The 140,239-nt window shown below is 51.2% G+C and overlaps 5 protein-coding genes across 22 annotated transcripts in view; 2 read left to right on the top strand and 3 right to left on the bottom strand.

The window, feature by feature from the left end:
- The window catches only part of Mrpl21 (mitochondrial ribosomal protein L21), a 28,701-nt gene extending 13,747 nt beyond the window's left edge, over positions 1-14,954 (bottom strand). Inside the window, exons 1-7 of one of the 2 annotated variants that reach the window (XM_008760120.4) lie at positions 14,691-14,928; positions 12,836-12,893; positions 11,714-11,799; positions 10,066-10,229; positions 9,472-9,524; positions 8,474-8,577; positions 1-2,143 (exon numbers count right to left, since the gene is read on the bottom strand). The exon at positions 1-2,143 is cut by the window's left edge and continues 13,747 nt beyond it. In XM_008760120.4, coding sequence (XP_008758342.1) covers positions 2,082-2,143; positions 8,474-8,577; positions 9,472-9,524; positions 10,066-10,229; positions 11,714-11,799; positions 12,836-12,893; positions 14,691-14,790 — 627 coding nt within the window. In that variant the 5' untranslated portion in view covers positions 14,791-14,928 and the 3' untranslated portion in view covers positions 1-2,081. Of the gene's footprint in view, positions 2,144-6,475; positions 6,688-8,473; positions 8,578-9,471; positions 9,525-10,065; positions 10,230-11,713; positions 11,800-12,835; positions 12,894-14,690 lie in introns of those variants that run through there. The other variant, NM_001107567.1, reaches the window with a different exon arrangement.
- A 122-nt stretch (positions 14,955-15,076) lies between these two features.
- Ighmbp2 (immunoglobulin mu DNA binding protein 2) lies at positions 15,077-37,725 on the top strand. Its single transcript, NM_031586.2, has 15 exons — positions 15,077-15,162; positions 16,202-16,371; positions 18,082-18,271; positions 18,435-18,532; positions 21,227-21,390; positions 23,985-24,185; positions 25,472-25,619; positions 27,537-27,711; positions 30,693-30,875; positions 31,122-31,240; positions 31,808-31,902; positions 32,702-32,825; positions 33,520-34,359; positions 36,811-36,980; positions 37,322-37,725. Exons 1-15 carry the CDS (start codon positions 15,077-15,079, stop codon positions 37,523-37,525), a joined length of 2,967 nt encoding a protein of 988 aa, NP_113774.2. The 3' UTR covers positions 37,526-37,725.
- Positions 37,726-56,463: 18,738 nt separating this feature from the next.
- Positions 56,464-65,160, bottom strand: Mrgprd (MAS related GPR family member D). Its single transcript, NM_001001506.2, has 2 exons — positions 64,939-65,160; positions 56,464-59,179 (listed from the first exon to the last, which is right to left on the bottom strand). The coding sequence occupies exon 2, from the start codon at positions 59,175-59,177 to the stop codon at positions 58,218-58,220; it is 960 nt and encodes a 319-aa protein (NP_001001506.1). The 5' UTR covers positions 59,178-59,179; positions 64,939-65,160; the 3' UTR covers positions 56,464-58,217.
- A 5,634-nt stretch (positions 65,161-70,794) lies between these two features.
- Positions 70,795-80,263, bottom strand: Mrgprf (MAS related GPR family member F). Of its 2 annotated transcripts, NM_153722.2 has the most exon segments (3): positions 70,795-72,589; positions 76,892-77,005; positions 80,104-80,263. In NM_153722.2, coding segments are annotated over 2 exon segments (1,032 nt in total). In that variant the 5' UTR covers positions 76,940-77,005; positions 80,104-80,263; the 3' UTR covers positions 70,795-71,605.
- A 17,822-nt stretch (positions 80,264-98,085) lies between these two features.
- On the top strand, positions 98,086-127,820 carry Tpcn2 (two pore segment channel 2). 16 transcript variants are annotated; one of them, XM_039079208.2, is made up of 26 exons: positions 98,086-98,266; positions 102,277-102,335; positions 103,174-103,250; positions 103,619-103,796; positions 105,201-105,317; positions 108,408-108,514; positions 109,943-110,018; positions 111,592-111,691; positions 112,455-112,520; positions 113,460-113,524; positions 114,413-114,513; positions 115,080-115,161; positions 115,304-115,390; positions 119,608-119,725; positions 119,870-119,929; positions 120,951-121,079; positions 121,783-121,832; positions 122,828-122,907; positions 123,232-123,331; positions 123,942-124,013; positions 124,591-124,664; positions 125,027-125,108; positions 125,235-125,317; positions 125,820-125,901; positions 126,223-126,317; positions 127,077-127,820. In XM_039079208.2, exons 1-26 carry the CDS (start codon positions 98,206-98,208, stop codon positions 127,153-127,155), a joined length of 2,280 nt encoding a protein of 759 aa, XP_038935136.1. In that variant the 5' UTR covers positions 98,086-98,205; the 3' UTR covers positions 127,156-127,820. The 16 variants fall into 16 exon arrangements, 11 of the variants coding, with proteins under 11 accessions (XP_038935136.1, XP_038935131.1, XP_038935139.1 ...); XM_039079203.2 differs by having other exon boundaries at positions 122,828-123,331; XM_039079211.2 differs by lacking the exon at positions 122,828-122,907 and having other exon boundaries at positions 121,783-121,894.
- The last annotated feature ends 12,419 nt before the right edge of the window (positions 127,821-140,239 follow it).

Genomic DNA, 140,239 nt, shown 5'->3' with positions numbered 1-140,239 from the left:
CACCTGCTGCCTGAATTCCATAGTCCTTCCTTCAGGGTTTGGCTTTACAGCATGAGGTGGGGGAAGTGTTCCAGCTGCCCAATTTCTCTTCCCAGAAACATCCAGGTATAAGAGACATGATACTTTTCTGTGGATTGTTTACACATTCTGGCTTGCACAGTCCTCTCAAAGCACTACACCCGCTCCCTCTATTCAGGAGTGGCTCCAGCCAGGTTTCATAGGGGTTTTGAAGCACCAGCAGGCAGCTTCCTTACCAAGGAGTCCGGAGCCTTCTCAGACAGCCTCTTTAGAGGTAAGGGTGTGTGTGTGTGTGTGTGTGTGTGTGTGTGTGTGTGTGTGTGTTGTGTTATGCATACACATAGTTGTGTTGTCATAGAACCTAATTTCCAATTCTGCTCTTGCCAAAGGCTGGGTGCCAACCACTTATCCTTGCTTCTGGCCCATCCCACCCCATAAGTCCCCTCAACACCATAAACTCGGGTGTGGCCAATGGGTAGTGTTCACACCCACAACCCCGACACTGGAGAGGCTAAGAAGAGCATTGTGAGACTGGCCTGATGTATGTAGTGAGAGCCCATGTCAAATGAAACGAAACAGTAGACTCACTGCAGATAGCAAAAGCCAATCCCGTTCCTCCGGAGAGTCTCATGGTTTTAGGGGCTCTAGGTCCGGAAATGAGATGAAGACAGATGCCAGCTCTGGAAGACATGTGCAGTGGTTACCATGGCTGTGATAGACAGGGTTTGAAAGGACAGCCAGGGGTCAGGTAGGCAGCAGCCTCTGGCAGAATCTGCCTATGTGGACTGTAAGGTACTGCAGCTCAGAGCTGGAGGGAAGTGAGTCCTACGGATTTGTTTGCTGTCTGGTCCCCAGCCTTGAGAGCTGAATGTATTCTGAATAGATCAGGATCCCCAGGAGGTGAGGGAAAGCCCCACCCCCACCCCATGCCCATGAGCCTCCCTGCTGCGTACAAGCCTGAGCCCTGTACTTTGTGTATCAGGGTGGTATCTTGTTGGCCCTCTGTTGTCTCTTGTTATGCATGGTGGCCTTAACACCATGTGATGTATTATTTTGTGTATGTTCTGTGTATTTGTGGTGTGTATGTGCACATGTTCATGTAGGTTCACATGTGCCACACACTGGTGTGGCGGTTGGACAAGACAACAGAATCAGTTTTTTCCTTGTACCTTTTGTGGGTTTTAGGGCTTGAACCCAGGTCTTTAGCATTGTCCAATCAACGCTACTGAGTCATCTCACTGGCCCACCTACTGTGGGTTTATTTTAAATTGTTTTTGTTTTGGGAGGGGTTGTTTGAGACATGTTATGTAGCTTTGACTGGCTTCAAACTCATAAGGATCAGCCTACCTCTGCATCCCAAGTGCTGGTATTAAAGGTGGGTGCCACCAAGCCTGGCTTTCTGCTTCTGTCCTGTTTCCCCTACCTTTTGAGACAGGGTCTCACCAGTAGAAGGCTTACTTGGAGCTGTGTAGATCAGGTTGGCCTTGAACTCGAGATCTGTCTCTGCCTTCTGACTGCTGGGGTTAAAGGCATGCATCCCATGCCCAACTCTCTATCTTGCTTTTGTTTTTGATATAAGGTCTCTCATTGCATCTGGAACACACAAATTCAGCCAGATAAGATGTGAACCCCAGGGGTCCTCCCATCTCTGCAGCCTGAGCAGTAAGACTGCCAAGCTTTAAAAAATCACTTTGTCGTGTGTGTGCGTGTGTGGGACTCGTGTGTGACAGAGCATGTTTGTGGAGGTAAGAAAACAACTTGGGGAAATCCGTTCTCTTTTCCTACTATGTGTGTCCTGGGATAAAACTTTGGTTGTTAGGGTGTGGTACCTTTGCCTGCTGGGCCATCCAGCAGTCCACACCTGATTTTATGTAGGTGCCGGGGATTCAAACTCGGATCCTTATGGTTATGAGACAAGCAGGGTATTAACTAAGCCATCTACTTGCCCCATGGTTTTACTTGAAAATGATCAAATGATCTTTGCTCAGAAATCATTTCCTAAGATGATGTGGTAAGATGCTGCCAGCCATTGGCATTCACTAGCAGCTTGCCGGAGTGGGTCCTCACACCTGTGCTCTTGGATCTCCAGGACCCCACAGGAGAACTGCCTCCCTGAAGCCATCATCTGGAAGAGGAAGGTGACATATTGCTAGCCCTCAGGTAGCTCAGCCTCTGCACCACCTCCCATTTCTGCAGCTGCTGAGCCATCAAGGGTCAGGGTGGTGGCTGACTCAGATGTGGGTCAAAGGGCACCACACCTTCCAAATGTTCGCCTGTTATCTTGGGGAGCTGCTGTAGGTCTGGGGTGTGGACCCACTGGAGGAAAAGGCACAGCAGCTGCTGTTGTGCTATGTGTAAGGGACAGTTGAAGTCCTGTGGGAAATCTGGGACAGACCCTTTGTCAGCCTTGTGGCCACCATGAACTCTGACACTGCGACAGTACAACCCACTCAGGGAGTCCTTGAGAGTCAGGCCCAGCTGGGTGCCTGTAGACATGGACAGGAGTCTCTCCCGAAACTGGTTCACTAGCATTGCCCGACGCGACGTTCTTGAGGGTGACTGGGACCTCACAGACAGCAGCTGCATTTCCCTGGAGAGTGTTCCAGGTGTCCATGAGGACCACATCTGCTTCACTGGTAGAATGGAATTGGAGACTTTTTTATTGTATTCATTTATTTTTGAGACAGGGTGACCTGTAGCCATGACTGGCCTTGAATTTCCCTTGGAGCTGGCCTTGAACTTCTGATCCTTTTGCTTTTTTCTACCTTCTAAGTCTAGAAGTACAGGCTTGGGTGTTTTTCCTCCAGTAAGTTTTTATTTTTATTTTATGCACATTGGTGTTTTGCCTACATGTGTAAGGGAGTCAGATCCCCTGGAATAGGAGTCACAGATGGCTGTGAGCTGCCATGTGGGTGTTGGGAATTGAACCTGGGTCCTCTGGAAGAGCAGCTCTTAACCACTGAGCAACCCTTCCAAACCTCCCCCCCCCCCCCAAGCTTGTTTTTAAAATTATATTTACTGGGGCTGTGGAGATAGCTTGGCAGACAAGAGTGTTTATTGCTTGACAGGTGGTAGGGGCTTGTGCCTTTAGTGCTTGGAAGGCAGAGGCAGGCAAATCTGTGAGTTCAAGGCCAGACTGGTTTACAGAATGACTTCCAGGACAGCAAGGGTTACAGAGAAACCCTTTTCCAAAAAAACAAAGGAAAAAAATATAAAAAACTGGGTACTACTGTTGTGGAGGTCCAGGGGTTGGTTCCCAGCACCCACAGGGCAACTCACAACCTCTTACAACTCCAGACCCAGAGGACTCATTGGCTTCTCTGGACTCTGTGGACAGCAGCACACAAATGGTACAGAGATTCACACACACAAATAAGGTGTTGCAGGATATATGATCACACTGTGAAACCCAAAATTGGGTTGTTTATTTAAAAAACTGTTTCCAGTTATGGTGTGGCTCAACTCATAGCTCACACCTTTCATCCCTCCGGCTGGAATTAGTACACAGGCCCTTAGTACACACCTTTAATCCCAACAATGAAGGTAAGGGTAGCTTGAAGAGGGAAGCACCCATGTTTGAAAATGGCTTCTAACTGACTAACAGTCAAAGTGATGAAGCAAAGAAAGATTTGACAGAATAGGATATGCCCAATGCCCAACTCTCACAAGAAGAGGAAAGGGAAGCTACCTGAGGGGCAGCACAGGGGGTAGGGTGGAGGGAGGAGGAGAGGCAGTTTTACCAGGACAGTGGTACAGAGGCAGGTTGCAGAGAGAGAACAAGCTAGACACAGGTAAAGATAGAACATGTCAGAGACTGAGGAGCCAGAAGATTAGAACATTGCCAGAGTTAGTTTAAGGCTAAGCAGAGCAATTCAGGAAAGGGATAGGGGAAGTGAGGGCTGAGGCAGATTGAACAGTCATCTTGAGAGAACGGCTGAGTTGAACCAGCCAGCCAGAGCTCAGAAAGAACTAGAAAGGATGAGCTTATTCAGCAGTAAGTCTCAGGCTGAAAACATTCTAGGCCTAGGTGAGATTATATGAAGTCAAGAAGCTTCTAGGACCAGGCCTAGGTTAGCAGACGGAGGCAGAAAGCCTTGGAGACAACAATTACAACAGGCAAATAAAAGTTACTTTTACCACAAGTAAATTAAATCTTTAAATTACACTGAACTTTTGTTTGGAGGTCAGAGGACAATTTGCAGGAGTCAGTTCTATGCGTGAACTCAGGTTCTTAGGCTTAGCAGCAAGCCATTACCTGCTGAGCCATCTCACTGGTCTGCAAGAGGTTGTCTTAAAAAATAGACAAGCAAGCTGGTGAGACGGGGACTCAGACACTTCTGTTCCATCTTGGACACACATACACTAATAATAAAATTTAAAACCACAAACAAAAATAGTAGTGGGGATGCAGCTCAGTTGGTAGAGTGCTTGCCTAGTATACACGAAGCTCTGGGTTCCATCCCCAACACTGCAAGAATAAAGCGGAAGTGGTCATCTGCCTGCGTGCATGTGCACCTGGGATGCCAGTACTCTGGAAGCGGAGGCAGGAGGATCAGACATTCTAGATCCTATCTGCTACACACTAAGTCTGAGGCCAGCCTGAGACACATATCATCTTAAAAACAAAACAACGAAAAGTGTAGACATGGGTAAGCCAAAGTCAAAGAATGTAGACCAGCAGGCTCAGAGCGGCTGCTGAGTTAGCAGGAGGATAGATGGGAGATGGCTGGCGTCCAGGATTCCAGCACGAGTTATGGATGGGAAGAGAATTTTGTTAGACATTGGGTTGGAAAGATGGCTCAGTGGTTAAGAAAGAGCACATATTGTTCTTGTAGAGGACCTGTGTTTACTCCCAGCACCATGTCAGGCAAACACAACTGCTCTAGGTGATCTGACACCTCTGTCCTCATATGCACACATACACACAAATAAACAACTAGGAAAAGAAGTTGGGTTGGCTCTGTGAGTAAAACACTTGCAGCACAAGGCTGGAGACCTGGGTTCAGATTCCCAGAACCATGTATAAGTCATGTGTTTAATCGCAGTACAGGAAATGAGAGGTAGAGACAGAAGAGTCTCCATGAGCTCCATGGTCAGCTGACCTGGCTTATGTAATGGTTAAAACTGTCCAACTCCTAAGACTTGTTCTCTTTGGCATACACTAAGGCATATGTACCCCGAGGGGTCTGAGCCCACCACAGACACATATGGACTGGGGTATGGGAGGGAGAGATTGACTGGTTGGGTAGAGGTTGGGGGTGGCTGAGCACTTCACACCCAAGGCGTCTCCCACCTTCCTACCTGAGCCACATCAGCAGCAGTCCCTTTGGGGTCTGTGAAAGAGGCCTGCTCTCCAGCAGTTCCCTCTCCTTTCAGGCTTCAGGGCAGAGCTGGCCAGTGGGGTGCTGCCCTCTACTGCACATAGAAGGAGCTGCAGGGGAACCTGGCTGCTGGGTAACAACAGCCTCCTACCACAATCCAAAGGCCCTATCCTCTAGAGTTGGACAGCTGGGAATGGTGGTACACACTTGTAATCCCAGCACTGAGAAGGCTGAGACCGTTTTGCTTCAAGTTCAAGGTCATCCTGGGCTATGAGGAATGATACAGAGATATCTACTGTGTCTCAAAAAACCTGAAAGTCTGAGTTAAGGGTCACTTCTTAGGGGCAGCTGTCACATGACTGATCACAGCCTACTGTCACTGGAAGGCTCTGGCAGCTCCTGTGGATGGCCTGCGCTTCCTCCCTGACTCCATACTCTGGCTTGGTCCTTAGAGGCTGTGTGACCTTCCTGGTGGTCTTCTCCAAGGTGGGCCTGACTCACAGGGTCACAGCCCTGGAGCCCCAAACCCTTGCTAGGATCAAAACTCCCTTCGGCCTCACTCTCTGCCCTACTGTCCCTGTGCTCCCTCCATCCTGGGGCTGCTGGAACACTGACCCTGTACTGTGACCTCTGTCACAAAGGAAGCAAAGGAGGCAAAGGAAGCAGCTGACGCAGACGTCTCCCGGCCGAGGGCTCCCGGCTGGTTGCAGCTTCCCACCCTCGAGCAGCTTCCTTCATCCTGGGACAGGGTCATGGAGATCAGGCTGGCCCAGGACTTACTGTGCAGGTGAAGATGACCTTTGACTTGGGAATCCTCCTGCCTCAGCCTCTGAGGGCTTTCTGCATGCTAGGGCAGTAAGTACACTGTCACCTGAGCCACATGCCACATGCCCAATCCAGCAGCTGTCTTGGGAACCCACACCTGTCCCCAGTGTGGGTCCCCCTTCTGCCTGCCACAGCTGCCAGGAATGCCATCCCAGTGTGTACAGCAGCCAGCCTGGCCCAAGGCTGGGGTGGGGCCTGGCCAGTCTTTTTCTCCAAGCTTCCTGCTAGGGCTCAGGGTGATGTTTGTTCTGACATGGCTCAATGTACCCCAACAATCAGCATGAATTGGCTTTAACTGTAAATCACAGGCTCAGTCTCCTACAAAATATTTTATTTGTTATCATTGTCAGATAGGGTCTTGCTGTGTAGCCCAACCTGGCCTGGAACTTGTAATCCTCCTGCCTCAGCCTCCTGAGTTTATTAGACATCTCAGAACTTCTTAGACATCCGCTCTGCGGTCACAGCAAACGAGGTGCAATCTCAATGGTGTTAATCCGGAGGATGGTCTGTGGGTTCACAATGACTGAAAGAGAGAACCTTGTCATGGGCTCAGTCTCATGTCCTTCAGACAGCTGCCAGCCAGGTCCCTTGTTCCTACTCTGTTTATTTGATGTGTACCAACCACCTCACTCACTGTATAGGCTCCACCTACAGTTGTAAAGGCGGGGTCCAGTGACCTATGGTCAAGGGTCTGCTCTTACAGCCACATTGCCCTTAAGGCTTCCAAGGCAGGATAGACCGCTCACAATTGCCACTGTTACTATTTTGGGGGGATATGAGAGAGCTGATTAAAAATATTTGTTTAAATTGCCACAGTGGTGTGTGTGTGTGTGTGTGTGTGTGTGTGTGTGTGTGTGTGTGTGAGAGAGAGAGAGAGAGAGAGAGAGAGAGAGAGAGAGCATGCACTTATTAGAGGACGACTTGGGAGAACAAGTTCCTTTAACCAAGTGGGTTCTGGTGTCAGCAAGTGTCTTCACCTGCCAAGCCATCTCATCAGTCCTGGGCCTGGCTTGGGACAGGATCTTGCTGTGTTGTCCAGGCTGGCTGGGAACTGTGTCTCAGCCTCCTCAGCTCACAAGTGTGAGCACTAGACCTGGCTTTATCTGCTGTGGTATCACTCCCAGAGACAGGCTCTGTAGCCATTCCACCATCCTGGGCCCTTCCCTGGGGCACCTCTGTTCTGCAGGGATTGACTGGTGCTCTCTAACCTCTATCCATCCATGGACTCCCTACTGCTTTGAGGATGTCAGAACAAAGCAGGCAATGGGGACCAGCCACACCTATTAGAGCCTAGTAATTAGATGTTCCCTCAGGGAAAGGAGACTGACTCAGAGACGAGGACACTGGTGTTCCCTCCTGACCTCCATGCTCCACCTGGCCTTGACACCATACCTACCACCTGGCACTGCCCACCCATGGCTTCCATCACCACAGAGGACTCCTGCCAACCATCCCAAAGGAAGCAGTGCCCCGAGAAGTCACCATTAGGCTTCACCTGCCCTCTCTACAGGTCAGCAGTCTCAGGGCCCCACTCCTCTCTGTGGGAGAGCTTGTCTTTGCTTCCTGAGGCACTGTACCCTCCACACCCCTAAGCTGGCTATTCCCCCAGCTTTTCTCCTCACACTGGCTCCAGGGCCTCTTCAGCATCCTCAGCTTCCAGCCTTCAGATGAGCCTCCCCAGTTCAGTTCCTTAAAAGTCAGCCAGTAGGCCATGGCCTGGACCAGAGGGTGTTCGTATTTGGCACTTCCATGACACTGCTGGGGCCTATCCCTAAAGGGCTAATGAAGGCAGCAGCATCACAGGAGAGGACGCAGCCTGCCTGGCCTGGCCGACCGACTTCAAAGAGCACAGCTGGCTCCCCTGCTTCCTGCAGAGGTCATGGACCTGCTCCTGAGCGTCTAATCATGTCTCCCTTTAAAGCATCTGTGATGTCGCATGCACGAGCAAATGTGCTGATGACAAGACGCTGCCTACCAACAGATTCCTGTCCTGTTACTACCTCAGCCCGACCTGTGCAGGGTGAGCATTCCCAGCACGTGTGGGAGCTGCTTCCAGTTTTCCAAGACAATCACCACAGAGGATATGCCACTGCTATACCCCAGCAAGGTGGCTGCCATACTGGCATTGCAGCTGCTTTGTGGTCTGCATGTTACAATGGGGCAGTGTGATAGTCCTGGGGCACTTCTGATCCCACACAATGCTGGCACGATGACATTCCCCTGGCATTGCCCAGCTACTTGGCAGAGAACATGGGCACAACCACTATGTGCTGGGAGCACAGGGCTCCAGTACACTGTCTCACACTTACTTTTTTTCTTCCTGAAGTTTTTCCTTTTCCTAAATTTCATGTTGATTTTGGGCCATGATTCTGTCTTTTCAATGACTGTGGCTTCAACTCGTACGAGATCCTTTCTAGAAAGACAGAAGAGAAACAACACCATGACAGTGCACCTCCTTGATTGCCTTCCAGCTTCACCCACAAACTTTGGAAGCTCTACAAAGAATTACTCGTTTTGCAGTGGGATCTCATGCAGCCCAGACTAACCTTGAATTCTCTTTACACCCAAGGAATGAACCTCTGCTTTCTGTATAGGGACAATAGCCATGTGCCACATACAGTTCATTCATTTTGAAAACAGTGAGAAAGCATCGTAAAGAGTATTAAAAAAATATTTTAGTCAGGTGTGATTGCAGATAACAATATCTGGGAGGCAGGCACAGGAGGATGGCCACAAATTCAAGGTCAGCCTAGAGTTCTAGTCTAACCTGGGCTACACAGTTAAACTCTGGCTCAAAAACAAAAACAATCAAACACCAAACCCCACAAACAAAAAACCAACAAAGAAAAAAAAATTTCAATTAATTTTGTTTGTGGTGTTGAGAACACAACCTCAGGGCCTCAAACATAAGAGGTAGGCACTCTATCTCTGAGCCGAACCATCAGTCCTTAAGATGATCTGGAAGATTACACTGACTGCTGGCTAAGGTGGGCATGCCTTCCAGAGCTACATAGAAAGACCCTGTTCTCAAGAATCTGAGAGAGGGGGGGGAGGGAGGGACAGGCAGACAAAGAGAGACAGACAGAGACAGAGAGAGAAAGAAGAAAAGCTACATTATAATTAGTGACTGACAGTCACCCAAGTGGGTGTCTCCTGGGACATCAAACAGCCACCAGAATTCTACAGGAAGCTGCTGCATTAACTTTTACAGTGATGTCCGACAATTCCCAGTGGGCCTGACCACACTGTGTCCAGCCTGTGAACCAGCCCAGTCCTGGACCAAGCCCAGGATTTAGAAGCTCATTACCCGAGGAGTGGCTTGCCGAGGAGTGTGAAGTTGTCTGTCCCAACCAATAGGACCTGAGAAGATAAAATGGAGCAAATTTAATCCCTGGGTCCTCACGACTTCAAAGAGACCACTGGGAGAGGGTGGTGATGCCTGCACAGGAAACTGAAAACACAGAGAGCTCCAAGGCCCACAGTGGGGGGAGAGAAATGACTGGAGAGGCAGACGCGGAGGCTCAGGAGCAGTCTGGTCTACACAGCAAGTTTGAGGCTAGCCTAAGGATACGACGAGGAGACCATGGCTCAAATAAAACAACCAGATTAAGCTCCTTGGTGGCCATCACTGCTGCCCACACCGCATTGTGCTGCTGGAACTTCCCAGCCTCCCCTACAACCGCAGGTGCTAGAAATCCCGCTTCAAGCTCAACTGGAGGCTTATGTCTGTGATGGAGGCTATGGAGACACAGCTCGGCTGGATTGCCTCCCTCCAGCCCTAGTCTCCCTTTTGTTCTGTCCCATGCTGAGTCTAGCCCGTGCTGGCTGTGACTCAGAAAACCCTCAGCAATGCTCACTGGGCGCCAGAGTCCCTGAGTCCACAACACGGCATGCGCCTCACCTTCTCCAGCCGAATCCTCTCTCCACACTTGATGTCCAGCTCATTTTCAATGAGAATCAGGTCCTCAGCGGTCACCTTCCATTGGTGGCTGGCAAAGTGCACGACAGCAAAGAGTCGGCCGTACTGGCCCGCAGCGATCAGCTCATTCACCTTCTTCACAACCTCTGCGGGACAGTGGGCGGCAATCACTGGACAGGTGGATGGCCAGCCTGGCTCCCCTGTGAGGAGTGCTCCTGCAGTCTCTCCAGCCCTGCTTACCTACCCAGTAGGCAGGCCTGGGTTGGGCTGGGGCTCTCAGGAGCACTGGCAGGAAGTGTTACTCCTGCAGTTCTGGATCAGAACCCTCATCTTGTTTGCTTATTTTTTTTTAAAAATCAATTAAGAACCAGTGTACAAGCAGAACATGATGGTGAACACCCATAATCCCAGCATTTGGTAGGCTGAAGCAGGACTGCAGTGAGTCTAACCTGGACTACATCTCAGGGCGAGGCGTGTGCAGTCTAAGAAGTGAGAGGACACTTCTGTAGCCCTAGGAGCTGGATTCTATGCCTCTCAGCTGGCAGGAAGCCCTGCCCACCCCAGCATTTTCCCAGCCCCCACGGGGCCTGCCTTCCCTCCACACTCCTTCTCTGGCAGGCCCACCTGCCCTTCCTCCACACCCGTTTCTGTTCCTATCACTACTGCCCTGGCTCACGTCACAGTCCCTAGCCCTCATCTTTGCCCTGAGAAGACACCTACTGAACACAGACCCCCCAACCCTAGGCCAAGGCCTGGACACACAGGACAGACATAACCATTCCTGCCCTGGAGAAGGTCAAGGTCAGAAGCAGCTCCTGGCATCCTCAGTGAAGGCTCCATGAGGATGCACCAAATAGGCAGACCTCTCCTGTGGTGGTGCCCTGGACAGTGAGTGAGCACTGCCAGTCGGCAACAGAAGTGCTCCAGGGGACAGGCAGGACAGGCTGCACACACACAAACACTGCCATTCCTCGTCATGACATTCATGGATTCTGTTATCTGTGGCAAGTCCTCCCAGCAATCCCAGACCTCCAGGGGTGACTATACTTAGCTTGAACAGGTTCTCAAACAGTATTTTTAAATGCCAGAATATTCCCTGCAATGACGGGAACCTCTAGTTTGGGGGAAGTGGAGACTGACTCTTCGGCTGGCAACAGCCACGCTGCCTTTTCCTGACTTGTAGCCCAGGTCGCACATGAACTTGTGATCCTCCCAACTGAACACTGGGATGACGGGTTGCACTGATATATAACATAGCCGGAGATGGAGGTGCACCCATACCCCTCTATCACCTGACTGCTTCATGGCAGATGCTGGAGGGCTGTTTATGAAGAGAAGATTCATCATAGATGTTGGTGTTTATCAATCAAAATGAATGTGAGGTCTCATGTGTGCTGTGGCTTAGAGCACAGAGTTCATCACCCTGCTCTGTGGCAATGATTACCCCAGTGGCTCATGGGAATGGACACTTGGTGGTACCCTTTCATTTCCCTTTTTCTTCTGTTATTTTTGAGATACAGTCTCACTCTGTAGCCTAGGCTGGCCTCAAACTCTACGTAATCCTCCTGCCTCAGCCTCCCAAGTGCTAGGGCTACAAAGGCCACCCTGCCTAGCCACTGCAAAGTCTTACCTGCATGGTGTCTAGTCTCTTCAGCAGGGTCCGGCAGAACCACTTCTTGCCAGGGTGGTGAACTCAGGGAAGTCTTAGGAACATATCTGCAAAAGCCATTTCATAAACACACATCACATGCTCATGAAAGGCACCTTCAAGTCTCCCAGAAACAGCTGTGCAGTAGGCATCAGGAGGGTGTGTGCAAGTTTGCTATGGAGGAGCATAAAACCCACAACACTGATGTTGGCTCTACATCACTAGCATAGGGGTTTCAATCCTTCTATCCCCAGAGGAACGTGTAGACGTCAGACTAAGCCTCGCCTATGTCTGCCATTCATAAACACACAGGACAGCTCTGTACACATCTATGCAATGATAGACACCTTCACCATACCAGTTCTCAAGAGTCCCTAGGAACATAAACTCCATGGTCCACGGCCAGGCAGTGGCCTTGAGGGACCAGGATTCTCTAGAGGCTCTGTCCTGGGTGCCGTTAGGTCCAGTGACTGGACACGACAGAGCCAGATGAAGACAATACAAAGGGGCAGCTGGGAAAATGAAGCCAGGAAGGAGGGCTGGACCTGTCACAGGAGAACTGGAAGAACAGGCACTCAGTGAAGTGCCACTTGGGGTTTTTTCATGTTTTCAGACTCTGTTTTGTAATTTTCCTTCTGAGAATCAAAAAGGCTTCTGCTGCTGAGACTATCCACACAGTGAGGATACTGATATATTTTGGCCAAACCATCTGCTTGTCAGATGCTGTTCTGGGAGGTATACATATATGTAATCTATGCACACACACACATGCATTATTTCTGTTGAGGACAGAATTGTATGTGTGCATGTATGATGTATGTATACATATTTATGCTGAAGGTGGAACTCAAGGTTTCAAGTATGTTGGCCAAACAGGCTATCACTGAGCTGTGTAGAGAAATTTGTTATTTTGTTTTAATAACCAGGTTTTTCTGTGTAGCCCTGGCTGTTCATCTGCCTTTGCCTCTGCCTCCTAAGTGCTGGAGTTAAAGACTTTCCACCAAGTCTGCTATGACACCCAGCCTCAAATGTAGATGTTTTAACTTGAAGGTAACATTTACAGATAAATGGAAAAATCACCAGACCCACATTTTGGTATTTTACCCTTGTGGATATGAAGCACTCTGTGAATTGAACCTTCGAGAAGCAGACCAGAGAGAGGCTGTAAAAACAAGAGAAACATGGTGGGTAGTTACTATGATGATATGCACAGATCTGTTGCTGGTAAATAATTTCACCTACTGTATGACAACCTGCCTCTGAAAAAAGTCCAGGTGAGGACTGGGGATTGCTCCATGGGTAAAGTGCCTGCTATACACATGTGAGAGCCTGAGTTAAGGTCACCAGCATTAAAAATAAAAAGCCGGCACAGCACTGCCCTTCTGTTACCAGACTGGGGAGTAGAGACAGAGATCTTGGGGGCTGGAGAGATGGCTCAGCGGTTAAGAGCACCCGACTACTCTTCCAGAGGTCCTGAGTTCAATTCCCAGCAACCACATGGTGGCTCACAACCATCTGTAAAGAGATCCGATGCTCTCTTCTGGTGTATCTGAAGACAGCTACAGTGTACTTATATATAATAAATGAATAAATCTTTTTTTTAAAAAAAGAGAGAGATCTTGGGAGCTTGTGGATTACCAGTCTAACCAAATAGCCAGCTCCAGGTTCACCGAGAAACTTGTAGAAATCAGGTGGAGAGGGGCTGGAGAGATGGGTTAGTGGTTAAGAGTAACTGCTGTTCTTATAGAGGATAAAGTTTGGTTCCTAGCACCCACATGAAAGGCCAAGAGTTCCTGCAACTCCAGCTCCAGGGATCTGTGATGAACCAGCCTGCTTCCATCTTAAGCCAGAAAGCCATCTTATAGGAAGGAAAAACTAGGTTCATTCCTGTTTATGATTAAATCTGTTTCTCAAGGATTGGGTTATGCCCCACCTTAACTACAAATGGCTTTACACTGCCTGTTCCAGAAAACAGCAACCATACCCTTGTTTCAAAGTTATTATGACTACCTGTTGTTATGACCACCTTGCAAGGGCACCTTTGCTTCAGAAGGTTATTATAACCAATTTGTTACGCTATGTTCTGCTTCTGTAACCCCACCCCTCACTTGGAAACCTTCTACTCCTGAACTATAGAAACCTTATTTCATCCATGTCCAATGCTGACCTCCTGAACCCTGCCTTAGGCAGAGGAAGCCTGTGTACCCGAGTGAAAAAGCATGCTTTAATTAATTTGGCCATGATGATTTGAGTTGGTGGTCTTTCTCCTGGCATCTATGGATTAACATCTGAACTCCTCTTCTGGACTCCAAAAGCACCTTCACTCAAGTGCACAGAAAAGACACGCCCCTACCGCCACACAAACAAACATCCCAATAAATCTTTTTTAAAAAGGAAACGAAAAGGTATTAGACAATAGTGGCCACCTGACATCATCTGCTCTCCACACCAGCATGTGCACCCACCTACAAACGTACATACACATAATACATACACAAACCAAAAGGTCTGGGTCAAGAGTACACTGCTTAGTTACTAGTTATGTTTCAAGATAGTTCATTCCATGGTCTAAGGTCCTAACATTAAAATCACTCACTCCTTTTTTCAACATCATTTTTTTTCTGATCCGAGGGTGGCTAGCAGCCCGAGGACAATGGTCCACATTCAGGCTCTACTTAGCAGCTTCTAAGTTGCATCTCTACGTATGTATGACCCTGGGTAGGTCACTTCTCTAGGCCCATTTGTGTGTCTTTATTATGGGACCTAAACATAAGTTTAAGAGCACTTGTCAGTATTAACCAATGAACTGAAGGAACCACGTTCTCATACTCCAAACCCAGTGCAATATTCACGACGCTCGCAACCAACACACCAGGTACCAAGGCGAACTCAGACACACATGCGGCAGTCGGCAGAAGCACCGCTAGTTTCCTCCCACACCAGGCCTCCCTGGTCTCACCAGGTCCGGGTCCCTGGGATGCCAAGATGCTACGCCTACACACAGACACCAGCCGCCCGAAAAAGCCCGGCAATACGGAGGCCGCTATGGCAGCCGCCATTTTTCCACAGTAGCAACCGGAACCGGAAGCGGCGCGAACTTTGTGCGTCAACGCACAAGCCCAGTAGGGAACACCTGGAGGAGGGAAACAGGGATCCTACTGCAGATCTGCTTCAAGTCACTGGCTTGGCAGAGAGTACAGGAAACGGGCCGGTCGGAAATCAGTACCCTGGCTGGCAGCGCAGGTCCTTTGCGGACTATGGTCCGGTGGGGAACGCGGTCCGACAGGAACACGGGTCCCAATGGCCGAGCAGGAAGCATCAGTCAGGGGCTGCACCACGGAGCAGATGGACTCGTCCACCGTGGAGAGTTTTGTGGCCCAGCAGCTACAGCTGTTGGAGCTAGAGCGGGACGCCGAGGTGGAGGAGCGCAGGTAGGTTTGGCCGCGGGTCCCAGGGTCTCTGTAGCTCTCCTTAGTCACCGCCTGGAGCCGGCTAGTATTCGCTGGGTCAATGGGCAGCACACGGAGTCGGCCCTTGGAGAAGACTGCAAGACCGCATAGCGTCGTCACTTCGGGGCGTCGAGGCAAAAGGATTGGGAGTTCAAGGTCATCTTTGCCTACGTAGTCAGTTTGAAGTCAACCCGGGCTATAGGAGATCCTGAAGTGAAACCCACCCCACTCGTGTGTGTGTGTGTGTGTGTGTGTGTGTGTGTGTGTGTGTGTGTCTGTCTGTCTGTCTGTCTGTCTGTCTGTCTGTCTGAACAGCCTCCTAAAGGAAAGTCAATGAAGCCTGTGTTATGTATGGTGGCTGAACATTTCTGAAGAGCCATCGTCTTTCAGGGGAATATCTACAGCCTGCAACAGACAGAGCCACCACTTCTGTATCCCACAGTGCAATCCCTGGGATGTATTTCCCTAAGGATAGACAAAGGCTGGTGAAGTAACTGGCCCAGGGTAACCCATGTGGAGGCAGGACTTGAAGCCAGTCTGTATGATTACACCTGCAACCATTGATTAGTTGAGAGTCTGTCAGTCATGATAAGTGAGAGTTTTTGCTGCTTGGGCTGTGTGACTATGAGATTATGCACTAAAATTTCCTATACTCTCTGTGAAGGCATGTGATTCCCACACCACATGCTTGCTGTGAGAGTGAAGGGATCTGCTTCAAGTCAGACTAGGGCCTTGAACCACAGTTAGAGTGTTGGTGGTAAGAAGTAGAGAGGGAGTCAGGTGTAATGGGAGGGCCCCCAAAAGACTTGATGACAGATGGCAAAGAGACACGATAAGACTCAGTTGGCTGACCTGGAGCAAGTTAGGCAGTACCTGTCCTGGGAGCTGTGGGAGAGGTTGGACTGGAGCAGAGCAGATCCGGAGTTCCTCTGGGGCATGCATACCTGATGCCTGTAAGCAGAACTCCTTTCCCGCCTGTGCAGGCACAAGCAGTGAAGCCACTATCCTTGGTGTCTTCTAGGTCCTGGCAGGAACACAGTTCTCTGAAAGAGCTTCAGAGCCGAGGGGTGTGTTTGCTGAAGCTTCAGGTATCGGGCCAGCGCACTGGGTTGTATGGACAGCGGCTGGTCACCTTTGAGCCCAGGAAGTTTGGGCCTGCAGTGGTGCTTCCCAGCAACAGCTTCACCTCTGGTAGGTGTTCGGTATAGTTTTGTATTGACCATTGCTGGTGGTCAGATGAGGGCTTGTGCTCTCTCAAGGGCTGAAGGACTGACCCAGATGGTCTGAGGCTCTGCAGTAAAAACCTTCTATGTACAAATCTGATGGTCAGCATGGCCTGTTTTGTTGTTGTTTTGAGTCAGGGTCTGAAATTTCCTGTGTTGGCAGACGATGACTTGGAGCCTTGAATTCCTAATCTTCCTGTCACTACCTTCCAGGTGCTGGGATTATAGGTCTACACCAGCATACCTGACTTTTTGTTGGTTTTTGGAGACAGGAATGTGACTAATTGTATAGCTCTGGTCCATCTGGAACTTTTTTTTTTTAAGATATATTTTACACACACACACACACACACACACACACACACACACACACACACACACAGTAGCTGTCTTTAGACACACCAGAAGAGGGCATCAGATCTTGTTACAGATGAGCCACCATGTCATTGCTAGGATTTGAACTCAGAACTTCTGGAAGAGCAGTCAGTGCTCTTAACCACTGAGCCATCTCTCCAGCCCCATCTGGAACTTCCTATGTAGACCAGGCTGCACTAGAAGTTGCAGTGAGCTTTCTGTCTCTGCCTGTTGAGTTCTGGGATGGCAAGTATGCACTACCACATCTGGCTGCTTTTCTTTTTTTTTTTTTTTTTTTTGGTTCTTTTTTTCGGAGCTGGGGACCGAACCCAGGGCCTTGCGCTTCCTAGGTAAGCGCTCTACCACTGAGCTAAATCCCCAGCCCTACATCTGGCTGCTAATACACTGCTTTTTGGTTGCCCGGTTTGGCAGCTTTCTCCTTGCAGTGCCTGGGATAGAGCCCAAGGCCTCTGGCATGCTGAGCAAGCACTCTGGCCATTGCACTGCACTCTGGGGCTTTTTGACCACACACAAGGTATATAAGTTGGCCTCAGCCCTGAACACTGCGAGCCAGCAGTACTGCCTGTGGCAGTCTGTTTTGAGTGGCAGCTTTTGATTACGTTGACATCATAGACCCTTGTCCCACCAGTTTTCAGTTTTCAGACGAGGGGAGTGGGATAAGAGAAGCTGCTGGCGGGTGTCAGACCAAGGAGAACTTGATGTCTTAACCTTATTAAAGGAGCTACGTTCGGTCTGCACCCTGGGCAAATGGGAGCCAGAGGGCCTGCGGCTGTCAGGTGTGAGGGAGCAGGATGGAGGATGCACAGTGTCTTCTCCGAACTCGTGTGGAGTGACTGCAGTGTGAGAATGACGGGTGCTGGTGGAAACAGGAACCTGGCCTGACCAAATCAAGACTGAAGGACAGTCTCAAGGCTCAGTCGTCACTCAGAAGTAGCCTTCTTGAGATGAGGGAGCCTTCACAGAGTGGATTGTGGGGACCCTGACACGCAGCTCAGCTTCTGCCCCAGGAGCATTCCTGTCCTATCCTTTTGTTTTTCTTGAGTCGGGGAGATTCAAGGCACAGGTGAAACTCATACCGTACATATGAGTTAGCTTCAGGGAGAAAACGTGCTTGTCACCAGGCTTGATTGACAACCTGAATACAGTACCCAGGATCCACATGGAGGGAACAGTTGCCACAAGTTGTCTTCTGACCCATACATGTGCACCATAACACACAGATTAAATAAATGGACGCATGATAATTTGAAATATACTGGAAATGATCACATACCATAATAGTTAGCTGGGTTCGTTTTTACAGGTGATATCGTGGGTCTGTATGATACTAATGAAAGCAGCCAACTGGCCACTGGGGTCCTGACCCGCATCACCCAAAAATCGGTCATAGTGGCCTTTGATGAGTCCCATGATTTCCAGTTGAACCTGGACCGAGAAAATACCTACAGACTGCTGAAGCTTGCCAATGACGTCACCTACAAACGCCTGAAAAAGTGAGAGTTCCTGACTGAAACCAAAGCCTTTTCCTTGGATGGGACTTGTGGCCACCATTACTTGTGTTGAGGGAGGGAGAGGCCTATCTGCTAAGGAGGTGCTGGGTGCTCTCAGGTGATGGTGTCCCAAAGAGCTCCTCATTTTGGCTCTGGTTCCTCATAGAGCTCTGCTGACACTGAAGAAGTACCATTCTGGGCCAGCATCCTCGCTCATTGATGTCCTGTTGGGTGGCTCCACCCCCAGTCCTGCCACTGAAATACGTGAGGATTTCTAATTTTATTTTTATTTGTGTGTGTGTGTGTGTGTGTGTGTGTGTGTGCGCGTGTGTGGTGCATCTGCATGAGTACATTTCTTGGGGTACATCAGAAGGGGCCATTGGATCATCTGCAGGTGGAGGTAGAGGTGGTCATGAACTGCCCAACATACATGCTGGGAACCCATCATGGGTTCTCTGCAAGAACAGTGCGTGTTCTTAACCCGAGACATCTCTCCAGCTTTAACTTCTTCCTACCTGAAATGATGGAGGACAGTGTGACCTTGGTCTGTTTTAGCAAGGGTTTACGTTAAGTTTGAAATCTCTCGACATCTTAAGACGTGCTTTCTGAGTGACTCTAGGCTTTAGGCCATATTCTCTGGACTCGGTACTGAAGAAGTTCATGCAGAACTTGCTATTCAGCTGAGGCTGGCCTTCGACTTCTGATCCTCCTGCCTCTGTCTCCCAAGTGCTGGGCTATAAGTGTACACCAACACACTGTGTGTGTGTCTATGTCATATATGTGTAATGTGTTTGTGTGAGTGTACTTACACATGTGTACACCTGTGGTTATGGGCCAGAGGTTGGTAGTGAGTTTCTTCCTCAGTCCCTCCGCTCTGTCTTTTATCTGTTTACTACTACTGTGTGTGTTGTGTGCACGCAGAGATCAGAGAACAGCTCTGTGAGTTGGTTCTCTCTTTCTTGCTTTACATGGGTTCTAGAGATTGAACATAGATTGTAGGCTTGAGTGACAGCAACCTACCCACTGAGCCATCTGGAAACTCCAGCTTTTTTTTTTTTTTTTTTTTTTTGGCTATATATAAGTACACTATCACTGTCTTCAGACACACCAGAAGAGGGCATCAGATCCCATTACAGATGGTTGTGAGCCACCATGTGGTTGCTGGGAATTGAACTCAGGACCTCTGGAAGAGCAATCAGTGCTCTTAACCACTAAGCCACCTCTCCAGCCCTCTGGCTTATTTTTGAGACAGGGTCTCTCCCTGGACTTGGAGCTCGCTAACTAGCTGGGCTGACTGGCCAGTGAGTCCCAGCGACTATAGATGCACTTCACTGGGCCCAGCTAGAGACCCAAACACAGGTTCTCATACCTGTGTGACAAGCACTTTAACCCATGAGCCATCTCTTCAGCTCCACACCACTCCACACTTTTTTTTTTTTTTTTTTTTTTGGTTCTTTTTTTTCGGAGCTGGGGACCGAACCCAGGGCCTTGCGCTTCCTAGGCAAGCGCTCTACCACTGAGCTAAATCCCCCACCCCCACTCCACACTTTTGAAGTGATACTCTTACCTTTTTTTGTGGGCAGGCAGTGGTAGCACAGGCCTTCTTTAATCCCAGCACTCAGGTAGAGGCAGGCAGAGCTCTGAGTTCCAGGCCATATTGGTTTACAGAGTGAGTTTCAGGACACCCAGGGCTACACAGAGAAACACTGTCAGGGGAAAAAAAAAGGAAGAAGAAAGAAAGAAAGAAAGGCTAGGTTTTGTGTAGCCCAGGCTGGTCTTAGTCTCAATCTACATGGCTAGGAATGACCTTGAACTCCTGAGTACAGGATTATAGACATGTGTCACCATGCCTGCCTCAGAAACATATTGTCTACCTGAAAGGGCTACTGTGTCCTGATTGTAGCTGTTGTCTAGTTAACATGGTGTGTGCTGTAGAATGTGCCAGAACCTTGAGATTTGATAGCCCACACTTTGTCCCTCGTCTTCTCTTACGATGGTTTGCAGGCTTGTTGCCTCACAAGTCCAGGTCAGCACCCTTTTCCTAAGAGCTCAGTGCACTTGTCTTCTGCTGGGTGCCTCTGGGTGGACACTAGGACGGAGCTGGGCAGAAGAGGTCATTAGGGCTGGAGCGCCTGGTGTGTAAGTGCGAGAACCTGAGTTCAGATCCCCAGAACCCAAGTGACCTTTCTGGGTGTAATTGTATCACTCCTACATGAGATGGAGGGAAAGATAGAATTTCTGGAAGCTCACAGGCCAGCTGACCTGGCCTACACAGTGGTGAACAGCAGACCTTGTCTCAAGCTAGTGTTTTCCCCTGACTTCCATAAGGATATTCTCTCTCTCTCTCACACACACATACACACACACACACACACACACACACACACACACACACACACACACGACGCACACATGCATGTATGCACAACAGATGACTTTTAAGAATGCATCTTTGATCATAAAATGAGGGAACCGAACAGCAGGCTGGGCACTGCTCTCTGCCCCTGGAGAGCTCTTGCTTTGAAGATTAGGGCTCAGAACTGTAGCTCATTTGTTAGAGTTCACTTAGCACAAATGAAGGACTGGATTCCATCCCTAGCACCGCTAACCCTGGTATGGTGGTGTAGCCTGTAATCCCAGTGCCGTGGAGGCAGGAAATCAGAATGTCAGGGTCATCTTCAGCTCTTAAGAGAGTTTGAGGCTAGCCTAGGCTATACGAGACTTCGTTTAAACAAACAAACAAACAACAAGCACACCTTCAGTTTCATTCAGATCTTGGGAGGCAGAGTCAGGTGGGTCTCTGAGTTTGAGGCCAGCCTGGTCTACAGACTAGCCAAGTTGTATCGTGTCTCAAAGAATGGTAAAACAGCAACTCCGTGCTGTGCATCTTAGCCTGAGGTCCAGCCTGCTCTGTGCACTCCTTATTCCTGACTGCTGACCATGGCGCTTCTCCCACAGCCCCGCTCACTTTCTACAACACGACCCTGGACCCTTCCCAGAAAGAAGCTGTGTCTTTTGCGCTGGCGCAGAAAGAAGTTGCCATCATCCATGGGCCTCCTGGCACTGGGAAAACCACAACTGTGGTGGAAATAATCCTTCAAGCTGTGAAGCAAGGCTTAAAGGTAGGCAGAGGGCCTAGCCTCCTTCTCCAGTCCTGCATCCTGGGCTGTCGTGCTCTCACTTGGCAGGCCCCCCAGCCCAGCACGTTCGTCTTGTGTCAGGCTGGCACAGGATGTTTGCAGACTGAGTGTTGAGCTGCTGTCCTCTGCAGTTAGCCTCACAATGGGAACAGCTATCTGGATGCCAGGGGAAGGCGTGGGAGCCCTGAGGATTGCTCAGCCTTTGTTGTTGGCCAGGCTCCCTCAATTTTCACGATTAGCTGTATTCTTTTTTTCTTTTTTTCTTTTTTTTTTTTTTTTTTGGAGTTGGGGACCGAACCCAGGGCCTTGCACTTGCTAGGCAAGTGCTCTACCACTGAGCTAAATCCCCAACCCTGATTGGCTGTATTCTTGCTCTGAGTCTCGGTTCACAGTAATGCCGTGGAATTGACCAGGGCCCTTTGAAAAGCCTGAAGCAGGTCAAGGCAGGTGGTGGGACTACAGTTAATCAGATGTGCAAGTTAAACCACAAGATACACATGCACCACTTGTGCCCTCCCGCCTCTCTGAGGCATGGAGCTCCATTGCATGCTACTGTTCACCCACATCAGTATGGGGCACCGTGATCCTCCAGGCATTCCTGTGTACATAGTAACCCCACAGTGATCTGAGTGCTGGGGACCCATGGACTCACTGTGTAGACAAGGTAACCAGGCAACAGCTGTGCCTGGGTATGCAGCAGCGACTACATGAGCCAGAGGGTGATTGGCAGAGCTGCTTCTCCTCAGAGCCGCAGGGAGACTTGTCACGGTCTGTGCCCACAAGTGCTTCCACCAGAGTGCCTTTGTAGGTATTTGAAGCAGCAGACAAAGCTGGCTTCTTGATGGGAGCAGATGTGATGGTTTTCACTCGTGCCCTCCAGCTCACTGTGCAGTGAGGCTGGTGCACTGGTATCACAGGGGCTCACTGGGACTACTGAGCAGCAGAACACATCGGGTTGTTGGGGACTGCACTCTGCATGTACAGTTACAAAAGCAAGATGGAGGCCATCAGAGAGAGCCCTTGTCTTGTCAGACAAGATGGTTGGTGCTGTAGGCAATGCCCTGGGCCCTGGTTACATAGTGGTGCCTTTTTTTTTTTTTTTTTAAGTATAGACTAGAGTTTATTCAGGGTATGGGGAGGGGAGTTAAGAGGGTAGGGGAGAGAGAGAGAGAGAGAGAGAGAGAGAGAGAGAGAGAGAGAGAGAAGAGGAGAGGAGAGGAGAGGAGAGGAGAGGAGAGGAGAGGAGAGGAGAGGAGAAGAGGAGGGGCCAGCCATGAGCCAGGGAAGGGGAATGGGGAGAGAAGAGACAGAGCAGAACAGCAAGAAAGAGAAAGAGGGAGCAAGAGGAAGAGCGGATTTTTTTTTAAAAAGCAAAAAGGGTTTATTAATCTTGTTGGCACTGAGGAGAGAAACACATGCTCAGCCGTTGCCTTGCCCATGGCAGCCTACAGTGCATAGAAAAGGCAGGGGCACCCAGAGCTGTTGCTTATGCACCAGGAGCTGACTTTAGAATGCTGGAGTTAGCCTTGTGGGTGGTGCTCCTGTTTTTGGACACACTTCCTCACCTCAGGATGAGATGTCTTATCCTAGATCATGATACTGGGAAGGTTTCTAAAATGTCCTGAGGGTACCAGCTCTCAGGTCCCTGTCAGGGGCCATTAGTACCCAACAGGTTTCTCTTGACCTCACAGAGTGGGTCTCCACACTTCCCATAGATTGGCTACAATTTCAAAATACGACGCAACATTGCTTACCCTGCACAAGGAAGAAAAGATAAGGTGTAGAATCCAGAAGTTACTAGTGAGGTGTGTTCCATAGGTTGCCAATTCCAAAAGTGGGAGTGGGGGACCCACACCATTGGCTATAGGGTCTCTTCCCCCAAATCACCTGCTGCTGGGGAGGGCCGCTTGCCTAGAAAAGGCTTGCCAAAGCTTGACAAGACACAGTCAACTGTGACTGAACTTGGGGCTGTGCTGGCCATTTAACCAAAACACTGGGAGACGAGCTGGTAAAAGGAAATGGGTTAATGTTGGCCAAAATCAGGGCTGGAAATCTCCCTGGCTTCCCTTGTGTTCCTCTACTTGAATTTACCCTCAATCTCTCCTTCCCTCTCTTCCCCTCTCCCTCACTTCCACACTCATCTGCCTGTCTCTCTTTCCCTCTTTTCTCCCCTTTTCCCTTTCTTTTCTCCTCCCGCCCCCGCCACCCTGTCACTACCTCACTCTGTCTTTCCTCACTGTGTAGTCCAGGCTGGCTTTGAACCTGTACTGACCTCCCTACCTCAGCCTCCTGAACGCCAGGGGTCACAGGTATAAGCCATTGCACTCGTGGCTTTTGGAGTCCCCTGTGCCATCACAGGTCAGCTGGCAGCATCCAGTGTTTGGGAGATGCATACGCTGTGGATCTCTGGGTTCTGGTTACTGGGATGTGGCCTGGGTTGAGTGCCATGCACCGTAGGCTCTGTCACCTTACCAGTGTTCACTCTGTCCTTTAAGGGTTATTGTTTTGTTTAATATTCTGGTAAGTGATTTAATTAGGAAAGAAGTTGCTAGAAGCCTCATTATGTGCTTCCCCAGGTTCTATGCTGTGCTCCCTCCAACATCGCTGTGGACAACCTGGTGGAGCGTCTGGCTCTGTGCAAGAAGCAGATTCTTCGCCTGGGTCACCCTGCCCGCCTCCTGGAGTCCGTTCAGCAGCACTCACTGGACGCAGTGCTAGCACGCAGTGACAATGCCCAGATTGTTGCTGACATCAGAAGGGACATTGACCAGGTCTTTGTAGGTATCATGGAGCCAGTGTCCCTGGGCGTAGGGTTGTCTGAGCTTTAGTCTTTCAGGAGTGCATGCTCTGTGCTGCCCATGTTCCTCCTGATTATCTTCTGCCTCTGTTTGATGCTTAGTCCTTTATAATCCAGGGCTGTGGGTGTGACTCAGGTGCTATGGCTTCCTAGCCAGCACAAGGCCCTGGCTTCAGCCCCAGCAACACATAAAATTGAGCATGGTGGCTCAGACCTGTTGTCCTAGCACTTGGGAGGCAGAGGCTGGAGGGACCAGAAGTTCAAGATCATCCTGGGTTGCAAAGTGAGTTTAAGAACGGTCTTGGCTCCCTGAAACGAACTGGAGCCTCCTTTAGTTTGTCCTGCTTGCTGTGGGTGGGGAATTGCACTGGGCACTTAGCAGCTGCTATAGGAGTGTGGAGTCGGTGAGAAATTCTCCTGAAGAAGTGTTCTGAGGGCAGAACGTATTCGGGTGTGTGCACACCCCTAGCTTTTATCTCCAGCACTGGAAGGAAGCAAACATTTCCTCGGTGCCTCCCCAGCACTACAGGTGGGCTGGCCGGTCCTGGCAACACTCAGGAAAATACTAGTCCCTTCTAGAATCATCGGCCCATTTTACCTCCATACCAGGACACCAGGCCTTGCAGAACAAGGTGGGGTGGCTCCAGGCTAAGTGGCTCAATTCCAGAGGGTAGTGCTTATAAACTGGATCTCTAGTTCACGTACCTGTCCGACTTTCCCCTGCTCTCCTGAGCTGGACTGTGCTCTCCCGTCAGTAGTTCCGCTGTCTCTCCCTGTGCTCCTCTGTGTCAGCACGGTGGAATGAGGGTAGCAGAGAGGATGCCAGGGACAGGAGTCCACCAGCTCTTTGGGAGAGTGGAGGCTACATGATGCAGATCTAGGTGTCAACTGGGGCAGATGGTGTGCATGGAGCTGGGAACAAGGCTGTGTGCTGCTTGGGGCTCAGACAGTGTACCGCATCACCCCTACCCACATAGATAGCAGTGAGCTCAGACTCTCTAAGTTTCCACCCGAGTCCTGGCTGGGACTTTGTTGTCTGGAGCACCAACTGTCTGTTGCTCATGGTCACAGTTATAGTGACTGTCCCTTCCAGCCCCTGTGTCAGGTGGGGTGTGAGGCCCTTAGGCAGCTGTGTGCTTCCTTCGCAATGATTCTGCCGTTTAGTGCTGTCTCAGGACTGTGCTGAGCTGCATCACCGACTGCCAGAGAACAGCGTGCTGTAAAAGAAGTGTGTCTTGTTGGAGTAATTAGAGATTTTTCTCCTAGGGCAAGAACAAAAAGACCCAAGATAAGAGAGAAAAAAGTAATTTTCGAAATGAAATTAAGCTGCTAAGGAAGGAACTGAAGGAAAGGGAAGAAGCAGCCATAGTTCAGAGCCTCAGTGCAGCAGATGTGGTTCTAGCCACCAACACAGGTGAGAGTGTAGCCCTCCTGCCAGCACAGCCTTGGCCATGACCTTTGCAGTGGCTGCTGCTCTTCCCGGAACTTGGCCTCCAGGCTGGGATTCACTTTGAAGGGAGTCTTGTCTTTCACAGACACGGGGCTATTCTGGGTGTCCTCTCTTGTTTTGTGTGGTGTATGCACATTTGTGTATGATGTGTGCATGTTCACAGGAGTATATGTGCTCATGCAGAGGAAGAGGCCAGAGGAAGATATCAGGAGGCCTGCTTTACTGCATTTTTTGCATTGTGTTTCTAAGACAGGGTTTCCACTGAACCAGAGCTAGGCTGGTGGCCAGCAAGCCCAGGAGTGCTCCTGCCTCTACCCCTGACAGTGTACCTGTGGAGCCCCTCCTTGCCTTTTACGTGGGCACTGGAGAGTTGAACTCTGGTCCTTATGCTTATGAACAAGTGTTCTTACCCACTGAGCCATCTTCTCTACCCCTCTCACTGATGTATTTTGAAAAGGCAGCCCAAGGGCTCACTCTGTAACCTGGCCTGGCCTGGAACTTACTCTATAGCTCAGACTGACCCCAAACTCCAAGTGATCCTCCTGCCTCAGTGTCTTGAATGCTGGGATTATAAGTGTGTGCCATCACATCCTTCCTCCCTTTCTGACATGGGCATTTAGCTTGTTTTCTGGCATCTCCTAAGTTGTACGTCTTGGTTTTCATTCGTTTCAAAGGGATGATTTGCTTTGTGGTTGTGGAGAGGGGATGTCGTGAAGGCTTGGTTTCTGTTTTGACCCAGTTACTTAGCAGTGTTTTGTGCTTTCCAAATATCTGGGGATTCCTGTGTGCTGCCTTTCTGATATGGCTTTCAGCTTGGCTCCATGCGTAGCATTTACAGTTCCACGTGATGCCTTGACTTGACCGGTCTGTTGAGACTTGCTTCTCCAGTCTTCCAGAATGTTCTGTGTGAACTCCATGGGAATGGGAGCTCTGATGCTGGTGGGCTGCTGTGAGTGTCTGTCATACCAGGGTGCTTGTACCCTGTCTGTACGCTCAGTCACTTTCAGAGCAACAGTATTGGAGGGCAGGTGTACAACCTTGTGCTTCTCCAGGCGCTCAGCTCTTGCTTTGAATCTCTGTGAATGTCATGTTAGGTTCTGTCTCCTTGATCGGGGACACAGTTCACCATCATGAGGATGTGGTCTCATTCATTTGTTTTGGGATTATTTGTGTTTTGCTTGTTAGATTTTTTTTTAAAGATTTACTTTAATTAAATATGTGCACATGAGTGCAGGTGCCGATGGAGGTCAAATATATCTGATCCTCTGGAACTGGAGTTACCGATGGTTGTGAGCCACTTTACCTGGGTGCCGGGAATTGAACTCAGGTCCTCTGCAAGCGCAGTACTCCTGAACCATCTCTCCAGCCCCCAGGGTTTCTGTTTGTTTGTTTGTTTGTTTGTTTGTTTGTTTGTTTTGCCCCTTTCTGAGACTGGGTCTCATGAGGCTTCAGGCTGCCTCAGACTGGATTTGCATCAGAAGATGCCCCTGATTCCTTGTCGCTCTGCCTTTACTTTACAAGCGCTAAGATCGCGGCCGCACACCGCCAAGCATCTTCATATGGCCGTGCGTTCTCCATTTCATTGTCTGCTAGGACTTGGTTTTCTATCTCCCTTGTAAATTTTAGTTGAAATGCAAACCAGGATATTTTCTTATGCACTTTGTGTGGGTGGACATCTATAGAGGTCAGAGGACAGCTTGTAGAAGTTAGTTCTCTTCTTCCAGCATGTGGGCCCCGGGGCTTGAACTCAGGTCGTTATGGGTGACCACAAGCTCCCTTGTCCATTAAGCCTTCCCCACGACCTTCTGTGTAGTAGATTTAGTGTAAGGCTGGGTTTTGAAGCAGAAATGAGGGAGCCAGCTTGGTTTCCTTTCCTACCAGGTGCATCTACTGATGGCCCCCTGAAGCTGCTGCCTGAGGACTACTTTGATGTGGTGGTGGTGGACGAGTGCGCCCAGGCCCTAGAAGCCAGCTGCTGGATTCCCCTGCTGAAGGCCCCTAAGTGCATCCTAGCTGGAGACCACAAACAGCTGCCACCCACCACTGTCTCTCACAAGTAAGACACTGGCCTGCTGCTCTGCTGGCTCTCCACACTGTCTCCTGTCCCACAGAGACTGCCCCTGTCAGTGGCTCTCAAGTGCATCTCTTCTCTGCTGAACTTTGTGTCCACACAGCTGAGCCAATGGGCTGCGTGCTGTGCGAGGGTGGGGCCTGTGCCACTCTCATCTCTGGTTCAGGTCCCAGGGTGGAGCTGGGTTGTCTGTGTGCTTACCAGAGACTCGGTGCTTTGAGAGCCTGGGGAGGGTGGGCCGGCTTGGTGGTGGAGCTAGGACAACTGCTCTGGGCTGGCCTGCGGCATTTAACTCCCAGCTTGCCCTGGGCTCTGCAGTGTGGCTGTTAGGCTCCTTCAACAGGACCTCTGTGGCCAGCCTTCACATCGCCTTCCAGGTCTTCCACTCACTGTCTGGCCACGGTGGCCTCCTCAGGTCTCAGTGTGCCCCTGCCTCACTGTTCCCTGCTGTAGTTTGTGTTGAATATCATTGGGGGCTTCTACCCCACCTTAGACCATTCAGTTCCCAGGTAAAAGACACAAACCTTTTATAGTTATAATAATGGAACTAGAGCTGGGCAGATAGCGAATATCTCAGCTATTTTGTCTACTTCCTGGTCAGTAGCTCTGAGATATGACTTGCCATGTTCTGCCTGGGCTGCTCTCAGCTCCAGTTGGATAGCTCTTATGGCCAGTTTTCATGGTCCCTTACCCCATGGCATCTTCTCCTCTCTCTACCTTCTTTGTCTTGTCCTCATGGTCCTGCCTCAGACACCAAGCCCAGGAACCGAAACTCCATCTATCTTAGTTAGGGTTTTACTGCTCTGAACAGACATCATGACCAAGGCAACTCTTATAAGAACAACATTGAGTTGGGGCTGGCTTACAGATTCAGAGGTTCAGTCCATTTTCATCAAGGCAGGAACATGGCAGCATCCAGGCTGGCATGGTGCAGGAGGAACTAAGAGTTCTACATCTTCATCTGAAGGCAGCTAGCAGAGTACTGGCTTCCAGGCAACTATGGTGAGGGTCTTCTAGCCACACACCCACAGTGACAAACCTACTCCAACAAGGCCACACCTACTCCAACAGGCCACATCTTTTAATAGTTTCACTCCCTGGACAAACATATACCAACCATAACACACACCATCTACCTCTCTTTTTCCCAGCTCTACATTGTAGGCATCTTTATTCAACCAATAGTTTTAAATTAAGGAGCAGGTTTACACGGTATCACTTGGTGTACATGAGGAGTTTCTTGTCCCTGAGGCAACCAGAGTTTGGGGACCAGTATTAGCATTATCATACATAGCAACAGACCAACTTGAGCAGTTCCCTTTGTCTGAACCACTGCTCTCCTGAGGTGGATAGCCCTACCCTCCATTCAGATGGCCCTCTGTGGAGTTTCCTGTGCCCACTCTGCTCAGTGGGTACCCTCAGTCCCTTTTTGAGGTTCACATCGTTTCTCTCAGCTTAAATCACTCCCTGACAGTGTCCTGTGATTATCTTCCCATGTAGAGAGCCCACTGTGGGCCTGAATGCAAGGCCTGACACAAAGTCACCACGATCAGACACCTCCGGCAGCTAGGGCCCCCAGCCTTGCTTCTGGCCTCCTTGCAGCAGAAGAGACTTTGATCTGGTTTCTGTTGCATTTGAAATTGTTTCTTTTCTGTATGTGTCCAGAGAAGGACGGGTAGCATGAAAGCCCTGATGGGAACGGCAAGCCTCTGAGCAGGAGTACCAAGGCTCATGGTATGTGCCTGGTGACTTCTCCAAGGGAATGTTTCTCAAAGTGGGACAACGGATGGCTCCATCCTCTAGGAAGCGGTGGGAGGAGCATGGGCTGTGCCTGTGCAAAGATGGACCATGTGTGTCCCTTGGGAAAGTTGGGTGATATCAGTGGCTGTGCTATACACTTCTAGGTTTGTAGGGGTGTGACAGGCATGGTGTGTCCTGCCTTTGGCCTTAGTTACTTTGGTGACAGAGGTCCTTAAGAATCAATTGAATCCCAGGGCTTAGCGGTTAAAGAGCACTGGCTGCTCTTCCAGAGGGCCCCGATTTGCTTCCCAGCACCCATAAGTCTGTAACTCCAGGGCCAGAGGACCCAACGCTCTCTTCTGGCCTCTGTAAGCACACGTGGGATACAAAAGCAACGTAAGTGCAGGCAAAACCGCTGTGCACTAAAAATACTTACAAAGAATCAGTCGAGTCCCAACCTGAAGGATCTCATAAGATCTCAGGGGTACTCTGAGATGGAATGGGGGTGCTTTACATAGACTTGGACATTTCAGCGTGGAGAGAGGTGCTGTGCTGGTGGCTCCGTGGGTGGGTAGCCTTGGACCCTCAGGCCTCACTCTCCTTTGGATGAGGTGGAGACGTTCCGCTGTAGAGAATGACTGCACCCATCCCTGGACAGTGTGGACCTGGGGTGGTCTCAGCTGAGTCGGCCGCTGTACTGGTGACTGCTACCCACTGGAACACATTTGGGTTTGATTACAGGGTCTCAAGTAGCACAGGCTGGCCTTGCACTCACTGTGTAGCTGAAGGTGCCATTGAATTCACGAGCTCCTGAGGGCTGGGTCCTGGCATATTTCCCTGTTACCAGGAAACATCTTCCTATCTTAGAAACAACGTAGGCTCGTGGTGTGCAGTGCTGGGGCCTTGGTTCTAAATGGAGCCGCCTGGTGGTCTGAAGGCTTCAGGGAGACTCTGTGTCTGACTTACCTGCCTTTCAAGGCCACTGCAGATGGTGGCTCCTGTTTCTTCTCCCATCTTCTAAGCAGCAAAGTATCCTCAAATGTCTCTCTCTTGTGCCTTTGCCATCTGCCAAGTCCTGCTGTCTGAAAGGAATGGCTGTGTTCTTAGGTTCCGGTGGTTATGCTGCAGCTCGGCCCAGCTTTCCCATCCATCATGTGGACCATTTCCCTCCCTTCCAGTGTCACATCTGGCCTCAGCACTCTTTTCTTTTCCCTTTTTGGACCCAGGGCAGCACTGGCTGGGCTGTCCCGCAGCCTGATGGAGCGTCTGGCAGAGAAGCATGGTGCTGCTGTGGTAAGGATGCTGGCGGTCCAGTACCGAATGCACCAGGCCATCACGCGCTGGGCCTCGGAAGCCATGTACCACGGACAGCTCACTGCCCATCCCTCTGTGGCAGGACACCTTCTGAAGTGAGTGGCCTAGCCTCTTGCTTCCCTCCATCTTTCTGCACAGCCTGGCTCCAGCCCCAGGTGGCCCTGTGTCCTCTTAAGGGTTTGGGATTGCAGAGGCTCTGAGAACCACTTTCTGGATAGCTGCCTGGGCCCTCCTGGGAGCTGGGAGCTGCACCCATCTGACTGCCCTTGTGTGGTTTTGATGGGAGGACTGGTACTTTTGTGAAGGAAGTCAGTCTTACATTCCACCCATCCCTATGCCAGGGACCTCCCAGGTGTGGCTGACACAGAGGAGACGAGTGTCCCTCTGCTGCTCATAGACACAGCTGGCTGCGGGCTGCTGGAGCTGGAGGAGGAAGACAGCCAGTCCAAGGGAAACCCCGGTGAGTTGTGAGCCAAGAGTCCCTGGTCCTTCTCAGACTGATTTTTACAACAAGTCACTCCGTGGGCTGGAAACGGTGCCTCAGCAGTTAAGAAACACACAGAAACACACATGTCTACATAAAAATAAAAATACGTTTAAAAGTAAAATAGGACAAGTCACCCCAGGCCCGTGCTGTAGGGAGGCACTGGGTGGCAGAGATGAGGACAGGCTCCTGGTGAACTGAGGGCTTGGAGCTGGACTCCAGGGCCAGGGCAGCATCTGTTTGCTCCTCCAGGGGCCCAAGTGATGCCTGGGCTCCGGGGCTGGGCCCTTTCTCATACTCCTGAACACCAACCCCACTGCTTGGTCCATCTTAGGTTGAGGCTCTCTAAGCCAGCAGTTCCCAGGTCCTATGAAGCGTCTCTGCCAGCCTGGTGACCCTCTGGTCAGCTGGTTTCCTCTCAGGATGCTCCCGGCCCTTGGCCCAGCATAAGATCTGCTCACAACAGGCAGAAAGTGTTTCCCACAGCTCAGTAACAGGCTGCACAGTATGGCACCGCTGAATGCTATCCTCTCTCCTCCCCAGGTGAAGTTCGCCTCGTCACTTTGCACATCCAGGCTCTGGTGGATGCTGGGGTCCAGGCTGGTGACATTGCCGTCATCGCACCCTACAACCTTCAGGTGTGAGGGATCCCCTTTTGTTTCTTTGTATCCTTGGACTCAGCCTACTAGAGGCTGAAAGGATAGGGAAGTTTGTTGGCTACAAAGTCCAGGGCTACAGTGGACCTCATTGTGACCAGGTCTAGGGTCCAGAGGATACCAAAGAGATCATCTGTGTTTCTTTACCTCACATTGCTAACAGCCTAACCTCAGCCTGGCCCCCCACTGTTTCAGACCAGCATTCCCAGATGGCATAGAGACTGTACTGATGGATCAGCCAGGCCCAAGTTGTGTCCCTGCCCCCATCTGGTTTAGTAGGAGAACCGTGTTGCCTGCATAGTTCAAGGTCCTCAGATTCTGGTCACCAGCATCATACATGAGGCTGTCAGAGGCAAAGAGATGCCGTAATGCACAGAGAGTGCTACCACCCTTTCAGCACCCTGTCCCTAGTGTACGAGGTCCCCAGCTCAGTTTACGCTGCTCTGTTCCCGTGTCCTCCCAGGATGCTGCCCGCCTGCCCAGGCTCTGCTGACCCTGAGGGTCAGTACTATGCCTCTTGGCCCTGTGGTTTACGTGAGCTCAGGGCAGAGGCTAAGCCCTCTGATGCTGCACACTCAGGAGACTTCCATATGCTCACGGTCAGCACGCCTACTCCCAGGCTGAGAAGAGGAAATGCTACAAGCCTCAGGGCAGCTTGCTGCTGTTGTAGTCCCTGAAATTACTCACAGTAGCCATTCCTACAGGGCAGGGCTCCCAGGCATGACAGATCTTGCAGTCCCCTGACTTGCTGATGACATCTTGGCCCTGCTTTCTGTTTCAGGTGGATCTGCTCAGACAGAGCCTCTCTAACAAGCACCCTGAGCTGGAGATCAAGTCTGTTGACGGCTTTCAAGGCCGAGAGAAGGAGGCTGTGATCCTGACCTTTGTCAGGTCCAACAGGAAAGGTATGTAGCGCACACAGTCCCTGTTTGAGCACAGGACCAAGGAGCATGGTACTGACCCTCAGGGTCTGCAGAGACGTGGGCAGCATCCTGGGAGGACTCATGAACAGAGCTTCTCATCTTAGTGTCAGGGGAGGGAGGGCATGAGTTTAGCAAATAGAATAGACTCAGTCTGGCCAGGGAGCAGGAGTCTAGGGATGCAGGCTTCGACATGGTGGGCCCCAAGTGACTTAGTCACCCTGTCCAGGCAAAAGAACCCCCTGACCCCCGCCACTGCCCCCATGTCCTAGAGCCTGTCTTTTAGCCTTGAGACATGATTTTTGAGTGGCCCATGGCTTGCCATGCATCGAGAAAACTGTATCAGGCACTAGTCAGTGACCTTGCTGAGGGACCTTGGAAGCAGGCTGGAGATGGGTAAGGAGAGGAGTGGCTTTGGCTTGGCAGAGTTCTGTACTGTGTCCATAGCAGCTGCTCTTGAGTCCAGGCGTGGGGAGGAGGCTGGACATGCTAGGCAGTGCTGACTGTGGAGCTGCACTGGTCTGCAGTGGGCACACATCAGAGCCAGTGCTACACACACTCAGGCAGTGCGGCTGCAGGCTGCCATGACTGATGGTATGACCGGTCCTGACTGTTTCTGAACAGGCACTCTGTTCCCTGCCTTGAATCTCTGCCTCTTTCCCCTCTGGCTTTTCCTCAGGTGAAGTTGGTTTTCTGGCTGAGGACAGGCGGATCAATGTTGCTGTCACCCGTGCTAGGCGGCATGTGGCGGTCATCTGTGATTCCCACACTGTCAACAACCACGCCTTTTTGAAGACCTTGGTGGATTATTTCACAGAGCATGGGGAGGTACGCACAGCCTTTGAGTACCTGGATGACATCGTCCCTGAGAACTATACCCATGAGGGCTCCCGGAGCCACAGTTGTGCCCCCAAACCCAAGTGCCCCACCACCTCAGTCAGAAAGCCTGCCAGTGCTCAGGAGAGTAGACAAGAGGCCAGAGCAGCCACTGGACACAGCCGCAGGAAGCCAAGTGAGAAGCCCCTAGGCTCTCAAGTCCAGCCCCAGCACAGCTCCAAAGCAAATGGCTCTGACCGAACTGGAGGCACAGACCGGACAGAGCACTTTAGGGCTATGATTGAGGAGTTCGTGGCTAGCAAGGAGGCCCAGTTGGAGTTTCCCACATCCCTGAGCTCCCATGACAGACTTCGAGTCCACCAATTAGCTGAGGAGTTCGGGCTGAAGCATGACAGCACCGGGGAGGGGAAGGCACGGCACATCACAGTGAGCAGGAGGAGCCCTGCTGGTTCTGGCAGTGCAACCCCACAACCTCCCTCACCGCCCAGCCCTGCACAGGCTGAGCCTGAGCCTCAGGTAGAGCAGCCTGTAGGACAGCCACATGGCTCCACACAGCTGGATCTGAAGGCACTTCACCTGGAGAGGCTGCAGCGACAGCAAGGCTGCCAGGCCCAGTCTCAGCTGGGCGGGGGTTCGAGGCCACAGAAGGCTCCACAGAAGAAAAAGAAAAAAGAACCGAAAGGTAAAGCTACACCTTCTCTCAAGCACATGGTGCTCTGTGGTTCCTGTCCCCTGCCCTTCAGGAGGCAGACTCCCTTGACCTCATGGATTTTGCTTTTCCCATGGCTCTTATCTCCCTGGCCTGGCCTTCCTGGGGCAGTTACAGGCAGGTCACCTATTTGTCCCCAGAGCCCTGCAGGGGCAGGCAGAGACAAGGCCTGGCAGTTTACTAGTGCTTTTCCTGTGGGGAAGGGAGGCAGTTAGTTCCTGTGGAGCAGGCGGGTTCTGACCAGGCACAGGCACAGGCGCTCAGGGTTGTAAGCTTGCTTAACACACCATTCTGCCCCGTGCCAGGGCCAAGGTGGACTGCATGCTCTGTATTCTGCCTGCACTGTGCTTGTACCCCTGTGTGACCCCCACCCCTCAGCTTCAGAGCCAGCTCTCAGGGGTGTGGCACTCCTCCATGCATGCCATGGCACTCATGCAATGGTTCCTGTAGCCAGACTGTGTTCTGGAGAGCAAGTTGACACTTTGCTGCCCTCCTGCCAGGCACTGAAGGGAGGAACTCTGAATGGGGATGACCCCTACTTCAGATGGAAAACCACTGCAGTTGTCCCTTGGCGAGCCTGCCACAAGGCCTAAGTGGTCTGGGAGCCCCACCTACTCTGAGGTCACCTCAGGATACCATCTTTCAGACTCCCCAGGACCTCACCTGTTCCGCAAAAGTCAGGGCTTTGTCAATGCCCTGCTCTGCAGCTGAGAGGCCCGGTGGCCATACCTGTGATAGACTCTGCTTGGCCAGCGCTCTCCAGGGCCCTAGCCATGGATTGATGGCTGGCAGGAGTGATCAGTTGAATGCAGGAGAGTTGGGTAGGCCCCTTCACACTCTATCTGCTCTGACCACTTTTCCTGGTTCTTATTTCCTGAGCATGCTCACTGAGGGTGCTGCCAGAATGTGTGAGATGCACATTCCCCAAGGCCCTCTGAGCAACAAGGTTCTACTTAGACTGTGGCAGGAGCCAGTGACTGGGTGGCTTCAGTTTCCCCTTTACACAGTCGTCGGGGAAGGGGTAGGGATAGATCAGTGGGCACAGGGGATGGGCATGGGGGGGCGGTAAGAGAGTGAACACGAGTATGTGAAGGACATGGAGCCAGTAGAGTCAGTTGTAGATGGACACAGGTGCAGGGGCTTCTGGGAGACCTTGATGCAGTGTCAGTCAGTGATCACCTGACCCTAGCATATTTGGATACCACAGCACCTACCAGTATGGAGGGAGGTATATGGAGCCATGGCAGATGGGGGCCTGCCTATGTGGGTACCTGTGTGGCTCCTCCCAGTATTCTCTGTCCTGTGTTTGCACATGTGTGCTTTTTGGAGCTGCACTGTGCGTTGCTGTTTCTCTACTCCTGAGTGTTCTTTATGGCAGAAATGAGGTTTCTTAAACACTGACACTCACTCCATCCATCGCTGGTAAACATTTTTACATTAAGATACTGTGTATGCATGGCTGCATGTGCCACAGCGCACATGGATCAAAGGAAAACTTGTGGGAGTCACTATTCTTCATTGTACAAATCACCCTCAGGTCTCAGGCTTGGAGGAATGGCTCTTATCCAGTGAGCCAATCCCCTGCCGTCACCTGAGAAAGTTTTACGTGACTCAGAGCATGTAGATATATAATGATGCAAGTCAAATGTTTACTAACAAGTCATAAAAATTTGTTTTAGAAGTTCTTTGATATACAGAATAATATGTATACAAAAATAAGAATGAATTTGCATCCAGTCTAACACAACACACCCTCCGTGTATGAAATGATAAATCCTGAGGCATGCTGGGCAGCAGTGTCCTACTGTCTAGTATCTGTGAGGACTGAGACAACCAGCTTGTGACACAGTGGCTAGGATCTCAGCAGAGGCAGCAACTTGAGGAGTGACTTGGGGCAGTGCTGAGCATGTGTGTTGTGTGTTTAGCTCAGAGGCTTCAGAAGGGTGTCACACAGCACACATTTGTTTATTAATAGATTTTTGCCTGTTGTATGTGTTGGAGCCTTTCATAGTTGCTGAATTTTTCACGATCCCATCCTGATCCCTGAACACCCCCAATTTAAGTGCTTCACTGTCAAGCACTTCCTGCCCCTGGATGAGAGCCTGAGGGGCTTCTGCCAGGGCCCCTGGTGGTACTGATATCTGACCTGAGTTCTGTTTTCGCATTTGGGGGTCACAGGAGCCCCAAGAAGGCTCTCTGGATGAAAGCGTATGCCTTTGGAGGTACTCGGCAGCCTGTTCTCCTCACTCAGGACTGGGCTGTGAGGTGGGCAGTGGGGTGGGCAGGCTGTCAGTTTAGTGAGGAGCCTGGCACCTTGGGCTGCTGATGAATCCCACGGGGGACTCTGGAGGCAGAGCATCCCACTGTCTGTACTGTCTGGTCTTTGTCCTCTCTCTTGCTGAGCACTGCCTCCCTCCTCCCCAGGCCCAGCCATGGCTCTGCCCTCTGAGGAGGACTTCGATGCCCTAGTGTCAGCTGTGGTGAAGGCTGACAACACCTGTAGCTTCACCAAGTGCTCGGCCAGCACCACCACGCTGGGCCAGTTCTGCATGCACTGTAGCCGCCGCTATTGCCTCAGCCACCATCTGCCCGAGGTGAGGGCTCCTTCTGGATGACGTGAGCATCACGTGGTGGGGGAGGAGTAGCCAGACTGTAAAAGTCAAAGCAGATAGTGATCATGTTCTCATGGGAACACTTGGGCTCAAGGAAATCGAGTACACCTTTGCTGAGGGACACCACAGCAGTGGGCACTCAGGGTAGAGGAGGTCTGTCTATCCTGCAGGCCCCTCCCTGGGCAGCTGTGAAAGACAGACCTGGGGAGGGCAGAAGGGCAGGTCCACGGCCTTGCGCCAGCTTTAGGTGGCCCCTTTGATGCAGCTCAGCAGGCTGCAGCCTCCTTTGCCCACAGCCCACCCTGGCTCTCGTGTTCTTTCAGATCCATGGCTGTGGTGAAAAGGCTCGTGCCCATGCCCGGCAGAGGATTAGCCGGGAAGGAGTACTCTACGCAGGCAGTGGGACCAAGGACAGGGCCCTGGACCCAGCCAAGAGGGCCCAGCTGCAGAGGAAACTGGACAAGAAGCTGGGCGAGCTCAGCAGCCAGAGGACAAGCAAGAAGAAGGAGAAGGAGAGGGGGACGTGAGGCCACACCCTCGGGGAGGGCTGTGTGGGCAAGAGTCAGCAGGTGGGGACACAGTCCTACACTGGCTATTTCTCTACTCGAGCTAGTGTGTCCCTAACTCTCTCATGGCAAGGAGACAAGCCTAGTTACCATCAGAGTAACTGCCTTGACCGGCCAGGTCTCATTAACGCTGTGAGTGCCTTGCATGGCCAGCTAGCCATGGCCACCTTTATCCTTTCTTCTGCAGTGACACAGTGGGCATGCATTGTGTGGTCTAAGGATGCGGGAATGCCTATTCCTGGGTCAGAAGGCTCCTAGCCTGTGATTGCCTGGCCTCTGCTGCTTAGTGACTGGTGGGAAGGAGTCCTTCCAGGGCACCACACCGCTCACCCTCACAGAGACTGCACCCTCTCCAGCGTTCTGTACCAGTTGTTCATAGGAACTTTGACAGATGCATTTTAGCCTCAGGCTCTTGTTCCAAAATAATATAAATTATTTGCAAATTAAAGTGTGCACATAGTGGATGTTTGCTTGTGTCAGAGGTGAGTACCTTTACTTCTGGCCCAGATGTCTCCCTGCACATGCTGTGACTGGGCAGAGGTAGCACCTCCCCAGGGCATCCACTGGTGATGGTGGACCCAGCCCGGCAGCGTGGACAGTTATAGCCATTGCTGGGGAGAGAGCATGATCCATGGGCAGGAAAGGAGGATAGAGCTGTAGATTGGGAAGTTGGATACCATGTAACTGGGCATTAACCAGGCTGCAGGGAGACCAAGACTGGCCAAGTGGGACGTTTCCTGGTGGAGCCAGGCTCCATGGTGGACAGAGCTTCACCTGCTCTCCCTAGGGGTCATTTTATCCGAGCACCTGGAAGCACAGCTTCCCTGGCTAGACCTGAGGCTCCCCTCTGGGAGCCTGTTCAAGCTACAGTCACACTACTGTCCCCCCAAGTGACTACATACCTTGACCTCTCTGCCGTTGCCAGAGCAGGATCATCCTTGCCCTCTGTTGTGTGGCTGTGTCCTGTAGGTTGGACATTACAGTGGAGACATGAATCAGAGCAGCTGTAATGTGTGCATAAGACGTCAGGAGACTGGGTTCCTTAACAGTCCCCTGCCAAAAGTGTCCAAAAGCCCCTCCCCTCCTGTCGTTGGTTAAGAGGCAAACAGTTGGCTGGTGGGGCAACTACCTATATGTCCCCCAGCGGGACTTCTCGATGGTGCAGATGCTGTTGAGTCTCCCAGGCCCAGGGACTTCTAGGCAGTACAGTCATCTATGTTCTAAAGCTAGCCCCAGTACTCACCCACTCACCCAGTTAGACTTGGACAGACTTCCTCTGGTCTGTGGTGACCCCTCTACCAAGGGTGAGATGGTCCATCTCCCCAGAAAAAGCCATGTGACCTCTCCTTCCCCTCCAGCTCCCATGGTCGCCTTCCTTGCTTGCCTCCTTGCATGGTGTTTGGGCAGAACAAGGGGACATGGCTGTGGCTGCTCCGACACCAAGGGCAGCACTCAGTGGTGGAACTGCACCACTGGGCATCACACGCATCACAAGTGGTTGACTGTGACCTTCCCGAGATGCAGTGGGAATGTGTGTCATTGTGGGGCTCACAGTGAAAGCTGCTTGGTCCCCAGACCTGTGACATGATCCCTGATGGAGCCCAGGATGAAGCTCAGGGAGGCAGTTGTGTGGATCACATGACACCTCATCTTCCCTGCCATTGGGCAGGCCCAAGAGATGGGCCAGGATCCAACAGGGCCAACCAGCTCTGCTCCTGTGCTGATGTGGACACCAGAGCAAAGATACTGACTCTTGTCCCTGGCTAGTGCCTGCCTGCCTGCCTGCCTGCCTGCCTGCCTGCCTGCCTTCTAGAAGCCTATCTGTAGAAGAAGAAGAAGCCAAAGAAAAACAGACCTCCAAATGAGGCTGCGGGTGGCCTGGTTATAGCATCCCGGAGTCTCTGGGTTCAGCCATCATTCACCTCCAACCCTTCCTTCCCAGCACTCTTTAAAATTAAGTCCTTTTTTTGGCTGGACAAAGTCCACGTTGGGTTTCTGTCACTTGCTGCCAAAGACTCTTTGCTGATCCAGTTGCCCTGCAGCTGTATATCTTATTAAAACATGTTTTTGTTTGGGGGGAGGGCATACTTGCAGAGGTCAGCACATGTGTGGGAGTAAAGACGCCAAGCAGCAGTCAGCCTCTCCTCTATAACGTGTTTCCCAGGATCACTCAGGCCCTCAGACTTGGTGGCAGGCACCTTTCCCTGCTACATCTGGCTTTCACACGGATTCTAAGGATCTAAACTTGGGTTCTCATGCTTGAACAGCAAGCGGTTTGCCCACGGAGCTGTTTCCCTAGTCCAGCACATCTGTTGTTGCACAGGATCTGTGCATTTGGGCATGGAGATTATACTGAACCCAGGTCTCTGTCCACTGGGAAAGACTAGGTCTCAAATTGCCACTGGGAGCTGCTCCCAGGTGTGGCCCTCCAGGAGGAGCTAGGCTTGCACAGGCTAGGGCTTGAGAGGATGTGGAGTACTGATAATGTCCATACCATCACACTAGTGTGTGGCTTCTCCAGGTACACACACACACACACACACACACACACACACACACACACATATACATATGCACACACACACACAAACACACATATGCACACACAAATATACAACACACATATACACATGCATATACACACATACACACACATACATGCATGCATGCATGCTCCCCCCCCCTCATCGAGACTGTTCAGAGACTGTTAAGTTACCAAGCAGGGAGGAAGAATGACCACACCGTTCTTGGAAGAGAACATGTGTGGTTTGGGCCCCTGCACATAGGTCTTCATGCCATTGCCTGTACCGTGTCTCTACATCCCACAAGCCCTGTCTTGGATGATCACTACCCTGACTGTTGCTTCATTAAAATGCTGGCTTCAAAGTCTGTCTGTCATCCCAGAGAGCTCTCATTAGGAAAATGGCCAATTGCTTGAAAAATGTTTTATGGCCTGACTGGGCAGGTCAGCCCAGGAACTGGAAAAGGCAGCCAGATGTCTCCCCTGCCGGCCCTGTGAGCTCTGGGTCACTGGGACACAGCCTCCCAGGAGGGAGGGGCCCACATGGGTTGGTTAAGGGTAAGGGGTCTCTTGGGGAGGCCCCGGTGGCCCTGGCCCTGCCTCCTTGGTATTGAGTCCCTTTACACTTCATACTACAGCCCCAGGTTTGCCTGGACTTGGACCTCATTTTCCTCATTCCTAAAATGGGGCTTTACAAGACCCACTTCACTGGGTAGTTGTGAAAGTTAGAGAAAGTCTAGTGCCAGATGCTGGTGACAGTTTAACCAGTCTCTGACTGGCATTACCACTGTTCTCTGTCAAAGCCTGTGTAGGGGACTGAAGTGGCCACAGTTCCAAGACAGTGCTTCTCCGGCTGGTCGGGGATCACCAGTATGCTTCTGTAGGATCACCCAGAGGGGTGGCCTCAGTGGGCTGCTGGGTACCCAGCTGCTTCAGGAGGTTCCAGGCCAAAGTGACAAGCTTGGCACTTAGAGGGAATTTCACTCTGTGCCAGGAGTTTGGCAAGAGCTGCGGCCTTATTTGGTCTGGAAACTTCTCGGAGGGAAGGCAGTGTGGAACGGCCAGTGGACCTCTAATGGGCGGGCAGAGATGTGGTCATTTCCCAGGACAGGATCTGGACGTACTGAAGTTCTCCATCACCAAGTCCTCATCCAAGTGTGCACCAGACCCAATGCTACCTAGTGTGGGACAGCAGACAAGACTGGCTACTACACCCTCCCTGCTTTTCTCTGTTGAGATGGCTGCCTTTGCCCTTCCCCACTAGAGCCCCAGCTCAGGGCTCTGCCTGCCCTCTGCTGCCAGGAGTACCAGTCAAGCTTCACCAAGGGCAGTGCCCTCATCACAGTTTACCCTCTGACAGTGCAGAATCCTACAGTCCTGGTCCCCACCCCAGGTCTTCTGTGTGGCTTGTGGCTAATCCCCATATCTTCCCACAGTCTCAGGAACCATGGATCCACTTTCTGCACTTGACAATTGACCTATTTTGGAAACTTCATTTCAGTACACAGTTCTTGCCTTCAGCTATTTTACTTGGCACCCTGTGTCCGAGGTTTGCCCAGGTTGTATTACACATCAATCTTGTTCCTTATTTTATTTTTCAACACATCAAATTACCTTTATTTCGGTATGCATCCACATTTCAACATTTAGTGCTTGTGAACAGAGTGGGGAACATGGCAATGAGCCAGTAGGCCAGGTGACACAAACATAGAGTGACACAGAGCTCCCACTGAGGGTCTGAGGAGCAACACTGAAACCTGACTCCACAGAGTCAGTACCTTATGTTCCAATTGTCAGGCTCCACACCAGACCTGATGGGTGGCCAGGCTCACATGAGAGCCCTTGTCCAAACCAAGCTTCAATGTGTAAAGCCAAAGGGATCATGGGAAAAGGAACCAACTCAGATCCTTGTGCACTCAGGACTCTCCACATGGCCTTCCTCTAGGTACAGCAACCAGGGGTCCTGAGCCCTGGCCGGTCTGAGTTACCTGTGACTGCTCTGTTCACCTTGAGACCTGAGCCCAAAGCTCACAGGCCGATGGCAACAGGGCAGAGGACCTGGCACTCCCTTCCAAGGCTGGTGGCAAGTGAACGAGTGTGTCCTGGAGCTAAGGGAGGAAAGCCAGGTTCTTCCAACCTCATCTGATGGCTTTGGGTCACAGCACAGTGTTGTGTGGTGGTCAGCAAGAAAGGAGGTGAGGATGAGGGGGAAAAACAGCAACCCTGATAAAAGTGGGGAGACAGGAAGTTCTGAATTCCTCACCAGTAGCCAATTTCAGAGGGAGCGGATGTTACAATCTAAGCTTTGGCCAAGGGTGGGAGTCAAGGAGTGGGGACAATGGCTTTGATGGGGCATCACTTAAGACTTAAGAAAGCAGGGGTGCAGCAGCCCCAGCAGTAGTCCCATGGGTACCACCTGAAGCCTTCCCATCTATTCTAAGGGCCACCTTGTAGCTGTGGCAGGAGGGTGGGTTGGCACAGGCAGCCCCAGTCATGTGCCAGCAGCAGGGCGTTGAGTGACATGTTTGTTCACGGATTTATTAGCTGTGCCTACCACTCCCAGAGGAAATTGACTTCAATACACCTTCTTGATCCCAGAAGTTCAGCCAGGGTGTTACACTTGACAGAAGATATTACACAGCACAACTTAGGTATCTCAAAGGGAAAAGAATACAGGGAACTGTCTCAGATGAAGTCTGAGTGGGCTTCCATCCCAGGATTTGAGGACTACAGATGTATCTAGAAACTTCACTACTGTGGAAAATGAAGTTAGGTTGGATAGGGCGGGGAGGTGTGGCTTTGGTGGCTAATTGGTGTAACATTTACTTCCTGGGACGGTGGCAGCTTCATGTTCTCTCCTGACATCACTGAGCCCTGAAGTGCGTGCAGGATGACTCTGGTGCTGTGCACTTTCCTCTATGTTGCCAGCACTGCCGTGGCTCTTGGATCCATGACTCCTTTTGGACTCCCCACGCCGCTCACCTTGACTCTTGTTACAAATCTTACAGACGAGATGCTTCTGGCTCTTTGGCCCACGTTCTATTTTAAGGCTGTCTATTCAGTTTTCATAAATTGGAGACCCTGTCCACCTTGTTAGTGGCGTGTCTTTGTCATCTTCTAGACCCCAGCTAACTGTGCCATCACCTACTCATTTTTGGGGAAGGGAGGTTTAAAGAGAACCTTTAAAGAGAAGGTTGCTTTGTATAACCACTCCGACTGTCTTGGAACTAGCTTTGTAGATGAGGCTGGCCTTGAACTCAGAGATCCACCTGCCTCCTGAGTGCTGGGATTAAAGACATGTGCTACCATACCCGGCTGGTCTTGTCCCTTTATATTGCAAGTATCATTCTATTGTACAGACGAATCACAGCTTTTTAATTGGTCCATCTGTTGGTGGATCTGCTTTGGGGCTACTGGGAAGCTCAGAGCTGCTGTGAACATTCCCTTTGACAAGCTCCTCTTTATTTCTATTTTTGAGACTCGGTCTCATGTAGATTAGGCTGGCCCAGGCCTTGATGTGTAGCCCAGGCTGGCCTCCAACTCTTGATCCTCCAGCCTTCCTTCCCACCTGCCGGTGTTGCAATTATGAACCACCATGCCCGGTAAGGAGATCAAGAAGTCTGAAATGCCTGAAGCTGGTCATGAGAAGGAGGGGCCAGTGTTCCAGAATTCAGAATTTCAGCAGCCCAAGGTATGGAGGCTGTGGACCCACCAGGATCAGGATGTGGTCAGAGCCTGGTGCCATGACTTTCCATGTGGGTATGGAAGCAAGACGGAGGGGCCATCTGGGAGCAGGGATAGATTCAGGCTCCTGGTGTGGAACCAGATGCTGGGAGGAAGGCAGTGTTGTTGCCGGGGCTGCATAACAGCCTTCCGAGCCGAGAGCTCATCCTAAACACCATTTATCATGCTCAGCAGATTAACGGTGGACAGCTTGCCCCAAAGAGGGAAATGTGTCTTTTGGAACTATTGTGTGATTAGGCTGGTCTGAGCTCTGGCTGAGACCATGTCTTTGCCCAGAAGTGCCTGGGGCCCATTCTGATGTCATTGTCCTAGCCACTCACCAAACCCTGTCCACCAGGTCTGAACCATCACAGCCTTAAGGCGTTAGGTACCGGCTGTTTGCAAGGGATTATCTCTGATTTCGATTGCTCTTCCCTGACCCCTGTGGCTGCTCATATTCACACACAGAGGGGATGTGTATAGTGTGTGTGTGTGTGTGTGTGTGTGTGTGTGTGTGTGTGTGTTGAGACAGGCTCTTGTGCAAATCAGGCTGTCCTTGAATGTTTTACATAAGCAAGTGTGGTGGTTTGAATGAGAATGGCCCCTACAGGTTCATCAGTTTGAAAGCTCGGTCTCCAGTTAGTGGAACCATCTGGAAAGGATTAGGAGGAGGCTGTGTCTTTAGGGGTAGGCTTTGAGGTTTTCTGTTTCTCTCTGACTGCAACTTGTGAATTGGACAAAGGTAATCTTTCAGTTTCTGCTCCTGCACCACTCCTGCCTGGCTGCCGCTACACTTCCCACCGTCATGTATGATATGTTGGAGGATGTTTTTGTGCGCTGTGATTTCAGATCCTGATTCCTTCTGTTTGCAGTCTGGACTCTGGTATTGTCATCCTTATGAATGACCTGACTCAATATTTTGTAAACCACATTCTCCATCACCTTCTGATTGGTTAAAATCAAAAGCCTATGGCCTTTAGTCAAACAAAACAGAATAGTAAGGAGAGACTTCTGGGGACAGAAAGAGAGGAACTCTGGGAAGGAGTCAGGCATGGGAGATTCAGCCAGTTGAACACAAAGGAAGAAGCAGGTTGAGAAGGAAGAAGAGGTAATTAACTAGCCATGCAGCAGAACTTAGACTAGTATAAATGGGGTAAGCAAGTTACGAGCTAGTGCAAAACAGTGTGTAGCTATTAAGGCCAAGAACTTATAAATAAATATTGTGTCACTTTTCGAGAACTCGGGCAGGCATAAACAGGCCCAGGTTACAATCATGTCTTAGTCACTGTTCCAATGCTGTGAAGAGACACCATGATGAGGCAACTTATAAAAGAAGGACCTTACTTGCTTTCAATTTCAAAGGGTTAGTCCATGATCATCATGGCAGGAAGGAAACAGGCACGAGCAGCAACTGATCCACAGGCAGCAGACAGAGAGAGTAAGTGTGACACTGGGCCTGGTGCAGGCTTTTGAAACCTCAAAGTCCACCCCCTAGTGACACACATCCTCCAACAAGGGCACACTTATTCCAACAAGGCCACACCTCTTAGTCCTTCCCAAACAGTTCTACTAACTGTGTGCCAAGCATTAAAATAAATGAGTCTATAGGGGCCATTCTCATTCTAGCCATCATAGATGGTGATAGATTAACTCTCTGAAACTGTAAACAGGTACCCAATTAAATGCTTCCTTTTGTAAATTGGTGTTTCTTCACAGCAAGAGAACAATAACTAAGATATCAAAGGATGACCTCGAATTCCTTATTCTTCTGCCTCCACCTCCCAAATGCTGGGATTACAGGAGTGTGACCCTGATACCTGGCTTTGATACTTCCTTTGTGCCCAACCATCTAAATGTGCTGGGATCTTCCACTCACTCTGCTGTTCCAGCCAAGACTTAAAGCTCTCTGCTCTAACTGTGAGAGCTCTCTGCTCTCTGACCCCATTGTGGCCTCCTCTGCCCAGATTGGTCTTCATTCAGTCTCTGACTGACTCTCACCTATCCGTGGCCCTATTATGTCTCAGTCCTATTATGCCACAGTTCGATGTTGCCTTCAATGCTGGAGATTAGTTACAGAGCTCAATGCAGAAGGCTGTCTATTGGGGACCAGCCTGGTCCTCCCCGGGAGGAGGAAGGGGAGGTGTACATTGTATATATTTCAGAAAAACCCCTGATGACAACCCTGTGGAGGTTGTCACACAGTAAGACTCAGGAAGTCAAAGGAGGCGACCAGGTCAGGTGGATGAGGAGGGGCATTCTGCTAAGCATTCGGGAGGACATTCAGCAACTGACTTCTGTCCCGATAGACAGGAAATGGGGAAGCAGGGAGGTGATTGGAAGGTGTGCATATGTGGTTGGATATGGGAACTGTGTGGCTTTCTATATGATTCATACCTGCTGCCTGGAAGTCTCAGCCCCAAAATTCGAATATAGGGAGTTCCAGATCATTCGCTGATGGCAATAAAGTTGATGGTATTTAGCAATATGGGAGGCTGTGGGCCAGGACTGATAGATGGCATGTGGCCTTTCCTTCTCACCTTGACCTCCCCGTTCACCCTGGCTGCCCCTGGACTGTTCCTGTCTGAAGTGGATTTCCAGATCCAGACTGAGGTAGAGCCCCATTGGGGAATATTAGCTCTAGGAGGCACAAAAGCCAGGACATCAAAGGCTGATTGGACAGACTCTCACCCTTGGGTTAACATTAGTGTCTGGTGGATGAAGAGACAAAATGGAAGAGGGCACTCAGACAGGGCTGGGCTTTAACCACATGCTGACTTCTGAGCTCTAGGCCACCTTAGGGTCCCCTCACCTGATAACTTGGAATCCTGCTTAGGGATAGCATTGCCAGTAATGGACAGATGTATGTCCTGTGCTGTGTTTTCTGCTATACACACCAATAAGAGAGAACAGAAATTATCCCTGTTCAGAGGACAAAATGGAGACTAACAGAAAGCTGCAGGTAGGCCCAAGTACATGTGGAAGGTTCAACTCCTTAGAGGTCCTGGCCCTCAGTCCCTGCTGCCCTCCATGAGGGATACACTGCTGCTCACATGTGCACCATGATTGCTGTGGTAGTGGATATAATTTCAAAGTCACAGCTCAGAGGCTACAGAGGTGATGACTCAGAAGTTAAGAGCACTGACTGCTCTTCCAAGGGACCTGGGTTTGAGTCCAGCATCCTTATGGCTGTTCTTGATTGTCCATAACTCAAGTTCCAAGGGTTCCAGTGCCCTCTTCTGGCCTCTGTGAGCATCAGGCCTGCACATTCTGCACAAACAAAATATTTTTTAAAAAGATATAACATAGTTTTGGGTTGTTTGGAGTGACACAGCCAAGCAACAAAGGAACAAAATATACAAGTTGAAGAGTCATGTTTCCTTGTTTGTTTGCTTTTGAGACAGGGTATCAGGCTGAACAGATGGCTTAGTTAAGAGAAGCTAAGAACTGACTGCTCTTCCAGAGGTCCTGAGTTCAATTCCCAGTAACCACATGGTGGCTCACACCCATCTATAATGGAATCTGATTCCCTCTTCTACTGTTCATGAAGACAGAGCACTTGTATTCTCTCTCTCTCTCTCTCTCTCTCTCTCTCTCTCTCTCTCTCTCTCTCTCTCTCTCTCTCCTCTAGTGGGTTATGGTATAACTCCTTGGGGCCTCTGACCAGCTGCCCTGATCCTGGCTTGTGGGTCTCCTGGTGGGTGGAGTTGGCAGAGTCATGGCTGGCCCTGATAGAATACCCGGTCTGGGAGACTCCTCTTTTGGCCACCCCACATCCTGGCTATTTCTCTAGAAAACACAGATCCCATCCTGCCATATTCTACTGCCATGCAAGAGAAGTAGCCAGCAAAGCCTGTCTACTGCCTGCACAGGCCCCTGCCAGACCCTGCTGGTCCCTGGGCAGGCCATCTGTCCTACTCAGATGACTGAACATATGGCCATTTCTTGGCTGCTCTCCTGTGCTACCACTGGCTGACAGCCAGTCTCTGAAGGCCCCTAACATATGCAGCAGCACTGGTTGATAGCTAAACCCTCCCCTAGGTCCCCCATTGCCCTGTTCCAGCTGCTCTCCCAGTACCACTGAGATCTCTCCATGATCCCAGAGCAATGGGGCCTGAGTCCAGAGGCCTGAGGACCAGGGCCTCTGATTCTGAGAGGAGAATGTGAATGCTAGGTCTCCTAGCTCCAAAAAGAGGTAGGGGGATTCACCCTTCCTTTGCCTTTCTCTTCTGTATAGCATCCCCACTCCCACCAAGGAGGGTGGATCTGCCCTGTGCTATACATGGACTCTGGAGCCTACCATGCCCAAAATCCCTCCCAAACATGCTCACAGCAATGGCTCACAGGCTACCATGGCCCAGCCAGGCTAACAGTAACATGCTCACAGCAATGGCTCACAGGCTACCATGGCCTAGCCAGGCTAACAGTAACATGCTCACAGCAATGGCTCACAGGCTACCATGGCCCAGCCAGGCTAACAGTAACCACCATTGTCAGCAAAGACTCTTTTTTTCATTCCAAAAAGATCCCATACACAGGTCCTGGACAAAGCTTTAGACTGCTGAGCCCAAAACAGGAAGTCGTACCCCATGAGGAAGTGGAAGGTCTGGGAACATGCAGGTGTGAAGTGGGCAGGGCAGGTGTGTCTCCTGCCTGCTTGATAACAGGTCCCAAGGACATCCCTTCACCTGCCAAGCAGGTCCTAACCATTGCCTGTCTACCCAGATCTTTTGCTCCTGCTTCCCCCTCACCTGTGGCCCTTCACACCTGACAGGTGACTGACCTCACATGTGTGGATGTACCCTTCATGGTCGGAGATCTAGAGGGACCACATTGGGTTTGTCTACCCAGCATGGAGCCTCACAGTATTGAGTTAAAGCAACACAGGCTTGGGGTGCCTGCCAAGAGAGCCCCTCCCACGCCACAAGCCTCATGACTCTGGTGGAATGTTCTCAGCCCCCCACCCCCCCACCCATGCTGGCTAGGGGAGCTGGCCTCATGCCTTTCTGTCATCTCCAAGATACACAACCACCTCAGAAAATACCCAGGTAGAGAGAGAGTTCTGCATCCTGTATTTATGTTCAGAAGGAGCAACATTTCAAATGGATAAAACCTACCTAAAAAGCAGAAAGTTTGGATTACTTTCCAAGGCCTGCCATCTGTTGTTTTTTAATAAAGCAAACAAAGAAAAGTATTATTTTGTTTTTTTTATTTTTCTTCTTTCTGCATGTTTGTGTGTGTGTGTGTGTGTGTGTGTGTGTGTGTGTGTGTGTGTGAGAGAGAGAGAGAGAGAGAGAGAGAGAGAGAGCACAGTTGGCAATGTAGCCCAGCCTTGATCTTGCAATCCTCCTGCCTCAGCTTCAGGGATACTGGATGCACACTACCATAGATGGCTCAGACAGCGGGTGGCTGTGTACATGGGCCTGTGAAGACCAGAGTCTGTTGATTCCCATAAGCTGGTGGTCAGCAAACTCCAGGGATCCTCCTGTCTGTCTTCCTAGAGTACCACCATGCTCAGAGTTTTAGGTGGGTGTTGGGGATTTGAACTCAGACCCTCATGCTTCCATGGCAGGTGTTCTGCCCACTAAGTCACCACCCCAGTCCAAGAATTGTTTATTTTTAACCCCAGGCAGCGTAGACAGGTGGACTAGCCTTCCGCTCCCCAGCCTCTGCTCCTCCTGAGCCCCTTCTCTTTGCTTGGGGTGGTCTTTCTCAGCCTTGAATGGATTTTTTTTTTAAATTTGCCTGTGGCTTGTAATCCTTCTCTTAGATGACCCCAGTGGTTTCAGAGTGAGATCGTTGAGACCACATTAATGTGGCTGCCCCACCCTCACTACAAGCTCAGTCACATTCTGAGGTATTGGGTAGGGCAAGGCCTTCCATATGTGAACTGGGGAAGCATACTTGTTCCCAAGGGGAGGGGTCTCAGGGAGGTCCTCCAAAGACAAGCCCAGCATTCCAAAGCAACACTGAGATAAACAGGACCCCACGGACATGAGAAGGCCTTTAGCAGCTTAAGGGGCTAAGGGACAAGGAATTCAAACCCCTGAGAACCACAGATCTTGCTACATCCTGCAGTTCCAGTAATGACAGAGGACACAGCTCCTACCCATGTGTCTCCTCAGCTGGAAATCTTGGAATGCTGGTCAATCAAAGGAGCCCTAGTGGCAACATGCAAGTGAATCCTTAACAGTACACACCATCTAGTAAGTGCAAAAGAGCAGGTTCCAGCAGCACCCACAGTGGGGAACCCCACAGCCTAGTTGTGGGCTGGCCCTTGAGCCTTGTATAGAATGAGGGTGACCACTACCACCTGTCACCCTGTCTTGAGTAAACAGCTGGCATCAGTCCCAGCTAGCCTTGGTGGCTAGTTGCTTGCTGTGACCTCCTGATTCTCCTGCTGTCCCTGGTCCCCACATGGTAGCTGCTGCCGTTGGTGAGCGCACAGGCTAGTCACACTCCTTCTGTTGCTAAGGATAGATAGCTCTGTTAGCTTCCTCAGTGCCTCACCCCAGCACACAGCAGGCCAGCAGTAGAGCCAAGACAGTGGGAGGAGCACCCTTCGGGCTCACTTAAGGACCCCCACTCCACTAGGCCTTGGCTTCAACTCAGGAGCTGTTGGAATGCAGATTCCCTCAGGAGCCTAGCTTTGAAGGGAGCTGGCGGCTAGCCACACCGCAGGCCCAGCCTGCCGAGATCCATGGCTTCTCCCTAGCAGAAGAGCCCGGGTGTTTCTCAGTGTAGGGGTTAGGAGGTGGGGATGGGGGGTGCTCTGACCCCACAGCTGGCTCTGTGCAATATGCCTGGGGCTCACCCTCAGCAGATCCTCTTCCCTAAACTTTCTGATTAGCTCCGGGAAAGTGTGTGTGTTTTGTCCAAGAGGACTCTCATCCAGGTCATTCAGCAGCTTCCAGGCCCAGGAGATTCATGGGAAACATGGAAGAAAAGGACCCACCCTTCTCTTGGGGCCCCTGAGCTGGTAGAATGGGATCTGAGAAGTGGAAATCTATTATTCCACCAGAGAGAGAACTCTGCCTGGGAGTCAAGCCCACAGAGGAGCTGAGCCATGGGAAAGAAACCGTTCCCGAGGACGTGCTCAGGCCTCCTGCATCCACCTGAGCCTGAAGTCATCCTTTGGGTTTTCAGTAACTAAGTCATAAGTCTTCTTCCCTCCATGGGGCTGTGTCCCTTCCTGCTTCTAGCCACTTGGTCTCATAAGTGCATCAGTGGTCTCTGCCTTGGTCATCGCTCAGTGTCACTCTTCTCTCTGTGTCTGTCCCTGCACACACCTCCTGTCAAACATGGAACCAACTACTTTCAATTAGAGGTCACCCTAATCTACTAAGACCCTGCCTTAGACCGTTACACCTGCCAAGACCTTAGCATAAGAACATTGTTTTTGGAGATGGTCTCAAGTAGCCCAGGCTGGCCTTCAGCTTGTTATGTAGTTGAAAAGAAAAGCATCTGGGGAGGAGTCCCATGAACTGCACTGGAGGAAAGACTGGATTTACTTCCCATTGAGCCTGGGACCCTTCCTGAGAGGACCAAAAATGTAGCGGTGCTTAGAAAGGGGACTTGGGGATTGAAGAGATGGCCCAGGGATTAAGAGGACTTCCTGCTTTTGCAGAGGTCCTGACCTGATTCCCAGTTCTCACACTGGGTGCTTATGACACCTAGAACTCCAGTTCTAGGGGATCTGCCGCCCTCTTCTGGCCTCTGTAGGTACTGCATACACACAGCACAGACACACATGCACACAAATAAAAATAGTTTTTAAAAGGTGAGGGACTGGGTGAGTGAGGTGTGGTAACATGCATCTGGCTTGGAAAGCTGAGGCAGGAGGATTGCTGGACCCACAATTTGAAAGTTAGCCTGGGTAACATAGAAAGACATTTAAAAAATTATCTGGGGTTGGGGATTTAGCTCAATGGTAGAGTGCTTGCCTACAAGCGCAAGGCCCTGGGTTTAGTCCTCAGCTCTGAAAAAAAAATACATTATCTTATGTATATTATTACACTGTCACTGTCTTCAGACACACCAGAAGAGGACATCGGATCCCATTACAGATAGCTGTGAGCCATATTGTGGTTGCTGGGAATTGAACTCAGGACCTCTGGAAGAGCAGTCAGTGCTCTTAACCACTGAGCCACCTCTCCAGCCCCTACAAAGACACTTTTTAAAAAGGGAGAGGTGGGGGAGGAAGAAAAGAAGAGCTGTGGAGGGAGAGAGGAAGAGAGGAAGGGAGGGAGGGAAAGAGGAAGGAGACATGGCTCATTTGGTAGGTGTTTGCCCAGCATGCAAGGAGCCCTGGTTCCATGCACGATGCCACAATTATGCTCGATGGTGCCCGCCTCTAACTCCAGATATTGAGAGAGAAGGGCAGGAGGATTAGGGATTCATGTCTGGTCTACATGAACCCCTGTCCCCCCCAAAAAAGGAAAGGAAGGGGTGGAGAAAAGAGGAGGCTGGCTGCCAGTTGTGGGGAGGGCCTAGGCCACTCAGTTCAGCCTTCTTTTTCCTCACACAAACAACTCTGACACACACATGTGCTCACAGAGACCATCCTGCTGTCCCTATGTTGGGTATGGCCTGTGTCCTTGGCAGACGGAGCCTCTGGGTCTTCTCTGTGACTGTGCTGAGTGGGAGGGAGGGACAACCATGCCAAGCTCATTCCTTTTTCCTAACGTCATCTTTGAGCCCTTCCGTCTATCTTTGGCCCAGAGCTTTGCCATGGGAGCCTCAGGCTGCATGAGCTGGAGACGAACGCTAAGCTGCCTGCAGAGCCTTAGGAACACATCTGAGCAAAGGGACTGGAGCTGGGGTGCAGACTGGATGAGAGCCACGAAGCACCCCATAGCTATTCCCTCAAACACTGAAGAGTGGAGGCTGCAGTTCCTGCTCTCCTCCTCTGGGGCCCCTTTCCTCTCTGGTCACTGTCAGGCTGCAGCCGATAGGGAGTTAGGGTGACCTCACAGTGGAGTGGGAAGGACTTGTCCCTGCAGAGAGTAGAGAGTCCCCTCGGAGGGCAGGAACTCTTCAGAGTGAGTGAGGCAGAGAGAGAGAGAGAGAGAGAGAGAGAGAGAGAGAGAGAGAGAGAGAGAGAGAGAGAGAGAGAGAGAGAGAGTCAGTCCCTGTGGTGGGCAGGAGAAGCCTGCGGGTGGTGGCACAGGGTCTGCCTGCTGGGTGCTGTCATCTGCTCGTCCCCTCTGAACTTTCTTAATCTTCTTTCCCAAGAGCAGGCTCTGAAGTGGCTTTATGAGCAAGACCTCGCTCACAGTAAGTGCTCAGGAATGTTCGTTAAATGAACAACAGACCTAGGGAGTTGTAGGCTGTGAACTCAAGAGTTCTCTTTTTTTCTCTCCTTTCTGTGGTACTGGCATCAAACACAGAGCCTCACACATGCTAGGCAAGTTCTCTACCACTGAGTCATCCTCTCAATCCACTGAATGCTCTAATTTAGCAAACTACAGAAGTGTATTGTGAGGGATTCCCCCCCCCCCGTTCCCTTCCCCTACGTTAGCCTTTGGAGTTGGGAGATGTTCCCGTGGCGTTGGCATAGGCCATTCCTTAGGGTTTTTAGCCCAGATATACAAACAATGTATGAGGGTCTGAGACATCTGTCTGTTGGTGCTCTGGGCTGCTGGGAATAGCAGCTCCAGCCTACGGGACGTCCCCATACTCGATGTCTGTCCCTGGCTGACCTGTGGGCCTTGCTGGCCAGCTAGAATTGAGATGGGGGCTCTTCTGTTCTCACATTTTATGTGACCCCCCAAGCTTCTCCACTGAAAGAAGAGATGCTGAGGAGACATTAGCTCCAGCCATTGGCGGTGAGATAGGACAGGAAATGAGATCGGGGCAGGCTGTAGGTCATGGGTAGCAATGAGGTGGGGTATTCACCAGAGAAGACTGGTTTAAGCCAATAGAAAGTCTTGATTAGCCAGCCAGAGATGACACTGGGGGTTCAGGATCCCAGTGAAGCTCTGAGCCTTTTTTGGATTGAGCTTTTAGGCACGAAAAAAAATATGTTCTAGGTTTACATACTTCAGTTAACAAGAACAGTTAGCCCGAAGCAGAAATACAGAAACCAAAAGGCAAGGTTAGTCCATTTAGAGGCTTTTCCAGAACTGCGGACGTCGATGGATTAGGTCTTTGTTTTCGTGTTGGCAGGTGGTGCTGTCTACATTCTGAGTTTTACGGCCTGAATGGTATGTACACCAGGGAAGTGTGTAAAGTTAGTTGCAATAAGGTCTCAGGACCTACTAACGTCTGGGGCCCTGTTATAGCAACAGAGACTACAAAGAACCCAGAACACAGGAGTCATGATGTGCTTAACCATCGTAGGCTGTGTATGCACTGATAACTTTATAAGTCAACAGTTTAAATTATTTTCTGGCAAGAAAACTGAATTATAATTCAAACTTAAAAAACGTGGTTGACCAAATTTTGTTTTGTGTTTTATTACCGTTGCTTTTAAATTTGTTGTTGATTTTTATGTATGTGTACCTGCGTGTCTTCATGTGCACCGTATTCAACAGTGCAGCGGATTCTCTGAACCTAGAGCAGTAAATGATCGTGAGCTGTTGTGTGGGTTCCAGGAAGTAAACCTGGATCCTCTGCAAGAACAGCCAGTGCACTTAACCTCTGAGCTAGCTCTCTAACCCCGTGTGTGTGTGTGTGTGTGTGTGTGTGTGTGTGTGTGTGTGTGTGGTATGCATGTGTGTTGTGAGGGCTAAAGTTGTTTTAAATTTCAATTATTAGGCTTAAGAGATCTATAAAACAAAAAACAGTTCTGACCTGTCAGCCCAAGGCCAGTAACTTCCTGAAATTCTGGGAATGCTCATGTAAGATGGCAAGCCTCGTGTGTTCACTTCTGTAAACAAATGAAGAATGCCCCAAATGCAGCGGGTGTGCTGATCACCCAGGCAGGAAGTACGTCAGGATGTATGCTGCCCCCTGTTGGATGGAGGTGGGATGTATGTAGCCTTGTGGAATTTGCCTTTCTCAGCACTGACTAAGGTTAATTCTTGGCTATTCCCTGGGAGTCCTGGTATGGATCTGGTGACTGTCCATTCTCCTGGCCAGTATTTAATAAAGCTTGATGATTCAAACTCATGGGACCACTCAAAAATTGTGGGAGTGGTCTTATACTCACCCAGTGGGGTCAACAGCGTGTGTGTGTGTGTGTGTGTGTGTGTGTATGTGTGTGTATGTGTATGTGTGTGTGTGTGTGAGAGAGAGAGACAGAGAGACAGAGTGACAGAGAGACAGAGAGAGAATGGATGAAGACATTGATGTATTTTTCCATTGGTTTTACTTCACCTTTATGTTTTTGAGGTAGAGTTTATTGAACCTGAAATATAGTATAGGCTTAAACACGCAAGAGACGCTCTGGAGGAAGTGAAGTACACCCAAGGCATAGGTGTTGGCTTCTAAAGAGAGTAGCAGAAGGTAAGACGTCTCGTGTGGTCTGATAGACTCAGGGCAGAGCTGCTGTGATACCCGAGTGTTAGCCACACACACTCTGTCAGTGGCCTCAAGTTACATCTCAATCGGTTGCTAAGGACCTCTCCCCTGCTCTCCCACTCTTTTGAGAGGGGGATTGTGAGGTGGCTCTGGGGATGCATTGCATGGCTTAAACCTGATAAGGTGAAGCCTCTCAAGCCACTATTGGACCAAGAACAAGCACAGGCAAGCCTGGAATCCCAGAGACTCCGGAAGTAGAGGCAGGAGGATTATATATGGGGCCCTTTCTGGTAACCTGCTAAATTTAGCTAAACCCACTGAAACTCTGCTACTCTAGCTACTGTCACCCAAACTAGTAGTTTAGAGTGGAAAATTACTAACAGCTACACCTGCCTAATGACTGCATACAGGTATGGGAACCTTATCTCAAAAAGAGGAGCTGGGTATAAACTATTACAATCCCAGCACTGAGGAGACCAAGACAGGAGATAGCAGATAACAGAGAGCCTGGGATACATAGTTTAAGTCTAGCTGGGGCTACATAACAAGGCTCTGTCTCAAAATAAAAAGTACAAGAAGGCTGAGCCCCCATGGTGACTCACAACCACCCATAACTCTAGTTCCAGGGCCTGTGACACCCTTGCTGGCCTCCGCAGGCACTGGGCACACATGTGGCACACAGACATACAGACAGACAATGCACCTGTTTAATAATCTCTATTTGCTAGTGGCAGTAGGGATGGGAGGAGGGGCAGGCTTGAGACTAGGTCTCTCTACAGAGCCCTGGCTGTCCTGGAACTCACTCTGTAGACCAGGCTGGCCTCAAATTCAGGGATCTGCCTGCCTCTATCATGCCTGTCTTAAAAATAATCTTTTAAAACAGAAAATGACTGAGCCTGCCACTCGCTGTTAGCAACCCTGCCGAGTGTATGCACAGACCCTGATCCCCAAGGGGGATCGTTTTCCTGATTGGGGAGGGGTTAAAAAAACCCTCAAATCAAACAGAACCCATGTGTTAAACAACCCAATGAGATTCCAGACAGCGTTCCTAGCCAATAACTGGGCTGATTTGACCACTGAGGTGACCTTCGGGTGGAGGACAGGTGATTCAGAACTGTTCACTGAATAGTGTCAAAGTCCAGGATTCAGAGACCAGAGCCAGGAGGCCAGAAACACAAACATCTTTTTGTTGTTGTTGTTGTCATTTACTGATAACATGCAAGAATCATACAGGTTCATATGGTCTGAGGTACCATTTTGATATATGTACACATGGTGGGGTGACCAGCATCTCTGTCACCTCGAACATGGTGCACTGGCTTGTGCAGAAGTGTTCCAGACCCTCTAGGAGGTGGCCTGAAGAGGGTCTGCAAGACTATTGACTCAGGCTCCATGCTGTGCCCACCTCCTGCAGAGCTTTGCCTGTTCAAATCTCTTTCTGTCCGGTCCCTCTCTCTTCCCAGCCTCTGGCTGCCATGTTTATGCCCTCTCCTGTCACAAAGTTAACTGGCACAGATGTCTCAGGGAACAAGGGGTACAAAAGAACCCCATGGGCCAAATCAGGGCCTGAGGTTGAGCCAGAGGTCAGGTGGGGGATGATGACAGTTAGATGTAGGTCAGAGAAGGTGGCATTCTCTCCTCTGAGTATCAATCACAGCCATTGCCACTGTAACCAAGCAGCTTAGAGTTCCCACCAGAGACCTTCAGGATGAAGCCTGTGGGAATTCCCTTACGAAAGGAGGGTAGTAAGGGTCTAAGACCCCTCTCCCTTGCCCTTGTACTTCCTCTTAGGTGCATGTAACGCCAGTCCAGTTGTCTTGGTTTAGGGAGGTGCTAGTAACAGAAGGGTAGGTTAGGTAAGGGGAGCACTTCATCTAGAGAACCTCTGGAAATTATCTTCCAGGCTGGGGAGGGGTTTCTTGGTGATGTGGCTGTTTTAGCGACATCACTATAAGTAATGCTGAACTACATCTCTATAACTAACCCCTGACCCACGCTTCTCTGTGTTACTCGGTTCATCAGACTCTGATTTGATGGAATTTTTCCTTGGTCTTTATCAGTGCCCTATCTGGGATGTGTGTCACATCATGCCAGAAAAGTCACACTCGTGCTGGAGGCGCGGTGACATGTGCAGCAGAGCCACCACTCTGTGCACTAAATGATGTTACCAGTACATCCCCATGTCCAAGGTGCTGTCTGTTCAGCTTTAACTGTCAACTTGACAAAACCTAGAATCACTTGGGATGAGAGCCTCAGTGAGGAATTGTCTGGATCAGGTTAGCTTGTGGGTGTGTCTGCAAGAGGTCGTCTTCACTGTTGATTGACACAGGAAGCCCTAGCCCTCTGTGGGCAACACCATTCCCTAGGCTGATAATTGTGAACAGGATAAGAGAGGATATAATAAGCTAGCTGAGAGCAAGCAAGTGGGGATGGAGCTATGCGTCTGCACTCTTTCTGCTCTTGACTTTGTATGTGATGTCATTAGCTGCTTACATTTCTGCCTTGGCTTCCCTGAAATGATGGGCCATGATCTGTAGTTGTAAGCCAAGTGAACAGTTTCTTTCCCTGTGTTGCCTTTTGTCAGGGAACTTGTCACGGCAATGGAAATGAAGCTAAGACAGATGCCAGGTCAGGGGGTTAAGGGGGCTAAGAAAGACCTTTTCCACCAGCATGAGATGCAGTCTCTACTGGGAAACTCCATTTCACAGCCAGTCTTGCCCAGGACGGGACCTAAAGCTAGGATCGGTGTCTAAACAGGAAAAACAGAAAGAAATGTTGCCTCACCTCCTACTTTAGATTAGGAACGCAAGGTGAGAGTGGTGGCTCTCCTGGCAGACAGGAAAATGACCCCAACATTTTGAGGTGCAAGGCCTTTGCACAGCAAGCTTTCTGGGTCCTTGTAGGGAAGGGCTGGGCAGGGTTTTGGAGGAGGTCCTAGGCGGGCTGCCTTCAGACCCCATCATTAGTACATGTGGATGGCGTCTCCCTGCCTTCAGGCTCGTCCTGAAGTGCCCGCCCCAGCACAGCACCCAGAGACTCCTGCAGCCGGTGGCTCTTCTGGCTGCCCACGAGGAAGTAGATGACTGGGTTGGCGCTGCTGCTCAAAGACGAGGAGAAGCGTGATGAGCAGACGTACAGGAGCCTCACGGCCTGCGGCAGTTCCACCCAGTAGAGTAAGAACCAGTTGATGCCCAACGGCAGAGAACAGGTAAGGAAGACAAGGACGGAAGTCAGGATGACCACGTAGAGCCGCCGAGGCTGCCGTCTCTGCAGCAGGCTGTTCTTTCGCATGCGGATGAAGATGATGGCGCTGGTCAGGACCATGACGGGCATGAAGATCCCCAGGATAAGACTGTTGAAAACCATGTCCACCTTGAAGCACTGGTATTTGTCGGGATGCCAGAATTGAACACAGAAGAAAGAAGCCAGGAAGTTCATCAGGAGGGCCAGTGCCCACAGCACACCACATACCACCCCCGACAGGTGCTGGGGCCGGTGGCACTTATACCAGATGGGGAAAAGCACGGAGAGACAGCGCTGGGTGCTGATGGCCGTCAGCAGGCTCAGGCCTGCTGTGTAGGCAAAGTACTTGATTCTCTTCATCCCCTCGTAGACTCTGGCGGAGGTGCTGGCTGTGAGCAGGGGCCCTGTTTCCAGACTGAGCAGGGAGGCCATGCAGAGCAGGAAGAGGAGGTCGGCCACCGCCAGGTTGAGCACGTAGGTGCAGAAGGGGGACCTCTGCACCCTGTGGAAACTCAGTAGCCAAATCACCATGGAGTTGCCCACTATCCCACACACACAGGTGGCCATGGCCAGGAATGTCACTGAAAAGTAAACCCAGGTCACAGGGTCCATGGTGGGGCTGATGGTCAGACCTGGGGCTGGGCTGCTATAAGGAGTGTAGTTCATGCCTAAGGGAGGAAAAAGATTTCACATTAAATTCCATGTTCTGGACTGCCAGGGTTCCCACTGTGCCTGAATCTATCATGGGACCAGACAGACACTGACCCGCTACATACACTCCACCTCTCTGCCAGCTTGAGTTTCTTTTTCTTTTCTTCTTCTGTTAGAGTCCAAGAGTTTGGGAATAATCCACTACAAAACCAAATTTAAGCCAACAAAAAGTATCTTTTTTCAGAAGCTAATATATCAGGAAGACTGTTGGGTTTGGGATCCAAAACGTGTTTGTTACCAGAGGGCAAAACAGAACATTTTAAGACAAAAAAACCACAGATTAGGTGGGGTAGGGTCATCCAATCAGGTTCATGCATACACTGAGTACTTCACACCTGGTATTTTTTTTTTTTTTTGGTTCTTTTTTTCGGAGCTGGGGACCAAACCCAGGGCCTTGCGCTTCCTAGGTAAGCGCTCTACCACTGAGCTAAATCCCCAGCCCCCACACCTGGTATTTTAAGTGGCTCCCTACGTATTGAGTGTCTCAGGTGTCTTCCACGATAGCTTGGCCTGCGTCGAGGCCAGCCAATCAGAGCTCCTTTGGCAATTGTCTCACACTCATATGGTGGACCAGGCTGGACTTGAACTAAGAATTCCTCCTGCCATCCATGTGCTGGGATTAAAGGAGTGTGCCGCCATCACCACCTGGTTCTCTTCCTTCCTTCCTTTTTCTTTCCTTCCTTCCTTCTTCCTTCCTTCCTTTTTCTTTCCTTCCTTCTTTTTCTTTTTCTTTCCTCCCTTCTTCCTTTTTTTTTTTTTTTGAGGCACGGTAGCCCAGACTGGCCTCAAATTCCCTATGCAGCCAAAGAGGAACTTGAATTCCTGATCCTCCTGCCTCAGCATCTCAGGAGCTAGGATTACATCATGCCCAGCCTAGTCTCACCATTTTAAAAATTCTCTTTGTTTTACGAATATGGATGTTTTGCCAGGACATATGTATGTGCCACACACACGCAGTGCCCATGGTGGACGTCACATTCCCTGAAACTGGAATCAATGCTATGAGATGCCATGTGGGTGCTGGGGACCAAAGCCAGGTCCTCTGCAAGAGCAGCAAGTGCTCCAAACCACAAAGCGTTTCGCCAGCCCACCTCTCCCACTCCTTTTCCTCCTCCCCTTCTTTTACCTAGCTTGATATGTTTTTTTGTTTTGTTTTTGTTTTTTTTTTTGAGACAAGGTATCAGGTAACCCAGGCTGGTTTAGAACCCCTGATCCCCCTGCCTCTGCATCTCGACTGCTGAGAAGGCAACTGTGTGTCACTTGCAAGCGACAGTGACCTGCTCTTGTTCCAAGCACCTTAGTCCTTGCTCAGAGATAAAAATCCCCTTGGCTTCCCTCCTGCTGCTTCTGCCTGTTGTAATTGTGGTTATAAAATGGCTTGGAGATGTGGCTGCTCCTCCGCTTTCCAGAACAGTTTGTACCCAGTAAGATCCACTTTCTTTGTGGGCTTGGCAGAAGGTAAAACCATCTGTCTGGTCATTTCTGTGTGCATGTGACTGGACTTCAGAGCTCCAGATCCAACTGTTTGTGTTTTAGGTCTAGTCATGCTTTCAATGCTGCTTGAGTACCACTCATAGAGTGTGTAATGTGTTAATACAAAGGTATTCCTGCCTTCTGGGTTCCCACTTGTCAGTGTAAAATTCAGTGCAGTATCCTATCCCCTAACCCCTCTTTCAAGACATGGTTTCTTTGTGTAGTCATGGCTGTCCTGAAACTTGAGACCAGGCTAGATGGACTTGAACTCAGAGACTCACCTGCCTCTGACTTCTGAGTGCTGGGATTAAAGGTGTTTGCCACCATGCCTGGCAAAAAAAGTATCTTTCCATTTACTTATGTGTGTGTATCTCAGTGTGTACATGACATATCTGTAGGTGCCGATAGAGGCCAGAAAGACTGTACCAGATCCCCTCAAACTGGAGTGACAAATGGTTGTGAGTCACCTGGTGTGGGTGCTGGGAATTGAACTTGAGTCTGCAAAGGCAGGAAGCACTCTTAACCACAAAGCTATCTCTCCAACTCCATTATCATTTTATTTTATTTTAGAGACAGGGTCTCACTATGTAGCCACGGTTGGTTTGGAATTCTACATAGACCAGGCTGGCCTCTAACTCACAGAAAATGGTCTATCTCTGCCTCCTAAGTGCTAGAATTGAAGACATACACCAACACTTCCAGCTTTTCATAACTAAAAGTAATATTTATTTACTTATTTAATTTATATGAGTACACCGTAGCTGTCTTCAGACACACCAGAAGAGGGCATCAGATCCCATTACAAATTGTTGTGAGCCACCAAGTGGTGGCTGGGATTTGAACTCAGGACCTCTGGAAGAGCATTCAGTGCTCTTAACCGCTCAGCCATCTCTCCAGCCTTTCTGCCATTTTTATTTGCTTGTTTTCTTTTTTATTTTGTCAGGAGTTGGCTTTTCAAGAACTCGTCATAAAACATCTCTTTCTCTTACATTCAGTTGTTTTCTTCTTGTGTAGGGGTGGGGCACAGGGGTCAGAGGACAACTTCCTGGGATGGCTCTCCCCTTCCCCAATGTCGGTGGTTAGGGAATTCCTCCTCTTCTTCTTAACACAGTCTTATCAAAGAAGATAGAAAGGAGGCCAAGATGGGACCACAGAAAGGAAGGGACTTTGGAGAGAGGGGAGCCTGTATCTGAACCTAGACCAAACAGACATTTTGTTTGTTTGTTTCTGAAACGGGGTCTCATGTAGACCAGGCTAGTCTCAAACTCACTGTGTAGCTGAGGACAAACTTAAATTTCTTGTTTTTATTTCAGTTATTTGTTTGTTTACTTTATGTGCTCAAGAATGCACATGTATGCATGTGTGTGTGTGTGTGTGTGTGTGTGTGTGTGCGTGTGTGCGTGCAAGTGCTCACATGCGCATGCCTCAGCAGTCATGTGGAGGTCAGAGGACAATGTGTTGAAGTCTGCTCTCTCCTTTGAGAGTTAAACTTAAGCTTTCAGGCTTTGCGGCAAGTGCCTTTAGCCCTGGAGCCATCCCACTGGCCCACCCTTCAGATTTGCTGTTTGAAGCCATTGGTCTGGGGTCTCTGTTACAGCAACCACAGAGAGCACATGCTGTCAAAAGCAGAATGCCACGTTTGTCTCAGCCATGCAGCTGTGCTGCTGGCAGTTAACCCTGAACTGAGGAGAGGAGAATGTGCTTCACCATTGAGCTCAGTAGCGGGCACAGTGAGGGCTTGAGAGCAGGTAGAGCCACCCTTGATGGCCTTCCCCTCCTAGGTCACAGCCAGGACCTGTGCCCAGTATGTGGGGAACACTCAGAACTTTATTGTTAAGTGCCTGTTGGATTCTTTTGGAACCATGCATCAGTTAGCCTTCGGGGGATCTTTAGGCTAACTCTACGGTTCCTCTAAGAACTTTGAACTGAGGCTTACTCTCTGTTCCCCAGGAGAGCCAAAAAGCATGCTGACCCAGGGGAGCTGCTGCTCCGCTCTTAGGCAGAGGATGAACATACCTCCAGGGAGATACTCCTGGCAAGGGGAACAAGACAATGCTTGTGCTTTGAAAACGTCACCCAAATCCCTGGAATATTTGGCCTTCTGACATAGAAATGGTCCCTCCAGCCCTGTCCCTTGGCTCTGACAGCCTGACAGTATTGAGCTTTCCTTCAGAGATGAGTGCAAAGTCTGTTCATGCATTCCGGTCCCCAGCTATTGAACATCCTGGCCTCTTCTTTAGTTGTTATTGTTACACACTCCTCTCTCTCTCTCTCTCTCTCTCTCTCTCTCTCTCTCTCTCTCTCTCTCTCTCTCTCTCTCTCTCTCCTGTTCGGTGTTGCTTGTGTGTAAGTGATTTGGGATCTGAACACTTGGTATCGGAAAACCCATTAGTCTCCTGGGGGAGACCGGTCTCCAGCATCCCTTAGATGCCTGTAGTTATTAGCCTAGAGGTGGGCAATGGAATTTCCCCTTCCCATGTCCACTGGTGTTGGCCTTGTCCCTGTCTTCTTCAGGCAACTATATTACTGAGGAATGATGGGTGAAGCTTCAACATATATATATATATATATATATATATATATATATATATATATATATATACACATGTATATATACACACACATACACACACACATATATATATATATTTATGTATGTATGTTGAAGGCATGTATTTCTTGGGCTGGGGACATGATTAGTTGGCCGAGCAATTGCCAGCATGCAGGAAGCTCTACGTTTGATCCATACTTGGTAAGATGGTACATGCTTATAGTTATAAAACTTCCAAGGTTGAGGCAGGAGGATCACTAGTTTGAGACTAGCATGGGCTCCATATAGAGTTCCAAGCCTGGATTACATAGCCAGACCTTGCTTCAAAGAAAAAAAAATAACCAAGGAGAGGGAAAGTTGAGAGAGAAAGAGGAAGAAAAAAAAAGAAAAAGAAAGAGAAGAGGCTGGGCGTGTAGCTCCTCAGATAATGCACTTGCCTGGCTTGCTCAAAGCCTTGGGTTCCATCCCAGCCTTGCAAAACCTGAGCATGGTGGTCTGCAGCTGTCATTCTAGCACTTAGAAAGTGGGATGTGGATGTTCAGATGTTCAAGGTCACCCTCTGCTACATTGAGAGTTTGAGTCCAGCCAGGACTATCTCTTTCTTTCTTTTTTTTTTTTTTTTTTTTTGGAGCTGGGGACTGAACCAGGGCCTTGCGCTTGCTAGGCAAGAGCTCTACAACTGAGCTAAATCCCCAACCCCCAGCCAGGACTATCTCAAAACAGACAACAGTAGCTTCTCCATTATGGCCTTATGGTTCAAAAATGAGACTGAGTTTAGAGTTCATTGTAACATTGTGATCTCTCTGTCTGTCTGCCTGTGTCTATCTGCCTGTCTGTCTGCCTCTTTCTGTCTCTGTCTCTGTCTCTGCCTCTGTCTCTGTCTCTGTCACTGTCTCTCTCTCTCTCTCTCTCTCTCTGTGTGTGTGTGTGTGTGTGTGTGTGTGTGTGTGTGTGTGTGTGTGTGTGTGTGTGTATACCGGGAGTGGGGGACTGAGAACATGCTGACCTAGCTCTGCCTTCTACTATTCTTCGTCAATGGGAGTTAGAATACCGGACTGGCATCAGCCTTAGCATCCCATTCTGTACCAATCATGTGAATCTTGTTCCCAGAGTCTTGTTGTCTGCACTGGAAACATCTCTGGAAAGGAGCAGGTGACTGCTCATGCAGCTTCAGTTTATGGGCGCCATGGCTAACCTTACCCAAAGTTTAGAGGACAACCTGAGGTCTGTTCTCTCTCCTTCTACCTTGTAAGTTCAAGTTGTCAGGCTATGCTTCATAGACTTCTATGTCTCTTCTTAGCCTGGTACCTTGCTCTTCCTGCCCTTGGCCTTGGTCTGCAGTTACCGCCATTCTCAACCTGTGGGTCCCAGCCCCTTTGGTGGTTACATATCAGATATTTACATTACAATTCATAACAGTAGCAAAATTTGAGTTATCAAGTAGCAACAAAAATACCTTTATGGTTGGGGTTCACCACAACATGAGGAACTGTATTAAAGGGTCGCAGCCTTAGGAGGGCTGAGAACCACTGCTTTACCTGCTCATGAGCTACTTTTAAAATTCCCGCTCTGGGAGGAGATACCTGCCTAGGTCACCAAGCTGCCCCTGCAGAGCCAGGCTCTCGCTGGATTCTAGAACTGCACTATACCCTCTACCTTCACATAGGCCGCAAAAAGAAACAAGCCTCTCACCTGCTTCTGAGTGTGTCGATCTGTCTTTTGGCCAAAATGGTGATCCCTCTTGGCTGTGATCCCTGGAGGTGTCTACAGCAGCTCAGTGGGGCCTGGGCCTCTTGACTGCTTCTGTAGTTCCTGGCTCAGTGTCTCTTCCACCAAACAAGGATGCTCCCGTCTGTCTCTACTTCTCCCAGCCCCAGAGAAGCCTTAATTTGGGGATCCCTTCCTCAAGGACCTTGTCTTCCTTTGAGAAGTATAAGAAAGCCCCAGATATAAATGCTGGAAGGATGCCCGTCTACCCTCTGGAGACCTGGATCCATGGGCGTCTAGCTGAAGGCTAATGGGCCTCCCAGGCATGGCTCTTTCCTGCTCCACCCAGGTCCCCTTGAGGCTGGGGGCACCACCCTGGTAGCCCCTCCCTTCTCAGTGCCTCAGAGCATTAGCAGCCCCATCTTGGGTCTGGGAATTGGGGCGGGGCCTCAAAGAGAATGGGGCTTCTGAGGGCTGGGAAAGGCCATTACAGGCACCCATATGGAGGGATGCTCAGCTAATGTACTTACCCATCTCAGCTTGCTGAAGGTGAGGAGATGCAAACCCTGGCTGGGGAGTCTGCCATCATATTCTGTACTTGGGAGTTGAGTGTCTACAGAGTTCAGGCAACCTCATTGAGCCTCAGGGTCTTCACTGAAGGTTGACTGGCCATCCCTGATCCTCCAAAGCCCCATGAGAAGTGGAAAGCACATGCATGCTCTTGGCCTTGGGTGGTGACCCTTCCTCACACTGGCCACTTACACTTTACTGCTGGGCCCACAAAGGCAGGATGGAGGCTGAAGGCACCTGAGCCAAGAAGTTCTTGGGACTCCTGTATCCAGCTACACTTGAACCTTCTAGTAGTATGAGCCAGTCCGTTGTGTGTTTTGTGTGTGCATGAATGTGTGTGTGTGTGTGTGTGTGTATGTATGTATGTATGTATGTATGTATGTATGTATGTATGTATGTATGCATGCATGACTGATGAGCTGGTTCAGTGGTTAGGAGTGCTTGCCAGCCAAGAATAGTGGCACACACCTCTAATCCCAGCACTCAGAAGGCAGGGGCAAGCAGATCTCTGAGTTCAAACCCAACCTGGTCTATAGAGAGTGTCTTGAAAAAACAAAAACAAAAAGGGCTTACTGACCTTTTGGGGGACCTGAATTCAGTGCCCAGAACTCATGTTAAGTGTCATGCAGTAACCAGCAACTCCAGATCCAGAGGGTCTGACACCTTTTTTCTGACCTCTGGGAACAGCTACACCACACACACACACACACACACACACACACACACACACACACACACACACAAATAAATTTTTAAGATAAAATGTAACACAAACCAAAAATCCACCCTTCTCCACCTTCCCTTGATCAGCATTACGAGCACACACTACTGTGCCTGACTTTTTACCTGGGAGCACCTGGGGCACAGAGCTCAGGTCCCTCGCTTACCCAGCAGACATTTTGCTGACTGAGCCATCTCCCCAGCCTTGAGTTTCATATTTTATGCCAGAATTCTTTTATTTGGTTATTTTTATTATTTTTAGTTGTGTATATGTGTAACTATCTGTATTTGGGTGTGTACACGTGAATGTATATGTGTTTATCTGTATGTAGGCATGTGCACATGAACGTATGTGTCTGAACACAGGTGTGTGCACACGAGTGTGAATTTGAGTGTATGCTCAAGAATGTATATGTGAGTTTGTCTGTATTAAAATGTGTGCACATCTGTGTGTGTGTGTGTGTATGTGTGTGTGTGTCTGAATGGGAGTGTATGCACATAAATGGATGTGTGCATGTGTCTGAATGAAGATGTGTGCACAGGAATGCAGAAGGTCATATTTCCCTGGAGCTGGTTGTGACCCAGCAGATGTGTGTTGGGAGTTGAATTTGGTTCCTTGCAAGAACAGTACATACTCTTAACCAATGAGCCACCCCTCCAGCCCTTAAATTCTTAAAACTTACATTCTTAAATTAAAAAAAAACCACTTTTTTCTTTCCTTTTTTTCTTTTTTTTTTTTTTTTTTTTGGTTCTTTTTTTTCGGAGCTGGGGACCGAACCCAGGGCCTTGCGCTTCCTAGGTAAGCGCTCTACCACTGAGCTAAATCCCCAGCCCCCACTTTTTTCATATCAGCACATTTTGGTTCAGAATCTTTAACCAATGGGTGAGACGGTTCAGTGGTTAAGAGCGCTTGCTGCTCTTGCATAGGACCTGAGTTTGGTTCCCAGCACCCGTGTCCAGCAGCTCACAACCACCTGTATCTAGCTCCGGGGGAATCTGTATTTTTAGAGCACCTGCATTCACACCCAATGCCCCACCCCATACACATAAGAAAATTAAAATAAATCTTAAAATCTTCAGCCAGTTCCGTGCCTCCTTCCCAGGGCTCCTCTAATGGGGAGAGATTGTTTCGAGGCCAGACAGGGAAGAAAACAAACAAACAAACAAACAAACAAACAAAAATGAGGGACCTAGAGAACGTTACTTGGAAGCCCTGGTTCAGAACTCTTGAAGCCAGGGTTCCTTCTGGAACTTTCTGCATTACTGAACTTCCTCCCACACATCCCCTGAACTCCCACGGTGAGTTGAACGGACATTTCTGTCCTGAGATAGGGAAAGGCCAGTTGACAGGGCTGATGAACAACCCACTCTCGTAAGGCAGATGTGTGCGGAGTGGGGCTGGGAGGGGCAGCCAGACTGGTTAGCGGCTCAGGGATATGTGGATAGATTTGATTGTACGTTCATTAACGTTCCATCTTAACTAATTAGAAAGACTTAAAAAAAAAACAAACCCTATATGTCCAAGTAGGTGAGTCTCCTCTTGACTTGCCAGGCAACTTCTGGCTGGTGGCTGACTCATCTGAGCAGTTTCCCGGGAGTTTCAGTTTAGTAAACTGTGCCTGGCTGTTTCTCAGTTCCCCAGCTCCCTGCTAAGCTACAACAGAATGTTTTTGCACGCTGTGGTTCCATGCCAGAAGTTTGCCAGAGCTTTCCTAGCTTTGTGCCTTCCGTAACCGGCCCATTGGAAGGCCTCTCCCCAGGCCTACCCCTACCTTCTTGCCACTAGAGGAGCCCATCTCAAAAACAGGTGGCTAGCTGGCAAGATGGCTCAGCGTGTAGAGTGTCTGCTGCCAAACCTGACGACTACCTGGGTTTGGGACTCTTGTGGTAGGAAGAGAGAACTGACTCCCACAAGTTATCTTTTGACCTACATGTGTGTGCACCCACCCATCCACCCACAAAATGAATAAGTAAATGTAAAAAAATTAAAAAATAAGGGAGAGAGTGGGAGAGGAAGACATCTGATGTTGGCTTCTGGTCTCTATGTATGTGCACAGGTACACACACACACACACACACACACACACACACACACACACAATAACACATGAGATAGGGGAGAGAGAGCACTCTTAGAAAGTGAGAGTGCCTGCAGGCATGGGCCAAGCCATGCCAAGGCTGCAGAAGCACCCGCATCCCTGGGAGAGGTGGAAGATGGAGAGAGGCAGTGTCAGCTCGAACTCCTTCACCTTCTGCAGAACACGCCCTTCTTGCTCCAAATCAGCCGGACTCTGCTGGGTTCACCTGGGACTGTGGTAGCCAAGCTTGCTCCTGGCTTCCTCTAACACTTTGCTTATGAGAGACATCAAGGTCAGCGGTCCCTGTGAGGAGGAGACCCATTGTGATTGTCTTGTGAGCTCTGATGTCCTACAATTGACGTGAGCAGCCTTGTAGAGACACCCAGCATCCTACACAAAACGCCCAGCCGGGAGCTGTTGAACACGTTAGGTCCCCAACACTCAGTCATTGCTCTCGTTGGCAGTGCTTGGGATTAGCCAGCTGTGTGTGCATGTGTGTCTCTGTGTGTGTCTGTGTGTGCATGTGTGTCTCTGTGTGTGTCTGTGTGTGCATGTGTGTCTCTGTGTAAACATGTGTGCGCATGTGTGTGAAGGACAGAGGTCAACGTCTGAAGCCTGCCTGTTTTACCCTCCACCTTCTTTTTCTGAGATCTCTTACTGACCCGAAGCTCGTCAATTTATCTAGACTGATCTACTAGTGAGCCCCATGTATCCTCCTGTCTCTGCCACCCCACACAGGCTCACACACCCTACGCCTGCCTGACTTTGGACGATGCTGCTGGAGACCTCAATTTATAGCAAGAACTTTGCCACCTGAGCTGCTGTGCTCGAGCACATATCCCCACTTCTCCTTCTCCATCTTGTGCTCAGATGCGTGCATCAGCCCTTGAGGTCCTGTGGCTAGCAGGTGGCAGATCTCAGCTTCCCTGAGGCTCGCTCGTAACCTTTCTAATTTGTCCCTGTTTTTCTTTTGCTCTTTCTCTGACAGTTCCCACTCCTTGGTAGGTTTGGCAGAGCTGCTGGGCACACGAAGTCTAAAAGGTACAGTGCCCTGTGTGCTCTCCACTCCACCCGACCCCGAGTCACGTGCCGCTGGAAGGCCCGCTGAGTAACAGCCCTCACAGCCACACAGCGCCTTAATAGGAGTTAGGAACCTGAGCTCTGGCTCCCTGCTGTCCTGTGGTGGAGAATGGCTTTGCCCTTGGGTTTCGGGGAGAAAAATCTGCAGAATTTAGAGGGAAGTCCTGCCTTTGTGAAAAGGAGATCTGCAGGAAACCTGCTGGCCCCATCGTTGTCCAGCCGCTCTGCAGCCCACTTTAATAATTAAACACTCCTGGAGAGTGGAGGAAAGTGGTGGGCCTCTGTGGTTTCTAACTGATCACTCCTCTTAGCATCTTCCTCTCCATTAGCACGGAGTAAGGGGTCTGGGATAAGGGCGAAGGAGCACCTGGGCTAAGGGTTCATGAGGGAGTACAGAAAAGCATCCTCTTCCACAAGACTTCAGTGCACTGCACAGAAGCACCCCACCCTCCACTTCACAGCGGGTGCTGTCTATACACAGACCCTGAGTTATGAACCCTGAGCTGGATCCAGGTGGGAAGGCTCCTCGGAGGCCACAGCTCACTTCCAGGGGATTCGGATGTGAGGACTGGGATGAAGGCTCTTAAGAAGAGACTTCCCAGGAATGAGACGGGCTGAGCTCTGGGAAGTCAGGAAACTCTAGGTGGCCCCTCAGCCAGGCACCCCAGGACCCACATGGCACTGAGACCATCCCACTGTAGCTGTGGTACACTCACATTCTCAGCGATCTGCTGCCAGGGTGGAGGCTACAGGCTCCCACACAAGTGTCTCTAGGATTCTCTGACCAGAAATGGGGAGAGGAGGGTGTGGTAGATAGCGTCCTCCAGGCACAGGTGAGGGACAGGTGGCTTTGCACATCTGAGGCTCCTGGAGTCAACTGCTCTGTGTCACCATGAAAGCTCCCCTTGCTTATTGGAACATAGATGGCATGTGGCCTGGAAGGGACAGATCAGCATAGCTTTGGTCAGGGACATGACCTTGGTGGAGTTAGCTACGATCCCTAAAGGCCAGTGCTGCAGTCCCTGCCCTGGGACCATGTAGCCTAGAACAAAGCTCACTGGACGCGCAGGGTGTATGGCTAGCATGCCTGACCCTGGGCAAGCATGCTGCTCACTCCTTCCCTGCTCCTCCGCCTCCCTGGCTCTGTGGAGGAGCACAGCTCCATCAGTGACACATCTTTACAGACGGCAGAGCCTAGGTTTAGAGAGTCAGGCAGAGCAGAAAGTCAGCCCAGAGGTGTAGCCAGAGAACCATAGAGACCCAGAGTGAGAGGAAAGGAACAGATGGCCATCTACCCTGGACTCCAGCTGCCCTTGGCTGTCCTCACTGTGGGACATAGAGACACAGAGAAGACACAGGACATTGAGCCTGCCTCATTGCAAGGTTAGAAAAATGTGTATTAATACATACTTTATTATCGTTTATAAAACTTCCTTTGGCTACACAGGCCACTGTGCTGAATGACGGGTGACATCGTGATGGCAGCCTTCAGGGGGCCAGGATGGAGCCAGAGTCCACTTTGAAATGGGTATTAGAGATTGGGATGTGGTAGGGAGCTGCTACAGTGGACCACAGTGGCCTGAAAGATGCTAAGTGTACAGTCAGCTGCCGAGAGCTGGCTGGGGCGTCAGAAAAGCAGTCAGTTACCCAGGGTGATAGAAGTCCTTTCTGTCTCACATCCTGCCAAGGCCAGATCCTACCCCACTAGAGTCACCAGATGACTCATCAAAGGGGCAGGGACTTGTTTGCAAGTTACAATGCATGGGCAGGCCCCTCTTCCAGATAGCACCATTCTCTCAGATTGGTTCTGATGCTGCCTTGAGAGGCTGAACAACTCCTTGAAGGTGGGGCTGAGGCTGCTGGCCCAGTGAGTCTTGTGCTGACTGAGTCACATTTGAGGAGGTGACCTCCTTGTTGCCTTCGTTCATGAGCTTCTGTTGAGGAGGGGACCCTACCATACTGGTGAGGGAAACTTTGGTACACTGAGTCACAGAAGCAGAATAATTGGGGAGCAGAGGCCACAGGGTCTGTCTAGAGATGGCTGCTCAGCCCCTTGGCCACACCTGACAAGCAGATGCCTTGTGTGAAGGCAGGTCTTCTCCCTGGCGGCACAGGGGCAGCTGCCCCGCTCCTGCCCTCGGGCAGAGTGTCTCTGGAAGCTACTGGCTGCTCTCTGCAGCAGCCTTGCCCCAGACATTGGCCTCTCATGATGCGTTCCCAGAGGGGCACTGCATCTCCATGGTGACCGTGTTGGGTGTGCTGCTAGCAGTGTCCCCTGGCTCGGCACCATCTCGGAGGGCCCGCTGGAAGACCACCCTGAGAGGTTCCCACAGGCGCTGGGACTTGTCTCTCCCAGCCAGGAAGTAGACAATGGGCTTGGCACTGCTGTTGATGCAGATACATAAGTCAGTGACGTACTCCGGGAAGGGGGCCGGGATCTGGAAGACCCAGAAGAGGAACCAGTCGATCCCCAAATAAATGGATGACACGAGGAAGACAGAGACGATGGCCAGGACCACGTGATTGAGCTTGGCAGAGCGTTGGCGGCGCCGGGCTCGGCACTCTACATGCAAGATGAGTGCCAGGCAGGGGAGTACCATGAGTGGGCAGAAGAGAAAGAAAAGCAAGATGCCCAGGGAGATGTCCATGTTGAGGCAGGCTGTTCCAGAGGCCTCATGGCCCAGGAACATACAGAAGTAGTTGTGGATACTGGTGACCAGGAAGGACAGCAGCCAGAGCAAGGCACAGACCCCAGCGGACAGGCGCTTGGGCCTCCGACGCCAGTACCACATGGGAAAGATGACGGACACACAGCGTTCGATGCTAATGGCCGGAAGGAGGCTCACACCGGCGAAGAATGTGCAGAGACCCACGATCCGGGACACTCTTCGAACGTAGTCGGGGAAGGAGCCCAGGAAGGTCCCCATGTTCAGGAGAGCAATCACGGCCTTGCTGAAGAGGTATATCCCATCAGCGCTGGCCAGGTGCAGGAAGTAGATGGAGAAGGGGGTCCTCTTGATGGAGAAGCCAAAAAACCAGAGGACCAGCCCGTTTCCCACCAGGCCACACAGGCAAAGCAGCAGGAAGATGTAGTTTGTGACGGCTGGTGGAGGGAGTGTGGCAATCTGTTCAATGGTCAGGAAGCCTCTGCTGTAGAGTTCCAGAGCCTCGCTCATACCAGGACACATCTGCGTAGGTACAAAGGGGACATATGTGTAAGCCTACTTGCCCTTCTCTGGCCCTCAGCAGACCTGTTCCTGGGCCTGTTTCTGTTAGCTACCCAGGAGGTGGAGTCTGCTGGGTCCCTGTCTACGGAATGACAAACCCAGCAGAAGCCAGAGCAGAAAGAGCCCTGACCCCAGCTGATGCTAACACTGGTTCTCAGATTCTAGACATAGACATAGAGTTTGGACTGGCATATCCAAAGGGTGACCAGACAGACTATAGCTCTGGGATGCTCACAGGTCAGCCAGGTTCAAATATCCAAGTGAAGGCAGTGGAAGAGCGCTTGGGGTGCGGAGTGCTTGTTGAAGAAGTGTGAGGGGCAGAGTTCAGATCCCTAGTCTCTGTGTGGGAATGCCAGGGCGGGCACAGTGTGCCTCCTGTAATTTGAGAGGCAGACAGAGGGGATTTCTCAGAGCAAGCCAAGGAGATCAGCCTACATCAGACTGCTCTGGTTTTGACTGAGAGACCCAGGGTCAGTGGATAAAGTTGGGGAAGTGATTAGGAAACTCTGTTAACCTTAGGCCTCCACATGTACCAACCACAGGTACACATGCACCAACACACATGGACTTGCACACATTTGAATACACACACTCAGTCACACAGACTCATGCACACCACATACTCACTTATACACACTCTCATATACAACACACACACACACACACACCCCAAATATACTCACACACCAACACACCACACACACACACACATATACACACACTCACATACCTACACACCCCACACACATACTCACACCCACACACCACACACACACTTACATACCCACACATTTACACAGGCACACCACATACATTCTTCTCTGTCTATCTCTGTTTCTGTCTCTCTATCTTAAAGAATTTAAAACAATCATTTTTTTTTAAAAAACCCAATAAGCAGATGAAAGGCTGGGCTTGGTAATGTGGCTTTACCTAGAAGAAGGAAGATTTTAAGCTCCAGCCTAAGCTGGGAGAATTAATGAGACTTGGTCTCAAGATAAAAGATATCAAACAGTCATGGTAGAGCATTGCTCTTGCAGAGCGCTCAAGGTCAGTTCCGGAACCCACTTTGGGAGGCTGACAACGGCTGTAAACTCTAGCTCCAGGGGATCTGATGCCTTCTTCTGGCCTCCAAGGGCATTGCACATGCACACGCATGCACACACTCTTTTTAAAAGAGGGTTGAAGATTAAGCTTGGGGGCCATGCTTGCCCGGCATGTGGAGATGTGGAGGCCTAGGGTTCAATCCCCAGTACCAAATGATCATGGAGATCGTGAACAGGATAGTAGAGGTGTGTACACATTGTCTTTTGATGTTTCAAATCTAAGTCATGAAATACTTGTTCCTAAAGAAATAAAATGATTAGAAAGGGCTGTGAGTGGGCACAAAGGATAGCTGTGGTCAGATTCTACCCCACAGTTGGTTTGGAGAGTACTGGGGAGGAGAGGCATCTGCACTCTGCTAGGCCAGGGCTGCCTTTTGGGGTTCTGGATAATGAGAGGGTCTGGGGGTACCCAGGAGGAGAGGCTTTGGTGGTGGTCATTTTTTAAGCTTCAAGAAGAGGCTCAGTATTTTTTTTTTCTTTTTTCTTTTTTCGGAGCTGGGGACCAAACCCAGGGCCTTGCGTTTGCTAGGCAAGCGCTCTACCACTGAGCTAAATCCCCAACCCCGAGGCTCAGTATTTTACAACGGGGCAGGGTCGAGGAGCTCAGCCCAGCTGAACACCAGTCCTAGCACTGAGGGCTGCACTGACACATAAATCAGGACCCTAGGCCAGGTGTCAGAAACTGGGAGCAGGGACACAGTAGTAAAACCAAGGACACTCCTTCCTAGCCAAGTGAATCCCTCCACTCCAGCCAGAGGGTTTGGAGGACCTGTGGGTGGAGTGATGGCTCTTCCCTTCAGTCTCAGAGAAGCCGCACCTATGGATGGTAATGCGAGATAGTTTGCTATTTCTCGGTAACATTTAAAAACGACTGTGTGAACCAATAATATGAGCCAGCTGTGTGCTTCTCTGCTCTTGGGGTCGTATAGAGCCTTTCCTCTCAGTGGCAAAGGCTGCCCTATGCATATTGCTTCCTTCCTCCATGCAGACATCACTAATCTATCCCAGGATTTTCTTCCTAAGTCTGGTGTCTGTTTTCATGGCTCAGGGAAGTAGGAAGTGTCTAGGAATGAGGTCTTTGCTGCTACCTTCCAAGTGGCCTTGGCAGAAAGCTTAGCCCTGAGAAATTGCTTCATGTTAGCAATCTCTGATGAAGAGAAGCGCAGTGAGGATTCTGGAATTTTGGCTTCTTTAAAAAAGAAAAGAAAAGAAAAGAAAAGAAAAGAAAAGAAAAGAAAAGAAAAGAAAGTACAGAAATAAAATAAGAATGCACTCTCATCTTGAGCCCAGGTGCTGGGATGTAAGTCTGCTTCACTGAACTGTTTGGAATTCTGGGGAAATTTCAGAGGTTATATAAATGGTAGGACCCTGCTTGGTGGAGTTGGTGGTTGGTAATTATTTAAGGGGATTAGTGTGGTTTGTTAGTAGTCGTGCTCAACGAAAGAAACAAAAGGAAATAAATTAGATTTGGGGATGTCTCTGTCTCTCTGTCTCTCTGTATGTCTGTCTGTCTCTCTGTCTCTCTGTCTCTCTCTCTCTCTGTCTCTCTGTCTCTCTCTCTTTCACTCATTCTCTCGTTCCCTCTTTCTCCTTCTTTCTCTCCTATCTGGTGTTAGGGGGTGAAATGGGGTGGAGGGAATGAAGAGTGAGAAAAAGAAGATCCCACCATGTAGTGAAGACCAGATACAGAGAAGTATCCTCTGGCCTGGCTGTGTCAATAGAGATTTACAAACAGGGACTATGGGTGCTGGCTAAATTTAGGGAGACACTGGGTTGCCAGGACAAGTTCTTCATGTGGTTCTGCCCCCTGACTACCTCTAAGAATTCACTAGCTAACGTCTCCTGCCCACCCCTAAACCCAGATGCTTAGCTCTCTCTCTGCTGCCCTTTCCCAGAGTTGCTCTGTTGCTGCTCCAGGCCTCTGACTCCCTGAACCAGACCTAGATGCAGAACCCTGTCCCTTGAGGACCAGTTCAGTGTAGGTGCTGGCCTGTGGGACAAAAGGCAGAGCCCTCTGTGTATAACACCCAGCCAGAAAAGTCTGCAGTCCCTCGCTGGGTGTTGGTGGCCTGGCTGGGGGTGGGGCTGGGGAGACAGGGGTGAGGGATGGGAGGGACTGGTGAGGCTCTGGGCAGGCGCTACTATTTGCAGCCCTACACTACCTTGTGAATCACCTCTCCGGAGTCTCCTCGCCCTCAGGGCCTTGTTTCTTCTCTAGGGATTCTGGGATTCCTTTTAGCATACTCCTGGTATAAGCCTTCATTTTCTCTAGTCTAGGGAGGATGAAATAAAGAAATAAGCCTGAGGAATTCCCGACTTAAGAAGGGAAGTCTAGGGGTTGGGGATTTAGCTCAGTGGTAGAGCGCTTGCCTAGCAAGCGCAATGCCCTGGGTTCGGTCCCCAGCTCCGAAAAAAAAGAAAAGAAAAAAAAAAAAAAGAGAGAAGTCTACACTTTCTCAGGCTGAAGCAAGGGCTGGGCAGTACAGAAAGTGATGGGTCAGCCCAGGGCACTGTGCAAGCTCTAGGTGAGGTTAAAGCCAGCTGCAGATTTACATCCATGGCTCATGCTTCCAGACTTGGAGCAACACATGCCTTGGGTGGCCCAGAGTGGCACAATTCCATGGCACACACAACAGACACAGAGCCATCATGAAACCAGTGGAGGCTCTCTGACCTGGTCTGACCATGAATAGTGAATAGCGAATAGTGAATAGCGAATAGTGAATAGCGAATAGTGAATAGTGACTAGGTACTAGTGAATAGTGACTAGTGAATAGCAAATAGTGACTAGTGACTAGTGACTAGTGAATAATGAATAGTGAATAGCGAATAGCGACTAATGAATAGTGAATAGTGACTAATGATCATCACATCTGTAGAAGGAAAGGGGGAGGAAGTGAGACCCTTCAAAACTGATAAACAATGACCCAGAGACAGCATGGTTAGGGACTCCCAGGAGGCTCAGGGCCAGTGGTTACTTTTTATGATGGCACTGGCCTCAGAGGAACCAGTTAACCTAGTCCAAGCCACAAAGTTCAGATGTGCCTGCTACCCACTGGAACCCAGGGCTGGAGGGCAGACCTGGACAGTGAGTGCAGGAAGAGATGCTGGGCTCTGTTGCCCCTCCCAACCACACGCTCCCACAGACTAAGGCACTTGCCTTGTTCTGGTTGGTGGAGTGAGCTTCCCATGAGCAGTTTCCAGCCATCTTCAGGAGTGAGGAGTCCAGGCTCCTGTTGGGAGCTCACCAGTGTGTGTCCCTGTCTCGCAAAGTCTAGAGAGATGGTAGAGTGGAATTAGTCCTGGGCCCCCCTCGGAACATTTCTACCTCCCAGCTCACCAGCCCCAGCTCCCTAGGTCTTTCAGGTCTATGGTTCTCACCTCAGAGGAAAGGCTACCCTGGTTCCCTCTGAGGCAGGGACTTTGTACCCTGCTCCTCCTGCCTGTGGGCTTATATTCATCCCCTTCTTGGCTCCTAGAGCCCCACTGCCACTCCCTAGGGAAAAACCCTCTCTCCTTTCTCTTCTCATTGGACTGCAAGATGTCTGGGCCAGAGTGTTTCTTGCAAGGTGCATGATGGGTTCCCTTGCATCCACACCCGGAGCAACTCCTTTGTGTTAGAGGTCTCAGGATTCAGTCCTAGAAATGGGTGGCAGAGGCCAGATTCTTTCCAGTAGAGGGATTTCCAGGAGGAGGAGGCCTTTTGCTGGGCCTTGCTTTATCATATTTCCTCATCTCAGCTCTGGAGCAGATGTCCATTCCCCTCCTTTTTATAAAAGACGGGTCATATGCAACCCAGGCTGACCTTGAGAATGACCTTGAATTTCTGACCCTCCTGCTTCCATCTCTTCGGTGCTGGGATTGCAGGCTTAACCACCCACCATGTCTGGTTTATATGGTGCTGGGGATCCAACCCTGGGCTTTGTGCTAGGCAAGCATCTACCAACGAAGCCACGCCCCCAGCCCTTCTTTCGTTTTGGACGGTGCACCTAGTCCCAGAGCCCCACTTCTAATCAGGGTACATAATGAAACTTTGAAGATCTGTGTACTGTCAGGGTTCAGTGGCTGCCTCCTGTAAGGATCACTTGGAGACAGCAAAGCAAGAAATTGCTGTGGTGGCTCTGGGTTTCAGGCTGGATGTAGGGCCCAGCCTCGTTCAGCCAGTCTGGAGGCCTGGGGATGTGTTGCGTGTCAAGCTAGGGAGAGGCGGACCCTGCTTGAGACTGGTCCACCCTAGCAGGCAACAGCTCATTAATATATCCACCCTGGGTCTCCTGGAATTGAGCCCCATCCGCAGCCTGCTCTCTGCCTACCCACAGAGCAGGTGGGAGGTCTGAAGCTGTGACTCAGGACACAACTTGGTTACAGGCTGCCAGACCCTCCTCTCCTAGAACAGGGATGTGGGCAGCACACTGCTCCACTCCTCAGAAATTCCTTCCTCAAGCAGGGCGGATCCCCAGCCGCCACGCGCATGGCCATTGCCTCCGCCCTCCTGGATATGTGTCCCGGGGAAGCTGCGCCCACCCATTGGCTGCAGTGAGAGTCTGGTCAGCGCGAGTGACACGCCCCTCCTTAACTCCACGCCTCATTCTGCTGTAGGGGGAACCCGGTGGGGATTAAGCCACACCCCAGCCCCTTATTCTATTGGATGGTGTTCCTAGGACCACAGACAAGCTCCTAACCAGGGTGTACAGAGCCCATTTCTGCCCCTGGCTATCCTTCCCCTCCACGCACCGCCCCCCCCACCCCCGCCTCTACCTGTGTGCTTCTTCTGGTGTACCCAGACTAATAGTGGCTCATTCATTGTGGGACCAGCTTGGGTGTCCCGAGTGGGAGTACCTTATTAGTAGGCATGAGTGATGTTTGTGTAGAGTTTGCAGACTGCTGCTGCTGCAAAGTGTGCCCCCCCCCCCCACCAGGCGTCATTCTGTAGCTATACACAGAAGGTAGACTAGGTTTTCTCGGCACCTACACCCCCAGGATCCTCTACTACTGCCTATCTTTCTGATACCTGCTACTCTCAGCATTCCCCCCTCAGTGATGTCCTGACTCAGGGGACCTTTCGTCCCACCAGGCTTACCCAACTAGACACATGCCCTGTGGGATAGGTGAGAATGCTCCCGGGCCATCTCTGTGACTAATTTGATCTCTTCCCATGGTCCCTGTCCTACCCTAGATTATTTGCAAAGTGACTCACTCATGCAGAGAGATCTAGAAGCCAAGTGTGTGTGTGTGTGTGTGTGTGTGTGTGTGTGTGAGAGAGAGAGAGAGAGAGAGAGAGTGAGAGAGAGAGAGAGAGAGAGAGAGAGACAATGTGTATGGGGATGCATGTATGGGGATGCATGTGAATGCATGTGCAGGATCTGAGCTTTGACAGAACCCACTTCGCTGAAGCCCATGGAAAAGGCTACCATGTCTGCACCCTTGGCTCCTCCCCTTCAAACTGGATGGTGTCTACCTGTCTACCTTCTTGGATTGACAGTTGGACAGACCATCCCTAAAGGAGCTAGCTGTCTCATTTCACTTCTCCTATACCATACCCCAGTCTCTCTTTTCATGCCTTAGCTATGGCCTAGCCTGGGCACTGGCCATGGGAGGGGCCAGTCTGCTGCTGTCCATGATACACAGAAAGCCTGTGTTTCTGTCTACCACTCAAGTCTTTGCTCATAACTTGACAGAAGACTTTCTCTGAGGGGAATGGAGACTTGGCAGAACTCTCTGGCAAACAGCTTCATGTGAAGCCAACACCAGCACCAGGCCTGGCCGGAGAGGGAGAAGCTTAGACTATCAGCTGTCCGACCTCATGTTGCTAATCTCCAAGTGTCCCTGAGAGAGTTGCCCACTGCTGTCCTCGGCCAGCGGCATCCCGGAGAGCAATGAGAACCAGAGCTCTGCACTTGGACGGTTGCCCACTGGGTGTTCCCTTCAAACTCTTCCAGAAACCAGGCTTGGATGTAAGGTTGAAGGAAGGATGGGGAGCCCCCACCCTCAGGAGGAGAAGATGGGGGCTGGTATTGGAGGATGTCTTGGGGCTAGGGGTAAAGGTAGGGTGTCACCTGAGTAGGATATCAGGGGATGCCAAACCAGAGGGGAACTCTTAAAGACTTCCGATATCCCCGGGACACTCAGACTTGGGGGAGTGGAACAGGTCTTCTGCATGGGGATAGCTTCACTCAACAGTTTCAGGGCTCCCTTCTCAGAGAGGTGGGACTTCTGCAAATTGCCTGTGATGACAGTGACCATTTCCCGGCCTTGAGGGTGCCAATCTCATTCGCTTGTCCTGTCTAGCCTTCACCCTGCAGCCCCTGTTCCTGATCCTGCAGCCCCTGTCCCTGGTCTCCCTCCCCTAGTCCCTGGGTCCCATAGTGCTACCTGTGGCCGTCCTGATCCTCCGAGTTCCCTTCGCAGAGATCTTCTCCTGGGACTCCGAGTTTGCTGACCCACGGGCAGCAGGCTAGCCAAGTACTGCCTGGAGCCTCGGAAAATTCGGGCTCAGGGTGGGGACGAGCCCTCACCCGCCTTGCCTGTTGGAGATGGCTTTGGAAACAGAACCCGCCCCAAACCCAATTCCAGGCTCGGGAGAAGGGGGAGGGGAGAACTGGAGGAGGAGAAAGAAGAGGAGGAGGAAGAGGAGGAGGAGGAAGGGGAGGAGGAGGAAGAGGAGGAAGGGGGGAGGAGGGGGAGGAAGGGGAAGGAGGAGGAGCTGAACAGTGACGAGGCTTGGGGAAGGAATGCCCAGTTCAGGAGCCTTCCCCCCTTCCCCAATGGGAACTCATCTCTCTGCCTGATGACGTCATGCTGGCCTGAGCACTGGGGCCGGAGTCCAGATGTTAATATCCCTTATATCCTGCAGCTCCAGAGGGCTGCCCCAGTAGGGGGAGCTGCGGGTTGTTCACTCACTTGGTGCCTTCCGCTTGTTTCCAGTGGGCATTTCAGGGCATGTGGTGACCGTGGAGAGGTGGTAGGAGAATGTCTTCTCCGTTGTTTGAACTGACTGAGGGACTAGCACAGAGAAGCCAAGAGGCAGCAGGCGAGGGACCCCTATGGAGAGTGGTGGAGAATTGGCAGAGAGGCTACACAACCCAGATGGCACCAACCCGTCCCCCTTGCCACCCCAGAACCTTCCTGGGGGCCTCCTGGGGCCTGTGGAACAAGGAATTCCCTTCTCTCCAACCCTAATAACAATCAGATGTCGCAAATGGAAAATCACAGCCCTTGCTTGCTTGGGCTGAGCAGGGAAGTTGGCGAGCAACCATGCCTGGTGCGTGAGCTTCTCCGTGAAGATGAGTCACCCTGCCCCCAGAGAAGGGGTCCTGGAAAAAGTTAGTGGCCAGGGAATGGAGCCGAAGCCTGGGTGGGTACGGAGGGAGCAGAGGGTTGGCCATGAGGGTGGGGCGCTGAGGCCTCCTGCCCTGGGCCAACTTTCTCATGACCCAAGAAGCCTGAGGGAATGCCACACTTTCCTATGGGAGTGAGCAGTGCCTAGATTGGGGGAGCTGTGCCTTGTGGGCATCTTACAGGGAGCCCAGAAATAAACCTCTCCCTGCACCTGTGCTGGAGCCTCCTCCTGCCCATGGAGAAACCTCTCTGTCCCTTGCACCAAAGGAACCTGAGAGCAGGGAGCCTTGGACGCTTGCCTGTTTGAGGCCAGCTGGCTTCCTGGGACTTTTGGGGGGAGGTGTGGGCAGGGATTTTTCTGAGATTCTAGAGGCTGAGAGAGGCTAGGCAGGCAGCAGGGAGGATGGTGACCCGGCCTCCTTCTCCGGGGCAGGCAGCTGTGTCCCAGCTGGGCCACTTGTTTACACTGGGAACCCGGGGGAGGCCTGATCCCAGCACTGGCCAAGTATAATTGCGCTTGGACACTTAAAAGGAATTGTGTGAAGTGGGCAGAGGCTGTGGAGCCCGAGGCCTTATTTGGTATGGAAATATGTTTCTTTGACAAACAAGCGTGAGGTGCTTATTAGAGGGAGCTCGTCTTACCCTGAGTGTGCAGGGTCTCTGGAGTCACTGACCTGTCCACTGGGGCTGCTGTGGGCCCACAGAAGGCCACGCCCCGTGTTCGTGAGCACCTGGGGCTTCTTTCTCTGAGCCCTGCAGACGGGTGACACTCATCTTCATCCCGAATCACAGACATGCCTGCTGGCCGAGTCCTCAGGGCAAGGGACCATAAGCTCTCTGAGGTCCTTCTCCTGAGGACATTCATCCCCTTCAGGAAGATTGCACGTTTCTAACCTAGTCACTAGGGGTGACCATTTTAGCATGAGTCCTACAAGCAACCTACAGCAGTCACCTGTGTCTTCCTGCAGAAACGGGTCTGAGGCTGTGTGCAGAGGAGGTCCAGAGGCTAGGTTCTCATAAGGGACAGTAGAGAGGACCTTGCCCTATGTGGGGGTCCCATGGCTGCCTCCAATCATTAAAGACCCTGGGAAATCACATCTTACTTTGGGGGGTTTCTTCTGGGGTGGCAGCAGGGGCTTGGATGCCTGGGAGAACTGCCCTTATTGGACCTCAAAATTTCATGCCCTTGATTGGCATTAAGCCAATAATTGTTGCCAAGTGATTGGCATCATTCATTCACTCAGTCAGGACACGAGTGTAGACTTGAGGTGAACAGACAGGGTCTAGGAGACATGCTTTTGTGCTTTCTAAACAATTATTATATTTGTATTAATTTGCCCTGTGTGGTTGCTGCAGCACTCTTGTGGAGGTCAGAAGATGACTTGAGGAAGTCAGCTCCTTCCTTCTACCATACGGGTCCAAGTGAGAGAGCCCGCAGGTCGTCAGACTTGGTGGCAAACACCTCTACCCACTGAGCCATCCTTGCTCTTAATGTTCTGTCCACATGGTTTGGAACCCCCTGTCATAGGTGTCTTCTGTCCCTTTCCAGTCAAAAGGAGACAATTTTAATTAGTTAATTTTTAGATAGAGTTTTATGTAGTCCAGGTTGTCCTCAACTGTGTATGTAGTCAAGACTAGCTTTGAATTCTCGATATTTTTATCTATACCACTGGGTGCTTGGGTTATAGGTATGCACCACTACACCCAGTGGGAAATTTATTTTTAATTGTCCTGCTTGGTCAAAGTTCATGCAGGTGGACTTGGCTGCCTGTACTTTTCTCTCTCAAGGGTTCAGGATTGGTCCCTCCCTCACTGAGGGTTCCTGGGGGCAGGTGTTTCTCAGTGTGCTTCTGTGGTTATGACTGGCCCTGCTTTAGGCTGCCAGGATGGGTATGCTGGGCTATCCCAGGAACTTCTGCAGCTGGCAGCCCAACAGAGCACTACACACTGCCTTCACACTTTGAGTGTTTATGGAGTACCTCCTGGGTACCAGGAATTAAGGACTGGATGGATGAACAAGATAGCTGGGGCCCCTGTCCTTGCAGTGTATTGAATGGGCAAGGGGGCCGGCCATAGTCAGACAGGTACCCAGGAACATGAACCTGCTAGAAAGAAGCATGTTCTTCTCTCCCAGGTCACTCTGGCTTTCCTGCGTTTGAGAGGGCGTGGCCTATCCTTCTGCAGCAAGGCTGACTACAGAAAGTGAAGAAAAGTGCAGCTCAGGAAATCCAGAAGCTTCTGTTCCCTTCTGTCCCTGTGTGGAAGACCATTGTTGTTCATTTGTCTGTCTGTCTGCCCATCCACCCACCTGTCCATTTATACATCCATCTTCCCATCCATCTCTCATCCTTCTGTCTATCTGTACACTACTGCATTTGCTATTTTTCTGTTGTTGCGACAGGACACCATGACCCAGGCAACTTACAGAAGAGAAGTTTATTTGGGCTTACAGTTCCCAAAGCTAATGTTGGGTCCATCATGGTGGAAAGCAAGCAGAGGGCATGGTGGCAGGAACAGGAAGCTTAGCGCACATCTTTAAATACAAGCATGAAGCAGAAAATGCAACTGGAAATGAAAGGAAACCTAAACTGTCAAAGCCTGCCCAATGACACACTTCCTCCAGGAAGGCCGCATCTCCTAATCCTCCCCATCAGTGCTACCAGCTGGGGGGACCGAGTTTTCAAATAACTGAGCCTAGAGGGACATTTCTTATTCAATCAATCAAACTATTATCTGCCCCCCCCACATGCATACATCTATCCATCCATGAGTCAATACATTTACTGGTACACAAATCCATCCATCCATCCATCCATCCATCCATCCATCCATCCATCTGCCCATCCATCCATCCATCCATCCATCCATCCATCCATCCATCCACCCATCTGCCCATCCATCCATTCATCCACCCATCTGCCCATCCACCTATGAATTCATTATCATCTGCGTTTGACTCAGTAAACCCCAGCAATGAAGGTTCTGAGGACAGAACTGTGGAGAACCCAGGAATGGAGGGATGTAAGCAGAAGCTTGAACCGAAAGCAAATGAACATAATTCTAACCAGGGTCTCTGCATAATGACTAAAATCATACCTGGGTTGTGTGTCTTTCGTACGGGCCAGCTAGAAATTTTAATTCACTTTATACTTTGTGTGAGGATTGGAGTCCAGACAGGTCCACTGGTGAAAACACTCCTTTTTACCTCTGGGTCTTCTACTGGTCCCCAAACAGCACTACAAACTGGGGACCATGCACGTGTTCAAATACCCAAGGGCATAAGGGGTTATTTCTCATTCAGGCCACCACACCGGCTAAGCACCAACACACACACCCTTTCCTGATCTACCCAGATGTGAGCCAACAGCCTCAGGCTCCGGCTACCATACCTTGGCAGCAATTCACTCACGGAGCCCTCTCTCTGGCACCATATTTCTCCTTCTAGGACAATTCTTGAATGATAGGCTGTCTTCTCTCATACTGTAAGATAAACCAATCCTCCCCTAGGCTTTGTCTCAGTAGTGAGAACTGTAGCCAATGCAGAGATTGGCATGAATACATTCGTGCCAGATCAAGGGAGGAAACATGTGGAACCATGGCGGCCTTGGTCCTGTGATCCCAAGAGCATACATGTCTTTCTCATTCTCAAGTTCCCTGGCTTGCTACAAGCCCCCCATGTCAGAGGACAGCTGGACCTTCCTGTCTGCAGGAGCCATGCCATCGCTGGCTGGCCTGCCACATCCCTTTATTATTATTATTATTATTATTATTATTATTATTATTATTATCATTATCATTATCATTATTATTATTATTGTGACCCTAGACTGGGATGGAAATCAGGGCCTTGTACATGCCGGACAAGCACCTAACTACTGAGCTATATCCTCGGTCAAAAGGGCACTAGAATCTTGTGGCAGCTTTGTGTTTCACAGTCACACTGGTTCACACATGGGGTCCAGCAGAAAAGCAAAAGCTGGTCTCAGAATTGTCATGCCAGAGAGATGTCTCAATGTGAAAAATGCTGCTATCAAGGCTGACCACCTGGGTTTAATCCCTGGGACTACATGGTGGGCAGGGAGAATGACTCCTGAAATCTGTCCTTGGACTTCGACAGGCACAGTGACATGTGTATACTCTATCTACCTTTAATACAAAATTAATAAATGTTAAAACATTTATAGTCAACTGACGAAGACCAACTCAGGATCCCCAGCTGCTCAGACCTGCCAAGGCCTGTGGAATCTGCGTGATCAGAGAACTCATACATATATAACATAGTCACACACATACACATACATACATAACTACATATATACATACACATACATACACACAAATTCATACATACATACACACACATACACATATACACACAAACATACACACATATATACATACGTACACATACACACATACATATATGCATATACATGCACACATACACACATGCACGCATGCACACAAGCACACTTACATACATATATGGCATACAGAGGCTGTAGCCTGGGAACAAAGAGGGTCTATTGTTCTAATGCCTTCTCAGCTCTTACAGCCTTATAGGTTAACATAAAATGGGTGCGGAAAAGCACCCTCTCTTGAGTTTCATGCAACATTTGGGTCTGAGGAGACTTGGCGCAGCCCTGCAACCTCCTCTTGGGACAGCTGCCTTAGCCTGTTTCTGACCATGGTATCCCCTGCATCTCTCTGCACATGTCACTAAGGATCAGGCTCACCCTCTGACATGCCCATGTCTTAACAAGGCTTCTAAAGGATTGTTTTTGCTATTTCCTTTTAAAATTCTGTGTGTGTGTGTTGTGTGTGTGTGCATGTGCATGCTCGCATGCATGTTTGTGTGTGTGGTGAGTGTGTATGTGCACACGCGCGTGTGTGTGTGTAGTGTGTGTGGTGTTTGTGGTGTTTGTATGTATGTGTGTGTATGTGTGTGGTGTGTGTGTGTGGTGTGTGTGTGTGGTGTGTGTGGTGTGTGTGTGTGTGTGTGTGTGTGGTGTGTGGTGTGTGTGTGGTATGTGTGTGGTGTGTGTGTGGTGTGTGGTGTGTGTGTGGTATGTGTGTGGTGTGTGTGTGGTGTGGTGTATGTGTGTGTATGTGTATGTGGTGTGTGTGTGTGTATGTGTGTGGTGTGTGTGTGGTATGTGTGTGTGTGTTGTGTGTTGTGTGTTGTGTGTGGTGTGTGTGTGGTCTGTGTGTGTATGTGTGCACGCATGTGTGGTGTGGTGTGGTGTGTGTGTGTGTGTGTGTGTGTGTGTTTGGAGATTGGACTTAGTATCTCTGTATTTATTGCTTTTTCTGCTGTGAGGGAACCTGAGAGAAACGCCTGAGGTCATTAGGGTTCATGAGCAGAGTTTCCAAACTTCCATGTTGCTATCTGTTGTTGTCTGCAAGGCTCACGATGGAGAACCACACAACTGAGTTAGGGCAACATATTGCAATGTTGTAGGTAAGTTTACCATTTTGTCCTGGCGGCATCCATAGCTCTCTGTGGGTTGCACACATCTGGTAGACGGTACTGTTCATCCCAGAAGGGCAGTCATGGTGGCTGGAGCAGTGGCTTCATTTGTAGTGCTGGGAGCCTGCAGCAGCAGCTTCCATCAGGACTGTGGACAGGAAGCAGAGAGCTAGGGCTGAAGGTGGTGACAAAAGGCCTGCCCCACACAGCCAGCATCTCCCATTTTCTAAATAACCTCCGCAAACAGCGCCACCAGCTAGAGGCAAACGGTTGAAAGGTGATCATTTACATGCAAGCCTAGTGCCCACCCTGGCCAACATTGGAGGCAGGAGTGAGTGCACCTAATAATCCACTTCTTTCCTCTCTTGTGGTCTGTGGGCGCCTTTTCCTCCAACTTTCCCTCTCACAAACATCTTTGGTTGTTACGGGTGTGAGAGATGAGCTCTGTGCTGGGCCGTTTCTGTCAACTTGACATAAGCAAGAGTCACTGCGGAAGTGGGACCCTCAACTGGGGAATTGCCTCTACTGGATTGGCCTGTGACAAGTCTGTGGGGACATTTCCTTGATAAAGGATTGACGTGGGAGGGCCTAGCCCACTGTGGGTGGGACCATCCCTAGGTAAGTGGGTCTTGGGTGTACAAGAAAGCAAGCTGAGCAAGCCAGAGGGAGCAAGCCAGTAAGCAGCACTCCTCCATCGTCTCTGCTTCAGTTCCTGCTTTGACTTCTCCGCACAACAGACTGTGATTGGGATATGGAAGCTGAATGAAACCTTTTCCTCCTGAAGTTGCTTTTGGTCAGTATTCAGCCTTTAATTCCAGCACTCAGGAGGCAGAGGCAGGTGGATTTCTGTGGGTTTGAGACCAGCCTAGTCTACAGAGAAAGTTCCAGAACAGCCACGGGTGCTGAGAAACCTTTGTCCCAATGTCTATTTTCAAGCTCATCTACTTGGTCAGCATGGTCTGACCTGTGCTTCATTCCTGCGTGTGACCCAGTGAGGTGTGGTGTGGGCCTCTGCAATGTTGATGGGGCCTCAGTTCCTTGTGACACATCTATGTGCTTTAAATCTCTTTAGGCCCCAGATAAGATGGGGCCTTCTGAGGGAAGGTCTGAGCTCTGCATTCCTGACCGCTCCTGGGAAGAGTTGGTACACATTGGTCACATCAGGAGCTCAGAGAACAAGGAAACTGGGGGCAATTGGAGTTTGCCCTGCACTCCTGGAGGTAGAGGCCACTGATTGGTGTCCGTACAAGCACAGAGCTGTCCATAGCTGGGAACAAGGTGATGTCCTTTCTAGCAGGAATAAAGATATCTGATGGTTGTTTTTTTGTTTTGTTTTGTCTAAATATAGTCTCACCATGTAGCCATGGCTGTCCTGGAACTGACTACGTAAACCAGGCTGCCCTCTGCCTTCTGAGTGCTAGGACTTAAGGTGTGTGCTGAATGAAGACGATGTGTTAAAGAGACATCTGCGCCCCATCCTTTGATCATCAGACTACTGAAATTTCTTGGGGAGTCTCATGTTCGGAAATGGAATGGCTGCAGCCTGGTGCCAGCCAGGGGGAAGACAGGAAGAGTTTGCACAGTCTGACAACTTGTCGGTCTCACAACAGAGATTGAAACCAAGATGACAATGATGGTCAGGACCAAGACAGTCCTCAATGATGATCTTCAATCCTCAACCAGGACAGTCTTGCTATGCAAACCTCCTGCCCTCTACTTAAGTCCGAGCCCTGCAAGGGCCACAAAGATGGACTTCAAGAGGCCACTGGACTCTCTGTTCCTTTTCCCAGTGTGGCCACATCCTTCCTCTGCCTTTTTTTTTTTTTTTTTTTTTTTTGCCTACTGAGGGAGGGGTGGAGCCTGGCTTGTCCAGGACCGTCAGGCCCAGGCTCTGGCTCAAACAAATTGACCAACATTGATGATGTCTTCCCACCTGCCCGGGGATCGCCTGTACTGCACAGCAGTGGTAACATGCATAGGTGGGCCACCTCTAAAGCTATTTCCAAGACAGTATTCTTCTAACGTGTGCCTCAGCTGGACAGCATGCACTCAGATAGGTACCAGTGACCTCTTTCTCTAGGACAGTGGTTTCTCAGCCCTCCTTATGCTGCGACCTTTTGATACAGTTCCTCAGGTTGTGGTAACCCCCAGCCATTAAAGTATTTTGTTGATACTTCATCACTGTGATTTTGCTGCTGTTACGAACCGTAATATAAATATCTGATATGTGGGATATTTGATATGCAACCCTGTATGGGTCGCAACTTGCAGGTTGAGAACCACTGCTCTAGGAGTCGGTGATAAGCTCAGACCTTTCTTGGAATCTCTGTCCCTACAGCTCCTAGCATGTTCAGCCTATACCAGTGTCCCTCAGGCACAGTCAGGAATCCACAACTCTGAAGCTTACCCAGCTGCCCATCCTGGCTCCCTCCTCCCCTAACTACCAGCATTCCTGCTGTGTGAAGCCTTCTGAGCTGGGCATGTGCTTGTGTGGAGGAAGAGGGTCTGACTTGATGATGATTCTTTCCCGCTGTCAGCTCCCATGCCTACTCTTCCCATACCCCCTTGGTGTCCCCTCGGTGTCCCCTCAGTGCTGTCCTGTAGCCCTTGGCACTCCTGCCTGACCCTGGAGATTCCTGTCCCTTCCTTTCTCCCTTGGCTACTACATATCAGTTAGTTCCCAACAAAATAAGCCATTTGGTGTCTCCCAGATTCCCATTGCTAGTGTCATGGGTAGAAGAACCCAAAATAGCAAGCACAGCCCAGGCTTGGCCTGGGAAGGATTTGGCTTTCCCAGGGGTCAGTCCCCAGGGACAAGGGTCAATCCTTGGGTCAGGGATGTATGAGTTTGTTCACCAACACCACTCTGGGTTCTGTGCCCAACCTAAATGTCCTTCTTACATGTAATGGTTTGTGTATGCTCAGACTAGGGAGCGACACTATTTGGTGGTAGAGCCTTGTTGGAGCAGGTGTGTCACTGTGGACATGGGCTTTAAGACCCAAGGCTGGAACTGAGTCTTCTGCTAGCAGCTTTCAGATGAAGATATAGAACTCTCAGCTCCTCTTGCGCCATGCCTGCCTGGATGCTGCCATGGTCCTGCCTTGAGAATACTGGACTGAACCTCTGAATCCATAAGCCAGTCCCAATTAAATGTTGTCCTTTATAAGACTTGCCTTGGTCATGGAGTCTGTTCACAGCAGTAAATCCCTAAGACACCACAGGTGTAGGCTAGACTATGCCTGCGGATCCATCACTCTCTATGTGAAACACAGGGACATTTGAGCCTCAGTTTCCTCAAATGTGGCAGAGGGATCATCTCTGGCTGATTCTGGGGGTAGTTTAAAGGCTTAAGTGAGACAGGGCCTTAGAGAAGGGAGTGTGCTTTCTTTTTTATTTTGCTATTACTATTAGTTTGTGAGGCAGAATCTCATATAGTCCAGCCTAGTTTTAACTCCCTGTGTAGCTGGAGATGACCTGAAACTCCTGATCCTCCTGGCACAGGCATTACAGGTGTGTGCTCCTATACCTGGTTATGTGGTCTTGAGAACCACATGGCCACATAACCACATCTTGAGATGCCAAGACGCTAACAATTGTATTCCCCAGCCCCTGTTCTATGTCTTTGCTCTCTTTTGTAGAACAAGACTGGAGCTCTTGGTAATCCTCCTGTCTCAGCCTCCAGAATGCTGGGATTACAGGCATATTCTACAATGTGACTTGAAACCATGGTTTTAGAACTCTTTGTTACTGTTTGCCCTGAGATGGATGTGAAGGGAAGGAGGTAGGGAGAATGGGTTTAGAGACTGAGGCCCCACAGGTGTGCCTCCCTTCTGTAAAATGGCAGTCCTCCATCGCTTTGGCTCGCAGTTTATGAATGTGGAATTGAGGGTCTACCAGGTATCAGGCTGTGGTTGACAAGGCAGGTGATGTGTGTTTTCTCCCGGACGATTGTAGAAACCACTTGATGCTGTTGCACTTGAAGCATCATTGAACGGTGCATAGAATAGTTCCTGGTGCTCAATAAATACACGTGTAAATAGTGGATGAATGTAATAGGCTTCTCCGCTGACATAATAAGCCAATTCAAGCCTAATTAAAATTGTAAAAGCATTTTTATTTGGGAATAGTTCCCAGGTGAGTTCATCAGTCTCAGGGGACAAGGATAGAGAAGTTGCATCGAGGCAGAAAGAGGGGGAGAGAACAGAGAAAGGGACAGGGAGGAATGGTAAACAAACTGTCTGGATTAAATAGGGAAGAGTGAAAGAGCCTCTGGGGGATGGGCTGCCAAGCCACTGGGCTGGGAGGTCTAGAGTCGAGGGTGGGGTATGCCAACCATATCCTGTACCAGGTAGTGACTGAGGGTTGCTGGGAGAACCTGGGTGCCAAGTGTGCTTTGATATGTTAAATAGGCAGCCCAGCCACTTGTTTGAAACTTAAAACAATCAACAAGATCCATTAAAGTAGCTGTTCAAATCCATGTTGGCACATGCTTGTTGTTCAGTCCAACCACAAAACCTAGCTCCACAGTGTGTGGTGCAGGAAGCCCTGGTGTGCCTGGGTAGGATGGACCAGTGGTTTGGACGTCAGCCTGTCAGGCCAGGTCATGAGGATGCTTAGGTCCCCTTGGAAGGTCCCTGCCTGTCAGCCTCCCTGGATCCCTAAAGCTTTCTTCAAGAACACTTGCCAAGCTGGGGGATGAGGGGAATTCAGGATTTGGTTCTATATTTGGAGGATTCCTTAAAACCAGGGCACTGTGGTGGGCACACTTCAAGTAACATCACAGGCAGTGTCGGGAAGCTGATGTATTTCTGACTTTCAGCCACGGTTGGCACAGACTGTAGTGCTCTTGGGAGGGAAGGTTGGCATTTGTCCGGCAAGATTCCTGCAGTGACTCTGAGAGGGACTGAGTTCAAGCCAGTGTCTCCACCAAGAGGTGGTTTCTCTACACTGCAAGACCCAAGGCCCCAGACCACAAACACACTGCTGGGAAATGCAGCTTTGTGCAGAGACAGGCTCAGTGTGTGGTACCCACAGGCTCTTGGTGCTTTATGGGAGGGAGGAGAGGACTGGATCCCAGTGTGTATCTCCTATTCTGTTTGCATGCCTAGGGCCAGGGGTAGGAGCTCAGGGAAGGGAGTTTCCAGCAAGGCCCCCTTTCTCATCTGTACCTCAAACTCCTGGTTCAGGCTGTTGAACACTTCATCTGGCTTAGCACACCGGTATCCTGCTGTGTCTACGGACAGCCCTTTGTGTCACTCTGTCAGCAGCTCACCTGCTGAACCTGTGGCTGTTGATGCTGTGGGTGGAAGGCTGAGTCTGTTGTGGGACGCTGTTCCAGTCCATCTGATGATCCAGCCTTGGGCAGGAACCATACAGAGCCCCCTACCCCAGCCTCAATTCCCTTATCAGCAACTCAGAGATGGCAGGTTCCTTGGCCCCAAGCGTGGGTAAGCAAACTGAATTCTCCTGCCTCTGTCTCCTGAATGCCGGCATTGTGACACTTCTGTGCCAAGTGAAGTCTTTTTTATTATTCAGCCTCAATCAGTTATAGCAACACAGGCTAAGAGAATCCCCAAGGACCCTATGTTAGAAATATGTTGGGCATAGCGACGCATGCCTTTGATTTCAGCAGTTGGGAAGCAGAGGTAGGTAGATTTCTGAGCTTAAGGCCTTTTGGGGGACCCACTTGAAGTTTAATAATAAAGATATCTGTGTAGTATAAAGCTATTGGCCTGCTTGCTGGGGCAGTCCCTCAGTTAATCCAGCCAAACTTAACCTGACTTCTCGATACTGTGTCCTGGCTACGAGGGCTCCTCCTTGCTTCCCTGCCCAGCTCTGTTTTCTCATCATCCTCCTCTGTCCCCCTCTTGATCCTTCTGCTAGAGCTCAACACACTGGCTCTTTATCATGCAAAAAAACCACACTCCTTACCCACCCAGTTGGTTCTGAAGGCTGCAGGACCTTACCCATAGCAGCTTACCTTTCTCTTTGGACAAGTGAGGAAGCAGCAAACATTTACATATCCTGCCAGCTTGGCTCCCGCCCAGCCCAGCAATGAACAGTTGAGAAAGAGACACCTCATGGTCAGCTGATAGAGTATGCGTGGGTTATCTGAACAGAGGCCAGTGTGGACAGCAGTGAGTCTCAGGACAGCCAGGGCTGCACAGAAAAACCCTGTCTCAACAAAAGAAAGAAAGGAAGGAAGGAAGGAAGGAAGGAAGGAAGGAAGGAAGAAAGAAAGAAAGAAAGAAAGAAAGAAAGAAAGAAAGAAAGAAAGAAAGAAAGAAAGAAAGAAGTTTGGGGTCATAAAGAAAAAAAGATCAACCACAAAGAAAAATCCAACCAAAGTGCTTGGACAAGGCAACATTGCCTCTTCATCAAGACGGGACACTTGGGAAGAGCGGACACACAGAGAAAGGAAGTACATCTGTTTTCGATTTGCTTTTTAAAAATCTTTTTAGATTTACTTATTTATTAGGTATACAATGTTCTGTACTGCACAGCCAGAAGTGGGTGCCAGATCTCATTACAGATGGTTGTGAGCCACCATGTGGTTGCTGGGAATTGAACTCAGGACCTCTGGAAGAGCAGCCAGTGCTCTTAACCTCTGAGCCATCTCTCCCAGAGTGTACATCTGGTTTTTATTCTAACTCGTGTGGGGGCTGTGTCTTTTCTCCATTGGCTAAAGTCCAACCTCACGGGCTTATTCGATTGGCTAGTCTGAAAAGAGTTGGTGCAGGGCTCCAGACCATCAGATTCCCAGAACAGTGCAGTCATTGATCTCTGTGTAAACAAAGCTTTCGCCAGGTGGGATGATTAAAATATTTGCATAAAAGTCTTACAAGGTGAGGAAGGTAAAAAGATTTTAATTCCTTGTCTTTTGTTTTGTTTTTCTAAGACAGGGTTTGTCTACATAACAGCCCTGGCCTCCCTAGAACTTACTCTGTAGACTAGGCTGGCCTTGAACTCACAGAGCTCCACCTGCCTCTGCTTCCCTTTAATTCTTTGTCTTGAACATAATAAGTTTTATAGTATTTGATAGAAAAGACTCTATCAAATTTGATGAATTGTCTTACGCTCCAGGTCCCAGTAATTACATCCCTTAAGGGCAGGCTGGATCTGGCACAGAACCTGCTGCTGGCTTGCATCTTACTGGTTCATAGGACACATCGAGAGTGACCTCTATTGCTTCTCTGAAGGGCTGTAATTATGTCCTGGGCTCTTTCTGTGGAATTCTTTTTTTCTTTTTTTTCGGAGCTGGGGACGGAACCCAGGGCCTTGCACTTGCTAGGCAAGCGCTCTACCACTGAGCTAAATCCCCAACCCCTCCTGGGCTCTTTCTGATAGAGCTGGCTGCCTTGTTGGTAACTGAGTATGAAGAGACACTAGGCCTTTGGTAGCCAATCCAGAAGGGACTCAGTATAGCTAATCACCATGGAATGGGGATGAAGAGGACCTCCCCAGAGCCGCCGTACAGAATTATGCCATAATCAGAAAATATATTTGTCTCCTGTTAATCTAGTTCCAGGCTTCTAACTCCCCTACAAGGTGGGCACAGACTTTGGTATTCATACTAAGCCCCTTCTATCATCCTTGACTTTATGCTTCTGAGGGTAGGATGTGATTGCCAGAGGGATCAGTCTGGTGTCTACAGGCTTAGGTCAACATGACTGACATCTAATTATCGGGCTTACTTAAGGGAACCTTTTTAAAAATCCTGAACAGTAAGCCCAGACTCCTAGCTTGATGAAGAAACCTTGGAACCATCAGGAAGGTGATGTGTCTTGAGAAAGCACAGAGACCCCTGTCAGGCAGCGCACCTGTGCGCCTCTTCCTTTGAGCTGTGCCTGAGTCCTGAGCTTTATAATGAACTGATAGTAGGAGATGGAGAGAAGGCTCAGTGGTTAAGAGCACTTCCTGTTCTTCTTGCTCTTGCTGAAGAGGACTTGAGTTCAGTTCCCTTTCACCCTCATCTGTAGCTCCCAAGTGTAACTCCAGGCTTAGGGATGGCTTGTCCTCCTCTGGTGATCTGATGCCCTCTGCTGGTGTCCTCAGGCACTGCACTCAGGTGCACATAGACCACTCCCCAAGGCATATGTAGTTCAATAACTTATACCAGCAGTAGTTAAATGTCTACCTTAATTCTGTGAGCCATTCTAGCTTTCTTTTCTTTGTCTTTCTTTTTTCTTTTTTTTTTTTCGGAGCTGAGGACCGAACCCAGGACCTTGCGTTTGCTAGGCAAGTGCTCTACCACTGAGCTAAATCCCCAACCCCTGTCTTTCTTTTTTAAACTTGAGAATGGGTGTGGGGGCATCCTATGTTTATAACCAATTTCTCTGAAGGTCATGAAGCCTGAGGTTTGCATGCGAGGTGGGACCATCTTGTGTGACTGAGACTTTACCTGTGGAGCGTACACTAGCAAAGGTAAACAGTGTCAGGGCACCATGGGGCATCCAGAGAGTAGACCTGTCCCTGGTCTAGCCCCATTTGTGCTATATAAGCTGGGGAGAGTAGAGTCACACATAAAAATTGGTCAGGTCCCCAGGAAGTCAGGGCTGCTCAGGACTAGCCCTGACCTGTGAGAACTTCTAGAACTGATCATCTGATGTCTGTGGACTGATGGGCTCTGTGGAACTAATTTGCATCTGTCTCGTGTGTGTGCATGCATGTGTGTGTATGTGTGTGTGTATGTGTGTGTGTATATGTGTGTGTGTGTGTGTGTGTGTGTGTGTTTTGTGGGGAGGTATGCTGGGTTCACGCCCAGGGGCACATTCATAATCATATTCATGCCGGGCAAACGCCACACTACCGAGCTACAGTACCAGCCTCTTGTCGACATTTTTTTTTTTTAAAGGTTCTTTTTTTTTTTTTTTCGGAGCTGGGGACCGAACCCAGGGCCTTGCGCTTCCTAGGCAAGCGCTCTACCACTGAGCTAAATCCCCAACCCCGACATTTTTTTTTTAATTTGAGCACTGGTCCATCCTATCTATGGAAAATTTCATCTTTAAACTTCATTTTCGGGCTGGAGAGATAGCTCAGCAGTTAAGAGCCATCAGAAGTTCTGAGTTCAAATCCCAGCAACTACATGGTGGCTCACAACCATCTGTAATGAGATCTGATGCCCTCTTCTGGTGTATCTGAAGACAGCTACAGTGTACTCATATTAAATAAATAAATAAATAAATAAATAAATAAATAAATAAATAAATAAATCTTTAAAAACCCTTTATTTTCTGTCTGAGTGTTTTGTCCGTCCGTGTGTGCATCATGTACCTAGTGCCTCCAGAGGTCGGAGGAGGCCTCGGATGTCTTGGTAGTGGGTTTACAAGTGGTTGATAGGTGAGTGCTTGGACAGCAGGTCCTCTGAAAGAGCAAGTGCTCGTAGCCATGGAGACAGCCTCCAGAAAATATCATCTCTGAAACTGAATTCGATTTATTTATTTTGTATGCATGTGTGTGCCACTGTGTGTGTGAGAGAGTAGAGGTAAGAAGGTCACTGTCAGGAGCTCTTTCTCTCCATCCTCCACATGGGATATGGGTACTGGGGTCAGCTTTAGGTTTTCAGACTGATGGCAAGTGCTTTCACCGGGGAACTACCTCAGTGGCCTGGGCTACATAAGGCTTTTACCCTGTGACCTTGTTTCTATTAAATTAGATGGGTTTTTTTTAAATACACACACACACACACACACACACACACATGTTGAAATGAAAAAAATAAATAAATTTTAAAGAGACAGAGATTACCCTTGATCCAGGCAGGAGGATTGTAAATTTGAAGTCAGCCTGGGCAACTCAGCAAGATGTGCTTGAAATAAATAAATAAATAAATAAATAAATAAATAAATAAATAAATAAATGCCATTAAATGATAAATGACTGTCAGTTTGAAAACAGGATAGTTTCAGTATCTCCAGAGGAATGGAGCGTGAGACAGTGGAGTGACCCCAGTACAGTATTGTGAGTGGCTCCACACGGCTGCTCTGGACTTGAACATGGTAAACCTTATGGCTCATGTGGCTTTTTGTTTGTTTTGTTTTATTTTGTTTTTGAGATAGGGCTTCTTTGTGTATAGCCCTTGCTGTCCTAGAACTCTAGACAAGGCTCAAACTTTTAGAGATCCTGCCTCCTGAGGGCTGGGATTAAAGGCCCTGAGCCACCACCGCTGATGTACGTGCATTAACTGCCCTCCCCAGGGAACAAACCTGTGGGGATGGGCAAAGCAGAGTCAGAGAGGAGTAGGTCTTGGGCCGAATGTGGAGGTGGCACATTTGGAACCTGGGGATTCAATCCGTGCTTGCAGCTGTGAAGAGGGTGCGTGTGGGAGGGATATAGTGACCCCAGGAGCCATCCCAAGAACCCCAGGAATACATCCAGCAAGTGTGTAAGCATGGCTTTCAGTCCAAGCTTCAAGGAAATTAACTCAGCTTGTTTCTTGGATGTGCCCAAGGTGGGTTTTTTTTCTCAGTCTCTGAAGAATATCCCATAGTGAGGCTGAAGACAGCCTCCTGAAAGTTGTCCTCTGACCTTCCCATGTGCTAGCTATGTGGTATGTCTGAACATGCCTACACTACACAGTCATATACACACATATACATATACACACAGTCATGGACATGCACATTAACATATATATACACACACACAACAACAACAATAATAAAAGAAAAAATTTAAAAAGATCCCAGTAGAGTGGCCATACTTTGATTTCAGTCTCTCAGGCCTCAAAAAATACCCCTATCTTTGGACTTCTGACCTCCCAGACTGACAGGCAACAGATAACAGCTGTCTCTGTCTCAGCTTCTCTCTCTCTCTCTCTCTCTCTCTCTCTCTCTCTCTCTCTCTCTCTCTCTCTGCTGGAATTAACTAGTAGCAGGCTGTTCCCAGATTGGTATCAATCCTGTCCCTTCTGCCTGTAGTATTGGGATTCCATGTCTGCGCAGCAACATGCTCAGTTTCAAGCTTTAGCCTATTTTCAGAGGAGAAATTTAAGATTTGTTTTTGTGGGGGATGACCTTTGTGGTCATTCTCTTGTACACAGTACTCATATGTGTCAGAGACACACAAAATGCTTGCTCAAACACTTCTGGGCTTTGAGTCACACAAAATGCTTGCTTAAACACTTCTGGGCTTTGGGTGTAGCTGGGGGTTGAGAGCTTGCTTGGCTTGTTATAAGGCACTCAAAATTAAAGCAAGCAAGCAAGCAAACTCAGTCACAGTCAGTCAGTCAGTCAGTCAGTCAGTCAGAGTCAGTCAGTCAGTCAGTCAGTCAGTCAGTCACAGTCAGTCAGTCACAGTCAGTCAGTCACAGTCAGTCAGTCACTCACTCACCCACTCACTCACCCACTCACTCACTTACTCACTCTCAGCACTCTCTAGAAAAGTCTCCTGACATTCCTAGGGCTGGGGGTGGGGGGGGGAATAGTAGTAATTTGCATTGTTTAAAAAAACTTCCTTGAGAGCCTAGCTTCTCACTCTTCTGCCCCTCCCCTCTGCAAAGAAGCGGAGCTCCACCCATTGGAGGAGGGGCTTGTTGCTTCCGCCTTCCAGCACTAGCTCTCCGTTCTCATTGGGTGTCGCTGGGAGTCATCACAGAGAGGTCGCTCCTCCTCCGGAACGCCGGGCTCTCGCTGCGGGGACCGGTCTGGCCGGTGATAGAGGTGGTATGGCGGCAGAAGCGCAGCCCCTTCTGGGCCGGGACCGAGGTGGTGGCCAGGCCCACTCTGGTGAGTGAGGTGGCACTTTCACTTTTACTTTTCTTTTTTTCTTCTTACTTTTTGAAACAGGGTCTCAAGTAGCCAGGCTGGCCTTGAACTCCAGATCCTTTTGATTTCGCCTCCCAAGTGTTGGGGTTACAGCACCACCACTCTAGATTCTTCCTCATGGGGAAACTGAGGCTTAGAGAGAGAAGCGTTCTCCAGCCCATGGTCCCCAGGCAGTAAGTGGCCGAACACCCTCTGGAACACCCTAGCTTTGGCTGCTAGGGGCTGAAGCTGGTGTCTTGAGGCCAGGGTGGCTTCCTTCCCTGTTCCGTTTAGTGTCTCAGGGTTTTCTTTCCTTTTCCTTTCCTTGGTCAGGGACATTGCTGACCAGAGAGAGTGGAGTCAGCTTCCCAGGCATCTTCATGAAGAAACCGAGGCAGAGAGAGACACACACACAGAGACACAGAGATAGGTAGAGAGAACAGAGAGAGACAGAGAACAGAGAAAGAGACAGAGAGAGACAGACAGACAGAGAGACACACACACAGAGACTGAGAAGGAAGAGGGGAGAGAGAGAGAGAGAGAGAGAGAGAGGGAGAGAGAGAGAGAGAGAGAGAGAGAGAGAGAGAGAGAGAGAGAGAGAACGCAAGCAAGCACGCCCTCCTCACCTATGACCTATTTAAGGTCACAACCCTGACTTCTGGTGTGGTCACTGCCCTGTGTGTTCTGGTCTGGTTATTTAAACTTCCCCTTTTGGACTTCCTTTCCTCTCCTATTTGGGAGCAGACTGGGTTGGCACATAGTACCAACCATAGCAGGTGGGGCACGCACCTGTCTACCCATAGTACGTGCCTTTTCATTGAATAGTGAGGTCACAGGATTGGTAATGGGAGACAGGAAGCTAGACACTGAGGTGACCACTCATCTATCCCCTTCCCTCTCTGTGTTGAGACCCCTTAACAGGAACAGGGCATATGGTTCAGGGGACACATGCTTTGCGTGATGACATCTGGGGACCTTTCTGGAGCTGCCAGTTGCTGGATGTGGGTCTTTGGCAGATTACTTAGTTCGAGTCTCAATAAAAGGGGGTAGTGACACACTGGTGGGGTAGGGGACACATTTTGAAGATCCTAAGAGAGATTCTGTGGAGTCTGGTGTGTGGGTCTTGACAGATGTCCAGGACAGCGGTGCCATGATGATTGTACATCTTGCCCCTGCAGAATGGAGAACTGACAGGGTTAGTCTCTCTGTTGAGGCGAGACTCAATGCTGGGCATTGTCACATGAGAGACTCCGTGGGAAGGCTGGGCAGTGTCGCCTGAGAAACTCTGGAGGCTCTTTGTCCACACACTGGTTTGGGTCGGGCTGTTGAGAACCCAGACAACGCTCTCTGTATTTGCATCTCCTGGGCTGTGCTGTCTACGAGAGTGGAGCTTTCAGTCTCCGGGCCAGCATCCCGTGGGTGAGAGAGTCTCTAGGCTCTGAGTTTGGCTGCTCTGTGATAAACTCTCAGAGTGGGTAGCTGTTGCTGAAGGCCTCTCCAGGGATCCCAGAGGTCGCTGTAGTTGTGTCCTGCTAAACCAGGCTCACCTGACTGGCCTCTGTCAAAGGCTTCATAGAGTGGTTCTTAGCTTATTCCTGACTGCTTAAAACAAGATGACGGTACTTATGGGCTTTGCGGACTAACTACAAAGCAGAGGACCTTTATCCGTGGGTTCTGCTGGGAAAGGTCGGGGAGGAACCTGTGCAGAAAGGTGAGGGGCTTGTCAAGGTCACACAGCAAGTGGGATAGGGATCTTGAATGACTGCGTAGAGTGAGAGAGCAGGCCTAGACCTGGCTGTCAGGGAGTAGAGGATATCGTAGGGGACACTGTCTGAGCCTCTGCTACTTTCCCTCACTTTGCCTCATTCTGACCCTGTGTGTACAGCGGAAGGCCCCTGGCCCCAATGGTTGTGGTTATAGGTATGAACAGGTAGGTGTTTGTCACCTAGAGTCATGAGCTCAGGGCAGTCTCATGACTCTCAAGTAGGAGGAAGGTTTTCTGGTAGACAACTGCAGTGAGGTCTTACGGGCTCTGGAGAGCTAGGCCTCGGCAGGGTCAAGTTCAGAATGTGTGATGTGATGGGGTACTGTGGCAAAGCAGCAGGAAAGGGAGTGGGTGGGCAGAATGAGTTACCAAGTAACAGGATGGGGTATAATATGGACTCTGAGCGTTGGGGACCCCCAGAAACCCAGGACATGCTTCCTAGAGGTTGTGACAAGTCCCCGCTGGCTACTGCAGGGTGGGAAGGATGCTGAGGTATGAGTGGAAGGGCCTTCTTCAGGCACCTGCCGCCTGGGTGAACTTGGGCAGCGGGACCCAGGATCTTACACGATAGCAGCCAGAGGCTAGATGGAAGGAGCTTTTGTGGTTCATGGCTCCATGCCCGCTCTGCCTTCCCTCTGGCATGGCTAGGCTTCCAGGCTCTCTCAGGCTGCCCTCAGCTGCTTTCTTACTGGGCCAGTCGGTTTTCAGTTCTGCCATGCTGGGAACACAGCAGTATGACTTCTCGTTCATAGCCATTCCGGGAAATTGGGAGTGCCTGCACTCACTACCCTCAGCGACTCTCTTAGAAACATTTAGGGTATCCTTAGGATAACCCTTATGGGCATATGTCTTAGGGTTTTACTGCCGTGGACACCCTGACCAAGGCAACTCTTATAACATTTAATTGAGGCTGGCTTACAGGTTCTGAGGTTCAGTCCATATCATCAAGGCAGGAACATGGCAGCATCCAGGCAGACATGGTCCAGGAGGAGCTGAGAGTTCTACATCTTCATCTGAAGGCTGCTAGCTGAATACTGGCTTCCAGGCAACTGGGGTGAGGGTCTTAAGTCCACACCCACATTGGCACACCTACTTCAACAAGGTCACACCCTGGGCCGAGCACATAAAAACCATCACAGCATACACGTGGAGAAACTGAGGTCCTGGTTGACAGGGTGTTGTAGCATGGCTAGGTGCATGCAGCAGACTGAGGTGCAACTCTGGTCATCCTCTGGGATGTACTGCCTCTGGTCTGTGAGCCCCAAGATCTGGAGCAGGTGGCTCTTTAGAGACAGAGGGCACACAGTGTAGGCAGCCCCCGGGGCTCTGTCCATGTCTGTGTGCTGGTCTTAGGGTTTCTTGCTATGATGGCTCTGTTCTTAGCAGGGCGCGGTTCCTGTGAGTGCCACGAGGCCAGATTTTTATAAAAAACAGAACTACAAACTGAGATAAGCAGGGGTTTTCACCTTGTTTCCAAGTGTGGTGTGAACTGTTGGGGTGAGCAGTCCCCTAGTTCCTCTGCTCAGGGTTATTTGGGGGCTGCTTGGTCCTGAGGAGAGGGGTTGAGGTAGGGGTAGGAGGGAGTTAGATCTAAGTGGTTATTAGTATTGGCTGGAGAGTGAGAACGAGGCCTTTGGGTCTGGCTGTAGTTCCCCCGGTTGGTCTGAAATCTTGTGCTCACTGTAGAGAGGTTACCCCATCTCACAGTGGAGGACGCTGGCTGAACAGGAGGCAGAGGTGGCATGGACTAGCAGAATGGTCAGCAGCCCCTTCTGGGAGCCCCCTTGAGCACCAGGGGCTCCCGCACCACATTTGCCTCATGGCATCCACTTGGGAACCACATAGGTGGCCACTGGCATTTACTTGACAGGGGCGACCGTACCTGCACTAGCCCAGTTAGTAGACGGGGGTGGGCTGTGAGTCCTGAGTATGAGGCCGGGATTCTGCAGGACTCATTGCCTCTGTGTCCTTGTACACATGCTGTGCCCTGGGCAGTGCAGGTGTGGACTAGAGCTGCCTCCACTCTGGGCCTGGTGTCTTTACTCATGATGTATGTGTTTCTTATCTGGTCGGGACTTTGACCTGGACCCAGACCCACTTTGAAGTAAAGGGCCTCTGGCTGCAGACAGCATCAGCCAACACCCCTCCCTCCCCCTGTGTACTCAGCCTGTAGAGGTGAGGCTGTACTGTCCCATTCCTTCACCTGCTGTGTTCCCTCTTCCTGCAGGCGCTGATCAGGAGCTCTGCATAGACCAGGCTGTGGTCTTCATTGAAGATGCCATAAAGGTGTGTGGTGGCTGCCCTCCTGACTTGGAGTCTGCCCTGTCCCTTTTTTCCTTACTGTCCTGAGCGAATGCCTCGAGTTTAGGATAGACATGATGGCAGGCACGTGGAGCCATCTCCTCTTGTCTTCTGATGGAGGCCATCTCCTTGGTGTTGGAATCATGGTCATTGGCTTAGCACATACTGAAGCCTGTCTTGGGCTACCCTGTGCCAGGTCGAGGTCCAGGAGACGTCTGCAGGGTGAATACAGATATCCTGGAGGGTGTAGCTATCCTTGCATGGAAGAGAAGAAACTCTGGGCAGAGGCAGGAAGGCATAGTCTTAGCCCGTGTCAAGGGAGCTCTCGCCACTGGGCAAGGTCTGCAGCTTGTGCTGATCTAATCCTGAGACCCAGTGAGGGGTTGCTTTGTCTCTCTGACACAGACTGGCTACCTATAGCTCACTGGATGTGTCTTGCCTCTGGGGAGATTGGAGCACTGCATTGGGCCATGTGTGGTGATACAGTCTGGGCATAGACATATGTGGACTTCTCCCATACCTATCTGTGTGTGTCACAGAGGTGACCCCACTCAAGCTCCTTTGTGTGTATCATGGGGAGACAGCGCTCATGTCCTGTGTGTACAACACTGGAAGAACCACACACCTTCCTGTGTGTGAGATTCTGGAGAGACCCAACCCAAACGTCTCTGCGTATAGCACTTGGGGACCATGTGTGCAGCATTGGCCCAGGGACCAGACTCACTGTGCTCTATTGCTTGGCCCTGGAGGGACTCTGCTCATCTCGCCCTGTGTGTGACTGTGTGGGGGAGGATCTATCATGTTTATATGCCTTTGTTTCCAGTACCGATCCATCTACCACCGCCTGGACGCTGGCTCACTGTGGCTTTACCGCTGGTATTACTCGAACGTGTGCCAACGGTAAGATTGCATCCCAGTGGAACCCACCGTGCAGGCCTGCTTGGTGGGGCTGGGCCAATCCTATGCTCTCTTGAGCTAGCCATCCTTCCAGTCCTCCTGGGCACAGGGATGACCCTTGGTCCCTCCTTCAGGGGGCAGCCAGCTGTGGCTAGACAGCTACTGCTACTGAGAGATTCCCCTTTAGGATGCTGGGTCAGCCTAGCCACTGAGTCTTGGGCAAGGCTGTGTCACCGGGCCAAGCATGGTAGCCATACCTAGGAAGTACTAGCTTCTGCCTTCCACCCCTAGACCCTGGTGCTCCTGACAGCATGCTTCCTGGTTCAACAGGCAGCATCCCCTCACCCACTGACTGCTTGCCTCCTTCCCAGAGTGCTGGGCTTCACCATTTTCCTGATCCTGGCCTTGGCTTTTGTGGAGGTCCCATCTTCCTTCACAAGGACTGCGGATGTGCGCTACCGCTCCCAGCCCTGGCAGCCACCCTGTGGCCTGACAGAGACAATTGAGGCGCTCTGCTTGCTGGTCTTCCTGGCTGACCTCTCTGTGAAGGTGAGATGGGTGGTACACAGGTCCTACCCACAGAGCTCTGAGTGTTGTCCCAAGCTTTCATTGTGTGGTCGCTAGTGAGCTTTGGCACTTTGAACAAAGGCCTGGGGTGTGGGTGCTGTCTTAGTTTGCTTACTTCTGTTTGCACACACTCATGTGCACTCCTATAAGGAGGCCTGAGACAACTTGGGGGGAGTCATTTTTCTCCATTTACCCTGTGGTTTCTGGGGATCAAACTTAGGCCTTCGAGCTGAGGAACAAGCTCCTGTACTCACTGTAGCATTTAGCTGATCCAGGCCTGGGTTCTTTCATATCTGGACCCTGTGTGAAAGCTGGATTCGGACAGTTCCACTGGGAGACTGTGGGTGGTCCCTCCTCACAGCTCACCTTACCATCCCTAGTAGAGGAGTTAGGTGCAGTGTAGGTGACGTCTCGCCCACACAGGCCTGCTGTGTGTCTGACTGGATTCTGTACGTGGCTAGATTCTTCTGATGATGGAGGTGACACTCCCAGTACAGCTTGTGTGCTGCCTACAGCACTGTAGTGTTTGTTAGCCTTGTCAGCCTTTGGCCTGGGCCCTGGATTTCCTTAGCTTTCTATGGCCTGTCTGTCGGGTGGTACTTTTGTCTGACATCTGCCCTGTAGTCCCAAGTGTGAGGGCTGAGGAGTATACTAAATGCTGGTCCCCCAACTCTGTGTGTGTGTGTGTGTGTGTGTGTGTGTGTGTGTGTGTGTGTGTGTGTGTGAGAGAGAGAGAGAGAGAGAGAGAGAGAGAGAGAGAGAGATATTGGTGGGCTCAAGGCAATTTCTTATCTCTTCTATCTTTGCCCATGGTGTGATGTGTAGCTGTGGGTTTTAACTGGCGACAACTTGTATTCACTGGTCTGAATGGCTGGTGCATGTGTGTGTTCTCAAGGTGAAAGAGATCAAATGATTTTATCCATAGGCCGTGACCTCTAGAGGCAAGTGTGATGGTGAGACATCAAGAGGGCAGGTTGGGCGGGGACCCCACCTCCTAGATTGAGCCCTCTGTGGCCATAAGTCCATATCCTGGAGTGCCTGCCAAGCCCACCCATTGTGTGTCCTGTTTGTCCTCCGGTCTTTTTAAATGCTCCCCTGCTCACATGGCTTAGATAGACAAAGCTGATGGAACTGTCACCAATAAGGAACCATACAGAGAGGCCAAGTGCCACCCTGAGGTTGCATAGTGAGTCCCAATTGGCCTTGGCATGAATGCATACTTCCTGACCCCAGCTCAACATTTTGTTCCCTACCAGTAGTGCGTGACGACCAGACTGTTGGAACTCGTCGCTCTGTGTCCACACCCTTGTGTGTGTACTGATGTCCTCTGCCTGGCTAAGACCCATGTCTGCCTGGCTTCCTGTTCATGCCTCCTGTCTCTTGCAGGGCTACCTGGTGGGGCAGGCCCAGTTGCAGCAGAACCTGTGGCTGCTGGCTTACTTTGTGGTGCTGGTTGTGTCTGTGGTGGACTGGATCGTTTCGCTGAGCCTCAACTGTGAGGAGGTAGGTGGTACGTGGGCTGTGAGACGGAGACAGCATTGTGGGTGTGACAGGCAGGTGCAGCCGAGCCCTCTGTGGCCATGAGCCCATATCTTGGAGGGCTTTGGTTTCCCTCTACTAGGGATCCTGCTCTCACAGAAGGAGAGCGGCTGTGGCTCAAGGGCCAAGTTTTCACCTGTGGTGTCCCATTGGTGAGAGGAACGAGAAGCAGGGTCCAAGTCATTGGGACTCTTGGTCCTTCAGGTTCAGTGAACTCTCCTGTGGCCCCTTATAAGAGAGGTGTCCCAGGCATACAGTGCCCATAGTTTCACATCCAGAGCAGTTTGAGTTCAGTTGTAAGGAAGCCTCATCTACTGTGTCAGCTCTGACCACAATGCCCTGCTTCCTCAGAAGCACTCAGAACCCTAGTAAATGGGCAGAGAGACAGGAGAAGGTTGGTTTGGCCTTCATGGGTCTGTTAGGGTGTGCTGGGAAGGTGGGTTCGCTGGTGGAATTGAATAGAGGGTCTAACACTAGTGCAGGGGACTTAGTGGAGCCCAGAGGGGTGATGGGAAGTCACACTGGGAACTCCAGGGGTGGAGTGCAGAGCTGGCTTGTTCTCCACCCTTTGGGTTGGTCCTGCCTGGTAAGGACAGCTGGTGATGGGAAGGAGGGTAGCTCTTATCACCAGCCTGCAACCTTCCCTAGGTCCTACAGGGAGACGCTGGGGGATGCATGGGTGGTGGGTCTCTGCTCCCGTACCCAGCAGAGGCTGACGGGATGGAGGCACAATTCCACAGCTATTTGACACCTTCCACCTCCTATGTCCACTCAGGACTGTATCTTACCCTCCCTCGTAAGGTGCAGCTCCTCTCCTGACTGAGGGAGAAGTGCCCATGCCTTCCCGGAACAGGAGGGGGATGGTTGTATAGCCGTCATTTCTTACTGATGCCTTCCCATGGGTCTCTTGGCCAGCCACCAACCGTACCTCCACCAAGGATGCCTATGTAGTGCTAGGAGGGAGAAAGACAAAGAAAAGAGGCTCTCAAGATGCACAAAACAGAGTCTATCCAGTGAATGGGCTGCAGTCACAGAGCAGCCCTTGCCTGACTAGTCTTTATATTGTCCCTTAAATAGTCTATATAATGTCCCTGCTGTCCCTGTGCCTCAGAGCTTGTTAGCTGGCTAGGTTTGTTTTGGAGATTGAAACCTTCATCCCTAGAAGTGGGTCCTTTAGTTCTGCCTGTTTTAGGTTTGTTTTTGTTGTGTTGTTGTTGCTTGTTCTTTGTTTTTTTAAATACAGGACTTTTGTGTCATCCCTTGCCAGGGCCTATGGCTCTTGTGCATGCTGTTCAAATGTTTTACACCTGTGTCACCCCCCCAGAGCTGGAGCCTTTCCTGGAGGTCTTGGAACCTCCTTAGTGCCCTGTCCTGTCTCCTGGACTCAGTTATCCCCCTTTAGACAAGTTAGGTTCCCACTTGGTGGGGCCAGTATGTGTCCTTGGTGGCTTCTGCCTTTGGAAACGAGTACTTCCAGACCGATAGGGCCCAGCATTGTAAAATGAACAGTTGAAATGTGGTCACTGACCCCCAGTATCATGTTTAGCTGAGCCTGAGCCCTTGGAAACCCTTCCGGCAGGCCACAGATCTGGCGGCCTCTCTATAAGGGGCTTCCTCTGACTTGTAGTATCACGGGTCACTCTGAGGTAGTAGGAACTGCTCACTGAGTCATTTCCAAGCTCCAAGGCGGTGGTGCTTGAGGAGACACCGTGGACAGGAGGGCAGAGCAGAGCTACAGGGAGAGGATACGGTGCTGCCTGTCACCAGGGCCATGTAGGGCCTTGCACTGGGCTCTGCTTCTGCATGGTAGATGTGTCGTTGGCCCCAGGGAGAGCCCTTACTGCTGTACTGGTGGCCATGTCATGTATAGCTGGGATCCGAGGCTCAGGGCATTTGTAGAACCTGCTGAGTTGATGCTGGTTAAACACTTCTGGGGCCTGAGCCCTGAGCAGTCTGTGCCTGTTTGGAGGGGCCTGACCATGTATGTCCTCCAAACCCCTTGTTCCCAATCCTCCACATCTTTGCATGACAACTCTTTGCTCTTGAGAATCAGGTCCAGTTAGCAGGATCCCTGCCTGCATGCCACCTCTCTCTGAGGGACTTTTTCACCTTCGGATGTCATGCCACACAAGGTCCATCTCTGGCTTAGGTTGCCATGTCACTCAGAACCTCTGCAGCTAGCAGAACCCTCCACAGGCGCTGGGTGCCTTGATGGGGAGGACCAGACACCTGGTGTGCAGCTTTGGTTCCTACCCTATAATGTCCTCCTGATGGATGGGTCAGATGACACAGGTCTGCCAGGCTCTGGTGCTTATGACAACCCCTATCCCTACCCGGGTACTTTCCTCCACTCTAAGATCTGGGATGTGATTCTCAGTGTGGTGCGTGGCCAGCCTTGGAGACAGTCACGTGGATGTACCCTCTCTCATCCTTAGTCTGTGTATTGATAGGCCCAAGCAGCCAGCAGGACCATAAGAAGCTGATATGTCCCTGTATGTCATACCCTGCACATATGCCTGTACCCAGGTGGTCCAGGTTCCTGGAGGGGTTATGACAGTCAGGAGGGATAGAGGGCCCTGGGATTCTGGGATCCTACTGTGGGTGGTGTATGGTGTTCTGGGGAGCCAAGGGCACTGATATCTTAGTCATGAGAGCCAGACAGGGCATCCGGGATTGGTCCAAAGCCCTGAGCGCTTTTCTGGTTGTTGTGGCTCCTGTTCTGGGGTCCTTCTGTGTGAGCACTCTCCCTCGGGAGCCTGTCGTGTGTTGGTGCTGGTGGGCTTGTACCCGGTGCTAGAAAGAGGCTGCCAATAGATAATTCTAATGGGACAGGTGCTGTGATGGACAGCAACCCAGGACAGTGAGTGGGGGTTGGGGAGGCATCAGGCCAAGATGCGAGGAAAGCCGTGAGCTCTCAGCATCATGACTGACAAGCAGGCTCAGGATGGCTGGAGTGATTGGCAGGGACTACTCCATTCTCCAGGCTTTGGAATCCCTGGAAGGAAGGCATGGGTGGTCCTGGCCCAGCGCATAGTTTCCCCTTGTTCTCTTTAGTCTCTGCGGGTGCGCCGGCTACTCCGACCCTTCTTCCTGCTGCAGAATTCCTCCATGATGAAGAAGACCCTGAAATGTATACGGTGGTCACTACCAGAAATGGCTAGGTGAGCATGGGGGCAGCAAGCTCAGCCGGACCGGAGGATGGGCCTGCTCCTATGTGGGGATGGGTGGGGCAGCTGAGAAAGTAACTTCTATTCACCTGATGTAATTGTCATCTCAGAGGCTCACTGCTGAATAAGCTCGTCTTTTCTGAACTCTGGCTGGCTGGTTCAACTCAGCTGCTCTGGTTCAAACTCCTTTCCAAGCTGACTGATTCAGTCTGGCTTCTCTCAGCTTCTCATTGACTAACTCTAGCCTCCAACTAACTCTGGTAATTTGTTCTAATCTTTTGGTTCCTTTTTCTCTTGACTTCAAGGGCTGACCTGTACTGTACTGCATTCAGCTGATGGACTCCACTCTCCCCCTGCACTGCTCTTAACCTGCCTCTCCTGTTTCTTCCCGTGAGAGTTGGGTTTATCCTATCTGATTCATTCTGTCAAGACTTTCTCTGATTCGTCACTTTATCTGCCCCTTAATTAATTCAGTGTCACTTTCCAACGTGACTGCTTCCTTCTGTAAACTAACCTTACCTACATTGGGCTTAAAGGTGTATATTAAGGGTGTTTCTGCATTCCAGCCAGATTAGCCCTGTGGCTGAATTAAAATTCCTCTACAAGCAGCCCTCTAGGTACTCCCGCCCAACATCCTTTAGGGGTCAGTGGGCGGTGTTTGGGATCCTGGTCAGACTGGTTCAGACATTTCAGACTCATACCTACCATGACTAATCCTAATGGCTGAGTTCAGCAGATGGCTCGTTTCTCAATGGCCATCTGTACAGCTTCAGTTCAGCTTCCTCTTACACTGTGTGAAGCTGTGCTAGCCTGGAAGCCCTGTAGCTCTTGGGGCCTTCAACTCCCCAGATCCCTCCCAAGCTCTCTTGGCTCCTGCCAGTAAAAATGTCACTCATGCCCTCTGTCTGCCTCCAGTCCCTTTCCTGGTAGGCCACCTGGGTGACTTCCTGCCTGTCCAGCCCAAAGAGATGGAAGTGACCTCTGTCCTCTGTGTTCTGGTCCATGGCATGTCCCTGGGGTTGCGTCCTACCACAAATAGAGGAGTCAGCAGGGTAGGCTTGGCTTCAGGTCCCTGTACCAGGGCTGAAAATACTCAGGAGAAGAGGGAACCCTGTGCTCGTGCTTGAGGAGAGGAGGGGACCCTGTGCCCGTGCTTGAGGAGAGGAGGGGACCCTGTGCCTGTGCTTAAGGAGAGGAGGGGACCCTGTGCCCGTGCTTAAGGAGAGGAGGGGACCCTGTGCCCGTGCTTGAGGAGAGGAGGGGACCCTGTGCCCGTGCTTGAGGAGAGGAGGGGACCCTGTGCCCGTGCTTAAGGAGAGGAGGGGACCCTGTGCCTGTGCTTGAGGAGAGGAGGGGACCCTGTCCTACCTCGCTGGGTGTGTGGCCTATGCTGTGCCTTGCTCAACACCATTTTCCCCCCAGTGTTGGGCTGCTGCTGACTATCCACCTGTGTCTCTTCACCGTAATCGGGATGCTGCTGTTCACCATTGCTGAGAAGGTAAGCATGGCCTTGGCTGGAGGTGGGGCTCACAGGCCTGTCTGCTCTGTAGTAGCCCGAGTAGCCAAGGGTAACAGACCGGGAAGGGTGTCATGACCCCTCTTAAGCCCAGGGCCTGTCTACTGCCAGCGTCTTTGTCCTACCTGTCCTCTGTGCTGGCTGCTTCCACCATGCAGAAGGGTTCCTTCACCAAGAGTGGCTTATAGGTTCCTCTCCAGTCTGACCATTCCTCAGCCAGGGCTGCCCTTCCTGGGGCTTGTTCCAAGCCCCTGCAATCCTTGGCTGAGGTCCTGGCCTCTGACTCTGGGCCTCTGCCCTGCCCAGCCCAGCCAGCCACAGTTGAGGCTGTGACCCTAGAACTTGTTGCCATGGGGAATTGTCCACCTGTCCATCTGTGGGGACATCTGCCTTGATCGCCCCACTTTAGGTTCTGTCTCTCTTCTATGTTTAACAAGGGCTATGTCCAGGCCAGGCTGGGTCATCCTGTATCTCAGCATGTGTTGTGGGGTACAGACAGTGTGGTCATGGCTAGCTTTCCTGAGAGTGAGGTGACATACGGGAGCTGTGCTGCCAGGGTGGGGGAAGACAAGATGGATAGTGTCTGTGTCTGGGTGTGTCTCCATGTCTGTGCCTCTGTGTCTTTATTTCCCTGTCTTTGTATAGTGTCTCCATGTCTGTGTTTGTAGGTGTCTCCATGATGTGCCTCGTGTCCAGTGAGTGCTTGGGTCTAAGTATACATGTCCATAGGGGATAGGGGCACAAATGACGAGGGCTGTGGGACATAAATGTCATAAAAACAACTCGGTTGACAAACATGCTGCTGGAAGAGTCGGCCTGTGGATGGCAGGGGGACTCGACTTGGAAGTTGTTTTAGGGGAAAGCTGGCTCTGGGTGCATGCTGTGTGTCACTCACTGGCCTGCTGTTTACTCTGGCTGGGTAGGCACGAGGTGGCTCCAGAGACAACCCTGAGTTCAGGAGTCTGAAGCTGAGGCTACTTTGAGACAGATACCTCTGTGTCAGGACTCTGCAGAGAGGGGAGGGGGTGGGAGTCCAGGCATGGCTACCCTGGCTGTCTGCTATGGTAAGGCATAGATGTGTGGATAAGGCCTCTGAGTTTCTAGGGCCTCTGCTTCAGGAGCAGTGAGGTCTCTCCCAGGAGTCCCACGTCACCAGAGATAGCTTCCTTGAGGTCAGACTTTCCAGTATGGGTCTGTCTGTCCCACCCCCTGGCTCTTCCTCACTGTGCACACAGTGCCCCACAGGCTCCAAGGAGGCTGGCTGGTCCCTGCTTGGCTGCCAGACTGCTGCGCTCAGCTAGGCTGGCTCAGAGTTTTCACTGGGTTCTGGATGGGCCATTATGGTGGGAAGCCTGCTGAAGTGCATGCAGGCCCTGAGTCCTGACTTGTCTGGAAGTGAGTACAGAGCCTGCTGGGAAGTAATAGACAGATACAGGGTGCTGACTTCACCCCTTACCCTGTGTATGGTCCTGGCTGTGGGACTGAGTGAAGGTGCATCAGATTAAGACCTCAGCTGGGGGACAGAGGTCCAGATGGCTACCTCATCTGCTCTCAGGATGAAGCACAGAACAAGGAGAGGCTGACCTACTTCCGGAACCTTCCAGAAGCACTGACCTCACTCCTAGTGCTGCTGACTACTTCCAACAACCCTGATGGTGTGTGTGGGAGCTGGGAGGGGCAGGGAACCTGGCCTGGGAGAGCTGGTTGGGAGGCTGAGATGTGGTTTGGCCTGAGTGTGTGAGTCCTTTTTGTTAGCATGGGGATAAGGTACTAGGCCCCCACTCCCTTCCACTCCCTTCTTTCTTCGTTCCCTTTATCTTGTCTCTTTATTCCTTAGAAAAACTGAAAGTGTCTGGTAGTATTTAGTGACATGGTGTTAGCCAGTGGTTCCTATGGTGGCCTCTTTGGGGTTTAGCCTCACTCCCACTCACTGCCTGGGTCTAATGTGATGTGCATGCCATTCAAGAACATCAAATGTGAGAGCTTCCTGGTCTTACCAGGCCATCGTTGGGTGATGCCAGGTCCTCCCAACTACTCTGATACGGACTGTGCCAGGATGAAAGGCTGCAGTCCTGAGTTCCACTGTGGCCTGGACCACTGTTACTCTGGTCTTCGGTCTTCTCACGGCCTTGGCGACCTCCCCTGAGGGCAGCCTGGGATTCCCATCCCAGAAGTGCTGTGCAGCCTGACCCTGAGCGGGTCACTGTAGGGAGAGCTGTGTGGTCTGGGGTGTGGTCACAGGGAGGCCCATCAGTGAAGGGAGCTGAGCTTCTATCCCAGGCATAGGTACTGTGTTTGAGATTGGACTTTGAACAGGAAGTTCTCAGCTGTTCTGTGAGGTCTGGTGAGGAGGGGCTGGGGTGGAAATGGGGCCAACTGCCGCAGTTGTGCTTAGTCTCAGGTCTTCCTTTGTCTCAGTGATGATCCCTGCGTATACCCAGAACCGGGCCTATGCTCTCTTCTTCATAATCTTCACCTTGATAGGTAAGTGCCTGTGGGTTTGTGTGGCACTGGACCATGCTCACCCAGACATGACAAGATCCCCATCCTCACGAGTGGCTGGCTGTAGCTGGCCACTACTTTCTTTCTTTCTTTTTTTTTTTTTTTTTTTGGTTCTTTTTTTCGGAGCTGGGGACCGAACCCAGGGCCTTGCGCTTCCTAGGCAAGTGCTCTACCACTGAGCTAAATCCCCAACCCCTGGCCACTACTTTCTAACTCTCCTCAGTTTGCTTCTGGAACTTTGCCTCAGTCTACCCTCACCCTGGAATTTCCCGTCCCCCACACCCTTTAACTTGACCTCGGCCTGCTTTCTCCTTCTAGCGTTCCCTCAGCTCACCCCCCAACCCAAGACCTTCACCTTCACCTGACCCCTCAGTATATCCCCACCCTGAAATTTCACCTCAGCCCGTCTCCTCACAGCTTCACCTCAGCTCACTCCACAAATCTTCACCTCAGCCTGCTCCCAACTTAGGACCTCATGTCAGGTGGTCCACCTGTGACTTCACCTCCGCCCCTCATGCTGTACCTTTACCTCATGGTGCTTCCTGTGTAGCTTCACCTTAGCTCTTTGCCCTGCACTGTCTCCTCAACATGGCTCCTCAGTATTCCTCAGACCTATCCTTCATTTCAGCCTGCTTGACCCCAATAGCTGCACCTCAGTTCCCCGTCCTGTACCTGTGTGTGTCCATATACCAACACCACCAGTAACTTTACCTCAGTCTGTTCCCCACCCCATCTTAGCATGCCGTCCCCACTCCCCCTGGTGGCCATTGACAGTGGGCCCTGTCACTCCCAGCCATTGTGCTGGTCTTGCTGAGACCTTTGAGCCCTGGATGGTTGTGGTTCTTGGCTGCTGCAGGCTCTGCTCCACTTCCCTCTGGCCAGGTTTATTGTTTTGTTTTGTTTTGTTTTTTTCCTTCATAGGAAGCTTGTTTCTGATGAACCTGCTGACGGCCATCATCTATAATCAGTTCCGAGGCTACCTAATGGTGAGCCACTGGCCTCAGAGGCCAGGCAAAGTAGGCCCTGAGTCAGCTGACGCTGGCGGGAGGGGAAGCCGGTGGCCACCTTCTGTGGACCAGCTCAGGAACACTGTCTCTGCTATAGGATGTTTCAGTAGCACAGGTGTTGCTATGGTTAACCAGGGTTTCCTTCTCTGCCTTTCCACGCCCAAGAGGAAAACACCTAGAGACTGCAACTCCTGGAGTGTCTGTTAAACCCACCCCCTAAATGCACAAAGAAGAAATGTAGACCCTACAGCAGTGATTCTTTTTTAAAGATATATATAGAGATCGATCTATCTATCTATCTATCTATCTATCTATCTATCTATCTATCTATCTATCTATCTATCAGTACACTGCAGCTGTCTTCAGACACACCAGAAAAGGGCATCTGATCCCATTACAGATGGTTGTGAGCCACCATGTGGTTGCTGGGAATTGAACTCAGGGCCTCTGGAAGAGCAGTCAGTGCTCTTAACCACTGAGCCGTCTCTCCAGCCCCTAGGACAGTGGTTCTTAACCTGTGGGTCATGACCCCTTGGGGTGATGAATGACCGTTTCGCAGGGAGCACATATCAGATATCCTGCATATCAGATATTTACATTAAAATTCCTACTGAAAATAACTTTACGGTTGGGGGTCATCACAACACGAGAAACTGTATTAAAGGGTCGCTGGACTCCCTCCTTTGAGAACTGTCCCCTGTAATGGTGTGATTGTCCTCTGATGCCTAAGGAGTGTGGGGCTGCTTCACAGCCCCTCTTGGAGCCTCCCCAGGCTCCCCATTATCCCGCTCCCCAGAGCAGTGAGCAGGAATGAAGACAGGCGTGAGTAATGCCAGAGCTGGGTGATCAGAGCTTTCCTCTTCATAGAAATCTCTACAGACTTCACTGTTCCGGCGGCGACTAGGGGCCCGTGCGGCCTATGAAGTCCTCACCCTTCAGGCAGGGCCAAATGGAACCACCTCTGAGTTGTGAGTGTTGGGTGGGGTCCTTTCCCAGGACAATATGGTCTTTTGCTTCTGGGAAGGTGGGCAGGGTACTCATTAGGAGCTGAGGACCGAACCCAGGGCCTTGTGCTTGCTAGGCAAGTGCTCTACCACTGAGCTAAATCCCCAACCCCTCATTAGGGGTTTCCTAACAGCCCATGCTGACTGGCGCCAGACTGATCTTCCACTGGGAGCTGTATGAACTGCCAAGCCCTCAGTGCTCCCGTTGTCCTGTTTACTCTTGCCTGTTAGCCCACTTGTGTCTAAGGCGTCCACACCACCAGGTGGGCTGAGGAAGGAGGGCACTGGTGTGCCACTGAGATGGCTCTGGGCTTGACTGCTCAGTGGCAGCAAGTCTGCTGTCCCTCTTTAAAGGGATATCTCCAGGGGATGTACCTGGGGCCTGTAAGGCCCTTCAGCTCAGCCGTGGTGGAGGCTCACCCAGGCTCCTTTTCCGTGCAGCCGGGTGGATCCCTAGCGGACGGAGTTCAGGCCGGAGGAACTGCCACAGGATGTTGTTGCTCACTAGGGTGGGGTTTCTTTTTTCACAGAGTCGGGGTAAATCCCGAGAACTTCCTGCGAGTGCTTCAGAAAACCCAGCTGAACAAAATCCACAAACAAGCCATCATACAGGTTGCTGCCCTCCCTGGGTCTTCCCTAGCTCCTGTCGGGTGGGTCGTCAGTCCGTCTGGCGCTTACTGCTGACAGTCCGTTGGGAGAGGCTCCAGGCATCTCTCTCCCGTTGCCAGTGGCCAACCTGGCCTTCCTTCCACAGAAGGTGCACTCCTATGAAGGCCGCCCGATCCTGGCCGATGAGTTCCAGAAACTCTTTGATGAGGTTGACAAAGGTATAGTCAAAGAGGTAAGTAGGTCTGGTCTTCTCAGCTTGGGGCCACCAAGGCTAGTGGTGTTAGGTCCTAGGACTTGCCTGCCCTGAATCCCTAGTCCCTAGGATTGGCAACGGGAGTCCTTTGGCTGGTGAATTTGTTGGATGAAGACATTTACTATTTGGAGAAATGGCCTGGGTGAGCCTAACCCAGAGAAACATTCTACATTTCTCTGTCTCAAACAAAGTCCTCTGGCCATTCCCCTGGGAGGTCGAAGGCTGGCTCTCTCCAAGGCCTTTGCCTCTCGTTGGGGACGGTCCCCTGGGGGTCTTGGCTTCCATTTCAGGCCCAGCCAGAGGACAAGAATGCCTGTATGTTCCAGTGTGGGTTTCTGAGCGGGCAGCCTTGCCATGCATAGCTCGTACCTCAGGCAGGCAGAGGCACTGCTGTACCCGCCAGCCAGCCCTGAGAGGACCAAGCCGGGCCCTGAGCCAGGACAGACTGAGATGGGCTCTATGTGTCCTGCTGCAGAAGCCTTGACAGTTCACTGCTGTGTGACCTGATCGCTCAGCCTGCCTTAGATTCAGCCACATAGTCACAGCGCTTGACATTTAATACCTTATGAGATGGAGAGGTCACAGTCCCAGCCTCTGGTTGTGACTGACCGATGATAGCTTCTCCCTGTGTCTGCATATAGCCACTCTCTGTGTGTATGTCCCCAAACCTTCTTCTTACGAGGACATAGGCATGTGGAAGAAGACCCCTTCCCCCACTTTCACACAGCCGCGTCTGGAAAAGGCACTGTCTACAAGTGCATCACATTCTGACAAGGTGGGGTTGACTTTGAGTGTGGGAACTCTGTGGAGAATGATCAGCTCACCCCGTCAGCTGTTGTGGGAGAGTTGTCAGCTTATGCGGCCTCAGTTCCCCATCACGGGTGGCTGCCTTAAAACCGTGTTTCTCTCAGGCCTCCCGAGGCCTTCCGGGGGCATGCATTTGTTGCTGTTGTCCTTGGGGGTGTCACTCCTGCCCCTACCTTGGGCACAGGAGTCTGGTGATAAGGATTCATTAGCAGGGGACTGTTCTGCCATCAGCCCTCTGCTTGGACCAGGTGGGCTTTGAGGTGTCAGGGTCCCCCTGACTTGGGGCAGGCGGTGCTGTTGGACGTAGGCTGTAGAGATCATGGATGAGCCTCACAGGACCGGGAGGCTCTGCTACAGGGGATGGTTCCCAGCGTGGGTGGGAGGTCTGCTGCCTCAGGAGGCTGCTTTTGGAGGCCTCATGGTTGAGGTATCCTTTTCTCAGATAGAGTCAGACCTGGGCAAGAGAGCAGTTACCCAGTAGTGCCTGCTGGGCTGCCCAGGTTCTCCCTAGGCTGCTGCTTGCCAGCCACTGTTGAATGGGGTGGGGTTGGGTGGGGTGTGCATGCATTCTGCCACTCGGCTGCTGCTGCAGAGGAAGGACATATGGACTGTGTGTGTCAATCGAGGCCCATTAGAGTAAACTCAGGCTGGGAACAGCCTACCAGTTGAGCCATATCCCTCCTCTGCCCCCCTTCCCCAGCTACTTTTTGGATTCTTTGAGACAGGGTCTCTCTATGTAGCCATAGCTGTCCATGATGTCAGTCTGCAGACCTGGTTGGCTTTGCACTCACAGAGACTCACGGTGTTTGCTTGTGAGCGCTGGGATTAGAGACGTGCATGACAATGTTTGGCTGTCCCAGCTGCTTGTCTGTTCTGTGGGGCATGCTCTTTCTAGGATTGGGGTTTGAGACACGTGTTCAAACCTGGAAGTTTTGAGGCCCATATTCTTTTCTTGACTTTACGTCATGCTTCCCTCCAAAACCAAGGTCAGTGGGCACTGTACTGCAATCCTGAGGTTCAGCTAACGTCAGGGGCAGGTACCTTCAGAGAGGAACCTGGGACAGGGTGGTGCCGGTGAGCAGGGAGCTGAAGGGTGCAGAGAAAGCACTGTAAAGCTTCCAAAATGTCCTTCAACAAGGGCAGTAACCACTGTAACTATGAAGGAAGAATGGGAAGATCCCCTCTCTGCCCTCCCCAAAAGCATCGTCTGTCACGTGGAGCCTGATGGATTCAGCTCTCAGTTCCACAGGCTTGTGTGGCTACGTTCTGCTAAGTTTGAACATGATGGAGATGCTGAACCCTTCTCAGCCAAGGTGTTAGCGAGCCTCCAGTCAGGCCGAAACCACAAAGGAAATGTAAACAAGGAAGTCTCAGGGGTGATGAAAGACTTGCTGTGGAGAAGGAAGAGCTCTGGGGCTGAGGGACAGTGCCCTAGCAAGGATGGCCTTAGAAGGAGACCTTCACTGGCCAGACTCAGGCCTCTGTGGAGAATGTGGAGAAGGTGATCCAAACCTCTGGGAACAGACTGACTGTGGTCTGCCTGAGCCAGCGCTGGTCTGTGGGCCATTGGTAAGTGAAAGCAGCCATACTGGGTGCTCCAGGGACCATGCAGCAGAGGCCAGGGTGTGCAGAGCCCCTAGGGGCCTCTGGGTAGGCAGCCCCTGCACACTAGCTCACATGTCAGGAGGTCAGGCTGCAGCTCTAGGCTGCCAGGGGGACTGCAAGGCTGGATGCTGACAGGAACTGTAAATCAGTGGCCTGGTATTGCTGGTAACTCAGAGTTGAGAAGTAGCGACTGTCCAGGCTCCTTCCCAGAGGAGTCACTCTGTTCAGTGTGGTGTTCTGACGTTTTCTAAGGGACATTACCTCATGTAGCTATAGGTGTCTGCTTGTACCTGACACACAGTTCATGAAGTTTGGGATCTTCCCATTTAAACCACCCTTGATGATGAACTCTCTTCCCTTCACCCCTGGTAGCCATTCTTCCCTGAGAGCTGTCCCCAGAAGTGTGGCCTTTGCCTGTCACTGAGGAAGTCAGCGGTTCAGTTTTATCATTGGAACTTATGGTTATGCGTGAGGGCAGTCTCTCTACTGGGGGCAGCAGGAATAGTCTCTCTGTCACCACAGGGAGGGCTCACAGGGATTCCAGGCTTCCCCCGTGGTTCACTGCATGAGCCTGCTGCAGCCATGTTCCATGGTGGTGTCAAATGTGCCTCAGAAAATGCTGGGTCTCCTGAGGCTGTCCCCACCACTGTCCACTCTGGCTGGCCACAGGGCATCCGTGTTTGCTGCTGTGATGTCCTAGCACTTGGTGAGCCAGCTCTGGGAATGTTTTAAAGGTTTTTTTTTAAAGATTTATTTTTAATTAGTGTGTGTGTGTACATCTGACATTAGATCCCTCTGATCTCATGGGACCCAGTCTGTCAGATGTGGATGATGGGACCTGAACTCGGGTCCTCTGCAAGAGCAGTATGTACTCTTAATCACCGAGCAGTTTCTCCAGCCTCTTAAGTGTTTTAAGTGTTTTGCCTGCATGTATGTCCAGGTACCACGTGTGTACAATACCTGCAGAAGCCAGAAAAGGGCATCAGATGCCCTAGAATTGGCGTTAGAGAATTTGTGAACTATCAGGTGGATGCTGGGAATTGAACATGGGTCCTCTGGAAGAACAGCAAATATTCTTACCTGATGAGCCATCTCTCCAGCTCAAGGTTTATTCTTTGTTTTAAGTATATGAGTGACCGATTTGTCTGCATATATTTAAGTATACCACTTGCATGCCTGGTCCCTGTGGAGGTCAGAAGAGGGCATTGGATCACCTGGAACTGGAGTTATCGATGGCTGTGAAACACCATGTGGGTGCTGGGAACTGAACCCAGATCCTCTGCAAAAGCAGCAAGTGTTTCTTAACTACTGAGCCATCTCTTTGACTCCCTGGCTCCCGTGCATGCTTGTACGGGTATTTCTTCTTGTGTGCCACCTTGTACCTGGTGCCTGCAGAGGCCACAAGAGAGTGTTGTATCGCCTGGGACTGGAGTTATAGATAGTTGTAAGTCACTGTGAGTATATATTGGGAATGGAACCTTGGTTCTCTGGAAGCAGCCTGTCCTCTTAACCACGAGTCTTTCCAGCCCACCCCCCAGCATACATTTCAAATGACTGATGTGACGTGGCTTATGCACAGGTCAGTAGGCTTCAGATCATTCTATCTATATGCTGTAAAGGTCATGGCGACTAGCTTCTCACGTAAAAAGCTGCTTCTGTTTGAGATTGCTTCTGAGGCTAGAAAGGGCAGGGCAGGAGGTGAGGCAGGAATATGCACCCCCCCCAGAACAAGAGGCGGGTCCTGTGCCTCACCATGGCTCTAAGAGTGTGGGTTCCCTTTGCAGCGCCCGCCGAAGCCCCAGTACCAGTCTCCGTTTCTGCAGACTGCCCAGTTCATCTTCAGCCACCGCTACTTTGACTACCTGGGGAACCTCATTGCTCTGGGAAACCTCTTGTCTATTTGTGTGAGTTGGGGCTGACCCTGTGGTGCTGTGAGAGGCCCTCTCCTGCACCCCTCCTTCCAGCTTAGTGAAGGTGTGACCTGCAGCCAGCCTTCCCTCTTCACCCTGGCCACCATGGTAAGCTGTCCCCCACTCTGGCTTGCAGGTGTTCCTGGTGCTGGACTCAAACCTGCTGCCTGGGGAACGGAACGACTTTGTCCTGGGGGTGAGCTCAGGGGCTGCTGGCCGTGAAACTGTCAGCTTTGCCAGGGGCTGAGCAGTGAGGAGTAGCAGCATGGGGACAGGGTGGCTGGCCAGAGCAGTGATCCCTCCTCGGGGTGGAGGCTCTGGTTATGCAGGCAGAAAGTGGCTGCTGGGGACAGAGTGACTTCCATGGGCCCCTGCGTAGTGGGGTGTGAGGCTGAGGGTCTGGTAGAGAGGAGACTGACTGGGTCTTGTGGGCTGTCTGGCTTCAGGCTCTGAGCTTTCCCTTAAGAAGAAAACACTCTCTTCTCTGATATTAAAGTATTCCGTCAAATTCCTTGGGAATTGAGGCTTTCCACTTTGAGTGTGGGCATTCTATGAGTCCTCAGGTTAGATTCCATCAGTGTTTTAGCAGAGGCTGTCTGACATCTCAGAAGAGAACAGTGTTTTACCTGGGGAGTGGAGTGAGCCTCTCCATGCTCTGGGTGTGTGTGTGTGTGTGTGTGTGTGTGTGTGTGTGTGTGTGTGTCCCCATCCACTTGACCTCCTTTAAAGGAGGAGTTACTCGTGTTTCCTTCCTGGGAGAGGCCATCTTCCTTGACGAGCTCCCACACCAAGCCCTCTGTCCTCTTGGGAAGAAACTTCTGCAAGCTCAGGTTCCTTTGGGAAGAGCCTGCCCAGCGTGTGCCTTTTCTTTGTTGGCCAGGGAGGCCCAGGTCAGGTGCAGAGATAGGACAGAACAGGAAGCAGAAATGCTAGCAATGCCGTAGATGGGGGATGGGTTGGGGGTTAAGAGAGTGGATGGGGGGTTGGGGATTTAGCTCAGTGGTAGAGCATTTGCCTAGCAAGCGCAGGCCCTGGGTTTGGTCCCCAGCTCTGAAAAAAAAGAAAAAAAAAAAGAGAGAGAGTGGAGGGGCAGCAGGCGAGGTTGCGGGGTATGTGTGTGGGGAGGACAGGAAACTCTGACCATAGGCCTCAGCATCCTTGGGCCAGCGTGGGGATATAGCAAGTGAAGCTGGCTCTGGGCTTTTCTGCCTCTTCAGATTCTCAACTACATTTTCATCTTGTACTACCTGCTGGAGCTGCTGTTCAAGGTGTTCGCGCTGGGCCTACGGGGCTACCTGTTCTACCACAGCAACGTGTTCGATGGCCTCCTGACCATCATCCTGCTGGTAAAGTCCGTGCAAGCTGGGGTACCTCTCCCGGCAGCTCTGTGAGCCTGGCTGGCAGCTCTCCCTGGGCCCTTTGGGTGTAGCACAGATGGATCAGATAGTACAGTGGACTACCCAGGAGTAGGTGGGGCTCCTGGCTTGAGGTGCCTGCGGTGAAGTCCGTGATGGGATGCAGGAACTTGGTCCCCATTGTCTCTGAGTGTTAAAGGGGCAGGACTGCCATCCTGAGGGAGGGCCAGCAGGACCCAGAGCTATCAGTACTAACCAGCCCTCGGCACAGTCCTCCAGTGCCGCTGGTTCACAGTGCAGCCTTGGTGTGGACAAGTGAGTGTTAGGGGTCTCAGCCAGCCGAGGTGCCCTTGGGAATCCCCACTTGCTTGGAGTGAGAGGTTCACACTTGGTGTGGGCGTGACAGCAGTGACCTCAGGTGACATTTTGAGAGACATTCACAGAGAGTTATTAGAGCTAGGCCTTTTGGTCCACGTATGACGAAGTGACTTCCCCAGTCCCGATTCCTGAAACCAATGTGTTCTGGCTGGCAGAAGTTTATCGTCTGGATGTATGGGGTCAGGCCTGAGCTCCGAGCCTAAGTGATGGACCTAAGTCTTAGGATGGATTCTGTTGCAAGCTGCCTGGGCTGGCACTGCTGGAGGTGCCGCCTGGACTAGCACTGCTGGACAATGCCCCTCTTTCTGTGGTTCAGGTTTTGGAGATTTCTACTCTGGCCGTGTACCGATTGCCGCACCCAGGATGGTATGTGATTGCAGAGAACCTGGGGACACAACCTGGCCAGTGACCTGTCTCACTGCGCCTAGGTGAGATTTCCAGGACCACATGGGGTTCCTTGCCACCGGCATGGCCCACACTACCAGTAAGGCTGTTGGACTGTGGGCTGAGTCTGCCCAGCATGAGGGGGACATGCAGAAATGGCTTGGTGGGCAGTGGTTGTGTTTCCTGTAAGGTAGCCTAGCAGGTGGCAGTGTCCCCTCTTGCCTGTCATATCCACTGTGGGACATGAGGCCCAACTCAGGCCTGCAGTGTGGGTTGATCCCTTTGCTAACGCCTGCCTAGTGTGTGGTCTTGGCTCACCCCTTGTGTGCTCCGTTTTTGTAAAATGGGTCCTGGGGCTCTGGTGATTTGAGCCCACCAGCCTCCATTCTTAATGTATGGAGAGACTTCTGGTTAGGGCCCCGGGACTCTTGGCATAGGCAGTGGTGCTAGGCTTGTGCCTGTGCCTTTGTTGGGGAGGCTGCCGATAGCAGGATGGCACATAAGGTTGCTGTGAGAGATTCCTGTGAGCCGAGACTTGCCTAGCACAGGCCTGGGGCCACTTCTGTCCACTTGGGATCCCCGCACTGCCTTGTCTTAGTCACACAGTTGGGAGAGACTTCAGAGGGCTGGGGGTCCAGCACTGGCCTGCATCACACAGTTGGGAGAGACTTCAGAGGGCTGGGGGTCCAGCACTGGCCTGCAGAGTTGTCTCTGGCTGCCTGCTGGAATGGCTTGAAGATGGGCAGGGACAGTCCACCCCTTTGCCACCTTGGCTTATGTTTAGATAGGAATGAGGGTACAGAGAAGCCATGGGGGGTGCTGGAGTGGAGTGGCAGCCATAGGATCGGGGGACAGGACTGGATCATGGGATAGGGGATGGGGTCAGAGATAGGGTCAGAAGTCATAGGCTCCAGATGAGACAGGGTCAGTGACAGGAATAGGTTGGGGTTGGGACAAGCTTCCCATCTCTTCTTCAGGAACTGAGCTCGGCAGGTCTACCTAGGTCCTGGGCACTGACTACCATCTCTGCCTTCAAGCTATGGGGCTGTTCTGAGAGGTGTGGCCCTGGCTGTGGGAGATGTGGCTGTGACTGTGGGAGATATGACTGGCAGTTGGGAGCTTTGGCTGTGCTGGGAAGTGTGGCTATGACTGTGCTAAGTGTGGCTGTGGCTGTGTTGGGAGGTATGATGGTAGCTGTGGTTATGGCTGCCTGGGCACTGGGCATGAGTAGGGTATGGCTGGGCTCAGTCTCCCACCTCCTGGGAGCTTTTTCTGCCTGGTGTCCATACAGTGATTATTGCTGTCTGGTCACCCCTGCTGCCTCATCTCTTAGCCCCTCTGCTTCCCCAAACCTTGTAACACGGCTCCGGTATCTTCTTAGGAAGCCAGAGCAGTATGGCCCCCTGTCGCTTTGGGACATGACTCGGCTGGTGAACATTCTGATTGTGATACGCTTCCTGCGCATCATCCCCAGCATAAAGGTGTGTCTCCCGCCATGGGCTGGGGCCAGGGCACTTATCATCAGGGCGCCCTGGGAACATATCCTCAGCCTCCTTGACATTTTTCAGCTGCTGGGGTGGGGTCACTGGATCAAGAACCCAGACATCCATTTCTTTTAGCCTCCAGGTCACAGAGGTGCAAATCAGATCTTAGTGAGCCAGGAGGCAGAGGGTAGTCACAGGATGTGGGTGCCAGGCTCTGTCAAAGGGACCTGTGACACAGCACCCACAGGAGGCTGGGGCTATTTGGAGAATATGTGCGGCTGTGGTGTATGTGAACTTGTGTGTGAGTGCGTGTGTGCATGTGCGCATGTGCATGTGTGTGTAGGGCTTTGTACATTTGGTGGGTGTGGATGTGTACAGGTTGTGTGTGGGTGACTGCGGGAATGCAATGTGTATAGGTGTATAGGTGTAGAGGTGTATAGGTGTATAGGTGTATAGGCTTTGAGGTGGACATCCAAGTGTGTCTAGATGTATGTGGATGGCTATAGAGTAGTTTGCTGGTCCAATCTGCCCTACTGGTCAGGGTGAGGGTGTGTGTGTAGAAGGGGTGGGGCACTGTTGTCAGTTTGAGTCTTCATCTTACCCACAGCCAACGGCTGTGGTAGCCAGCACCATCCTGGGCCTAATCCAGAACCTGCGGGCATTTGGTGGGATCCTGGTGGTAAGTTCTGGGGCTCTGGCCTGGGTGGGCTGGCTCTGTGGAGTCCAAGTTGGGTATGGTTGGTCTGGTTCTGCTCTGGTAAGGAGGCTCACAGCAGTGTTAGGATGCCAGACCTTGTTAGCTCCTTCCTTCCACAGAGGGCCTGGGGTTACTGTCTTCACTGTGTGCCAAGGTCCTTATGGTAATTGACCAGTCCTTCATGACCCCTGGGTCATGTACCGCAGTGAGGAACAGAGAGGAAATTGGGCCCCCCAAGGGCCCAAGCTTGAGAGTTTAGGGGATACTCTTTCTGTAGACATACTTTAGGGCTTGTAGCCATGTGTGTCAGACAGAAGCCGAGGTGTGACTGGGCCTCCACTGGGGCCAGAGGGCCTGGTCTGTCGTCTGTAGTAGCAGGCCTACAACTGTAGAACCTGGGTAGCACCCAGATCCCCTGGAGAGCTGCCTGGTGCTTCTGGCCTCTTCAGCTTACATCTTTAGGGCGTAGGCGTCCCTGAGCCCCACTGCCTCACCCACTTTGGCCTCAACCTGGCCCTGTGGCTGCACTGACACCGACTTCTCCTCTCCTCCTCCATAGGTGGTATACTATGTGTTCGCCATGATTGGGATCAACCTGTTCCGAGGTGTCATTGTGCCTCCCGGAAACAGCAGGTGAGGGCTGTCTGTGCCTGAGGGCATTAATCCGTGGGCATGCCAGTGGGCCTTCCCTGTTAAACAGTTCTTGTAGGTGTCTTGCCTTGGGTGTCCTGAGCACAGCCTCCCACCCTTGGTCTAGGCTGTTATATCGCTGGGGTGGGATTGGGGCCTTCTTCAGAACCTGGGGCCCAGGGTTCTGGGGATGGGAGCCTCTTGGGGTCACATCAGACACTCTCCCCGTGTGGGTAGGTAGTGGTATCTTCCTTTGCCCTTTCTCCTGGGGTCTGAGTCGATGCTGGGCTGGAAAATGGGGCAGTGCCCAGCTGTGTAGACCCCTGGCTATAACCACCATTAACCAAGGATCATTGTGTCTCCAGCCTGGTTCCTGATAACAGCTCAGCTCCGTGTGGAAGCTTTGAGCAGCTAGGTTACTGGCCCAACAACTTCGACGACTTTGCTGTAAGTCCTCTGCCTTGTCCTTAGGTCCAGCTCGCCTGGGACTCTCCTTCTGTCTTGCCCTGTTCTCTGGTTCCCCCTCTTCCTTGTCCTGGGGCCCTCCTGGACCCTACCTCTGCTGCCCCATAGGCTGCTCTGATCACACTGTGGGACGTGATGGTGGTGAACAATTGGCAGGTGATCCTGGAAGCCTATAAGCACTACTCCGGCCCGTAAGTCTTTGCCCCAGTACTAGCTATGACCTTGACATTACACCAGAGGCCCAGGGCCTGGCCTGAGAAGGGAACCCAGCTGCTGGCCTTAGAAGGCTGACCAAGCTGTCTCCTGGCAGGCTTCAACCTTCATCCATGTTACACTGGGAGATAGCCAGGGCCCCAGGCTTCTGCACCCAGGTGGTACAAGTGTGGTTCGAAATAAAGGATGTATATGCGTGACTGCCTGGGGTCCTGGGGATTTCTATGGGGTAGAGTCCTAGGGGAACAGTCGGGTGGCTCATTTAGCTCATAGCTTGGAGAACTTTGACCAGCTCAGCAGAGGGCCCCAACTTGTACCTCATGCTAGGCTTGTTCTGGTGTCCTGGGGATTACTACACTATACATTGTAGCATAGCAGCAGGACTGATGAGACCCCACAGATGTGTGTTGTAGCTGTTTGTCTTTCTGGAATGCTCTCATCCCACTCATGAGATCCCTCTGGCCTCCTTGTCCGTCACAGGTGGTCGATGGTGTATTTTGTGCTGTGGTGGTTGGTGTCCTCTGTCATCTGGATCAACCTGTTTCTGGCTCTGCTTCTGGAGGTACCAGCTGCCCCTGTTCAGGCCTGAGATTGCTACTGATTTGTTTATAGAGTTTTGGTGGATAAGCCATGCTAGCCAAGACTACAGGCTAAAGGGAGCCTCTGAGCTGCTTGCTCTGCTGGTCTTTGGGGTTCTCACGACCCCAACCTGGCTTAAGGGTGAAGTTGGGCATCTTGCTGTTTCAGGGGCCTGGATCTCATGGGCTCTGCATCCAGATGTCTGGGGTGGGCTGCTCCCCACAGTGACTGTACTGTGACTGCAGACTGGGCAGTGGGGGCTCTGAAGCATGGGTACTTACACCTTCTCTTCTTCCTGCTCCAGAACTTTCTCCACAGATGGGACCCTCAAGGTCATAAGCAGCTCCTGGTTGGGACCAAGCAGATCACCTACGAGATGTCTGTGGAGCTCATGTTCAGGTGCGGGCTCGGGAGTGTGTCTCCAGTCTATGGAGCTGACAGAGCGGGGCGTGGGGGGAGGGAGGCTTTCTGGCAGGGTACCCAGTTATCTGGACTGCTGCTGGGCTGGCAAGAGATGCTCACAGCATGGTGGTGGGCACTTCTGCTTCTACCAGGGACTTGGGCTGTCCTCTGCTTAGGCTCCAGCACATGGAAGGGACCATCTATTTTCCCTTGTCTCGTAGCTTCTGGCTGGTACCATAGGGCACAGCCAGGTAGCCTGAAGGAGCCATGCCTTCTCCTCTTGTGACATCATGGAGTGTGTCCTCTGCTTGTATGGGAGAGTGGCTGCCATCCTAGGGCCATCTGTCAGGAGCCCCGATTTCTTTCACTGGTGTTGGCTGTGTGCAGTCAGCTGTAGCCATGCCCGTTGGTGTGAGAGGGGCGCTCTAGGATTCCAGGCTTTTCCCTTAATTCTTTTTGATGAGGGGGTAGAATCTGGGCTGTGTGCGTGCTACACACATGCTCTACATAGAGTCCCTCCTCAGCCCTCTGTAGTGTGCTTGTCAATGCACACAGAGGTTTTTAGCACCTGTATCTTCCTGAGGCAGGACCTACGTGTCTATGTCCCCACGGCCTGCCATTGCTTGTTTGGAAGGTGCCTCCTGGTTGGGATCTCTGAGACTGGGCACTTGCAGATCTTACCTGCTGACTTTGCAGTCTCCGAGAGGCGAAGGCCCACCTCTCTGAAGCTTTTGTGTGACTGTCCCTACCCCGCAGAGATATCCTAGAAGAGCCCAAGGAGGAGGAACTGATGGAGAAGCTACACAAGCATCCACACTTGCATCTGTGCAGGTGACATCAGAGTGGCCTCTAGCTGGGGCGACAGGACAGAGATGCTGGCGTGGCCCAGGCTGTGGAGACAGCAGCCGGTCGAGATTGAGCATGAAAAGATGGTACCTGGGACAGACCACTCAAGGATAGACAGAGGCTGGAATAAGGACTCCTCTCCTGCAGCTGCTCAGCAGTAGCCACCGTGCAATCTCTGTAGCCGTGACAGACTGGTGGTCAGCACTACAGGACGGCCTTCTTCCATTTGCTGTTCTTCAGAGCTGCCTGGGTGACTCACTAAGGAGAGAGATTTCCAAGCATCCTCAAAGCCAGGAATGGAGAAGGCCTCGGCTGTCTTTTACCCACAAGCTCATCTGTGCCTTCAGCGTCAGTGGCATTTGTGAACTCAAGCCTGCCCAGGACAGTAGCTGGCAGGTTTCCAGGGCATCAGGGTCATGTGTAGGGAATGTCACCTCTTTGTTTCAGTGCCTATGGATGTGATAGGCGTGTCGGGGGGGGTGGGTCACTGTGTCAGCCATTTTCTGTTTTGTAAAGAAGGAGATTGTGTTTATTCTGACCTCTCCCTCTACCTCAGGGTTGTTGGGTAGGGAGAGCACCAGGTTGTAAGGTGAGAGCTCCCACCTGTGATGAGAAGCATCTTTTAATGACATGCACAAAGACTTGTAAGCCCAAGGTGGCCCCGTGTCATTTGTTGAGTTTGGTGGCAGAGGGAGCTGGGGCAGGAAGGTGGGAGAAAGACCAACTCAAGGCTCTGAGACAGACCTTTGGGTTCCCCATTTCAGTGCAACTCTGGGGTTGTTGGAGTTTCTTGGGGTCCTTTCAAGCTATGGGCTAGCTTCGAGTGATGTCTGCCATGGGCACTGACATGGAATGGGGGCCTGGGGCTTGCTCTTTTGAAGGCTAGAGTGCCTGGACTTCTGGGAACCTGAGGGAGTGTGACAGGGGGTTTCAGAAAAATCAGGAAAGCACTGTGCTCAGGCTGAAGTCCTGGTCATTTCCATGACATCCTCAGTGTGGGGTCTTTAGAACTCCTGAAGACAGTCTGGGACCTGCCCCTCAGCAAGCTGCCTTCCTGGAGTGTTGATTGGAGTCCACACCAATTGTCAGGAATTGGGCCAGTTTTCTGGCACCTTGGCTGGACCAGATGGGCAGCCTGCAGAAGCCCTGTCTCTGGTCACCAATCCCAACTGCTAAGCCTTGAGCGCCACCTACTGGTGAGACTGGCTCTGCTGCGCTATCCATTCCTGGCGGCCTGAGAGCCCCAGAAGTTACTCCTGGGTTTTCCAGGCCTGCTCACGTGTCTCAAGTCGGAGTGAGCCTGGCCTGGTGCCTGTTAGATGAGTATCAGTGACTTGGTTCTGCCTCTGCTGTCCAGGGCCGCCCAGTCCACCCAGAGTCACCCACCCTAGCTTTTGTGTAGAAATGCACCTGCAGGTCATTTTGTTAAGAGTGCGGTGGGTGTGGGGAGTTGATTTCCACTCAGATCGCCCTACCCTCAGTGAGGCTACACGAGGTGCTAGTTAACTGGGGTGTGTGGAGGGACCAGAGGGGCCACCTCAGCTCACTGTGCTGTCCATTTCAAATGCTGTCAGTCACTAGTGGCTCTGGTGGGGGCAACCTATTTGAGGATTGTGGGCTTGTACTTCTCAAGGGCCTTCATGGTTGCTCTGTGGGTTTCCCCCTTTTTCTTAGAACTGGGCACAAAAGCTGTGCAGCCTGCAGTGCCTGGTGTAGAGTGGAGCTGGTGCCACGTACAACTCTCCCTGCTGGCTGTCAGAAAGTGGGTATGGGAGACCACTGAGGCTGAAGAGCCTGGTGCTAGGGTCAGGGTTCTATGAAGGGCCTGGTGTTCCTATGACCAGAGAGTCCTGGGGTCAGCAGGAGGCACGGATGATGAAGACACCGGTGCTGGTGGCATAGGAGGCTGGAGTGACAGTGAGCTCTTGGTGAAGTGAGGCACCCTGGCCTGAACCCTAAGTTTGGGCTGCCCACACTTCAGCCGAGCACTGGGCTTGAGTTGGACAGCCGAGTGCATGCTGGGAGTTTAAGGGCCCTGAGGAGACATGGAGACCACATCTACATGGAGATCTTAACCTGCCCCACGAGCGCTTTACAACCTGAACACTGAAATGTTTCATTTTCTACACCAGATACCTTGGACAGAAGCTGCTACTAGGGGCTCCTGCAAGTCCCTGACATGCAATCCCAGGCCACATTGGAAGCATTACCTAGACCTGTGAGGCTGTGTGGCTCTGCCTCTCTGTCTTTCGGAATTCCTCCAGGCCAGACCTGGGACCTGCTAGGTCCTTTGGAAGAGCAGTCAGTGCCCTTAACTGTTGAGCCATCTCTCCAGCTTAGTTCTTCCAGGTTCAACCCTACACAGTGGACTTTCTGGTTTCTTCTTTCTCCCAGTGGTGGCCAGTCTCCTTAATGTATGTCCTTGAGCAATTTCCAGGACAGTTAGCCAGTGACCTAGCTACTGGTTCCTCTTGCAGAGATATTCCACACTGCCCTCAGCCCACGTCTCACCCTGAGGGCTCACAGTAGCTTCCAATAGCCTCGAGAACCTTTATTTGTCTAGGTCGGCAGTTTTCATCCTTGGGGTTGCATATCAGATATTTACATTATGATTCGTAATAGTAGCAAAAATAGTTATGAGGTAGCAGCAAAATTAATTTTATGGTGTGTGGGGGGGTATCACCCCAATGTGAGGAATTTCATTAGGGAGGTTGGGAACCACCACTCTAGCTCTTTGTTGTCTGGACAGAAACACCCACACTATTACCATGAGACTTGGTCCAGAAACACTGACACTATTACCACCGCGAGGCTCAGGGTGCTTTGTTGCTGTGAGATTGCAGGTAAATCACTTGTGTTTCTAAAGGTCTGGCCAGATGGGTGTGGGGCACACCTTTAATCTTAGTATTCAGGAGGCAGAGACAGGTGGACCTCTGTGTGTTGCCATCCTGGTTTACATACTGAATTCTAGACATCCAGGGCTACAGAGTGATTCCATCTCAGAAGAAACCCTGCCTTGGAAGAAGAGCTTCACTTCAGCTTATTCTTACCATTGCTGTTGTATTATGTGACATGGGCTCTCCATGGGGCTCTTGGCAGCCCTCCTGTCTCAGTACCCCACCGCTGAGATCGTGTGTGAGCCTCCACCCCTGGTCTGAGTCTCCAGAGAGTAGTGGTAATCCATCCTGACCACGTTAACAGTGCAGTTGCCCCTGGCTGGGCACTTGGCCATGGGTCTGATTCCCCATCAAAAGTATCTGAAGACCATGAATGTGCCTAGGTCTTGCTGCTGCTCTGTGATGTGTGGAACTCACTATGGTGAGCTGCAGTTGTCATCCAGATGGGGTGGGGCCATCCTGGAACCATACCCTAGGGCTACTGAGATGCCTGTAACTCTGGGGTCCACAAGAGAACCGCTGCCAGGTGCCACAGGAGGTGACCGATAGAAGTAGCCATCTCTTGGGAAGGCAAGGATGAGGGAAGGTGTGGGTGCCTCGTGTTCTGGGCCTGGTGTGTGGTCATATGTGTGACTTTCTTACATGTCCTGTATCGTGTGGAACATTAACGTGACAGAAGGGGAGCCGGAGAGGTGCTGGGTGGTACTGAGTCCACTGCTGAGGCAGGGGCGGAGACCCGATCATCCTGGGCAAGGATGGTGGAGTATGGGTGAACAGGGCCTGGAACAGAGGTGGTGGCAGGAGAGAGTGTTGGAGCAGTAGCTGGATGGGGGTAGGGTGGCCTGGTGGGGTTGGGGTGGGTATATGATCCACTGTGTGGGGTTTGGGGGTGTGGGTCAGAGCAATGGTGGCTGCGGCAAGAATCCTGTTGTCCTCCTCAGCACTGTCACCTGCAGGAGCAGATGGTAGCCATCGGGCATCTTCCCATGGCTTCCTGATGCCCTCCTCTGTAGATGGCTGGCTGGGATCCAGGACTGATGCCCGATCTGATCTGTTGCTGGGGCCCAGGAGCAGGGCGTTTGATGTGGTCTTGGTCTGCTCCTCCTAGGCGTAGGCTCTTGTCCCTAGCACAGCCCAGATTGAGTTTCCAGCCTTGGAGATAATTGGTGGTTTTTATTCACAGGTTAGAACAGCACCTTGCTTCAGAGAGAAAGCCCATGGGGCTTGGGCACACCACTGCTCTTAAAAGTTAGAGGGGGCGTGGGGCTCGGGTGACGCACCTCACATCAAAGTGGCCAGCAGAGGGGCAGCAGGCGGGCATCACCCTGCCCTCTAATCACACTTTCGGGGCCTGAGCTTTTCTTCTCGGTCATTCAGTTAGAGCCTCACTAGGCAGGAGTGCGGCGCACACCTGTGGGGCACCTGGCTCCTCCTGCCCCACAGCAGTTGGCTAATCCATGCAGGCACTGGGGCCCCAGCAGCACCTGTCTCAGGTGAGCCGGGCCTCCCTGCCTCCTTGGCCCTGATCCTTTGGTCTTGAATGGGAGATGGAGGCTCTCACATAACCCGGGGCTGGTCTTGTACTCACCATTTCTGAGGGCAACCTTGGACTTCTGGCCCTTCTCCTTTTTTTTTTTTTTTTTCCTCCCTAATGTTGGTACGGTAGTCCTGTGCCACCAGACCCAGATCCTGTAGTGCTGGGACCAAACCCAGGGCATCGTGCATGAGACAAGCACCTGGCCAATGGAGCCACACTCCCAGCTGCGGCTTCTTTTGACCACAGCTTGCCTTCTACAGTGGACAGGCCAAGACCACTACCTAACTGAACCTGGGTTCAAGGCCTGGCACTCACTAGGACTATAAGGACATAGTTCTCGGCTTCTGATTGTGGTGGTAGATGAGAGGCTGTTCCTTAGCAGAGCTGGTCTCCCTCCTTCCCCGTCTCTGCCTCTGCTTATTTTTAATCAACAGGAGCAACAGCCACAGTTGCTGTTGGTTTTATTCTCAAACTCAGCCTTGGAGGGGCACAGTGAGGGCACAGTGAGGGCACAGTGAGGGCACAGTGAGGGCACAGTGGAGGACATAGTGGAGGACACAGTGAGGGCACAGTGAGGGCACAGTGGAGGGCACAGTGAGGGCACAGTGGAGGGGCACAGTGAGGGCACAGTGGAAGGTACAGTGAGGGCACAGTGGAGGGCACAATGGAGGGCACAGTGGAGGGCACAGTGAGGGCACAGTGAGGGCACAGTGGAAGGTACAGTGAGGGCACAGTGAGGGCACAGTGGAAGGTACAGTGAGGGCACAGTGAGGGCACAGTGAGGGCACAGTGAGGGCACAGTGGAGGGGCACAGTGAGGGCACAGTGGAAGGTACAGTGAGGGCACAGTGGAGGGCACAATGGAGGGCACAGTGGAGGGCACAGTGAGGGCACAGTGGAGGGCACAGTGGAGGGCACAGTGGAGGACATAGTGGAGGGCACAGTGAGGGCACAGTGGAGGGCACAGTGGAGGGCACAGTGAGGGCACAGTGGAGGGGCACAGTGAGGGCACAGTGGAAGGTACAGTGAGGGCACAGTGAGGGCACAGTGGAAGGTACAGTGAGGGCACAGTGAGGGCACAGTGGAAGGTACAGTGAGGGCACAGTGAGGGCACAGTGAGGGCACAGTGAGGGGCACAGTGAGGGGCACAGTGGAGGACATAGTGGAGGGCAAAGTGAGGGCACAGTGAGGGCACAGTGAGGACACAGTGGAAGTTACAGTGAGGGGCACAGTGGAGGATACAGTGGAGGTCACAGTGAGGGCACAGTGGAAGGTACAGTTAGGGGCACAGTGAGGGCAGAGTGGAGGACATAGTGGAGGGCACAGTGAGGGCACAGTGAGGGCAGAGTGGAGGGCACAGTGGAAGGTACAGTGAGGGCTCAGTGAGGGCAGAGTGAGGGCACCATGAGGGCAGAGTGGGGACATAGTGGAGGGCACAGTGGAGGGCACAGTGAGGGGCACAGTGAGGGCACAGTGAGGGGCACAGTGGAGGGCACAGTGGAAGGTACAGTGAGGGGCACAGTGGAGGGCACAGTGGAGGGCACAGTGAGGGCACAGTGGAGGACATAGTGGAGGGCACAGTGAGGGCACAGTGGAGGACATAGTGAGGGGCACGGTGGAGGGCACAGTGAAGGCACAATGGAGGACATAGTGGAGGGCACAGTGAGGGCACAGTGAGGGCACGGTGAGGGGCACATGGAGGGCACCATGGAAGGGCACAGTGGATGGCACAGTTAGCTCAGGTGTTTCTCCACAGCTCAGGTGACACAAATGTCCCCTGGGGTAGTGTATTCAAAGAACAGCACAGTACCCTCATGCTGTTGTAGTCCCCTCCCCGTTGAGCTGGGCTGTGTGCCTTGGCCAGCAGGGTTCTAGCAGGAAACTCTCCTCTCCACGGAGAACCTGGTTGGAACATGTCATGTGCAGGGGCAGAGAGGGAGTTTCTGGACAGAACTTGAATCCCACAGCTTAGCCACTGCCTGAAGCTACATGCACGAGGTGGTCAAGGTCTGAGCCCACTTGATTCCTGCTTTGGTCTCAGATAATCAGAGCATGACTCCCATCTGTCCCTCTTCTGGAGGAAGTGTAGATGGTGAGGAAGCCCAACTTTGACCAGGGACTTCCTGAAGGGCAGCTCCTGGGTTTCTAGGCCTTGGACTATTAGCTTCCCTGGCTCCCAGAGACTGGTTAGGGGTGGGTTAGAAGACTCTGGAGTGGCTAAACCTTCTGCTAGGGTTCACTGTCTCCACACCACCTACCCAGGGCTGGGAGCTTTGGCTCCCAATTGTGCTCAGAGCCCAGGACTGGCCAGGCTGATGGGCTCTGCTGCAAGGGTTACCCCTCTCTGCCTGACGGTCTTATATGAGTTCTGCTTGCCACTGAAGAGAACAAGGCCAGTCCTGGACGGGGTTGGGGAAGGCACCTCTCGCACTTAGGGATGGCAATTCTGGACCAACAGCTTCCTCAGACCTAGAGCATCCTTTCCTTTGGAGATTCCTGAGAAACCAGAACCACTGTTTTCCAGCGACTGCGATGGAAGCCGGAGAGAGGAGGGGCCTTGGGCTGATCCATGGGGCTCTCACCAAACTCAGGCTGGCTGCAGGACTCAAGAGGCCCCCCTTCCTTGTGGTGACAAGCATGGTGGCTCATGATGGTAGTCAGCCTGCCCCTAAGGGCCTCAGCTCTGTGTGAGGCATCAATTTTTAATCCCACTACATCTTTATCATATTCAGTGCTTGAGATTAAATCCAGGGCTTCATGCATGCCCAGGCACATGTCAGTGTGACTCTAGCCATTTGCGATAGCTAAACGAATAGGACTCTGGCGTCTTGATAATCAGCACAGGAATGTTGTGTGTGTGCTTCATGTGTATACATGTATGTGTGTGCACACGTATGTATACACATATGTGTGTACATGTATGTGTACATGTATATGTGTACATATGTGTGTACACATGTGTGTGTACATGTGTGTGGAGGCCAGAGGATAACCTCAGATGTCTTCTCAGGAGCTGTCTACCTTGTTTGTGAGACAGGGTTTCCCACTTGCCGGGAACTCAGAAAGTAGTCTTTCCTTCCCCTACACTGGGATTACAAGCATGTGGGTGTCATTACTTATTTTAACATGGATTCTGGGGTTGAACTCAAGTCCTCATACTTGCTAGTAAGTGCTACACTGTCTAAACTATTGCCCCAGCCTTGCAAGGTTTTTGGTAGGACCTGAAACTGTTGCCTCTCTCCCCTGTACCTCCTGGTGTCCCCCACCTCTCAGGGCACCTGCAGTGGTGGGAGGTGGTCTGGGCAGAGGCCTTGCATCCCATGGGATGAAGATGGCAGGTGTTGACAAGCTGCCTTTGGGACCTTGGGCTTCTCCCCATGCCTGATCAGACACTGATGTGGCACCTGTCTGTCTCCAGACTTACTGGACAACCATACACTCTCCTGGTGCCTTTGTGGGTCTTAGGATAATTCGTCATTCATCTCTACATCCTTGCTCTCCCTTCCCCAAACCAGGGAAGCCACAGGAGTTCTCATCATTGGATGGCAACGCCCCTCCCCTTAGCCTGGCCCACACTCGATTCTGCTGCTGTGGCATCCCTGCTGTTCTTGAGTTCACTGTTGGAGGACGTCCCTCCCCCACCCCTTAACATTCTCTGGTGGATTAGGGGCACGAGAACCAGGATCTGGTGCTGATGCATTTACTGTGGTCAATCTCTTTTTAAAAAGAAGAGTGTATGGATGCTTTGCCTGAGTGTATGCCTGTGCCACATGTGTACAGTGTTCTTGGAGACCAGAAGACACTGGATTCCCTGGAACTGAAATAGACAGTTGTGAGGTGCCATGTAGGTGTTAGATCTCTAATCCAGGTTCACTGGATCTAACCCAGTGATGGCTCTTAACTGCTGAGCCATCTCTCTAGCCCCAGATCTTCAGATGTTAAAAGGCCTCTGCCTGGAGGAGCTGTGTCTCATATTCTGATGGAAAGAATCTGGTAAAATAGGTTTTAAATGTGTGTGTGTGTGTGTGTGTGTGTGTGTGTGTGTGTGTGTGTGTGTGTGTGTGTGTCCTTCTCTCTCTCTGAGGCCAGGACTCTTGTTTGAAGCACTGTGCAGCATACTCTAGGCTGGCCAGCCCCCAGACGTCCCACTCGTTCTCTTGGCTTCCTATGTCTCAGCAGGAGTGCTGGTGTCACACATGCATGCCACCAATCTGGCTTGCTTTTTTCTTTATTCTTTTTAGCATGGGTTCCTGGGATGGAAGGACTCAGATCATCAGAGTTACAGTGGCAAGTTTTACCCACTGAGCCATCTTGCCTGTTGGAGGGGTCTGCTCACGTGAGCTGTAGGGGTGAGCCTGCTAGGCTTCCCCTGATGGTGGATCTGCAGGCCTCTGGGTCTGGACTTGTGTTTCTCAGTGTCCTAAACCACTCCACAGTACACTCCAAGTACCCAGAAAAGAGATGTTTGAACAAATAACCGCCTTCCTCAAATCCTACCTCGATAGTGATAATGTATGAGGTTCTTTAGAGTCAGAGCATTCTGGGTAGGTGGGGGGTGGGGGGAGTCAAAGCTTAGACTTGGGCACGTTTCTGTGCTCCAGGCCTTTGCACCCACAGGATCTCAGGCTCTGTCTTGGAACTGTTTTTAGATTGGCCTGAAACACCCCAGGAGTGTGTGTACTGGAGAGCAGTTCAGAGTGATGGGAACACCGGGCAACCTGATACACTGTCACATGTGTGATTTCTAAGGGACGGGTGTGCTCACGTCCATCATCCCAGCACTCGGGAGGTAGAAGCAGGAAGGTGGGGATCTCTGGGGTGAGTTCCAAGCCAGTCTGGGCAACATGAGTCCTCTACTCCATAATAATAGTAAATAGTGATAATTATAATAATTTTCACTTCAAGGGTAGGCAGTGGTAGTCATATGGTACCTCAGTGGGCCTGGCCACAGCAGAACAATGGCCACTGTGTGCATTCAGGTGTTGGTGAACCATTTGGTTTTCTTCTCTGGGATTCCTGGATCCTGGGGACTCTCCATGAGTGTTCCAACAGGGTTCTACTCTGTGTGCTGGCCTGTGGTGTTGGAAAAGCTTCTTTCTGGCTTTTAGCTAGGGCTTAGCCTGCTTGCCTGGTCGTGGGCATGAGGTGACCCAGCTGCTCCGTGAGTCCCACCCTAGTAACATTTAGAAGCCTCCTGGGCAGCTGCTTCTCCTAGCAGAGCTGAGGGTGGCAGGCATGGTCAAGTATGCCACGTGTCCCAGGTGCTTCAGCCCCAGGGAAGAAACCCACGGTATAAGACGACCCACTCCACTGCCAGGCTCTCCCCGCAGCAGCCGGGAACATGGGAGGTGACTTGGTCCCTAAGCTTTGATATCCATCTGAACTCGTGAACAAACTGCTGTTCCCACCCTTGATTCTGGCTCATAAGTCTGGGTGGGGCGTCTCTGTGCTGTACAAACCTGGGGACACGCTCTGAGAACGGCCATGTCCATCCTTCTCCATCCCTGGTGATCTCCGAAAGTTCCTGAGTCCTGATCCCTAAGCACTGTGTGACTTTACCTGAGCATGGACTCTGCAGAAGAGATCTTGAGATGGAGTCACAGTGGGAGTAGGGCCAGCCTCATAGAATGACTGGCGTCCCTGAGAGGCGGGACAGAAGAACACGGTGGAGATGAAGGTGGACCTGGAGTGATACAGGCATGTCTTGAGGGAGGCCTGGGAATCTGGAAGCCAGAGCCAAGGAAGGCTCCTCCCTGGGCCAGTTAGAGGGGTGGGGCCTGGATGTCAGCAAGCTTAGATGTCTGGCTTTGCAAGCTGTGAGGGGAGTCAGTCTGGTCTGAGTACTCAGGTCTGTGGGGGCCTGTCACAGAGGCTTGAGGCAGCCTCTGTGAGTGCGTCTTACCAGCAGCTCTGCTCTGCTGCTGGACTCTAGAACACTAGACTCCTGGGGTGGGACTGGAAGTCAGTACGGACAGAGTGGCCTAAGTGACAGCTCTTGACTGTCTCTATGTAGTGATCCAGGAACGCAGGTTCTGCTCACATTGGCTTGTCACTTTGTTCTGAAGCGACAGCATTGGTAGCTGCCTGAGCTGGGCTATGGATACCAGGGGGACAGAGGGCTGCCCTGAGGTGAATGCACACTGTCTTGAGCGGGAGGGGTTCACAAGCAGGCACGACTTCTTAGGTGAAGATTGTTCTAGCCGTCATGGGTTGGGTCAGCCTCTGGGATCTGTGGACCTCAGATAGATAGACCTATTTAATGGTGACTCTCAGGAGAGAGTATCTGGTGGTGGTGGTGGGGTTCTCCAGGCCAGGGTGCTATACTGGATCTGTCTCCCATTCCTTGTGTATAACTTAAGATTGACCTGACTGACCTCTGGATCTGTAGGCACTCTGGAGACCACAGCTCCTAAGAAAGGCTTTGTCTGGTGTGTAACATCTCTGGAAAATGCCTGTCAGAAGCCTGGCGTGACAAGGAAGCAAGGAAGGGTCTGCATTTCTAATGGGCTCAATGGCCAGTGGGGACCTGGCTCTGCTCTCTACTCGTCACACAGTTTGGGGTCTCTTTGACAGCACCTCCTTCCCTCTGCGTCTGTACAAAGGTGCTCTGTCCTGTGTGCACCTGTCTCAGTGAGCATTCTAAGCTGTGTCCCTCCCACAGGTGAGGTGTGCATGGGGACAGCTGGCACCTGTGTGCAGACCCAGATGCCACCAAGCCTCCACTGGGGCCTGCAGTGGGCTGGTGTCACTGGTACCTTGTAAACTCACAGGGTGCCCAGACTTGTCTTGGGTAACGGGATGTGTGTCCTTAATAGGGTCCAGCTGGTAGTATCAACTGGTGCCCATAGGTGTTTTGCATACAGGTGAGGGCCTGTGGCAGGCACAGGTTGTCCAGGAGACAGGCCCGGATGGAAGGAGTCCCAGACCAGGACACCTGAAATCCCTGCTCAGGCCAGCAGAGGGCAGCAGAGCTCCAGTGGCGGTGAGCGGATCCTGTCCCAGAACCCTTGCCTCCTCACACTAAGGCTAGGCTGGTGTGTCCCAAATGCTCTTCCTTACTATTTCCATACAGGCTTCCTTCCCATCTGGACAGCTTTCCTTGACTCCAAGGCCCATGTGCTTTGTCCTCTCTACTGTGGCCTTCTTCCACATCTGAATGTGTGCATCCTGTGTGGGACAGGAGTGTGTCTCCAGGGCTGTCCTGGGGCCACAGTCAGCATTTTCTGAGTGCTCTGCAGCTGGCCTCCGTAGATATGCAGATCATTCCTGCCTCCTCTCCCGGCCTGGCTTGCCCCTTGGTGTTCCTCTTGTCTGATGTGGTGTGTAGTTAGTGGTTTTCTATTATGATTTTCTCTGGCTTGAATGTGAGCCCCACCAGGATAGAGGTGTGTTTTGCTTCTGGCCAAGTCTCAGGTGCTCAGGGAGGGACTGGCATATAGAAAGATGCCCAGGAGGCATCTGGTGGGCAGACTGATAGACGGATGTCACTTCTGGGCCAGCCACATGGTTTCCACTGTGCCCCTGAGCTGCCAAGCAGTCCAGTTTGGGGTGCAAATCTGGCCATGTTCTGACGTATCTTCTGTCCTCTACGGACATTGAAGAGGGTAGAAGGCACCAGAATCTGAATGGGAAAATGGCTGACCTTGGGCTGGGCCAGTGTTGGGACAGACTCTGGGGTGACGGTGGCCACCTTGGGGACTCTGTCATGTGCAGTTTAACGTGCACACATGATTATCCTTATTTGACAGGGACTGAGGCTCAGATCTTTACACACCTTCCTCACCTTAACACCCCCCTCCTGTGTGCATCAGGGCTGAAGCCTCCAGAAACCAACTTGGTACTAGAGAGACGGTGATGGTGTTGCTGATGTGGTAGGCAGCTCACACTTGGCAGGGAGAGGAGGGGGAAGGGAGGGGAGGGAGAAGGAGAGAAGGAGGGAGACGGGGAGGAGGAGGTGTGAAGTCACTGCCTCCCTCCGGCTCAGAGTTCATGGCCCAGAGAGCCCAAAGCACTGCTCTAATCAGTTACCTTCAGCATTTTTGTGAGATGCCAGGAATGTGTCTGGGGGCACCAGGGACTGGTTGGCCTTGCTTTCCCCTGGCACATAAACTACCACATAACTAAAGGGCAGGGACTCCTCGTGACCACGGCATGCAGGGCGGTGATCTCTGCTCCAGCCAGTGGTGGTGGCTGGTGGCCAATGGAGGGGAACTCCAGGCCAGGCAGGAGTCAGGGTGGTAAGGCCCTCCTCCAAGTCCACTAAGGTGGACTACTGGCTTCTGTTGTGTTTCCCCTCGTCCCTCAAGTGGTCAGTAAAGTGGCAGGGATGGAGTCCTCGTGTTGGGCAGCAGCTGATCTGTAAGTTCCCTCCCCAAACTCAGGGTGATGGGAGCTGTCCTGACCTCCTGGAGTAGCTGCTTCGAGGCCAAGCTGGCTGCATGGTTTCACACTGCAAAGCCCCACCTTCCCATTCTGAAGCCTCAAGACCAAGGTCAAGGTGGGCTGGTGCCTCTGGGCTGGTACAGGGAAGAGTCTTCCTAGTTTTTCGGGTTGCTGATGTCACGTTGTTGCTGTGACATGACAAAAGTGACTTAAGGGAGGAGGAAGTCACTGTGATTCACAGTTTGAAGGGATACAGCG

This window comes from Rattus norvegicus, chromosome 1, assembly GCF_036323735.1.
Source record: "Rattus norvegicus strain BN/NHsdMcwi chromosome 1, GRCr8, whole genome shotgun sequence".
NCBI lineage: Eukaryota > Metazoa > Chordata > Mammalia > Rodentia > Muridae > Rattus > Rattus norvegicus.
Note: the sequence above shows the minus strand (reverse complement) of the source record. Positions and strands in the feature narration are given on the sequence as shown.

Bases quoted from the DNA above. Each gene is read 5' to 3' on its own strand.
- Tpcn2 (XM_039079203.2), top strand. From the start codon at position 98,206: ATGGCGGCAGAAGCGCAGCCCCTTCTGGGCCGGGACCGAGGTGGTGGC. The intron at 103,251-103,618 runs GTAAGATTGCAT...CCTCCTTCCCAG, and splicing joins TACTCGAACGTGTGCCAACG to AGTGCTGGGCTTCACCATTT. The intron at 105,318-108,407 runs GTAGGTGGTACG...TGTTCTCTTTAG, and splicing joins TGAGCCTCAACTGTGAGGAG to TCTCTGCGGGTGCGCCGGCT.
- Ighmbp2 (NM_031586.2), top strand. From the start codon at position 15,077: ATGGACTCGTCCACCGTGGAGAGTTTTGTGGCCCAGCAGCTACAGCTG. The intron at 24,186-25,471 runs GTAGGTATCATG...TTTTTCTCCTAG, and splicing joins GGGACATTGACCAGGTCTTT to GGCAAGAACAAAAAGACCCA. The intron at 30,876-31,121 runs GTGAGTGGCCTA...TCCCTATGCCAG, and splicing joins GTGGCAGGACACCTTCTGAA to GGACCTCCCAGGTGTGGCTG.
- Mrgprf (XM_039102519.2), bottom strand. From the start codon at position 72,589: ATGTGTCCTGGTATGAGCGAGGCTCTGGAACTCTACAGCAGAGGCTTC.
- Mrgprd (NM_001001506.2), bottom strand. From the start codon at position 59,177: ATGAACTACACTCCTTATAGCAGCCCAGCCCCAGGTCTGACCATCAGC.